The sequence below is a fragment of the Mobula hypostoma genome, chromosome 15 (genome assembly GCF_963921235.1).
Source record: "Mobula hypostoma chromosome 15, sMobHyp1.1, whole genome shotgun sequence".
Classification (NCBI taxonomy): Eukaryota; Metazoa; Chordata; class Chondrichthyes; order Myliobatiformes; family Myliobatidae; genus Mobula; species Mobula hypostoma.
Genome location: NC_086111.1, coordinates 76,865,591 through 76,995,691, shown reverse-complemented (window position 1 = coordinate 76,995,691; position 130,101 = coordinate 76,865,591). Strand labels below are relative to the sequence as shown.

General features: G+C 45.8%; 3 protein-coding genes across 5 annotated transcripts in view; 2 read left to right on the top strand and 1 right to left on the bottom strand.

Annotated features, from left to right (window-relative positions):
• The first annotated feature begins 42,525 nt into the window (after positions 1 to 42,525).
• On the top strand, positions 42,526 to 61,331 carry LOC134357014 (zinc finger protein 229-like). 2 transcript variants are annotated; one of them, XM_063068324.1, is made up of 4 exons: positions 42,526 to 42,559; positions 54,036 to 55,420; positions 57,359 to 57,456; positions 60,715 to 61,331. In XM_063068324.1, the coding sequence occupies exons 2-3, from the start codon at positions 54,192 to 54,194 to the stop codon at positions 57,438 to 57,440; spliced, it is 1,311 nt and encodes a 436-aa protein (XP_062924394.1). In that variant the 5' UTR covers positions 42,526 to 42,559; positions 54,036 to 54,191; the 3' UTR covers positions 57,441 to 57,456; positions 60,715 to 61,331. The 2 variants fall into 2 exon arrangements, with proteins under 2 accessions (XP_062924394.1, XP_062924393.1); XM_063068323.1 differs by having other exon boundaries at positions 57,359 to 61,331.
• On the bottom strand, positions 55,430 to 96,459 carry LOC134357016 (zinc finger protein 229-like). 2 transcript variants are annotated; one of them, XM_063068325.1, is made up of 3 exons: positions 96,316 to 96,459; positions 61,355 to 70,586; positions 55,430 to 57,572 (listed from the first exon to the last, which is right to left on the bottom strand). In XM_063068325.1, the coding sequence occupies exon 2, from the start codon at positions 70,179 to 70,181 to the stop codon at positions 68,892 to 68,894; it is 1,290 nt and encodes a 429-aa protein (XP_062924395.1). In that variant the 5' UTR covers positions 70,182 to 70,586; positions 96,316 to 96,459; the 3' UTR covers positions 55,430 to 57,572; positions 61,355 to 68,891. The 2 variants fall into 2 exon arrangements, with proteins under 2 accessions (XP_062924395.1, XP_062924396.1); XM_063068326.1 differs by lacking the exon at positions 96,316 to 96,459 and adding an exon at positions 71,387 to 71,953.
• A 33,118-nt stretch (positions 96,460 to 129,577) lies between these two features.
• The window catches only part of LOC134357010 (zinc finger protein 229-like), a 6,867-nt gene continuing 6,343 nt past the window's right edge, over positions 129,578 to 130,101 (top strand). The window contains exon 1 of the mRNA XM_063068314.1: positions 129,578 to 129,670. The gene's annotated coding sequence lies outside the window, so the exon portion shown is untranslated. The remainder of the gene's footprint in view (positions 129,671 to 130,101) is intronic.

Genomic DNA, 130,101 nt, shown 5'->3' with positions numbered 1-130,101 from the left:
TCCTAAAAGGCTTCCCCTTTATCCTCAAACTGTGACCCCTCGTTCTGGACTTCCCCAACATCGGGAACAATCTTCCTGCATCTAGCCTGTCCAATCCATAGAAACCGTAGAAACTACAGCACAGAAACAGGCCTTTTGGCCCTTCTTGGCTGTGCTGAACCATTTTCTGCCTAGTCCCCTGACCTGCACACGGACCATATCCCTCCATACACCTCCCATCCATGTATCTGTCCAATTTATTCTTAAATGTTAAAAAAGAACCCACATTTACCACCTCGTCTGGCAGCTCATTCCATACTCCCACCACTCTCTGTGTGAAGAAGCCCCCCCTAATGTACCCTTTAAACTTTTCCCCCCTCACCCTAAACCCATGTCCTCTGTTTTTTTTCTCCCCTTGCCTCAGTGGAAAAAGCCTGATTGCATTCACTCTATCTATACCCATCATAATTTTATATACCTCTATCAAATCTCCCCTCATTCTTCTACGCTCAGGGAATAAAGTCCCAACCTATTCAACCTTTCTCTGTAACTGAGTTTCTCAAGTCCCGGCAACATCCTTGTAAACCTTCTCTGCACTCTTTCAACCTTATTTATATCCTTCCTGTAATTTGGTGACCAAAACTGAACACAATACTCCAGATTCGGCCTCACCAATGCCTTATACAACCTCATCATAACATTCCAGCTCTTATACTCAATACTTTGATTAATAAAGGCCAATGTACCAAAAGCTCTCTTTACCACTCTATCTACCTGTGACGCCACTTTTAGGGAATTTTGTATCTTTATTCCCAGATCCCTCTGTTCCATTGCACTCCTCAGTGCCTTACCATTAACCCTGTATGTTCTACGTTGGTTTGTCCTTCCAACGTGCAATACCTCACACTTGTCAGTATTAAACTCCATCTGCCATTTTTTAGCCCATTTTTCCAGCTGGTCCAAGTCCCACTGCAGGCTCTGAAAACCTTCCTCACTGTCTACTACACCTCCAATCTTTGTATCATCAGCAAACTTGCTGATCCAATTTACCGCATTATCATCCAGATCATTGATATAGATGACAAATAACAATGGACCCAGCACTGATCCCTGTGGCACACCACTAGTCACAGGCCTCCACTCAGAGAAGCAATTCTCTACCACCACTCTCTGGCTTCTTCCATCGAGCCAATGTCTAATCCAATTTACCACCTCTCCATGTATACCTAGCGACTGAATTTTCCTAACTAACCTCCCATGCGGGACCTTGTCAAAGGCCTTACTGAAGTCCATGTAGACAATATCCACTGCCTTCCCTTCATCCACTTTCCTGGTAACCTCCTCAAAAAACTCCAATAGATTGGTCAAACACGACCTACCATGCACAAAGCCATGTTGACTCTCCCTAATAAGTCCCTGTCTATCCAAATGCTTGTAGATTCTGTCACTTAGTACTCCCTCCAATAACTTACCTACTACCGACGTTAACCTTACTGGCCTATAAATTCCCGGATTACTTTTCGAACCTTTTTTAAACAACGGAACAACATGAACCACTCTCCAATCCTCCGGCACCTCACCTGTAGACAGCGACATTTTAAATATTTCTGCCAGGGCCCCTGCAATTTCAACACTAGTCTCCTTCAAGATCCGAGGGAACACCCTGTCAGGTCCCAGGGATTTATCCACTTTAATTTTCCTCAAGGCAGCAAGGACCTCCTCCTTTTCAATCTGTACAGTTTCCATGATCTCACTACTTGTTTCCCTTAATTCCATAGACTTCATGCCAGTTTCCTTAGTAAACACAGACGCAAAAAACCTATTTAAGATCTCCCCCATTTCCTTTGGTTCCGCACATAGCCGACCACTCTGATCTTCAAGAGGACCAATTTTATCCCTTACAATCCTTTTGCTCTTAATATACCTGTAAAAGCCTTTGGATTATCCTTCACTTTGACTGCCAAGGCAACCTCATGTCTTCTTTTAGCCCTCCTGATTTCTTTCTTAAGTATTTTCTTGCACTTCTTATACTCCTCAAGCACCTTATTTACTTCCTGCTTCCTATATACGTCATACAACTCCCTCTTCTTCTTTATCAGAGTTGCAATATCCCTTGAGAACCAAGGTTCCTTATTCCTATTCACCTTGCCTTTAATCCTGACAGGAACATACAAATTCTGCACTCTCAAAATTTCTCCATTGAAGGCTTCCCACCTACCGATCACATCCATGCCAGAGAACAACCTGTCCCAATCCACGCTTTTTAGATCCTTTCTCATTTCTTCAAATTGGGCCTTCTTCCAGTTAAGAACCTCAACCCTAGGACCAGATCTATCCTTGTCCATGATCAAGTTGAAACTAATGGTGTTATGATCACTGGAACCAAAGTGCTGCCCTACACAGACTTCTGTCACTTGTCCTAACTCGTTTCCTAACAGGAGATCCAATATTGCATCCCCTCTAGTTGGTCCCTCTATATGTTGAGTTAGAAAACTTTCCTGAACACATTTTACAAACTCTAAACCATCTAGACCCCTAACAGTATGGGAGACCCAATCAATATATGGAAAATTAAAATCCCCTACCACCACAACTTTATGTTTCCTGCAGTTGCCTGCTATCTCTCTGCAGATTTTCTCTTCCAATTCTCGTTGACTATTGGGTGGTCTGTAATACAATCCCACTAATGTGACCATACTTTTCCTGTTTCTCAGCTCCACCCACAAGGACTCAGTAGACAAGCCCTCTAATCTGTCCTGCCTGAGCACTGCTGTAATATTTTCCCTAACAAGCAATGCTACTCCCCCACCTTTTATTCCTCTGCCTCAATCACATCTGAAACATTGGAACCCTGGAATATTAAGCTACCAGTCCTGCCCCTCCTGTAGCCAAGTTTCACTAATTGCTACAACGTCATAATTCCACGTGTCAATCCACGCCCTCAACTCATCCGCCTTCCCCACAATACTCCTAGCATTGAAATATATACACCTCAGAAGATTTTTACCACCACTCACAACCTTTCTATTAGTGGATTTGCTTGAACTTTTAACATCATTTATTTTCACCCCAGCCACACTGTCAGCTCTGGTACTGTGGTTCCCATCCCCCTTCAAATCTAGTTTAAAGCCCCCCCAATAGCATTAACAAACCTCCCTGAAAGGATATTGGTCCCCCTGTAGTTCAAGTGTAACCCGTCTCTCTTGTACCGGTCCCACCTGCCCCAGAAGAGGTCCCAATTATCCCTTTAGGATTTTATACATTTCAATCAGATCCCCCCTCAATCTTCTAAATTCCAATGAGTATAAGCCTAGTTCATCCAGTCTTTCATCATATGAAAGTCCTGCCATCCCAGGAATCAATCTGGTGAACCTTCTAACCTTCTTTGTACTCCCTCTATGGCAAGGATATCTTTCCTCAGATTAGGGGACCAAAATTGCACACAATACTCCAGGTGTGGTCTCACCAAGGCCTTGTACAACTGCAGTAGTACCTCCCTGCTCCTGTACTCAAATCCTCTTGCTATGAATGCCAGCATACCATTCGCCTTTTTCACCACCTGCTGTACCTGCATGCCCACTTTCAATGACTGGTGTATAATGACACCCAGGTCTCATTGCACCTCCCCATTTCCTAATCGGCCACCGTTCAAATAATAATCTGTTTTCTTGTTTTTGCCACCAAAGTGTATGACCTCACATTTATCCACATTAAATTGCATCTGCCATGAATTTGCCCACTCACCTAACCTATCCAAGTCACCCTGCATCCTCTTAGTATCCTCCTCACAGCTAACACTGCCGCCCAGCTTCGTGTCATCCGAAACTTGGAGATGCTGCATTTAATTCCCTCATCTAAGTCATTAATATATATTGTAAACAACTGGGGTCCCAGCACTGAGTCTTGTGGTACCCCACTAGTCACTGCCTGCCATTCTGAGAAGGTCCTGTTTATTTCCACTCTTTGCTTCCTGTCTGCCAACCAATTCTCTATCCACATCAATACCATACCCCCAATACCGTGTGCTTTAAGTTTGCACACTAGTCTCCTGTGTGGGACCTTGTCAAAAGCCTTTTGAAAATCCAAATATACTGCATCCACTGGTTCTCCCCTATCCACTCTACTAGTTACATCCTCAAAAAATTCTATGAGATTCGTCAGACATGATTTTCCGTTCACAAATCCATGCGGACTTTCTCCGATGATTTCACCGCTTTCCAAATGTGCTGTTATCACATCTTTGATAACTGACTCTAGCATTTTCCCCACCACCGATGTTAGGCTAACCGGTCTATGATTCCCCGGTTTCTCTCTCCCTCCTGTTTTAAAAAGTGGGGTTACACTCGCCACCCTCCAATCCTCAGGAACTAGTCCAGAATCTAAAGAGCTTTGAAAAATTATCACTAATGCATCCGCTATTTCTTGGGCTACTTCCTTAAGCACTCTGGGATGCAGACCATCTGGCCCTGGGGATTTATCTGCCTTTAATCCCTTCAATTTACCTAACACTACTTCCCAACTAACATGTATTTCCCTCAGTTCCTCCATCTCACTGGACCCTCTGTCCCCTACTATTTCTGGAGGATTATTTATGTCCTCCTTAGTGAAGACAGAACCAAAGTAGTTATTCAATTGGTCTGCCATGTCCTTGCTCCCCATAATCAATTCACCTGTTTCTGTCTGTAGGGAATCTACATTTGTCTTAACCAATCTTTTTCTTTTCACATATCTATAAAAGCTTTAACTGTCAGTTTTTATGTTCCCTGCCAGTTTTCTCTCATAATCTTTTTTCCCTTTCCTAACTAAGCCCTTTGTCCTCCTCTGCTGGACTCTGAATTTCTCCCAGTCCTCAGGTGAGCCACTTTTTCTAGCTAATTTGTATGCTTCTTCTTTGGAATTGATACTATCCCTAATTTCCCTTGTCAGCCACGGGTGCACTACCTTCCCTGATTTATTCTTTTTCCAAACTGGGATGAACAATTGTTGTAGTTCATCCATGCAATCCTTAAATGCTTGCCATTGCATATCCACCATCAACCCTTTAAGTGTCATTTGCCAGTCTATCTTAGCTAATTCACATCTCATACCTTCAAAGTTAGCCTTCTTTAAGTTCGGAACCTTTGTTTCTGAATTAACTATGTCACTCTCCATCTTAATGAAGAATTCCACCATATTATGGTCACTTTTACCCAAGGGGCCTCTCACGACAAGATTGCTAATTAACCCTTCCTCATTGCTCAATACCCAGTCTAGAATAGCCTGCTCTCTAGTTGGTTCCTCGACACGTTGGTTCCAAAAACCATCCCGCATACATTTCCAAGAAATCCTCTTCCTCAGCACCTTTACCAATTTGGTTCACCCAATCTATATGTAGATTGAAGTCACCCATTATAACTGCTGTTCCTTTATTGCACGCATTTCTAATTTCCTGTTTAATACCATCCCCAACCTCACTACTACTGTTAGGTCGCCTGTGCATAACTCCCACCAGCGTTTTCTGCCCCTTAGTGTTATGCAGCTCTACCCATTTCGATTCCACATCCTTCCGGCTAATGTCCTTTCTTTCTCTCCTCTCTAACCAGCAACGCCACCCCACCTCCTTTTCTTTCATGTCTAACCCTCCTGAATATTGAATATCCCTGAAATTTGAGCTCCCATCCTTGGTCACCCTGGAGCCATGTCTCTGTGATCCCAACTATATCATATTCATTAATAACAATCTGCACTTTTAATTCATCCACCTTGTTACGAATGCCCCTTACATTGACACACAAAGCCTTCAGGCTCGCTTTTACAACACTCTTAGCCCTTATACAATTATGTTGAAAAGTGGCCCTTTTTGATTTTTGCCCTGGATTTGCCGGCCTGCCACTTTTACTTTTCACCTTACTACTTTTTGCTTCTACCCTCATTTTACACCCCTCTGTCTCTCTGCACTTGTTCCCATCCACCTGCTGAGAACTAACCTCCTCTCTCCTAGTCTCTTTAATTTGATTCCCACCCCCTAACCATTCTAGTTTAAAGTCACCTCAGTTGCCCTCGCAAATCTCCCCAGGATATTGGTCCCCCTAGGATTCAAGTGTATCCCGTCCTTTTGTACAGGTCACACCTGCGCCAAAAGAGGTCCCAATGATCCAAAAACTTGAATCCCTGCCCCCTGCTCCAATCCCTCAGCCACGCATTTATCCTCCACCTCATTGCATTCCTACTCTCACTGTCACGTGGCACAGGCAGTAATCCCGAGATTACTACCTTTTGCAGTCCTTTTTCTCAACTCCCTTCCTAACTCCCTATATTCTCCTTTCAGGACCTCATCCCTTTTCCTACCTATGTCATTGGTACCTATATGTACCACGACCTCTGGCTCCTCACTCTCCCACTTCAGGATATCTTGGACTCGATCAGAAATATCCCAGACTCTGGCACCAGGGAGGCAAACTACCATCCGGGTCTCTGAACTGTGTCCACAGAATCACCTATCTGACCCCCTTACTATCGAGTCCCCTATTACAACTGCCCTTCTCTTCCTTTCCCTACCCTTCTGAGCTACAGGGCCAGACTCTGTGCCGGAGGCACGGCCACTGTCGCTTCCCCCGGGTAAGCTGTCCCCCCCAACAGTACTCAAACAGGAGTACCTATTGTCAAGAGGCACAGCCACGGGGGTAATCTCTATTACCTGACTCTTCCCCTTCCCCCTCCTAACCGTGACCCACTTGTCTGCCTCCCGTGGCCCCGGTGTGACCACCTGCCTGTAACTCCTCTCTATCACCTCCTCACTCTCCCTGACCAGACGAAGGTCATCGAGCTGCAGCTCCAGTTCCATAACGCGGTCCCTTAGGAGCTGCATCTCGATGCACTTGGCGCAGATGTCCGGGAGGCTTGGAGACTCCGGGGTCTCCCACATCCGGCACTGAGAACAACAAGCTGCCCTCACACTCATACTGCCCCTCTCCTCAAATAACAACAAAAATTGAAAACCAAACCTACTTTGCCTCACCCGTTGCCGCCTAAGCCAGTTGAGCCGAAGTTCTTAAGCCTTCACTCTGCTGCCAGCTCACTCCACTGCCCGCAAACTACGCTGCCCGCTGTATGAGGCTGTGTTCCTTTTAAATATTCCGCGCTTCACTGCCCGATGTCACACGCCTGCGCAGTCCTGCCTCTCTGAACGCGAATGGAAAAAAAACCAAAAAATTCAAAAATGGCTTCCTCCGCACTCCCGCTCCGACTCTCAGACTTCCTTCTCCGAAACAACATCCACTGCCTCTGCCTTATCTATTTTCTCTGTTATTTCCACAAAGTATTCCAAGTGATTTGTCAGATACAATTTCCTCCAAAGGAATCCTGCTAACTTTGGCCTACTTCATCAATTACAGTACCCAAAAAACTCACCCTTAATACACTCTAACCTCTCCCAGGCCACTGAGGTCAGACTAACTGTCCAATAATTTCCTTTCTTCTGCCTCCCTCTCTTCTGAAAGAATGGAGTGACACTTGCAACTTTCTAGTCCGCCAGAACCGTTCCATATTTTAGTGATTTGTGATAGATCATTACTCATTACTTTAAGGGAAAACTAAGGGGAACCTCTTCATTCAGAGGCGGGGAGAGTGTGCAACGAGCTGCCAGAGCCAGTGGCAGGGATGATTTCAACCTTTAAGAGAAGTTTACTTAGGTCCATGGATGAGAAGGATATGGAGGGCTATGGTCCATCGGAGTTCAGAGAGGTGGGACTGCGCAGGCATGTGACGTCGGGCAGTGAAGCACGGAAGATTTAAGCGGAACACAGCCTTATACAGTGGGCAGCGTAGTTTGTGGGCAGTGGAGTGAGCCAGGAGCAGAGTGAAGGCTTAAGGGCTTTGGCTCAATGGGCTTAGGCGTAAATGGGCGAGGCAAAGTAGGTTTGGTTTTCAATTTTTCCTGTTATATTGAGGAAAGAGGGAAGTATGAGTGTGAGGGCAACTTGTTGTTCTCGGTGTCGGATGTGGGAGGTCTTGGAGTATCCTAGCCTCTCGGACGTCCCATCTGTGCCAGGTGCGCCGAGCTGCAGCTCCTAAGGGACAGTGTTAGGGAAATGGAGCTGCAGCTCGATGACCTTCGTCTGGTCATGGAGAGTGATGAGATGATAGAGAGGAGTTACAGGCAGGTGGTCACACCGGGGCCACGGGAGGCAGGCAAGTGGGTCACGGTTAGGAGGGGGAAGGGGAAGAGTCAGGTACTACAGAGTACCCCAGTGGCTTTACCCCTTGACAGTAAGTACTCCTGTTCGATTACTGTTGTGGGGGACAGCCTACCTTGGGGAAGCAACAGTGGCCGTGCCTCTGGCACAGAGTCTGGCCCTGTGGCTCCGAAGGGTAGGGAAAAGAAGAGAAGGGCAGTAGTAATAGGACACTCAATAGTTCGGGGGTCAGATAGGTGATTTGGTGGACACAGTCAGGATGGTAGTTTGCCTCCCTGGTGCCAGGGTCCGGGATGTTTCTGATCGCGTCTAAGATATCCTGAAGTGGGAGGGTGCGGAGCCGGAGGTCATGGTACATAAAGGTACCAATGACATAGGTAGGAAAAGGGGAGAGGTCCTGAAAGGAGAATATAGGGAATTAGGAAGGGAGTTGAGAAAAAGAACTGCAAAGGTAGTAATTTTAGGATTAGTGCCTGTGCCACGTGACAGTGAGAGTAGGAATGGAATGAGGCGGAGGATAAATGCGTAGCTGAGGGATTGCAGCAGGAGGCAGGGATTCAAGTTTCTGGATCATGGGGACCTCTTTTGGAGCAGGTGTGACCTGTACAAAAAGGACAGGTTGCACTTGAATCCTAGGGGGACCAATATCCTGGCGGGGAGTTTTGCGAAGGCTACTGGGGAGACTTTAAACTAGAATGGTTGGGAGGTGGGAATCAAATTGGAGACTAGGATAGAGGAGGTTAGTTCACAAATAGAGAAAGCTAGTAGACAGTGTGTGAGGGAGGATAGGCAAATGACAGAGAAGGGGAGCGCTCAGACCGAAGATGTAGGGGAGAAGGAAGAAAAAGATAATAAAGTTGTTTGCACCATTAGGGATAAACAGAGAGTAAGAGGTGGAGAGTTTCTTAAATGGATCTGTTTTAATACGAGGAGCATTATACGAAAGGTGGATGAGCTTAGAGCATGGATTGACATCTGAAAATATGATGTTGTAGCTATTAATGAAACATGGTTGTGGGAGGGGTGTAATTGGCAACTAAATATTCCTGGATTTCGTAGCTTCAGGTGTGATAGATTCGGAGGGGCAAGAGGGGGAGATGTTGCATTGCTTGTCAGAGAAAAGATTACAGCGGTGCTTTGGCAGGATAGATTAGAGAGCTCGTCCAGGGAGGCTATTTGCGTGGAATTGAGGAATGAGAAAGGTGTAGTATCGCTTATAGGGGTGTATTATAGACCACCTAATGGGGAGCAAGAATTGGAGGAGCAAATTTGTAAGGAGATAGCAGATATTTGCAGTAAGCACAAGGTTGTGATTGTGGGAGATTTTAATTTTCCACACATAGACAGGGAAGTCCATTCTGTAAAAAGGCTGGATGGTTTGGAGTTTGTAAAATGTGTGCAAGATAGTTTTTTGCAGCAATACATAGAGGTACCAACTAGAGAAGGGGCAGTGTTGGATCTCCTGTTAGGGAATGAGATAGGGCAGGTGACGGAGGTATGTGTTGGGGAGCACTTCTGGTCCAATGATCACAAAGCCATTAGTTTCAATATAATTATGGAGAAGGATAGGACTGAACCCAGGGTTGAGATTTTTAATTGGAGAAAGACTAACTTTAAGGAGATGTGAAAGGATTTAGAAGGAGTGGATTGGCACAATTTGTTTTATGGGAAGAATGTAATAGAGAAATGGAGGTCATTTAAAGGTGAAATTTTGAGGGTACAGAATCTTTATGTTCCTGTTAGGTTGAAAGGAAAGGTTAAAAGTTTGAGAGAGCCATGGTTTTCAAGGGATATTGGAAAATTGGTTCGGAAAAAGAGTGAGATCTGCAATACATAATAGGCAGCTTGGAGTAAATGAGGTGCTCGAGGAATATAAAGAATGTAAAAAGAATCTTAAGAAAGAAATTAGAAAAGCTAAAAAAAAATATGAGGCTGCTTTGGCAAGTAAGGTGAAAATAAATCCAAAGGGTTTCTACAGTTACATTAATAGCAAAAGGATAGTGAGGGGTAAAATTGGTCCCTTAGAGAATCAGAGTGGACAGCTATGTGCGGAGCCAAAAGAGATGGGGGAGATTTTGAACAATTTCTTTTCTTCAGTATTCACTAAGGAGAGGGATATTGAATTGTGTAAGGTAAGGGAAACAAGTAGGGTAGTTATGGAAACTATGATGATTAAAGAAGAGGAAGTACTGGCGCTTTTAAGGAATATAAAAGTGGGTAAGTCTCCGGGTCCTGACAGGATATTCATTAGGACCTTGAGGGAAGTTAGTGTAGAAATAGCAGGGGCTCTGACAGAAATATTTCAAATGTCACTAGAAACCAGGATGGTGCCGGAGGATTGGCATATTGTGTCTCCATTGTTTAAAAAGGGGTCTAAGAGTAAACCTAGCAATTATCGGTCTGTAGGTTTGAGTCAGTGGTGGGTAAATTGATGGAAAGTATTCTTAGAGATGGTATATATAATTATCTGGCTAGGCAGGCTCTAATTAGGAACAGCTAACATGGATTTGTGCGCGGAAGGTCATGTTTGACAAATCTTATTGAATTTTTTGAAGAGGTAACTGGGAAAATTGACAAGGGTAAAGCAGTGGATGTTGTCCATATGGACTTCGGTAATGCCTTTGACAAGGTTCCACATGGAAGGTTAGTTAGGAAGGTTCAATCATTAGGTATTAATACTGAGGTGGTAAAATGGATTCAACAGTGGCTGGATGGCAGATGCCAGAGAGTAGTGGTGGATTACTGTTTTTCAGGTTGGGTGCGGGTGACTAGTGGTGTGCCTCAGGGATCTATACTGGGTCTAATGTTGTTTGTTATATACATTAATGATCTGGATGATGGGGTGGTAAATTGGATGAGTAAGTGTGTAGATGATACTAGATAGGTGGCATTGTGGATGATGAAGTAGGTAGGTTTTCAAAGCTTGCAGAGAGAGTTAGGCCAGTTTGAAGAGTGGGCTGAAAGATGGCAGATGGAGTTTAATGCTGATAGGTGTGAGGTGCTACATTTTGGTAGGACTAATCAAAATAGGACATACATGGTAAATGGTAGGGCATTGAGAAATGCAGTAGAACAGAGGGATCTAGGAATAATGGTGCATTGTTCCCTGAAGGTGGAATCTCATGTGGATAGGGTGGTGAAGAAAGCTTTTGGTATGCTGGCCTTTATAAATCAGAGAATTGAGTATAGGAGTTGGGATGTAACGTTAAAATTGTACAAGGCATTGGTGAGGCCAAATTTGGAGTATTGTGTACGGTTCTGGTCAGCAAATTATAGGAAAGATGTCAACAAAGTAGTGAGAGTACAGAGGAGATTTACTAGAATGTTGCCTGGGTTTCAGCACCTAAGTTACAGAGAAAGGTTGAACAAGTTAATTCTTTATTCTTTGGAACGTCAAAGGTTGAGAGGGGACTTGATAGAGGTATTTAAAATTATGAGGGGAATAGATAGAGTTGACGTGGATAAGCTTTTTCCATTGAGAGTGGGGGAGATTCAAACAGGAGGACATGAGTTGAGAGTTCAGGGGCAAAAGTTTTGGGGTAACACGAGGGGGAACTTCTTTACTCAGAGAGTGGTAGCTATGTGGAACAAGTTTCCAGCAGAAGTGGTTGAGGCAGGTTCAATTTTGTTATTTAAAAAAAAATTGGTTAGGTATATGGACAGGAAAGGAATGGAGAGTTATGGGCTGAGTGCAGGTAGATGGGACTAGGTGAGAGTAAGCGTTCGGCATGGAGTAGAAGTTCTGAGATGGCCTGTTTCTGTGCTGTAATTGTTAAATGTTATATGGTTATATATAAGCAAGGAGATAATGCTGGTACTTTATAAGACACTAATTAGGCCGCACTTAGAGTATTTAGGACCCATATCTCAGAAAAGGTGTGTTATCATTGGAGAGAGTCCAGAGGATGTTCAAGAAGATGATTCTGGGAATGAGGAGGTTAAGATATGAGGAGCGTTTTGAGCCTTGGGCCTGTACTCCTGCACTGATCTATGTTTAATAAATGTGGGTGGTGGCGTGTTCAATCTCACTGAAACCCACCAAATATGGAAGGGTCTAGATGGGGTCAAGGAGGAGTGTCATGGTCTGGTCCGTGAAATCCGCCTTCTAGTTCATGGTCCAGTCCATGTTCCCTATTCTAGGTTTTCCGGTTTTCCCCAGTTTCTGTTCAGGCAGCTGTTTCTCGTTTGGACTGGCTTCATAAATAGCTTCAGGAGTCAGCCTCTGGCTGCTGGATTGTACCTGTCCATACCCGCTGTCTGAATCCCTTCTGTTCCCCTTCCTTCTGTTGATTCGCCTGAAGCCTAGCCTTGTCTGAAGCCTTGCCTTGCCTTGCCTCACCTTGTCTTGCCTTGCCTCGTCTGAAGCCTTGCCTCACGTCGCCTCGTCTGAAGCCTTCCCTTGCGTCACCTCGTCTGAGGCCTTGCCTCACCTCACCTCGTCTGAAGCCCTGCCTCGCCTGCAACCTTCATCTTCACCGCTGTCATGTTCAACCGCCAGAGCAAGATAAGGAACTGTCTATTGTTGTTTTGAAGTGTCTCTGTGTCCACACCTTCGCTAGGTAGGTCCGGCCATATGCCGCTACCTAGTGTTCGAAACTGTCTTATCAGCATTCTGTGTATGAGTCCTGGCCCTATGTCCTGTACCGAAGGAGGGGGCTCCCGGCTCTGTGTTTTGTGTATGAGTCCTGGCCCTAAGTCCTGTACCCAAGGAGGGGTCATGGCTCTGTGTTCTGTGTTCCTATCTCTCCTTTGACCAAAGCTCTGCGTTCCTGTCTCTCCCTCGACCAAGTCAAGGCTTCGGTGTCTCGTCCAGTCCTAGCCACAATCCAAGAACCTTGTCCTGTCCAAGCCATGGCTTTGTGTTCTCGTCTTGTCCATGTGTCTTACCCAGCCCAGGAGTACCTTACCCAGCCCAGTGCTGGGGTTCCCTCGTCCTGTGTTGGGGTCCCCTTGTCCTGTCCAGGAGTCTCACATCCAGTCCTGTTGCCTCTCCTCGTTCTGTAGCCACGTCTTGTCCTCACCTAGTTCTGGAGTCAAAGCCGGAGTCAAGTCCCAGGTTCTGGGTCCTTGCCCAGTCTCTGGCTCAGAGTCCATACCCTAGCCTCGAAGTGCCCTAGCCTTGAAGAACCCAAGCCTCGTCATGTCTCACCTAGTTCTGGAGTCCGAGCCCAAGTCAAAACCCAAGTTCTGTGTCCTTGTCCAGTCTCTGGCTCGGAGTCCAAGCCCAGGCTCCTAGTTCCAAGTTCCATGTCCTGGTTCCACTATTCTAGTCAAGTCCTAGCCCAGGCTCTGCATTCTTGTCTCATCCAGGGCCTGTGGCATGTCCAGTGTCCTTTATTCCCCACTTCCCTTGCTTTCTTGACTAACCTCGTCCTGTTCCTTGTACTTCAGTGTCTGTGTCTTGCATTTTGGTCCACTCCCAGCGCCCCCACACTATGACAAGGAGAGGACTTTTCATATGGTGTGGGTATCCATAACAGAGGGCACAGCCTCAAAACTGAGGGGCGACCTTTTGGAGTAGTTAAGGAGGATTTTATTTAGTTAGAGAGCAGTGAATATGTGGAATTCTCTGACACAGACGGCGGTGGGGACCAAGTCCATGGGTACATTTAAGGCAGAAGCTAATAGTTTGCTGATCAGTCAGGGCATTAGAGGATATGCCGAGGAGGCAGGTGCATAGGGTTGAGTGAGAACTGGGATCATACATGATAGAACGGGGGAGCAGACTTGATGGGGCTGAATGGCCTAATTCTGCTCCTATGTCTTATGGCCTTATACTGATAGTGTCTAACACAGTGAAGATTGACACAAAATACTTATTACATTCCACCGCTATTTCTTTGCTCTATTACTAACTTGCCTAACTTGTGAGCATCATCTTCCAGTGGTACAATATCAACTCTTGCCTCTCTTTTACTCTTTATATATCTGAAAAACTTTTGATATTTGATAATCTTACCTTAATTTTTCACCTTGTCTCTCCTGTGTGTGTTTTTTAGTTGTGTCCTTGTGGTTATGTAAAAGCTTTCCAATCCTCAAACTTCCCACTGTTTTCTTGCTATATTATATGACCCCACTTTTGCTTTTATCAAAAACAGGAGAAAACCTGTGGACGCTGGAAATCCAAGCAATGCATACACAAAATGCTGGAGGAACCTAGGAGGCCAGGCAGCATATATGGGAAACAGTAAACAGTCGACGTTTTGGTCCAAGACCCTTCATCAGGACTGGGGAAAAACAGGTGAGATGTCAGAAGAAGAAGTGTGGTGGTGAGAGGGGTGGAAGAAGTGGTAGTTGATAGGTGAAACTGGGAGAGGGGGAGGAGTGAAGGAAAGATCTTCTTAGGATATAATTTCCTTAATAATTCGCGAAAGGCCATTGCTAAGATCTCCATATCTCTTCAGCCACCTCTTTCAGATCTCTGGGGTATACACCATCTGGTCCAGGTGATCTATTTACGTTCAGATCATCTCTGTTTACCAAGAAACATCTCCCGAGTAACATAACTTTACACATTCTGACCACTGACATCTGGGACGTCCATATTCCCGCCAGTGTCTTTGACAGATAAGAGTGATGTACAATACTTATTCAGTTCATCTGCCATCACCTTGCACCCCCACCCCATTACCACCTCTCCAGCACCATTTTTCAGTGGTTTTATATCCACTTCCGCCTCTCTTTTACACTATATGTACCTGAAGAAAAATTTGGTATCCTCTTTAATATTACTGGCTAGCTCACCTATGTATTCCATCTTTTCCTTCTTAATTATTTTAGTTGCATTCTGTTGGTTTTTAAAAGCTTCCCAATCCTCTAACTTGCTAGTAATTTTTGCTCTATGCCCTCTCTTTGGTTTTTATGTTGTCTTTGATTTCTCTTATCAGCCACGGTTTTGTCACTTTACCTTTAGAATACTACTCCCTCTTTGTGAGGTGTATATCCTGTGCCTTCCGAATTGCTTCCAGAAATTCCAGTCATTGCTACTCTGTTTTCATCCCTGCCCATGTTCTTTTCAAATCAATTTTGACCAATTTTTCTCTCATGCCTCTCTAATTCTCTTTATTCCACATCTGACTTTAGCTTCTCCTTCTCTATTGTCAGGGTGAATTTGATCAGATTAAGATCACTTGCCCCGAAGGGTTCTTTAAACTTAAGTGACCGAATTAATTCTGGTTCATTACAACACCCAATCCAGAATAGCTGATCCCCAAGTGGGCTCAACCACGAGCTGCTCTAAAAAAACATCTTGCAGGCATTCTAGGAATTCCTCCTCTTGACACCAACCCCATCCTAATTTTCCTAATCACCTGCATGACAATCCCCCATGACTACTGTGACATTGCCCTTTTGGCACGCATTTTCTATCTCCCATTGTAATTTGTGGACCACATATTTGGAGGTCTCTATACATTTCCCATCATGTTTTTTTTTAAACATTTGCCATTCCTTAATTCTACCCACAGATTCTACACCTTCCAACCCTATGCCACCTGTTTCTAATGATTTTATTTAATATTTTACCAACAGAGCCACACAAAACAACTACCAACTTGTTCTTGGCTTGTTTGTTCAAGAAACATAAGTATCTGGGAAACAAGAGGACCAGCAGATGCCAGAAATCTAGCGAACTACACACAAAGTGCTGGAGGAGCTCAGCATGTCAGGCAGCATCTATGGATGGGAATCAACATTTTGGTCTAAGACCCTTCATTGGGACTCTTGACACCCACATATCTGGAAAATCAACAAGCAAAGGGAATAGAAAGTAGTGCAAAATAGGGAAAACCTTTGACAAAATTTAGTTCAAGGCTCAAAAAACTCTGTCAAACAGAGCTCAACAGCAAACAAATACAAAAAAGACAATAAACACTTTCATCAATACCGACATTGACTTTTTTAATATAAAAAAATCTTGGTCCCATTTGAATCAGTAAAGTTTACAAAGATAAATAAGAAATTTAGAAAACTTTAGAAAAGACTATTTACACTCAAACCCACTTAGATTAACATTATCTTGGACAGAAACAGGAAGAGAAATAACACACATGAAAAAAAATCACACAACAGTCAGATAAAACTTCTAAGTATATACTTTCAGCAAAAGTGAACACGATTCAGCACTCTATGTGTGTATATGCAATCGTGATAAGAAATACAGACCAGAAATCTTAAATGAGAGGCCAACTCATAAAAATTAATCATCACTATGGAAGAAAACATTAACCAGTGGAATGAGTATGACCCTCCATGGGAGACATCCCAATGATCTGAGCAGACGAGATGGCGACAAGGAAACATCGAGCACCTGACTGAGAGTTGGAGACCTCTTCCCAGAAACAGAGGGGTTCCTTGCAGAAATACAGGACAAGGTGGTTAACAAAAAGAAAACAAAATCGAAAATACATGAAATACAGAGAAACAAGGCAGTAGATGCAGAAAATGCCAAGAGAAACCAGACACATTCCAATATATTCCAGGATCCTGCAGCAGTTTAACTCAATCTGATCACTTACACAGGTACAATCAAGTGGCAAATATCATTCACCAAAATCTTGCTTTAAAACACAAACTCATGAATACCCTCCATCACTTCATAAAGGCACCATAAATTCACGCCTGATCCAGTTTTAGAATCAAAATCTTACAAATTATATGATAATCAATACATTAAAGACCCGTCACACCCTCTCCATGAACTGTTTGTTCTTCTGCCATCAGGCAAACGTTACAGGAGCATCAAAACTAAAACCACAAGGCTACAAAACGGCTTCCTCCCACAGGCAGTCAGACTGCTAAATAGCTGCTCTACCTGACTCTGCTTTAGACACTTTTAACTTGCACTGGACACTTATAACTGATTTTAACTGATATGTGGCTGTTGTGTTTTACTATTTATTGTTATGTTTATTATTTATTATTCTGCCCTGCAGAGCTGATGTATGGTTAGAATGACAATAAAGTTTTTTTTCTGAATCTTTGAATGTTTTGAATTATTTCAAGTAGGACAATCCATAATAACCATCTGGATATAATATTACTGGATAAACAACAGAAACAACTCCCTGAATTGATAAAATGATTCCCAACATACAAACATTCCTTGACCAGTGGAGCACCTCACCACAGGTATTGTGCCATCAGTCAGACAACAGAAAGATTTTCTCTGTCAATCAGCTTCCAAATGTTACTACTCTGTCATTCGTTGCCATGCCCCACTGCTGATTCCCTTCTCCTCATCATACGTTCTTACCCCAACCATCATCCAGAGCCCCAAACTCTGCCCTGTGCAGACCCACCTCTGGTTTCTGACCCTGCTCTGTTGAACATCCAACTAATGGTTTCCCATTCTGCTTTCAGTCTTTAGAGGACAGTTGTGTTTTCTATCAACCCTTTAGAAGCAGGGAGGAAAAAACATAATGTGGAAATGAGTCGTGATTAAGGGGGTTAACTACCTATGTCATTCTTCCTCAGCCCAGAGAATTGAGGGACGAAGAGCATCAAGACAGAACTGCAGTCAGCTCAACTTCTTCAGTCTGCAGAAAAATCAAGGGAAACCTCTTCACCCACACTATTTGGAACCCATCACCACAGGGAGAGCGAGAGAGGAACAACAGGCGAGGATTTAAAAGGACTGTCGTGGAACTGAATCACTGGCAGGGTCCAGCTGGCCTGAGTTGACTTTCTACTGTGCACTAGGTGTGTTATAAATTCACTAAGTACCGGAGACAGAGTTTAAAATAAACTGATTTGTTTGTCTCAGATCCAGAATATTAAACACCAGTCTCATTAAAGGTGAAGGTGCAGCAGAAGAAACTCCTCCCATGCCCAGTGACCAGGGTGCAGAACTGGGTGTGGTGAGCAGCAGCAATAATTGCAGAGTTCAGCACTGACAGTCACTCTCAAAATTGCATTCAGCAACGGTGATGGACAAATACTGTATACAGCATGGTTTCACTTATCGAAACTTCCTCCCCAGTGTGAACCCGGTAGTGTGTCACAAGTGTAACAGGCTGTAAGGTTTCACTGCTAATGTAATGGCCTCTCTGCAATGTTTCACTGCCAAGGTAATGGTTTCTCTGTAACAGCAATGTTTAGGTTACGACTAGAGATAACAGGGTTTTGGAGTGCGTGGCTATCCAATGACAGAAATGTTCTTTCTTGTGAGTCTGGAAGAGAGATTTTCATGGTCTTTTGCTGGGGAGAGATGAGAAGACACGAATGGAGAGAGTGGGCCATTTTTCTTTCTTTTTTTGAGTACTTCACTAACCCTATGGTCAAAGTAACAATTATAAAGCTCAATCGTTTAATCACATACTGTGTACTGTTTGTTATTTCAGGTTACTGATTTGTAACGGGACACTGCACAGCATCCACCCAAACGAGATTTCTTAAGTTTGCAAACATGAGAAAATCTGCAGATGCAGGAAGTTCAAGCAACACACACAAAATGCTGGTGGAATGTATCAGGCCAGGCAGCATCGATAGGAACAATTACAGTCGACGTTTTGGGGCGAGACCCTTCGCCAAGACAGTCCTGACGAAGAGTCTGGACCCGAAAAGTCAACTGTAATTCTTCCTATCGATGCTGCCTGGCCTGCTGCATTCCACTAGCATTTTGTGTGTGTTTCTTAAGTTTGGCCGGGCTGGGGGGCTATCATCCTCTATATTAAGCTGCTAGCCAAAGCCAGAGTTACATGAGGTTAGATGACTGAGTGAATCGCTTCCCACATTCAGAGCTGGTGAAAAGCTTCTCCCCAGTGTGAATGTGGTAGTGTGACATAAGGATAGATAACTGAATGAATCCTTTACGACATTCACAGCAGGTGAATGGCCTCTCCCTAGTGTGAACTTAATGATGCATATTTGGTTGATTTGGCTGAGAGAATCTCTTCCCAAAGTCTGAGCAGATGATAGGCCTCTCCGCTGTGTGAACTCGTTGATGTACCTTAAGTTGAGATGACGAAGTAAATCCTTTCCCACAGACTGAGCAGGTGAATGGCCTCTCCCCAGTATGAACTGACCAGTGTACTTGTGAGATGACTGAGTGAATCCCATCCCACAGTCTGAGCAGGTGAAAGGCCTCTCTCCAGTGTGAACTCGCTGATGTACCTTAAATTGAGATAACGACGTGAATCCTTTCCCACAGTTTGAGCAGATGAATGGCCTCTCCCCAGTGTGAACTGACTGGTGTGCTTGCAGGTGGGATGACTGAGTGAATCCCTTCCCACACACTGAACAGGTGAACGGCTGCTCTCCAGTGTGAACTCGCTGATGTACCTTCAGTTTCGATGACCGAGTGAATCCCTTCCCACACTCTGAGCAGGTGAATGGCCTCTCCCCAGTGTGAACTCGCTGGTGAGCCATTAGGTCAGATGACCGAGTGAATCCTTCCCCACAAGTTCAGCAGATGACCAGCCTTTGCCCAGTGTGAACTGACTGGTGTGTCTGCAGCTGGGAAGACCAACAGAATCCCTTGTCACACACAGAACAGGTGAATGGCCTTGACCCAGTGTGAACTTGCTGATGTACCTTCGTGAGATGATCTTGAATCCCCACGGTCCGAAAAGGTGAACAGCCTCTCCCCTGTGTAATCAGATAGGCATGCCAGTCGGTCAGATGATCGAGTGAATCCCTCCCCACAGTCTGAGTAGGAAGGATGGTCGAGTGAATCCCTTGCTTCACTTCTTAAATACGTGGACAGAGACAGCAAAACTGGCGTGTTCTGTTCGAGATTCATGTAGATAAATTCCTTGTTGTTTTTAACCTGAAAAAAGATTTACAAAATTCATCAATGAGTGAAGGACAACATTTCAAATGAGATCACTTGAGTTGCCAAGATGTGATCTGGCATCACACTGTTACAGTGAAGTTCAACCTGCTGGATAGATTATCTTCTAACTGGGAACAGAGCTGGTATCTAGAATGATCATCCAACTCTCTGATGCTCTTCTTGTCTCTACAAGAATGGGGCATTACTTCCGTCACCAATTTGTGACTTGGCTCAGTTTGACTCTCTCCATTGGTGTTAGTCCCTGTTCCCACTGAGCTGCATAGGTTCCTGGCCCCACAGGAACTGAAACACTTTCACACAAATAGCCTTTGTTGACGTGCAGCTGGGATTTTCTTTTATCTACTGTCAATTTAAAGTGCCAGTTTTAAAGCCATGTAAACATTTCCTACCCAGATGAATGGTTGCTCCGCACAGCTGTTAAAAGGAAGAAAATGAATATTAATATTATTTCATGTTATTGTCACAGAGTCATGGAAAAGTACAATACAGAAACAGGCCCATTGGCCCATCTAGTTTGTGTTGAGCTATTTAAACTTTCTACCCCCGTACCCCGACCATCCAGGTACCTATACAAACCCCTTAAATGTTGAAATTGAACTCGCATGCACCAGTTGGACTGTCTGCTCATTCCACACCTGGATGACCATCTGTGTGAAGAAGTTTCCCCTCATGTTCCCTTTAATGTTTCGCCTTTCACCCTTAATCCATGGCCTCTGGTTGTAGCCCCACCCAATCTCAGTGGAAAAAGCCAGCTTGCATTTACCCCATCTATAACCCTCATAATTTTGGTACACCTCTATCAAATCTCCCCTCAATCTTCTACATTCCAAGGAATAAAGCCCAGACCTGTTCAATCTTTCCTTATAACCCAAGTCCTCCAGACCTGGCAACATCCTTGCGAATTTTCTCCGAACTCTTTCAACCTCTTTTACATCTTCCTGTAGGTTGGTGACCAAAACTGCACACAATACTCCATATTAAGCCTCACCAATATCTTGTACAAAATCAACATAACATCCATCTCCTGTACTCAATAGACCTGTATTCTGAAATCCCTTTCTTCTACAACACTTCTCAGTGCTCTACCAGTCACTGTGTAAGTCCTACACTGGTAGGTCCCACCAAAGTGCAACACCTCGCACTTGTCTGATCAAATTCCATTTTCCATTTCTCAACCTATTTTTCTAGTGGGTCCTGATCGCACTGCAAGCCATGATAATCTTCCTTGCTGTCCACTGCACCACCAATCTTGGTGTCATCCACAAATTTGCTGATCCAGTTAACCACACCATCATCCAGATTACTGATATAGATGACAAACAACATCAGATCCAGCACTGATCCCTATGGCACACCACTAGTCACAGGCCTCCGGTCAGAGAGGCAACCATCTGCTACCACACTCTGACTTCTCCCAAAGACAGTGTCTCATCCAATTGACTATCTCATCTTGAATGCTGAGTGACTGATCCTTCTTGACCAACCTCCCATATGAGAATTTGTCAAGTGCTTTGATAAAGTCCATGTAGACAACATCCACTGCCTTGCCTTCATCCACTTTCCTGATAACTTCATAGAGAGACTCTATAAGATTGGTTAGTTATGACCTACCATGCCTATCCTTAATCAGTTCACATCTATCCAAATACTTATATACAGTATCCAGTTCCTGCACATACGTTCCAATAACTTTCCCACTACTAATGTCAAGCTCACCAACGTACAATTTCTTAGTTTATTTTAAGAGCCTTTCTTGAACAGCGAAACAACATTGGCTGTCCTCCAATCCTCCAGTACCTCTCCTGTCACTAATGATGATTTAAATATCAGTGTTGTCCAAGGGAAGGGCAAGGGCCGATACAGCTTGGCAGCCGTGTCGTTGCAGAGCAATCTGTGATTCTCCTTCACCTTGTCTGCTGGGGCAACCTCATGCCTTCTTTTATTTCTTTCATAAGTGTTCACTTGAATTTCCTGTACTTCATAAGTACCCCATTTGTTCCTATTTGCCTGTACCTGGTATGTACCTCCTTTTTATTGATCTGGGAGATGGAAGCCAAAGGGGTGATGGAGCTGCATGGTGGGAGGTGAGGTTAGGTGGAGATTAAACTAAAGTTGCAGGGGGAATGGGAGCCTGATTAACAGAACAGATAGTGGAGGGGTTGTGGAGACAGATGTTGTTCAGCATTCAGACAAAGTCTGAATGAAAACTTTGAGCATAGTGCAGTGAATATGCTGAGCCCGGTATATTTCAATACAAGGAGCAGCGTAGGAAAGGCGGATGTGTTCAGGGCATGGATCAACACCTGGAATTATGACATTAGGATCTGGCAACTGTGGACCGGGACAGGCTGCTTTATGGCAAAAGTGTGCTTGGTAAATGGGAGGCCTTCAAGGTGAAATTTTGAAAGTAAAATGCAGGTATGTGCTTGTCAGAATAAAAGGTAAAGATAGAAACTGTAGGGAACCTTGGTTTTCAAGAGATATTGAGATCCTGGTGAAGCACAAAACGGAGTTGCATAACAGGGATAGGCAGGCAGGTTCTCATGGAGTATAAGAAATGCAAGAGAACAAATAAGAAATAAATCAGTTTGGCTGATTGCCCTCGCAGAAAAGATGAAGGATAATCCTAAGGGATTCCAGAGATAGATTAAGAGCAAAAGGAGAGATAGATTAAGAGCAAAAGGACTGCAAGGCACAAAGTTGGTCCTCCAGAAGACCGGAATGGCAATCCACGTGTGGAACCAAAACAGATGGGGGAGATGTTAAATTTTTTTTTTCATCTCTGTTTACTCAGGAGATGAACACAGGGTCTACGGGAGTATGGAAAAGCGGCATTAAAATTGTGGACCCTGTACAGATTAAAGAAGAGGAGATGTTTGCTATCCTGAGGCAGATTAGGGTGGATAAATCTCAGGGCATGACAAGGTGCTCCCTCGGACCCTATGGGAGGCAAGTGCAGAAATAGTTGGGGCCCTAGCAGAAATAATTCAATCATTCAGAAGATTGAGGGGGGATCTGATTGAAACGTATAAGATCCTAAAGGGATTGGACAGGCTAGATGCAGGAAGATTGTTCCCGATGTTGGGGAAGTCCAGAACGAGGGGTCACAGTTTGAGGATAGAGGGGAAGCCTTTTAGGACCGAGATTAAGAAAAACTTCTTCACACAGAGAGTGGTGAATCTGTGGAATTCTCTGCCACAGCAAACTGTTAAGGCCAGTTCATTGGCTATGTTTAAGAGGGAGTTAGATATGGCCCTTGTGGCTACAGGGGTCAGGGGGTATGGAGGGAAGGCTGGGGTGGGGTTCTGAGTTGGATGATCAGCCATGATCATAATAAATGGCGGTGCAGGCTCGAAGGGCCGAATGGCCTACTCCTGCACCTATTTTCTATTCTTAGTGACGGGGGAGTTATCAGAGGATTGTAGGACAGCATAGGACAGATGTCATGGTGCACCTCGGTACCAATGACATAGCAAGGAAGAGTGAGGAGGTCCTGGAGAGTGAGTATAGAGAGCTTGGTAGGAAGTTGAAAAGCAGGACCTCGAGGGTGGTAATCTCAGGATTGCTACCTGTGCTAGGTGCCAGTGAGGGTAGGAATAGGATGCTCTGGAGGAGGAACAAGTGGCTGAGGAACTGGTGTAGGGGGCAGGGTTTCAGATTTCAGGACCATTGGGACCTCTTCTGGGGCAGGTGGGACCTGTACAAGAGAGACGGGTTATACTTGAACTACAGGGGGACCAATATCCTTTCAGGGAAGTTCGTTAGTGCTATTGGGGAGGCTTTAAACTAGATCTGCAGGAGGATGGGAACCAGAGTGCCAGAGTTGACAGTGTGGCTGGGGTGAAAATAAATAATGTTAAAAGTTCAAGCAAATCCGCTAATAGAAAGGTTGTGAGTGGTGGTAAAAATCTTCTGAGGTGTATATATTTCAATGCTAGAAGTATTGTGGGGAAGGCGGATGAGTTGAGGACGTGGATTGACACGTGGAATTATGATGTTATAGCAATTAGACCATAAGACCATAAGACAAAGGAGCAGAAGTAGGCCATTCGGCCCATCGAGTCTGCTCCGCCATTTTATCATGAGCTGATCTATTTTCTCCTATTTAATCCCACTCCCCTGCCTTCTCACCATAACCTTTGATGCCCTGGCTACTCAGATACCTATCAATCTCTGCCTTAAATACACCCAATGACTTGGCCTCCACTGCTGTCCGTGGCAACAAATTCCATAGATTCACCACCCTCTGACTAAAAAATTTCTTTGCATTTCTGTTCTGAAAGGGCGCCCTTCAATCCTTAAGTCATGCCCTCTCGTACTAGACTCCCCCATCATGGGAAACAACTTTGCCACATCCACTCTGTCCATGCCTTTTAACATTCGAAATGTTTCTATGAGGTCTCCCCTCATTCGTCTAAACTCCAAGGAATACAGTCCAAGAGCGGACAAACGTTCCTCATATGTTAACCCTCTCATTCCCGGAATCATTCTAGTGAATCTTCTCTGTACCCTCTCCAATGTCAGCACATCCTTTCTTAAATAAGGAGACCAAAACTGCCCACAGTACTCCAAGTGAGTTTTCACCAGCGCCTTATAGAGCCTCAACATCACATCCCTGCTCCTATACTCTATTCCTCTAGAAATGAATGCCAACATTGCATTCGCCTTCTTCACTACTGACTCAACCTGGAGGTTAACTTTAAGGGTATCCTGTACGAGGATTTCCAAGTCCCGTTGCATCTCAGAACTTTGAATTCTTTCCCCATTTAAATAATAGTCTGCCCGTTTATTTTTTCTGCCAAAGTGCATAACCATACATTTTCCAACATTGTACTTCATTTGCCACTTCTCTGCCCATTCTTCCAATCTATCCAAGTCTCTCTGCAGACTCTCCATTTCCTCAGCACTACCGGCCCCTCCAGCTATCTTTGTATCGTCAGCAAACTTAGCCACAAAGCCATCTATTCCATAATCTAAATCGTTGATGTACAATGTAAAAAGAAGCGGCCCCAACACTGATCCCTGCGGAACACCACTGGTAACCGGCAGCCAGCCAGAATAGGATCCTTTTATTCCCACTCTCTGTTTCCTGCCAATCAGCCAACGCTCTATCCATGTATGTAACTTTCCCATAATTCCATGGGCTCTGATCTTGTTAAGCAGCCTCATGTGTGGCAGCTAGTCAAAGGCCTTCTGAAAATCCAAATATACAACATCCACTGCATCTCCCTTGTTCAGCCTACTGGTAATTTCCTCAAAAAATTGTAATAGGTCTGTCAGGCAGGATTTTCCTTTAAGGAATCCATGCTGAGTTCTGCCTATCTTGTCATATGCCTCCAGGTACTCTGTAACCTCATCCTTGACAATCGACTCCAACAACTTCCCAACCACCGACGTCAAGCTAACAGGTCTATAATTTCCTTTTTGCTTCCTTGTCCCCTTCTTAAATAGCGGAGTGACATTTGCAATCTTCCAGTCCTCCGGAACCATGCCAGAATCTATCGACTTTTGAAAGATCATCGCTAATGCCTCCGCAATCTCCACAGCTACTTCCTTCAGAACACGAGGGTGCATTCCATCTGGTCCAGGAGATTTATCTACCTTTAGCCTATTCAGCTTCCTGAGTACTTTCTCTGTTGTAATTGTGACTGTGCACGCTTCTCTTCCCTGCCACCCTTGAGTGTCCGATATACTGCTGTCTTGCTTAGTGAAGACTGATGCAAAATACTTGTTCAGTTCCTCTGCCATCTCCTCATCTCCCATTACAATTTCTCCAGCATCATTTTCTATCGGTCCTATATCTACTCTCACCTGTCTTTTACTCTTTATATACTTGAAAAAGCTTTTGGTATCCTCTTCTATATTATTTGCTAGCTTCCTTTCATAGTTAATCTTTTCTCTCTTAGTGACCTTCTTGGTTTCCTTTTGTAAGGTTTTAAAAACTTCCCAATCCTCTCTCTTCCCACTAATTTTTGCTTCCTTGTATGCCCTCTCTTTTGCCTTAACTTTGGCTTTGACTTCTCTTGTCAATCACGATTGCATCCTTTTTCCACTCAAAAATTTCTTCTTTTTTGGAATATACCTGTCTTGCACATTCCTCATTTCTCGCATAAACTCCAGCCACTGCTGCTCTGCTGTCTTTCCCGCCAGTGTCTCTTTCCAGTCAACTTTGGCCAGTTCCTCTCTCATGCCACTGTAATTTCCTTTATTCCACTAAAATACCAACACATCAGATTTCGGCTTCTCTTTTTCTAATTTCACAGTGAACTCAATCATGTTATGATCACTGCTTCCTAAGGGTTCCTTCACCTCAATCTCTCCAATCACCTCCAGTTCATTACACAATACCCAATCCAGTACAGCCGATCCCCTAGTAGGCTCAACAACAAGCTGTTCTAAAAAGCCATCTCGCAGACATTCTACAAATTCTCTCTCTTGAGATCCAGTGCTGACCTGATTTTCCCAATCTACTTGCATGTTAAAATCCCCCACAATTATCATGACACTGCCCTTCTGACAAGCCTTTTCTATTTCCAGTTGTAATTTGTAGTCCACATCCCTGCAGCTGTTTGGAGGCCTATAAATAACTGCCATCAGGGTCCTTTTACCCCTGCTATTTCTTAGCTCAACCCATAAAGATTCTGCACCTTCCGATCCTATATCACCTCTTTCTAATGATTTAATATCATTTCTTACCAATAAAGCCACACCTCCCCCTCTGCCTACCTTCCTATCCTTCCGATACACCGTGTATCCTTGGACGTTCAGCTCCCAGAGACATGCATCCTTTAGCCAGGTCTCAGTGATGGCCACAATATCATACCTGCCAATCTGTAGCTGTACAACAAGATCATCCACCTTATTCCTTATGCTGCGTGCATTTAAGTACAACACCTTAAGACCAATATTTAGATACTTTTTGCTTTGATTTCACTGCAACTTTATTGCACTGCAACTCATCCCAATGGCTACAAATTTGCCCTATCACCTGCCTGTCTTTCCTGACATCTTTACTACTCACTATCTTAGATTTATTTCTGTTTTCCCCTTCCTCCGCTCTATCATTCCAGTTCCCATCCTCCTGCCAAATTAGTTTAAACCCTCCCTAACAGCTCTGTTAAACTTTCCTGCCATGATATTGGTCCCCTTCGGGGTTCAGGTGTAATCTGTCCTTTTTGAACAGGTCATACTTCCCCCAGAAGAGATCCCAATTATCCAAGAATCTGAAGCCCTGTCCCCTGCACCAGTCTCTCAGCCACGCATTCATCTGCCTGATCCGACTACTCTTGCCTTCGCTAGCACGTGGCACAGGTAGCAATCCCGAGATTACTACCCTGGAGGTCCTGCTTCTCAGCTTCCTTCCTAACTCCTAACTCCTAATTAGTGAAACTTGGCTACAGGAGGGGCAGGACTGGCAGCTTAATATTCCAGGGTTCCAATGTTTCAGATGTGATCGAGGCAGAGGAATGAAAGGTGGGGGAGAAGCATTGCTTGTTAGGGAAAATATTACACCAGTGCTCAGGCAGGACAGATTAGAGGGCTTGTCTACTGAGTCCTTATGGGTGGAGCTGAGAAACAGGAAAGGTATGGCCATATTAGTGGGATTGTAATACAGACGACCCAATAGTCAACGAGAATTGGAAGAGAAAATCTGCAGAGAGGTAGCAGGCAACTGCAGGAAACATAAAGTTGTGGTGGTAGGGAATTTTAATTTTCCATATATTGATTGGGACTCCCATACTGTTAGGGGTCTAGATGGTTTAGAGTTTGTAAAATGTGTTCAGGAAAGTTTTCTAAATCAATATATAGAGGGACTAACTAGAGGGGATGGAATATTGGATCTCCTGTTAGGAAACGAGTTAGGACAAGTGACGGAAGTCTGTGTAGGGGAGCACTTTGGTTCCAGTGATCATAACACAATTAGTTTCAACTTGATCATGGACAAGGATAGATCTGGTCCTAGGGTTGAGGTTCTTAACTGGAAGAAGGCCCAATTTGAAGAAATGAGAAAGGATCTAAAAAGCGTGGATTGGGACAGGTTGTTCTCTGGCAAGGATGTGATCGGTAGGTGGGAAGCCTTCAAAGGAGAAATTTTGAGAGTGCAGAGTTTGTATGTTCCTGTCAGGATTAAAGGCAAAGTGAATAGGAATAAGGAACCTTGGTTCTCAAGGGATATTGCAACTCTGATAAAGAAGAAGAGGGAGTTGTATGACATGTATAGGAAACAGGGAATAAATAAGGTGCTTGAGGAGTATAAGAAGTGCAAGAAAATACTTAAGAAAGAAATCAGGAGGGCTAAAAGAAGATATGAGGTTGCCTTGGCAGTCAAGGTGAAGGATAATCCAAAGAGCTTTTACAGGTATATTAAGAGCAAAAGGATTGTAAGGGATAAAATTGGTCCTCTTGAAGATCAGAGTGGTCGGCTATGTGCGGAACCAAAGGAAATGGGGGAGATCTTAAATAGGTTTTTTGTGTCTGTATTTACTAAGGAAACTGGCATGAAGTCTATGGAATTAAGGGAAACAAGTAGTGAGATCATGGAAACTGTACAGATCGAAAAGGAGGAGGTCCTTGCTGTCTTGAGGAAAATTAAAGTGGATAAATCCCCGGGACCTGACAGGGTGTTCCCTCGGATCTTGAAGGAGACTAGTGTTGAAATTGCAGGGGCCCTGGCAGAAATATTTAAAATGTCGCTGTCTACAGGTGAGGTGCCGGAGGATTGGAGAGTGGCTCATGTTGTTCCATTGTTTAAAAAAGGATCAAAAAGTAATCCGGGAAATTATAGGCCGGTAAGTTTAACGTCAGTAGTAGGTAAGTTATTGGAGGGAGTACTAAGAGACAGAATCTACAAGCATTTGGATAGACAGGGACTTATTAGGGAGAGTCAACATGGCTTTGTGCGTGGTAGGTCATGTTTGACCAATCTATTGGAGTTTTTCGAGGAGGTTACCAGGAAAGTGGATGAAGGGAAGGCAGTGGATATTGTCTACATGGACTTCAGTAAGGCCTTTGACAAGGTCCCGCATGGGAGGTTAGTTAGGAAAATTCAGTCGCTAGGTATACTTGGAGAGGTGGTAAATTGGATTAGACATTGGCTCAATGGAAGAAGCTAAAGAGTGGTAGTAGGGAATTGCTTCTCTGAGTGGAGGCCTGTGACTAGTGGTGTGCCACAGGGATCAGTGCTGGGACCATTGTTATTTGTCATCTATATCAATGATCTGGATGATAATGTGGTAAATTGGATCAGCAAATTTGCTGATGATACAAAGATTGGAGGTGTAGTAGACAGTGAGGAAGGTTTTCAGAGCCTGCAGAGGGACTTGGACCAGCTGGAAAAATGGGCTGAAAAATGGCATATGGAGTTTAATACAGACAAGTGTGAGGTATTGCACATTGGAAGGACAAACCAAGGTAGAACATACAGAGTTAATGGTACGGCACTGAGGAGTGCAGTAGAACAGAGGGATCTGGGAATACAGATACAAAATTCCCTAAAAGTAGTGTCACAGGTAGATAGGGTTGTAAAGAGAGCTTTTGGTACATTGGCCTTTATTAATCAAAGTATTGAGTATAAGAGCTGAAATGTTATGATGAGGTTGTATAAGGCATTGGTGAGGCCGAATCTGGAGTATTGTGTTCAGTTTTGGTCACCAAGTTACAGGAAGGATATAAATAAGATTGAAAGAGTGCAGAGAAGGTTTACAAGGATGTTGCCGGGACTTGAGAAACTCAGTTACAGAGAAAGGTTGAATAGGTTAGGACTTTATTCCCTGGAGCGTAGAAGAATGAGGGGAGAATTGATAGAGGTATATAAAATTATGATGGGTATAGATAGAGTGAATGCAAGCAGGCTTTTTCCACTGAGGCAAGGGGAGAAAAAAACCAGAGGACATGGGTTAAGGGTGAGGGGGGAAAAGTTTAAAGGGAACATTGGGGGGGGGGGCTTCTTCACACAGAGAGTGGTGGGAGTATGGAATGAGCTGCCAGACGAGTTGGTAAATGCGGGTGCTTTTCTAACATTTAAGAATAAATTGGACAGATACATGGATGGGAGGTGTATGGAGGGATATGGTCCATGTGCAGGTCAGTGGGACTAGGCAGAAAATGGTTCGGCACAGCCAAGAAGGGCCAAAAGGCCTGTTTCTGAGCTGTAGTTTCTATGGTTTCTATGGTTTCTAAGTTATTTCACTGTTTAACATAGAACATAGAGCATAGAAATCTACAACATATTACACACCCTTCAGGCCACGAAGTTGTGCCGACCATGTAGCCTACTCTAGAAACTGCCTAGAATTTCCCGAACCCATAGCCCTCTATTTTTCTAAGCTCCATGTACCTATCTAAGAGTCTCTTAAAAGACCCAATTGTATCCGGCTTTACCACCACTGCTGGCAGTGCATTCCACACACCCACCACTCTCTGTGTGAAAAACTTACCCCTGACATCCCCTCGGTATCTATTTCTAAGTATCTTATAACTATGCCCCCTCGTGTTATCCATTTCAGCCCTGCGAGAAAACCTCTGGGTAGCCACACGATCATTGCCCCTCATCATCTTACACACCTGAAAATGGCAGGAAACATAAACAAGGAAATTATACATTCCTTTGAGGATTTGTTAGAAGTATACAAAATTATGAGGGTATCGATAGGGTAAATGCAAGCAGCTTTTTCCACTGAGGTTGGGTGGGATGACAACCAGAGGTCATGGGTAAGTGGGGAAGGTGAAAATTTAATGGAAACATGTGGAAAAGCTCTTTACTGAAATGGTCGTGAGAGTGTGAAATGAGACGTCAGCATAAGCGGTGAACATGAGCTCGATTTCACCATTAAGTGAAGTTTGATAGGTACCTGGATGGTAGGGGTATGGAGGGCGATGGTCCTGGTGCAGGTAGTTGCATTACAGCACTCCTCATTGCCCTACCAGTCACTGTGTAAGACCTCGGTCCTACCAAAATGCAACACCTCACACTTGTCTCCATTAAATTCCATTTTCCATTTCTCAACCCATTTTTCCATCTGGTCCAGATCACACTGCAAGCCATGATAGTCTTCCTTGCTGTCCACTACACCACCAATCTTGGTGACGTCCACAAATTTGCTGATTCAGCTAACCATGTTATCATCAGATCACTGATATAGATAACAAACAACAACAGATCTAGCACCGATCCCTGCGGCACACCAGGTCTCCAGTCAGAGAGGCAATCATCGGCTTCTCCCAAAACCAGTGTCTCATCCAATTTACTATCTCATCTTGAATGCTGAGTGACTGAACCTTCTTGACCAACCTCCCAGGTGAGACTTTGTCAAGCACCTTGCTGAGGTCCATGTAGACAACATCCACTGCCTTGCCTTCATCCACTTTCCTGATAACTTCCTCGAGAAATTCTATAAGAATGGTTAGACATAACCTACCATGCACAAAGCCATGCTGCCTATCCTTAATCAGTCCACATCAATCCAAATACTTATATATCCGGTTCCTGCACATACATTCCAATACCTTTCCCCCTACTGATGTCAAGCTCACCAACGTACAATTTCCTAGTTTATTCTTACAGCCTTTCTTGAACAGCGGAACAACATTGTCTAGCCTCCAATCCTCCAGTACCTCGCCTGGCACTGAGGATGATTTAAGTATCTGTGCTTGGGCCTCGACAATTTCTGCAGTTGTCTTCCGCAGGGTCCTAGGGAACAACTTGTCAGGCCCTGGGGATTTATCCATGGTAATTTGCCTTAAGAAAGAAAACACCTCCACCTCTGTAATCTGTACAGGGTCCACGAAGTTGATGCTGCCTTGCCTCACTTCTATAGATTCTGTGACCATGTCCTGTGTAAATACAGATGCAAAAAAATCAAAATCTCCCCCATCTATTTTGTCTCCCCATGTGGATTACTATTCTGATTTTCCAGAGGACTAATTCTTTCCCTTGCAATCTTTTCGCTCTTAACATATCTGCAGAATCCCTAAGGAATCTCCTTCAACTTGTCTGCTGGGCAACCTCATGCTTTATTTTTATTTCTTTCAGAAGTGTTCACTTGAATTTCCTGTATTTCATAACTACCCCATTTGTTCCTATCTGCCTGTACCTGGTATGCACCTCCTTGTTTGTAAAAAGGGTTGTAAATTTAGTCAGCTCCATCTTGGGCACTAGCCTACAGGGTATCCAGGACACCTTTAGGGAACGGTGTCTCAGAAAGGCAGTGTCCATTATTAAGGATCTCCAGCACCCCAGGCATGCCATTTTCTCACTGTTACCATCAGCCTGAAGGCACACACTCAGTGATTCAGGAACAGCTTCTTCCCCTCTGCCATCCGATTCCTAAATGGACACTGAACCCCTGGGCACTATCTCACTTTTTTTAATATATATTGTTCCTGTTTGTTGCAAGACTTCTAATCTATTCAATATCTGTATACTGTATAAAGAATAATGAATAAGATTTACTTATTTATTTAATTATTACTATTATTATTTTTCTCTATATTTCTTGAGATTCAAAGCAAGAAGGCTGTGAATAGAACGGCCAAGGATTTTTTGAAGCGAAGGCATTTTACTACTCGTGGTAAAGAGAGGCAGGCGTGTGACGTCAGCCAGTGGAGCAGAAAAAGTTTAAAGCGAAGACCGCCATATCCAGCCGACAGTGTTTGGAGCGTGTAGCGGAGTGAGAGGGTAGCAGAGTGGGTTTGGCTGAAACGGGCTTAGGTGGTAACGGGATGAGGCGAGGTAGGTTTATCTGTGTTAATTGCAGAAAGGAAAGGAAAAACGTGTGTGAGGCTGGTGTTCTGTGCTCAGTGTCAGATGTGTGAGGTCCTGGAGTCTCCCAGCCTTCTGGACGGCCATATCTACATCTGGTGGGTTGAGCTGAAACTCCTAAGGAACCGAGTTAGGGAACTGGAGATGCAGCTCGATGACCTTCGTCTGGTCAGGGAGAGCGAGGAGGTGATAGAAAGAAGTTATAGGCAGGTGGTCACACCAGGGCCACGGGAGACAGACAAGTGGGTCACAGTCAGGAGAGGGAAGGGGAAGATTCAGGTACTAGAGAGTACCCCTGTGGCTGTACCCCTTGACAATAAGTACTCCTGTTTGAGTACTGATGGGGGGGACAGCCTACGTGGAGGAAGCATCAGTGGCCATGCCTCTGGCACAGAGTCCAGCCCTGTAGCTCAGAAGGGTAGGGAAAGGAAGAGAATGGTAGCAGTAATAGGGGACTCTATAGTTAGGAGGTCAGATAGGCAATTCTGTGGACGCAGGGAAGAAACTCAGATGGCAGTCTGTCTCCCAGGTGCCAGGGGCCAGGATGTTTTAGATCGTGTCCAAGATATCCTGCAGCGGGAGGGAGAACAGCGAGAGGTTGTGGTACATCTTGGTACCAATTACCTGGATGAGGACGTGGAGGGATGGGTTCTTAAGTTTGCTGATGACACAAAGGTTGGGGGTGTTGTGGATAGTGTGGAGGGCTGTCAGAGGTTACAGCAGGACATTGACAGGATGCAAATCTGGGCTGAGAAGTGGCAGGTGGAGTTCAACCCAGATAAGTGTGAAGTGGTTCCTTTTGGTAGGTCAAATATGATGGCAGAATATAGTATTAGTGGTAAGACTGTTGGCAGTGTGGAGGATCAGAGGGATCTTGGGGTCCGAGTCCATAGGACGTTTAAAGCAGCTACGCAGGTTGATGCAACACACACAGAATGTTGGTGGAAAGCAGCGTCTATAGGAAGAAGTACAGTCGATGTTTTGAGCCGAGACCCTTCGTCAGGACTAACGGGAAAAAAAAGCAGTAAGAGATTTGAAAGTGGGCGGGGGAGGGGGAGATCCAAAATGATAGGAGAAGACAGGAGTGGGGAAGGATGGAGCCAAGAGCTGGACAGGTGATTGGCAAAAGGGATACAAGGCTGGAGAAGGAGGAGTATCATAGGACAAGAAGCCTGAGAAGAAAGAAAGGGGGAGGAGAGCACCAGAAGAAGATGGAGAATAGACAAGGAGTTATTGTGAGAGGGAAAGAGAGAGACAGAGTGAGAGAAAAAAATAATTTTAGAGTTGGGGTAAGAAGGGGAGAAGGGGCATTAGCGGAAGTTAGAGAAGTCAATATTCATGCCATCAGGTTGGAGGCCACCCAGACGGAATATCAGGTGTTGTTCCTCCAACCTGAGTGTGGCTTTATCTCAACAGTAGAGGAGACCATGTATTGACATATCGGAATGGGAATGGAATGTGGAATTAAAATGTGTGGCCACTGGGAGATTGTGCTTTCTCTGGCGGACAGAGCGTAGGTTTTCAGCAAAACAATCTTCCAGTCTGCGTCGGGTCTCGCCAATATATAGAAGGCCACATCGGGAGCACCGGATGCAGTGTTTAAAAGGAAGTTAGATATGGCCCTTGTGGCTACAGGGGTCAGGGGGTATGGAGGGAAGGCTGGGTTCTGAGTTGGATGATCAGCCATGATCATAATAAATGGCGGTGCAGGCTCGAAGGGCCGAATGGCCTACTCCTGCACCTATTTTCTATGTTTCTATGTTTCTATATCACCCCAGCCGACTCACAGGTGAAGTGTCGCCTCACCTGGAAGGACTGTCTGGGTCCCTGAATGGTGGTAAGGCAGGAAGTGTAAGGGCATGTGTAGCACTTGTTCCGCTTACAAGGATAAGTGCCGGGAGGGAGATCGGTTGGAAGGGATGGGAGGGGGGGACCAATGGACAAGGAAGTTGCGTAGGGAGCGATCCCTGAGGAAAGCAGAAAGTGAGGGGAGGGAAAGATGTGCTTGGTGGTGGGATCCTGTTGGAGGTGGCGGAAGTTACGGAGAATTATATGTTGGACCTGGAGGCTGGTGGGATGGTAGGTGAGGACAAGAGGAAGCCTATCCCTAGTGGGGTGGCGGGAGGATGGAGTGAGAGCAGAAAGTTTCCCATCCGGACACTTCACGCCATTGCACGGTAGCTACTCTGACCGTGACTGTGAGGAACTGCAGAGACCTTTGGATACAGATCAGCACATCACAGAAACCATTCTCTCTTCTAGACTTCCCAGTCCCATGGTAAAGCAGGCAGCAAAATCATCGGTGGTGCGCAAGTGGAACAGGTCAAAAGTTTTAAGTTCCTCGGGGTCAATATCACAAATGATCTGACTTGGTCCAACCAAGCAGAGTTCACTGCCAAGAAGGCCCACCAGCGCCTTTACTTCCTGAGAAAACTAAAGAAATTTGGCCTGTCCCCTAAAACCCTCACTAATTTTTATAGATGCACCGTAGAAAGCATTCTTCTAGGGTGCATCACAACCTGGTATGGAAGTCCTGTCCAAGACCGAAACAAGCTGCAGAAGATCATGAACACGGCGCAGCACATCACACAAACCAATCTTCCGTCCGTGGACTCACTTTACACCGCACGCTGTCGGAGCAGTGCTGCCAGGATAATCAAGGACACGACCCACCCAGCCAACACACTTTTCGTCCCTCTTCCCTCCAGGAGAAGGCACAGGAGCTTGAAGACTCATACTACTAGATTTGGGAACAGCTTCTTTCCAAATGTGATAAGACTGCTGAACGGATCCTGACCCGGATCTGGGCCGTATCCTCCAAATATCCGGACCTGCTTCTCAGTTTTTTTGCACTACCTTACTTTCCATTTTTCTATTTTCTATTTATGATTTATAATTTAAAATTTTAATATTTACTAATTTTTACCATTTTTAATATTTTTAATATTTAATATTTGTACGTTCTAGTATCAATTGTTTGGTGACAATAAAGAATAAAGTAAAGTAAATCAAAGGTCCCCACAACCTGCGATGTTCTCCTTTCTCTCCCTCCCCAATCGGGGAGAAGACACAACAGCTATAAAGCTCAAGGAGAAATGCGGGGAGCTTCAGGAAGCGAGGCGAGTTGGGGAGGTTAACGGGACTCAGTGGCCAACATCAGATTTCCCAACAAAACATGGAAGAAGCATCTCGACCCATCCAGGGCATATGAGCACACATGATGTGATCTTGCGTCACAAAGCAGAGGGCGGGGCAGATCTGTGGTAAACAGACTCACGTGACCATTTCAATTCTGCGGAAACAGACAGCCTGGGCTCCTAGTTCGGATCGTTCAATCCAGATTAAGTGAAGTCTACACATATTTGATGAGCCTGGATAACTCGTTACTAAATGAGTAATTGGCCCTCAGTTCAGGGCTCACGGCCAATATCAGATCACCCCGCTTGGGATCGGTCTCAATAATCACCGATGGGAAAGTGATATCTTCGGCCCACAGATAGTGAACCCGTCCCAGGAGACGAGGATCCTTTTCCAATTCTGCAGTCGATGAGTGGAAAGGAAAACACTGTGAGTAACCAACAGTGAGCATGCGCGAAGTGATTGTTGTGTCATCTGGAGGGCGGGGCCTTGGAGACAGACGCACAGATGCTGCCCATCGGCGGTTAAATGGGAGGGGTGAACGGGATCACGTGACCGGTTGGGTCTCCCACCCCAGGCAGAGCTTCCAGCTACCCACCACTCTGTGGAAAGAAATAAACAGACGGAACTTTGGAATGTCAGGGGGAAACTTAACTGAACTATTGTCATTTTTGAGGAAAGCAAATAAATACAAAAGGCTTCAATCTCACATTATGATCTGCCGTAACTGGGATCAGATGATCAGTGGTGGGTCTCCCATACCAATATCAGAATCAGGTTTGATAGCACCGGCATATCTCGTGAAATTCGTTGTCTCCGTGGCAGCAGTAGAACTTAATTCATAACAATAGATTTTAACAACTGTGAATTACAAAAATATACATATTAAATAGTTAAATTACATGAGTAGTGCAAAAATAAAAATAAAAAAATGTAATAAACTCTTTCAATTGTGTGGAAATTCTAAAGCAAAGCTTAACTAAACTGTACACATTTATGAGAAGCTCAGAAAAATAGAAAAGGCTAAATTCTCATATGAATGGGTCATACACCCAGAGATATTGGCTGCACTTACACAGGTCAAAACAGTGGAATAGACCAAAAGACCATAAAATATTGGAGCAGAAGTAGGCCATTTGGCCCATTGATTCTGCTCCGCCATTCAATCATGGGCTGATCCAATTCTTCCAGTCATCCCCACTCCCATGCCTTCACCCCATACCCTTTGATGCGCTGGCTAATCAAGAACCTTTCTATCTCTGCCTTAAATGTACTCAATGACTTGGCCTTCACAGCTGCTCATGGCAACAAATTCCACAGATTTACCACCCTCTGACTAAAGTAATTTCATTGCATCTCTGTTCTAAATGGACGTCCTTCAATTCTTTGCCATATCTAATCTATTAAAGCCTTTTAACATTCAAAACTTTCTATGAGATCCCCCCAACACACACTATTCTCCTGAACTCCAGGGAATACAGCACAAGAGCTGCCAGACGTTCCTCATATGGTAAACCTTTCATCCCTGGAATTATTCTCGTGAATCTTCTCTGAACCCTCTCCAATATCAGTATATCATTTCTAAATAAGGATCCCAAAACTGCACACAATAGTGTGTGTGATCTCTCGAGTGCCTTATAGAGCCTCACCATTGCATTCTGCTCTTATATTCTATTCCCCTAAAAATGAATGCCAACATTGCACTTGTCTTCTTCACCACCAATTCAACCTGGAGGTTAACCTTTAGAGTATCCTGCACAAGGACTCCCAAGTCCATTTGCATTTCTGCATTTTGAATTCTCTCCCCATCTAAATAATAGTCTGCCCATTTATTTCTTGCACCAAAGTGCATGACCATACACTTTCCAACTTTGTATTGCATTTGCCACTTCTTTGCTCATTCCTCTGAACTATTAAGTCTCTCTGACAGCTCTCTGTTTCCTCAACACTATCCACTCCTCCGCCTATCTTTGTATCATTGGAATTTTAGCCACAAATCCATTAATACCGTAGTACAAATCATTGACATACATCATACATACATGTCAAATCATTGACATACATCGTAAAAAGCAGCGGTCCCAACACCGACCCCTGTGGAACTCCACTGGTAACCGGCAGCCAGTCAGAATAGGATCCCTTTATTCCCAATCTCAGTTTTCTGCTGACTGGCAATGCTCCACCCACGCTAGTATCTTCCCTGTAATTCCATGGCCTCTTATCCTGCTAAGCAGCCTTATGTGTGGCACCCAGTCAAAGGATTTCTGAAAATCCAAGTACACTATAGCTACTGCATCTCCTTTGTCTACCCGGCTTGTAATTCCCTCAAAAAATTGCAGTAAGTTTCTCAGGCAGGATTTTCCTTTCAGGAATCCATGCTGGCTTTGACATATCTTGTCATGTGTCTCAGGTACTCCATAATCCCATCCCTTACAATCGATTCCAACAACTTCCCAGCCACTGATGCCAGGCTAACAGGACTATAGCTTTTTTTCTTCTGCCTCCCACCCCTTCCTAAATTGTGGATAATATTTGCATTTTAACAGTCATCCGGTACAATGCCAGAATCTGTTGATTCTTGAAAGATTATCATTAGTGCCTCCGCAACCTCTCCAGTTACTTCCTTCAGAACCCGAGGGTGCATTCCATCAGGTCCAGGAGATTTATCTACACTCAGACCATTAAGCTTCCTGAGCACCTTCTTAGCCGTAATTTTCACTACACAAACTTCACTTCCCTGACACTTTTGAATGTCTGATATACTGTAGACGTCTTCCACTGTGAAGACTGATGCAAAATACTCATTCAGTTTCACTGCCATCTCTGCATCTCTCATTACAATATCTCCAGTGTCATTTTGTATTGGTCCTATATGGATCCTTGACTCCCTTTTACCCTTTATATACTTAAAAATGCTTTTAGTATCTTCTTTGATATTCGTCACCTGCTTCCTTTCATAATTCATCTTTTCCTTCCGAATGACCTTCCTAGATTTCTTCTGCAACTTTTTAAAAGTTCTCCAATCCTTTATCTTCCCTTTAGCTCTGGCTTCCTTGTACGCCCTCTCTTTTGCTTTTACTTTGGCTCTGACTTCACTTGTCAGCCATAGTAGTGTCCTTCTTCCCTTTGAAAATTTCTTCTTATTTGGAAAAAAAATCTGTCCTGTGCTTCCCTCATTTTTTGCAGAAACTTCAGTCATTGCTGCACTGTTGCTCTTCCTGCAAATGTCACTTTCCAGTCAACTTCGGCCAGTTCCCCTCTCATGTCATTGTAATTTCCTTTATTCCACTGAAATACCGACACACTGGATTTCATTTTTCCCTCTCAAATTTCAATGTGAACTTGATCATATTGTGATCACTGTTCCCTACAAGTTCCTCGACCTTAAGCTCCCTTATCACCACCGGATCATTGCACAACACCCAAATCAGCACAGCCGATCTCCAAGTGGGCACAACAATGAGCTGTTCTAAAAATCCATCCTTCAGACAAATTCTCTCTCTTGACGTCCAGTACTGACATGGTTTTTCCAATCCACTTTCCTGTTAAAATCCCCAACGATTATCATGACATTGCCTTTCTGAGACGCCTTTTCTATCTCTTGCTAAATTTGCAATCCACATCCCGGCTGCTGTTTGTAGGCCTGTATACAACTGTCATTAGTGTCCTTTTATCGTTGCCATCTTGTCATTCCTTAATTCAACCCGTAGAGACTCTACACCTTCCAGTCCTATGTCACCTCTTTCCAATGATTTAGTATTATTTCTTGTACACAGGGCCACACCACTTCCTTTACCTACTAATCTATCTTTCTGATACACCTTATATCCTTGGACGTTGAGCTCCCAATGGCAGCCATTGTTTAGCCAAGTTTCAGAGATGGCCACAACTCATATTTGCCAATCTGTAGCTGAATTTCAAGATCGTCCATTTTATTCCTTATGCTGCGTGCATTCAAATACGACAGTCTCAGTATGTATTTGTTGCTTTCTGTTTTAATTGCACCACGCCTCCATTGCCCTGTAACTCATGCCACTGGTTTTGATTAAGCTTTATCTCCTGTCTGTTCTTTCTATAATCTCTGTTGCACGCTACCTTTGATTTATTTCTGTTTTCCCCTTCCTCAGCTCAATCACTCCGGTTCCCATCCCCCTGCCAAATTAGTTTAAACCCTCACTAACAGCTCGATTAAATGTACCCGCTAGGATATTGGACCCCTTTGGGTTCAGGTGTAACCTGTCCTTTTTGTACCGGTCGTACCTCCCCCGGAAGAGGCCCCAGTGATCCAGAAATCTGAAGTCCTGCCCGCTACACAAGTCTCTCAGCCACACATTAATACGTCTGATCATGCTATTCTTTCATCGCTAGCAGGTGGCGCAGGCAGCAATCCTGAGATTACTACCCCAGAGGTCCACAGGGGTCTGTGTTGGCAACGTTTATGTTTACGTTCCATGTCAATGCATCGGATGACAGTATTGATGGCCCTGTGGCCAAATTTACGAATGAAGTCGAATATTGAAAGGACTGGATAGAGAGATCGTGGAGGGTTATAGTTTCTGGTTATCACAATGCCGATAAATACAAATTAAATATACAAACGATAGGTTTGCTCCCTGGCTTGAGATTCTAAATTGGAGATTGGCGCTTTATTCACAAAAACTTCATAGCCCACAGTGACTGTACACTGATCCCAGCAATGGAACCCGCCACTGCAGCCCCACAGTGCACTATGTACTGATTGAAAAGCTACGAAATTGCATGTGAATTGCCTCTCCTCCCCGAACTCCACTCTCTCTGCGTCAACAGCAGACTGGGACATCTCACATCTCGCTGCCTCCGACAGGCCATTAAACTGAAGTACTGTGCTCGGGGACTGATCTCTGGGGAAATCCAAACGCTGCCTCCTTCCAGTCTGAAAACGACCCACTCATCCAGCCACACACTACCGGCAGTTTATCAATCTCCAACGAAAAAGCCTAATCACCTACTCCTGAGGTTCAATACCATTGCTGACACTGAGTTTACAACCGTCAAATGCATAATAAATGCAAAAACTCTCCAGTCGCAGCCGTGTAAATAAAATGTGATCTTAGCTGGTGTGTGGCGCATGCTCAGAATGCGAAGGAGACGGACAAATTGAGCCAAGTCACAGACTGATGAAGGGTAGGAATGATTCATTCTGATACAGAGAGGGAAGCAGAGAGTTTGATATTGTGTCTGATGCCTGAACTGTGGCTAGTTAGAAGATGAAGTCTTGTTCCTCCAAATTGTTTTGAGCAGTGACAGTGTTTTTTTCAGGAGGCACCATGGAGACTAAAATTAGCTAAGTTGAAATGCTGTCCATCAACCACTGACGTGTTTTGTAAACTTTTAACAGTGTCGGAAAGTCAAAGGATTTGTGTATGGGAATCACAAACACAACAGTACGTTAGTTCCGCTGTATCTCTCAGTTCATCAGCGCTTGAATGCCGCCGATCCTTGAATGTGGAGGTGAAGATGCTGGAGAAGACAGCGCCCCGCTCGCTACAAGAAGAGCCCGAACACGTGTCCATGTCCGTAATCTGATTGGATACATTGCCATGACGTTATTAGCAGTGAGATGTCATTCATTGGCTCTCATTTTGGAAGGGATCCATTTGGCCATTGCAGATACACCAACAGCTTCTCACTGGGAAGCGGCCTTTCGCCTGCTTCATGTGTGCCAAGAGACTCATTCAGTTAACCCAACTTGTGATGCTGCAGTGAGTTCACAATGAATAGAAGCCACATTTCTGTCAAGAGTGAGCAAAGAGTTTTACTCAATCATCCCAGCTGCTGCAACACCAGCAACTTCACATCAGGGAGGAAGTTCAAATCAGCTCTGTGATAAATATTTAACCATCACGGTGACTGAAGGCAGCTGCAGGTTCATGAGGGACTGTTACTGTCAGAATCTGCAGTTCTTGCGGCTGCTCATCACACCCAGAACTGAACCCTGGTCGTTTTGGGTCATTTCCACTCACTTCAAAGGACTGTGCCTCAGACGGCTGGGTTGTTGCAGTGCACCTCTAAAGTCTCCATAGGGCTCCATAAAGAGATTGGGCCTAGAGTTTACGAGATGGAGGAGAAGGAAGAGGAATCAGACCAGCAGGATGTGGCTACAAAAGAAAGATCAGAAACTTTTGGAAACTTGTTGATCGAAAAAAAAAGGTGGTTGATTTCTGCAAAATACTGGTGGAAATCAACAGATCAGGCAGCAAATGTGGAGAGGAATAAATAGACAATATTTAGGCCGAGCCCCTTTGGCATGCCTAGACTGTGTACTCCTCTGTTCAGTTGTTGCCTGAACTGCAGAGTTCCTCCAGCATTTTGTGTGTATGTGTCCACATTTCCAGAAACAGCAGAATCTCTTGTGTTTTGTATCTGCATTTTTAAGAAGGTTCTACTTTGACATTAGACACGCGGAAAGTTTGCTGATATTAAGTGTATTGTTTATGGGAGCTGCTTCCTGCATTAAAAGAGCTGCTGAGTTTTCTACACAAAAAAACTGAGGTATGGACATGGAGCCGGTGCTTGCAGAAACTTTTAATGGCTCCGTGATTACCCAGAAAGCTCTGCGCCAAAATTTTCGCCTCCGCCGAAGCACTGATCGAATGCGCAGGCGTCAGGGCTGCGATGTTGCCGAATACTGCGCATGTGCACAGTACTCAAAAGGCCTCGAAAAATCGCCTCCAGGTAAGACAAGGTTTGTGGGCGAGTATTTTTTCAACACTGACTGCGGGATAATTGTTGTGAGTTCCGTTCGCCGTGACCCGCAATCCCGGGGCAGTCCGACTCTCGTCCCTCTCTCTCTCAGCCCCACGATCCGTACACGGGCCCCGGGGAGCATCCGGCTGACGAGGGAATGGGAACCGATGGATCTCAGACAGAGCTGAGCTCCAGCTGTCTAAATGCAAGGATTGGGAACTCGGAGAAAGGGAACAAAATCTTTTACATCAGCTGTAGAGAAAATCACCTTTGTTCAATCTCCAATCACAAACGAGAAAATCTGCAGATGCTGGAAATCCAAGCAACATACACAAATTGCTGGAGGAACTCAGCATTAGTACTCTTTAACATAGATGCTGCCTGGCCTGCATTTATATGTGTTTTGTGCGTGCATTTTGTGTGTGTTGCTTGTTCTGGACTTTTCTACCCATGAGAGCATGTTGTGACCCATTGTCTCTGGGTATACAAGTAGTTTTCACATCACAAATGTGCCAGACTCCAATGAGACAGATTACTGCCCTTCCCTTCATATTCATTGGCATTGCCATCAATGAGTTCACCACCGTCAGTCACCTGGGAGAGGGTTCAGGAAAAATGTTTCTGTACAATACAGAAACTGGTGTTACCTGTGTGTATTGTGGCAATGCAAAAGTTGCTGGAGAATTTGCAAGTGGGAGGAAGTAGAGTGATATTTGGAAATCTGACTTTTTAAAGCGTTGTTTAGCAAGCAAATGAGATATGGACAGTGTGCAAAAGCGGGAGTGAGAAAATCCTTCACAACCCTCTACAGGCCTGCTATATAGGTTGTGTGAGAGTGCAGATGAACTTGATCAAACCCAGAGGATATCAAAGTTCTTATTAACAGTGATTTGCTAGCTGTTAAAATAAATACCTCTATTTAAAATTCAGTGTGCACATGTTGTTGTCACTGGGTAAAAATTGCACACCACAAGATATTTTGGCAGACATTACAAATTAGACGGGACATTGGTGGGAAGGTGGGGGGACCTCCAGTGTCCTTGATGCCCTCACCTACAAGATGTGCATCCAGCTGCAGCTTGTAACCCTGCACATTAGGGAGTTGGAGCTGGAAATGAATGAATTCCAGATCATCTAGGAGTCGAAGGGAGTGATAGAAATGACATGAAGAGAGGTGAGTTGCACCCAAGGTGCAGGAAACTGGGTGAGAGTCAGGAAGGGGAATGAGGTTAAATAGCCATCGCAGAGTACTCTTGTGGCTATCCCTCACAACAGCAGGTGGATCACTTTAAATACTGTTAGGGGGGATTTCCTAGCAGAGGAATGTCAAAGGGCTGGTAGGGGATTTGTTAGTTAGGGAATCAAAACTAGCAGAGAGCAAATATCCAAGTGGTAAGGCTTGCTAGTGCTAGTGTGTGGTGGGGGTGGGGGGGTGGTTAAACTACAGTTGCAGAGGGGATTGGAGCCAGAATGCCAGAACAGATAGTGGAGAGGGTGAATTGAAATGACTTGTATCCTTAATATACATGAGGAGTAGAAATCTTTTCCATCCAAATGTGTAATGTGTAATTTCTAGTAATTTACAATAAATAGTTAGTACATAGGACAGGCATTAAAACAGAGAAATACAATTGCATCAGTATGAATTAATCAGTCTGATGGCCTGGTGGAAGGAGCTGTCCAGGAGCCTGTTGGTCCTGGCTTTTATGCTGTGGTACCGTTCCCCGGATGGTAGCAGCTGGAACAGTTTGTGGTTGGGGTGACTGAGCTCCCCAATGATCCTTAAGGCCTTTTTACACACCTTTATAAATGTCCTGAATAGTGGAAAGTTCACATCTACAGATGCACTGTGCTGTCCACACCACTCTCTGTAGAGTCCTGCGATTAAGGGAAGTACAGTTTCCATACCAGGCAGTGATGCAGCCAGTCAGGATGCTCTCAATTGTGTCCCTGCAGAAGGATCTTAGGATTTGGGACCGATACCAAACTTCCTCAAGCATCTGAGGTGAAAGAGGCACAAAGCCACGTACCACACAGCCAGTATGTACGGACCACATGAGATCCTCGGTGATGTTTATGCCGAGGAACTTAAAGCTGTTCACTCTCTCAACCCCAGGTGCATTGATGTCAATAGGGGTCAGCCTGTTTCCATTCCTCCTGTAATCAAAAACCAGTTCCCTTGTTTTTGTGACATTGAGGAAGAGGTTGCTTTCTTGACACCCAGACAGATGTTGTTCAGACAAAGTCAGCAATCACAGGGTTGAGCATGGTATGATGAATGTGCTGAGCTGTGTATATGACAATGCAGGAAACATCACAGGAAAGCCAGATGAGCTCAGGGCATGAAATCATGATAGTGTAGCCATTACTGGGACTTGCTTGCACCCAACAGTCTAAGGGATTTAGAGGAACAAATTTGTAGCGAGATCGCAGACCATGCCAAGAAACAAAGGTTGATTCAGTAAGTGATTATAACTTTCCATATATTGACTGGGGCTCCCATACTTAAAAGGACTAGATACGGTAGAGTTTGTCAAATATGCCCTTAATCAGTACATAGAACTCCTGATGTAGAAGTGTGCAATAGCTGTTACGGAATGATCCAGGGCTGGTGACAGAAATTAGTGATCATTGTTACGTACCCCGTAACTGGGTTGCCAAACCAGCAGAAATGGACCACTTAGTTGGAGTCTGGATTACTGGAACTAAGAAAGTTTTATTAAAGAAATAAGTAACACAGTACTCTAATCGTAAGGATATAAATGCAACGGGTTAGCAATGATAAAACACACATGTACACAGAACTAGGATAATAGGATCAATCAAGCTCTATCACAGTCTAGGGGTAAAATGATCAGTCTCAAGTGACGCAGAGTTCAGTTCAGCTCAGTACAGTTCGCAGCAATCGCTGTTGTGCCGTTGGAGAGAGAGAGCGAATGATGATATTCAAATTAGATTCAAACAGACCTTTGATATTCCTCGCAGTTAGCTTTCGGGCGAGTCCTTTTTAATGTATTCTGAGGTCACCGACTGTGACCCCTCCGTTCCAGATACGATCGTTCTTCCGCGGTGAACCCGGCACCCAGGCAAGGGCGGACACACACACCAGGTTCCCGCCGATCGTACCTTTTCACCCTGTGCGTCTATGGTCGGTCCTGCGACCAGACCAACAAACTTCCACCAACTTGTGGGGGCACACCGCACTTCCAGGGTCTCATTATCTCGTGATCTCGTGGTCTCTTGCCTTAGCGAACCTGTTCCTTTTATCCCCCTGCTGGGGTATCGCCTGTCCATCAAACTTCAAAAAGTTCAGGTTCAAAGCAACCGGTCTGTCAATACTCGGAACTGTGTCTCTTTTCGTTAATCTCTCTCGTCTCTCATTAACATTTTGAACGCTTCTCCCTTTGTCTCTCTTATCTCTCTCATCAGTATCAATCTTCTGATAACTTGGTTTTTCGTCACACCCCTACCCTTCAAAGGATTTTTACCGGGGTAAAAATTATAGGCATGAATACATTATTAGATACACACTAATATACAGGGTCATCAGCTATTCGGCTAATACAGAGAACTTTAAGTTGTCAACACCTTGACAGACAGTCAGCAATCACCTTTCCGTTCCTTTTATATGTGTTATTTTGATATCCTCTAAGACCAGGCTCCAACTTAGCAAACCTCATAGTGGCCAAAAACACTAATGAGTTGTGATCAGTGTAACTTCTCAGTGGTTTTCGTCCCGGACAAAGATAACAAGGTTCGTCCCACACCAACTTAGCATTCTTTGGCAAGAGCTTAGTAAGAGGGAGGGTAATATCCACAAAGTTTTTGCAAAACTTCCGATAGTACCCCACCATCCCCAAGAACCTTCTCAGGGCTCCCTTGTCTGTCGGGGTGGGGACTTCAGAGATAGCCCGCACCTTAGCCTGCATCGGTGCCAGCTGCCCCTGTCTTACCACAAATCCCAGATAAGTGATCTTTCCGTGGCTGAATTCACTTTTTGCGAGGTTCACTGTCAGGCTGGCTTCAAACAGCTTTTTAAACAGCTCCTCCCACGTGTCACTCCAGACCACTAAATCACCAATATACGCTTCTGCGCTCTTTAGCCCTTTTGTCACTGAATTAATCATCCTATAGGGGTGTTGCTCACTAGGCTGACCTGATGTGACGACAACACCATGTCCCGGCTCTTTGCATCGCCTCGGGACATCCGGACATACGTGTGCATGCCGTTTAATTAGCTTTATTGGCGGCAGCTCGCTTTGTTCGGGGGTTAAGTGAGAGAACTCATCAGCAAAGCTGGCCAAAACAATAGAGTTCTCCCGTCTGGCCGGCACCACACTTATCTTTTCAAAATGGGTCTTCCCCTTATCAGGTGGCACCCTAGCCTCATTAATTTTCGTGATAACACCTACTAGGTTTGTTCGCCTATCGTGACAAGCTGTTAGCATATCAATAGCCTGTAATTGTGTTAGCTCACGTGTACAATAGTCAAATCTGCGGGCACGGTACGTGGTCTCCATTTCCTCATTAGTACTCCCTCCTTCACGTAATAGCCCACTGGCTCCCTTTTTAATTCTGCTTCAGAGAGAGTTGTCTCCGCCAAAACCATCAGCTCCTCGTCTGGCTCCTGTGCCTGTACAAACTCCTTCCTTGCTAATGATAAGTCTACCTTAACTTCCGTTTCACTACGCAAACAACAGGAATTCTGCAGATGCTGGAAATTCAAGCAACACATATCAAAGTTGCTGGTGAACGCAGCAGGCCAGGCAACATCTCTAGAAAAACGCAAACAACAGGAATTCTGCAGATGCTGGAAAAAACGTAAACAACGTCCTGACGGAGGGTCTCGGCCTGAAACGTCGACCGTACCTCTCCCTAGAGATGCTGCCTGGCCTGCTGCGTTCACCAGCAACTTTGATGTGTGTTCCGTTTCACTACGCTGCTTCTTTTCACTTTCTAACCCCTTCTGACAAAAGGCTGGTAAAAACGTCTCAGCCAAAGCTATATTAGCTTCGGCAGCCTTTCTGGACATGCGCCGAATCACTGCGCAAACGGGATAAACCTGTGAGTCCATGGGCGGGGCCTCAATGCTGGCAGGCTGACTTGTCAATCTTTCTGCTGGGTACACCTCTCCGCCGGCGAGGTCATTACCGAGTAAGACCTCCACGTCTTCCATCGGTAGTTCGGGCCTCACCCCGATCGTGACCGGTCCAGAGACCAAGTCGCTTTTTAGGTGTATCTGGTGCAAAGGTACTGCTTCAGTCCCTTTCCCAATGCCTTTTATCACCCTGACCTCCCCAGTCTGGGTCTCTGAACTAAAGTCTAACACATTCTTTAATATCAATGACTGACAAGCTCCAGTGTCTCTCCAGATCCGCACTGGAACTGGGTTTAACCCCTCCCTCACCGACACCAATCCGGCCGAGATAAACCTCTCGCGCCCTTCCTGAACTTTATCAGACCTCTTCTCCCCTAGCGGTTTGTTAACTAGCTCAATACAGCTAGTCGGAACCGCCGTTTTTCCTTTCCCCGTCTCCTTCTTTGGGGCAAAGCACCTGGACGCAAAGTGTCTGACTTTCCCACAATTATAACATACGACCCCAAGAGACTTCCTACCAAACTGCTCCCGGTCCACCTTATCCTTCTCTCTGGTCCCCGGCTTACTTTCTGACTTTTCTGGTGGACTCTCCCCGCTGTCCTGACTACTCTTCTGGTAGCCTTTACTCGGGGCAAACTTCGTTTTATGTGTCAACGCGTACTCATCCGCTAACTTAGCAGTTGCGGCTAAAGTGTCTGCCTCTTTCTCATCTAGGTAGGGTCTCATACCTTCAGGGACACAACCTTTAAACTGCTCAATTAGGATCAGCTGTAGCAGTCTGTCATAATCCCCATTGACCCCTTTTGAGGCGAACCAACGCTCACAATACACCTGCATCTCACGGGCAAACTCTAAATACATGTGGCCCCACTGCTTCATCGCATTCCGGAACCTCTGCCGGTATGCCTCCGGGAACAACTCATAAATCCTGAGTATGGCCTCTTTCACCACCTCATACCTCTGGGCATCTTCTGCGGACGAAGCCGAGTAAGCTTGTTGGGCTTTTCCTTTAAGTACACTCTGAAGCAAAACAGCCCACTTATCCCTCAGCCAGTCCTGACTTGCAGCAACTTTTTCAAAATGGAGCAAGTACCGATCAACATCGGTCTCCTCAAATGGGGGAACCAGCCTAACCTCTTGGGTCGCCCTGAACCCTCCACCTTGGTTCGGCATGGGCCCCTGTGCTATCATCATCTTTGACTTCTCCAGCTCAAATTCTCTTTCCCTCTGTTTCTCTCTCGCTTCTCGTTCTAACTGCCTGTCCCTCGCTTCTCGCTCCAACTGCCTGTCCCTCTCTTCTCGCTCCAGCTGCTTTACCTGGAACTCATGCTTGAGTCTCAATTTTTCAATCTGCAGCTGTACTGCTTCTCCTTCAGGTTTGCTCATAGATACCACCCCCTGCTCCCCTTGGGGAAACACACCTTTAGATACATAATGCTCTATGATAGCTCTGTGCATCTCCGCTCTCCTCATTGTCAACTTCCCCTTAAAAAGATTCAACCGTTTGGCCACAGCTGCCAATTCTGATTTCCTGGCATCCTCGAATGCCTCCAAGGTCGGCGCCTTTAGAAATTCCTCAATCTCCATTTCTACTGTTTGCCCTTTCTTTCTTTCGGGAATTTTAACCCAATCAATTTACCCCGTCCCAAATTTAGCGTTCAAAATCGCGGACGAGAACCCCACTTATGTTACATACCCCGTAACTGGGTTGCCAAACCAGCAGAAATGGACCACTTAGTTGGAGTCTGGATTACTGGAAATAAGAAAGTTTTATTAAAGAAATAAGTAACACAGTACTCTAATCGTAAGGATATAAATGCAACGGGTTAGCAATGATAAAACACACATGTACACAGAACTAGGATAATAAGAATCAATCAAGCTCTATCGCAGTCTAGGGGTAAAATGATCAGTCTCAAGTGACGCAGAGTTCAGTTCAGCTCAGTACAGTTCGCAGCAATCGCTGTTGTGCCGTTGGAGAGAGAGAGCGAATGATGATATTCAAATCAGATTCAAACAGACCTTTGATGTTCCTTGCAGTTAGCTTTCGGGCGAGTCCTTTTTAATGTCTTCTGAGATCACCGACTGTGACCCCTCCGTTCCAGATACGATCGTTCTTCCGCGGTGAACCCGGCACCCAGGCAAGGGCGGACACACACACCAGGTTCCCGCCGATCGTACCTTTTCACCCTGTGCGTCTATGGTCGGTCCCGCAACCAGACCTTCAAAACTTCCACCAACTTGTGGGGGGACACCGCACTTCCAGGGTCTCGTTATCTCGTGGTCTCTTGCCTTAGCGAACCTGTTCCTTTTATCCCCCTGCTGGGGTATCGCCTGTCCATCAAACTTCAAACAGTTCAGGTTCAAAGCAACCGGTCTGACAATACTCGGAACTGTGTCTCTTTTCGTTAATCTCTCTCGTCTCTCATTAACATTTTGAACGCTTCTCCCTTTTGTCTCTCTTATCTCTCTCAACAGCATCAATCTTCTGATAACTTGGTTTTTCGTCACATCATAATGCCATGAGATTCAAAGTAAATATGGAAAAAGAGAGGTCTGGACCATGGGTTGAGATTCTAAGTTGGAGAAAGGTTAATTTTGATGGTATCAGAAAGGATCTAGAGGAACAAATTTGTAGACAGATTGCAGACTGTGCCAAGAAACAAATGTTGATATAGTAAGTGATTTTAACTTTCCAAGTATTGACTGGGTCTCCCATACTGTAAAAGGTCTAGCTGGGGTAGAGTTTGTCAAATGTGCCCTTAATCAGCACATAGAATTCCCAACGTACAAGTGTGCAATAAGCTATAAGGAAATGATCCAGGGCTGGTGACAGAAATTAGTGTCTGGGAACACTCTGTATCTAGTGATCATAATGCCATGAGATTTTAAGTAAATATGGAAAAGAAGGAGCATTTTAGGTGCTTGAAAGTGTGTACCGAGGGGATGTCAGGGGTGAGTTTTTCCACACACAGAGTGGTGAGTGAGTGGAATGTGCTGCCAGCAGCGGTGGTCGAGGCGGATACAAGAGGGTCTTTTAACAGCCTCTTAGATAGGTACATGGAGCTCAGAAAAATAGACGACTATGTGTTAGGGAAATTCTAGGCAGTTTCTAGAGTAGGTTACATGGTCGGCACAACTTTGTGGCCTGAAGGGTGTGTAATATGTTGTAGATTTCTATGTTCTATGTTAAACAGCGAAACAACATTGGCTGTTCTCCAATCCTCTGGTACCTCCCACATCACCAAGGATGATTCAATTATCTCTGCTAGGGGCCCTGACAACTTCTGCAATTACCTCCCGTAGGGTCCGAGGGAGCACCTTGTCGTGCCCTGGAGATTTATCCACCCTAATCTGCCTCAGAATAGCAAACACCTCCTCTTCTTTAATCTGTACGGGGTCCACGATTTTAATGCTGCTTTTCCACACTCCCATAGACCCATCACCTGAGTAAATAGAGATGAAAAAAATAGCTAAGATCTCCCCCATCTGCTTTGGTTCTACACATGGATTGCCGTTCCGGTCTTCCAGAGGACCAACTTTGTGCCTTGTAATCCTTTTGCTCTTAATCTATCTCTCCTTTTGCTATTAATCTATCTCTAGAATCCCTGAGAATTATCCTTGGTCTTTTCTGTGAGGATAATCTCATGCCTTCTTTTAGCCATCCTGATTTATTCCTTATTTGTTCTCTTGCATTTCTTATACTCCATAAGAACCTACCTGCCTATCCCTGTTGGGCAACTCCGTTTTGTGCTTCACCAGGATCTCAATATCTCTTGAAAACCAAGGTTCCCTACAGTTTCTATCTTTACCTTTTATTCTGACAAGCACATACCTGCATTTTACTTTCAAAATTTCACCTTGAAGGCCTCCCACTTACCAAGCACACTTTTGCCATAAAGCAGCCTGTCCCAATCCACAGTTGCCAGATCCTAGTGTCATAATTCCAGGTGTTGATCCATGCCCTGAACACATCTGCCTTTCCTATACTGCTCCTTGTATTGAAATATACCGGGCTCAGTGTATTCACTGCACCATGCTCAACTTTTTCATTCCTGACTTTGTCGGAGGTCTGAACAACATCTGTCTCCACAACCCCTCCACTATCTGTTCTGTTATTCAGGCTCCCATTCCCCCTGCAACTTTAGTTTAACCCCCCCCCCTTCCCCACCTCCCACCATGCAGCTCCATCACCCCTTTGGCTTTTCATCTCCCAGATCAATAAAAAGGAGGTGCATCCCAGGTACAGGCAAATGGGAACAAATGGGGTACTTATGAAATACAGGAAATTCAAGTGAACACTTATGAAAGAAATAAAAGAAGGCATGAGGTTGCCCCAGCAGACAAGTTGAAGGAGAATCACAGATTGCTCTGCAACGACACCGCTGCCAAGCTGTATCGGCCCTTGCCCTTCCCTTGGACAACACTGATATTTAAATCATCATTAGTGACAGGAGAGGTACTGGAGGATTGGAGGACAGCCAATGTTGCTCCGCTGTTCAAGAAGGGCTCTAAAATAAACTAGGAAATTATACATTGGTGAGTCTGACATCAGTAGTGGGAAAGTTATTGCAATGTGTGTGCAGGAACCGGATATATAAGTATTTGGATCGATGTGGACTGATTAAGGATAGGCAGCATGGCTTTGTGCATGGTAGGTTATGTCTGTCCCATCTTTTAGAGTTTCTCGAGGAAGTTATCAGGAAAGTGGATGAAGGCAAGGCAGTGGATGTTGTCTGCATGGACTTTAGCAGGGCACTTGACAAAGTCTCATATAGGAGGTTGGTCAAGAAGGTTCAGTCACTCAGCATTCAAGATGAGATAGTCAATTGGATGAGACACTGTCTTTGGGAGAAGTCAGAGTGTGGTAGCAGATGGTTGTCTCTCTGACCGGAGGCCTGTGACTAGTGGTGTGCCATAGGGATCAGTGCTGGATCTGTTGTTGTTTGTCATCTATATCAGCAATCTGGATCTTAACATGGTTAGCTGGTTCAGCAAATTTGTGGATGACACCAAGACTGGGGGTGTAGTGGACAGCGAGGAAGACTATCATGGCTTGCAGTGTGATCTGAATTGGCTGGAAAAATGGGTTGAGAAATGGAAAATGGAATTTAATGAAGACAAGTGCGAGGTGTTGCACTTTGGTAGGACCTAGGTCTTGCACAGTGACTGGTAGGGCACTGAGGAGTGTTGTTGAAGTATGGGATCTGGGAAAACAGGTCCATAATTCACTGAAAGTGGTGTCACAGTTCGATAGGGACGGAAAGAAAGATTTTAGCACATTGGCCTTCATAAACCAAAGTACTCAGTACAGGATGTTATGTTGACGTTGTACAAGACGTTGGTGAGGCCTAATTTGGAGTATTGTGTGCAGTTTTGGTCACCAACCTACAGGAAAGATGTAAAAGAGGCTGAAAGAGTTCAGAGAAAATTCGCAAGGATGTTGCCACATCTGGAGGACTTGGGTTATAAGGAAAGATTGAACAGGTCAGGATTTTATTCCTTGGAACATAAAAGATTAGGGGGAGATTTGATGGAGGTATACCACTATTATGAGGGGTATAGGTAGGGTAAATGCAAGCTGGCTTTCACCACTGAGATTGAGTGGGACTACAACCAGAGGCCATGGGTTAAGGGTGAAAGGTGAGATGTTAAGGGGAACATGAGGGGAAACTTCTTCACACAGATGGTCATCCGGATGTGGAATGAGCAGCCAGCACAAGTGGTGCATGCGAGCTCAATTTCAACATTTAAGAGCTTTGTACAGGTACCTGGATGGTAGGGGTATGGGAGTAGAAAGTTTAAATAGTTCAGCACAAACTAGATGGGCCAAAAGGCCTGTGTCTGTGTTGTACTTTTCCATGACAGTGACAAGAACCTTAAATAATACTAACATTCACTCGAATTCCTCTTAACAGCTGTGCGCACCAACCATTCATCTCAGCAGGAATTTTCTACATGGCGTTAAAACTGTGGCACTTTAAGTAATAATATATAAAAGAAAATCCCAGCTGCACGTCAAGAAAGACTATTTGTGTGAAAGTGTTTCAGTTCCTGTGGGGCCAAACACCCATGCTGCTCAACAGGAACAGGGAATAACACCAATGGAGAGAGTCAAACTGAGCCAGGTCACAGATTGGAGATGGCAGAAATGCCCCATTCTTATAGAGACAGGAAGAGCATCAGAGAATTTGATGGTCATTCCAGATACCAGCATTGTGTCCAGTTAGAAGATGATTTCTCTCTCCAACTTGGGTTGAAACTCACTGTAACAGTGTGATGCCAGATCAGACCGTGGCAAATCAAGTGATCTCATCTGAAATGTTGTCCTACATCCATTAATGGATTTTTAAAATCCTTTTACAGGTTAAAGAGGAGAAGGAATTTGTCTCCAGGAAACTCCAATACGGAATCTCCAACACGGCACATCATTTTTGCTGTCTCTTTGTGGATATTCACACCGGGCAGAGGCTGGCTATCTACTGAACTTCTGGGAAAGGATTCACTTGGTCATCTGAAGAAATGGCTCACCTGCAAGTTCACACCGGGGAGCTGCTGTTCACCTGCTCAGACTGTGGGAAGAGATTCACTCGGTCATCCAACCTACAGAGTCACCAGCGAGTTCACACTGGGGAGAGGCCGGTCACCTGCTCAGACTGTGGGAAGGGATTCACTTGCTCATCTAAACTGAAGGTACATCAGCGAGTTCACACTGGAGAGAGGCCGTTCACCTGCTCAGACTGTGGGAAGGGTTTCACTTGCTTATCCCAACTGAATGTACACCAGCGAGTTCACACCGGGGAGAGGCCGTTCACCTGCTCAGAGTGTGGGAAGGGATTCATTCGGTCATCTGACCTGATGGCTCACCAGCGAGTTCATACCGGGGAGCGGCCATTCGCCTGCTCAGTCTGTGGGAAGGGATTCACTTGTTCATCTAAACTGAAGGTACATCAGCGAGTTCACACTGGAGAGAGGCCGTTCACCTGCTTAGACTGTGGGAAGAGATTCACTCAGTCATCCGACCTACAGAGTCACCAGCGAGTTCACACTGGGGAGAGGCCGTTCACCTGCTCAGACTGTGGGAAAGGATTCACTTTGTCATCTCACCTACTGACACACCAGCGAGTTCACTCTGGGGAGTTCACCTGCTCTGAATGTGGGAAGGGATTCACTCAGTCATCCCACCTACAGAGACACCAGTCAGTTCACACTGGGGAGAGGCCATTCACCTGCTCAGACTGTGGGAAAGGATTCACTCAGTCATCCGACCTACAGAATCACCAGCGAGTTCACACTGGGGAGAGGCCGTTCACCTGCTCAGACTGTGGAAAAGGATTCACTCAGTCATCCACCCTACGGAGTCACCAGCGAGTTCACACTGGGGAGAAGCCATTCACCTGTTCAGAATGTGGGAAGGGATTCACTTACTCATCTAAACTGAAGGTACATCAGCGATTTCACACTGGAGAGAGGCCATTCACCTGCTCAGACTGTGGGAAGGGATTCACTCAGTCATCCGACCTACAGAGTCACCAGCGAGTTCACACTGGGGAGAAGCCATTCACTTGCTCCGTCTGTGGGAAGAGATTCACTCATTCATCCAACCTGCAGAGACACCAGCGAGTTCACACTGGGGAGAAGCCGTTCATTTGCTCAGACTGTGGGAAGGGATTCACTCAGTCATCCCACCTACAGAAACACCAGTCAGTTCACACTGAGGAGAGGCCGTTCACCTGCTGTGGATTCAATCGGTAATCTAACCTTGTGACATGCTACTGGGTTCACACTGGGGAGGAATTTTCAATAAGCTGCATGCTGATATTTGTCCATCACCGTTGCTGAATGCAATTTTGAGAGTGACTGTCGGTGCTGAACTCCACAATTATTGCTGCTGCTCACCACACCCAGTTCTGCACCCTGGTCACTGGGCATGGGAGGAGTTTTTTCTGCTGCATATTCACCTTTAATGGGACTGGAGTTTAATATTCTGGATCTGAGACAAATAAATCAGTTCTATTTTAAACTCTGCCTCTGATACTTAGTGAATTTATAACACAACTAGTGTACAGTAGAGAGTCATCTCCGGCCGGCTGGACCTGGCCAGTGATTCTGTTCCACGACAGTCCTGTTAAATCCTCCCCTGTTGTTCACCTCTTGCTTTCCCTGTGGTGATGGGTTCCAAACAGTCACCACTCTGTGGGTGAAGAGGTTTCCCTTGAATTATCTGCAGACTGAAGAAGTGGAGCTGACTGCAGTTCTGTCTGAGATGTTCATCACCCCTGAAATCTCTGGGCTGAGGAAGAATGACATTGGTAGTTAACCTCTTTATTCAGGGCTCATTTCCACATTATGGGTCATTTCTCTGCTTTTAAAGGGTTGTTAGAAAACACCACTGCTCTCTAAAGACTGAAAGCAGAATGGGAAAGCATTGGTTGGATGTTCAATGGAGCAGGGTCAGAAACCAGAGGCGGGTCTGCACAAGGCAGACTTTGGGGCTGAGGACGATGGTCGGAGTAAGAACGTATGATGAGGAGAAGGGAATCAGCAGCGGGGCATGGCAACAAATGACAGAGTAGCAACATTTGGAAGCTGATTGACAGAGAAAATCTTTCGGTTGTCTGACTGATGACACAAACAATACCTGTAGTGAGGTGCTCCACTGGTCGAGGAACGTGTGTGTTGGGAATGGTTTATCTATTGAGGGGGTTGTTCCTGTTGTTTATCCTGTAATATTATATCTGGATGGTTATTATGGATTGTCCTATCTGAAATAATGTATTATAATATAATTTTTAAGATTTTGACTCTAAAACTGGATCAGGCTTGAATTTATGGTGCCTTTATGAAGTGATGGAGGTCATTCATGAGTTTGTAATTTAAACCAAGATTTCGGTGAATGATATTTGCCACTTGATTGTACCTGTGTAAGTGATCAGATTGAGTTAAACTGCTGCAGGATCCTGGAATGTGTTGGATTGTGTCTGGTTTCTCTTGGCATTTTCTGCATTTATTGCCCTGTTTGTTTGTACTGTGTATATTTTTGATTTTTTTCTTCCTTTTTGTTAACCACTTTGTCCTGTATTTCTGGGAAGAGGTCTCCAACTCTCAGTCAGGTGCTCGATGCTTCCTTGTCACCATCTCGTCTGCTCAGATCATTGGGATGTCTCCCATGGAGGGTCATACTCATTCCACTGGTTAATGTTTTCTTCCATGGTGATGATTCATTTTTCTGAGTTAGCCTCTCATTTAAGTTTTCTGGTCTGTATTTTTTATCACAATTGCATATACACACATGGAGTGTTGAATCCTGTTCAGTTTTGATGAAAATATATACTTAGAAGTTTTATCTGACTGTTGTGTGATTTTTTTTTTCATGTGTGTTATTTCTCTTCCTCCTTCTGTCCAAGGTGGTGTTAATCTAAGTGGGTCTCAGTGTAAATAGTTTTTTTCTAAAGTTGTCGTTTCGGTTCTTATTTATCTTTGTAAATTTTACTGATTGAAATGGGACCAAGATACTTCCATAAAAAAAAAGTTAATGCCGGTTTTGATGAAAGTGTTTATTACCCTTGTTGTATTTGTTAACTATTGAGCTCTGTTTGGCAGGTCTTTTTAAGCCTTGAACTAAATTTTTTCAAATGTTTTCCCTATTTTGCACTACTTTCTATTTTCTTTGCTTGTTGATATTCCAGATACGTGGGTATCCAGAGTCCCGACGAAGGGTCTTGGCCTGAAATGTTGATTCCCATCCATAGATGCTGCCTGACATGCTGAGCTGCTCCAGCACTTTGTGTGTAGTTCTCTAGATTTCTAGCATCTGCAGGTCCTCTTGTTTCCCAGATACTTACTCTATATGTTTCTTGAGAGAACAAGCCAAGAACAAGCTGGTGGTGGGGTTGTGTGGCTCTGTTGGTAAAATATTAAATAAAATCATTAGAAAGAGGTGGCATAGGGTTGGAAGGTGTAGAATCTGTGGGTAGGATTAAGGAACAGCAAATTTAAAATAAAAATCCCTGATGGGAATTGTATAGAGACCACCAAACAGTAGTAAGTATGTGGTCCACAAATTACAATGGGAGATACAAAATGCCTGCCAAAAGGGCAGTAGTCATGGGGGATTGTCATGCAGGTGATTGGGAAAATTAGGATGGTGTTGGTCTCAAAAGGAGGAATTCCAAGAATGCCTGCAAAATGCTTTTTTAGAGCAGCTCGTGGTTGAGCCCACTTGGGGATCAGCTATTCTGGATTGGGTGTTGTAATGAACCAGAATTAATTCGGTCACTTAAGTTTAAAGAACCCTTCGGGACAAGTGATCTTAATCTGATCAAATTCACCCTGACAATAGAGAAGGAGAAGCTAAAGTCAGATGTGGAATAAAGAGAATTAGAGAGGCATGAGAGTAGAATTAGTCAAAATTGATTTGAAAGGAACACGGGCAGGGATGAAAACAGAGTAGCAATGGCTGGAATTTCTGGAAGCAATTCAGAAGGCACAGGATATACACATCACAAAGAGGAAGTAGTATTCTGAAGGTAAGGTCACAAAACCGTGTCTGATAAGAGAAACTAAAGACAACATAAAAACCAAAGAGAGGGCATATTGCAAAAATTACCAGCAAGTTAGAGGATTGGGAAGCTTTTAAAAACCAACAGAATGCAACTAAAATAATTAAGAAGGAAAGGATGGAATACATAGGTGAGCTAGCCAGTAATATTAAAGAGGATACAAAATTTTTCTTCAGGTACGTATAGTAAAAGAGAGGCGGAAGTGGATATCAAACCACTGAAAAATGGTGCTGGAGAGGTAGTAATGGGGTGGGGGTGCAAGTTGATGGCAGATGAACAGAATAAGTATTGTACATCACTCTTATCTGTCGAAGACACTGGCAGGAATATGGAATTCCCAGATGTCAGTGGTCAGAATGTGTAAAGTTACATTATTCGGGAGAAGGTTCTTGGGAAACAAAGATGGTCTGAAGGTAAGCAGGTCACCTGGACCAGATGGTGTACACCCCAGAGATCTGAAAGTGGTGGCTGAAGAAATGTGGAGGCATTAGCAATACTCTTTTGAGAATCGTTAAGGAAATTATATCCTAAGAAGTTTTTTCCTTCACTACTCCCTCTCTCTCAGTTTCACCTATCACCTACAACTTCTTCCACCCCTTTCACCCCCACACTTCTTGCTCTGATGTCTCATCTTTTTTTTCCCAGTCCTGATGAAGGGTCTCGGCCTGAAACATCGACTGTTTACTATTTCCCATGTAAGTAGCAGTATAAGACCATAAGACATAGGAGTAGAATTAGGCCATTCAGCCCATCGAGTCTGCTCCGCTGTTCTATCATGTCTGATCCCGGTTCTCACTCAACCCCATGCACCTGCCTCCTTGGCATATCCTGTAATGCCCTGACTGATCAGCAAACGATTAGCTTCTGCCTTAAATGTACCCACAGACTTGGCCTCCATCGCCGTCTGTGTCAGAGAATTCCACAGATTCACTGCTCTCTGACTAAATAAAATCCTCCTTAACTACTCTAAAATGTTGCTCCTCAGTGTTGAGGCTGTGCCTCCTGTTATGGCTACCCCCACCATACGAAAAGTCCTCTCCTCATCCATACTATCTAGACCTTTCCACCTTCGGTGGGTTTCAGTGAGATTTACCCCCCCCCCCACCACCCACATTTATTAAACATAGGTCAGTGCAGGAGTACAGACCCAAGGCTGGCAAACACTCCTCATATCTTAACCCCTTCATTCCCGGATCATCTTCTTGAACATCCTCTGAACTCTCTCCAATGACAACACACATTTTCTAGGGTAAGGACATGTTCAGCACAGCTTTGTGGGCTGAAGGGCCTGTATTGTGTTGCAGGTTTTCCATGTTTCTAAGGTGCTGCACGTGAAGCTGCTTAACAAGGTCACAGGAAAGATACTAGTATGGATAGAAGATTGGCTGACTGACAAGGGAGAAAGAGTCAGAATAATGTGGAGAATTCTGTTTTGCTGTCGGTACTAATGGTGCTCCATAGGGGTCAGTATTGAGACAGCATCTTTTCATGTTAAATCTGAATGATATGGATGATGGAATTGATACCTTGGTGATGAACTTTGCAGTTGATACAATGATAAGTACGGTACAGGTAGTTCAGAGCAAAGCGGCAGTCTGCAGGACTTCGATAGGTTTGGAGAACAGGCAACGAAGTAGCATATGAAATGCAGTGTATGTAAGTATACACTGGTAGAAGGAATAAGGGCGTAGAAAAAAAAAGTAAATGAGAGAAAATTAAAAAATAAGAGGTGCATAGGTACTTGTGAGTCCTTGAGCAGGAGACCCTAAAGGTTTGCTTGCAGATTGAGTTGATTAAGGATGACAACTGTAATGTTAGCATATAAGAGCAAGGATGTGACACTGTAGCTTTATAACGCATTGGTCAGATCACTCTTGGTGTATTGTGAGCAGTTTCCGACCTCCAATCTGAGAAGAAGATGTGCTCGTATTGGAGCAGGTCCGGAGAAGGTGCACAAGAATGATTCCAGGAATGAAAGGGTTAACATATGAGGAGCATTAGATGGCTTTTACCCTGTACTCGCTGGTCTAGAAGAAAGAGAGGGGATCTCATTGAAACCTATTAAATATTGAAGGGCCTCGAGAGAGTGGTTATGAAGACGATGCACCCTATACTGTGAGTCTGGGACCAGAAGCCACGGCCTCAATATATAGGGCATCCACTGAGAGCAGAGATAAGGAAGAATTTCTTTAGTCAGGGAGTGATATACCTTTGGAATTCATTGCCACGGACGGAGTAGAGGCCAAGTCATTGAGTGTATTTTAAATGGATGTCCAAAGATCATGGGAGGAAAGCAGGAGAGTGGAGAGAGATAACCAATTGGACATGAAGGAATGACGGAGCAGGAGCAGATTCGATTGGCTGAGTGGCCTCTGTCTCATATCTCATGGCTCATGGCCTGAAGAAGAGGCCAGTGAGGTTGCATTAGAGTTAGGGTATCCACACCTGGATTATTGTATTCAATTTTGTTCATTTTGCTACAGGAGAGAGGACGTCAAACTGGAATGAGTGCAGGGGAGATTTACGAGAATGGTGCCGGTACTCGAGGAACTGAGTTCTGGAGAGAGGTTGGGCAGGTTGGGACTTCACACCTTGAAGTGCAGGAGATTGAGGCTGACCTTATGCAGGTGTTCCAAACCATGAGTGTACAGAAATATGGAATGTGTGCAGTCCTTTTCCCCACTTTTGTGGAATCAACAAACAGAGGGCACCGGTTTAAGGTGAGAGAGGATTGATTTAATAGGGATCCCAGGGGAAAATTATTAATCTACTCTCCCTTCCGGCTCATTGTTTAACTAACTCGATGAGTGCACTCTCAGGTTGGAGGAGCAACACCTCATATTACATCCGGGTAGTTTACAACCCGAAGGCATGAACATCGAGATCTTTAACTTCTACCTCCACCTCTTCTTTTCATCAACCCACACACCCGTCTCCTCCATTCTGTCTCCCCACTTCTCTCTTCTCCACTGCGGATCGTCTCCCTCTGGTTCCTCTTTTACCTCCTTTTTTCCCGTTGTCCACTCCCCTATCCTATCAGATTCCTTCTTTTCAGCCCTTTGCATTTTCCACCTACCACCTCGCAGTGTCTCACTTCATCTCCCACCTCCCCCATCCACTCACCTTCACTCTTATCTGGCTTCACCGATCATCTACCAGCTTGGACTCTTTCCACTCCCCGCACCATCTTCTTCCTGCTTCTCTCCACTTCCAGTCCTGATGAAGGGTCTCGGCAGGAAATCTCTGTTTTCCTTTATACACCTCTATCGAAGCTACCTGACCTCCTGACTTCCTCCAACATTTTGTGTATGTTTCTCTGCATCTCCAACATCTGCAGAATCTCATCGGGACAGAGTGCAGAATGCAGAGACGACATCGGGTTTCACTAATGTCGAGGAGGCCACACCTGGAAAACTGGAAACAGTAGATGAGCCCAACAGTCACGATGTTGAAAAGTTGCCTCATATGGAAGGACAATTTGGGACCCTGACTAGTGGTGAGGAGAGTGGTTTGGGGCAGAGTTGGCTTCCAACCCCCTACACCCCTCCTTATCGCTGTAAACCTCTTCCTTTTGTGGACAACACTTCCACTTGGTGGTGATTTGCCTCAATAACAGGACCCCCCGATCTGTGGACTCCATTGTCACTAAGTGCCGCTCTGCCGCAATAACGCTGAGAGACAGAAATGTGACGCTGCTGCCTGCTGAAATGTTTATTCAAGATTCAGGGTTGTTTAATTCCATTTCCAGCAGATAAGTGTAAATGAGATCGAAATAATTATTACTCCGGCTCCAATGCAGCACAAAAACACAATAGTTAAAACAGATATCCACAGCTTATATACTGTGAACAGTTTGATTGTCTGTCCATAAAGCGACGCTCAGCATAGATTGTCTGCACATAAGATGACAGACAGGAAATGATAAAGTGGAGGTGTTTGGTGGTGTGGAAGGGTGGGTTAGTGGGTGGAGATATTTATCAGCCTTTCTGCTTGGGTAAAATAGCTGTCCTAGAGGCTGGTAGTCGTGGTGAGGATGCTGCGTAGTCTACCCCCTGATGGGAGTGGGACAAACAGTCCATGAGCGGGATGGGTGGAGGTAGATTATGAAAATCAGGTTGGTGCTTGATCTCAAGAGAGGGAATTCGGAAAATACCAATGAGATGCCTTTTAGAACAGCTTGTAATTGTGCCCACTAGAGAAAAGCTAAGTCTGGATTGGGTGTTGTTTACTGAACCAAATTTGATCAGAGAGCTTATGGTAAAGGACACATGGACGCAGTGATGATAACATGTTACAATTCACCCTGCACTTTGAGAGGGAAAAGGTACAAGATGCATCATTATTAGTGGAGTGTGGGGAACTACGGAGGCACGGGAGAAGAGCTCACCAAAGTTGACTGGAAGGGGACACGAACAAGGATAACGGCAGAATAGCAATGGCTGGAGTTGCTCAACTTGACAGCCTCAGGGTTGAAGAGAAACACAGCATATTCCACCTGCGTAGCTCCAACTTGAAGGCATGAATATCGATTTCTCCTTCCAGTACAAACAAATTACTGCCCATCGCCTTTCCTTCTACTCTCCACTCTGGGTATTCACCTGAAAAGTTATCTAAATATGATGTTACCATTGTATTCATTGATGTTATATTGTATTCATAAGGATACAATGTTGAGACGTTCTAAGGCATTGGTTAAACCACGCGAACTACCATGAGCAGTGTAGGGACTTATCTCAGGAAAAATGTGCTGGAATTGGACAGAGTCCAGAGGAGGTTCATAAAAATGATTCCGAGGCTGACAGGGTTAACGCGTGAGGAGCATTTGATGTCTCTGGGCCTGTATCCAATAGAGTTTAGAAAAAAAAATGAGGGAGGCTCTCGAATACCGAAAAACTGAGAAAGAGTTTATGTGGATAGGATTTTTCCTGTAGTGGGGGACCAGGGGAACCCGCCCACAGAATAGCGGGACCTCCGTTTAGAATAGAGATGGAGAAAAATTCTCCTGCTGTGTCTTATGATCTGATGATTATTCAATACGACCGTGTATGATCTAAGATCCCGTGTTCATTCCCCTCGCTCCTCTTAATTAATTATCTATCTCCACCCCAAAAATACCCAGCCAACCGGCCTTCACACCCTCCGGGCAGTGAATCTCAAAGATTGTACGCTCTGATAGATACCTCATTGAACACAAAGCGAAATTAAATAGAAGATATAAAATTCCAGGAATTTTCACACATTTCCATTTGACGTGAGCATCCATCGTCGACCCTCTCTGTGGCACTAGAACTTACAAGGAGAGATACTCTATCAGGATGCTCCACAAATACCCTATCGTTTGTGAATATGTTCTAAATTCAGGGCCAAATCATCTCACCTCTGCTAGTAAATCATCCCATGTATTACACTGGTAAAACTGCTCTGGCTGGCTCCATAGCTACTCTTAAGATTTCTTTCTGCTTGGGCATTGAAACCCTGCATAGGATTCCAGGTGTGGCCTCACTAACACCCTGTACAATGGTAGCTGCACCGGCCCAGGACATAATCTCTCCTCCAGGGGTCGGCAACCTTTTTGCCTCTGTGGGCCGGATCGCGTATTAATGAGCCGATGGTGGGCCAGTTAAATACCATTAACAACCTGAAATATGGGAATTATCCATTTAAACACATCTAGTTAAGTTTTGCCTCAAATTAATGAATAACCCATGCTAGAAAATCATTTGTGCTTAACCAAGGATGCCAATCGGTAAACAAAAACTCAGTTTAGTTTTCTGTCCCACCATTGCTGGTGCCCCGTCAGTTGTGATGCCAATTAACTTCGACACATTAAGTTTCATTTCTGACGTCATTTTCAGCAAAGCTTCAAAAATATATGCTCCAGTAACCGTGCCCTTTACAAGAGTTAATTGAATAATCTCTTCAAAAATTTGAAAAATTGAGCTCACTCCTCGCAAAAACAGTGCAAGTTGAGCAGTGTCTCTCAAGTCTTCACTCTCATCAGGCGCAATTGAAAAAGAATGCAATTCGTTGCAGGCATCCCTTACAACTTTTAACATCTGCTGACGTTTCCTCAACTCGCCTTGTGATCGTTCTTGCTGACAGGTTGATAGATGCAAGTAAAGATTTCTTTTCAGGACAAACAATATCCACCACTGCCAGTAAACGTTCTTTGACAAACTCTCCATTTGTAAAAGGCTTCATCTTTTCTGCAATACGTTTTGAGACTTTCGTAGCTGGCACAGGTATTTCCTTCATTTTCACTGCTTTTTCGGCACTTAGCGTCTACCTTCCTGCGTTTTGCATTCATTGTCATTGGAATTTTTTAATTTGACTTTATTTCGAAACGCGAGTTATTCAACAAGTATTGTAGCACATGTAAATATTTGGATATTTAGCGTGGATTTCTTGTTTAAGACACAATGACGCTGTTTCTGTTTACAAATTTGAACGATCCATCTGAAAACCTGCGTGTGCACGGAGAGTATCTAATATATAGTAATAAGGTAGTCCGCCTTCCCGTCATTGGTATATACCAGTGTGGTTTGGAACAAAACGGAACCTGGGGCCGGTGTAACTAGACACCATGCATGTCCATCAGTGTGGCCGCGTGTAACGAAGCAAAAATCGCTCGTGGGCCGGATAAGCATAGTATCTCATTATTTGCTCGCGGGCAGGTCAAAATACCTTCGCGGGCCGTAGGATGCCTACCGCTGCTCTACTCCCTGAGCGGTGATAGCCAAAATACAATCTGCCTTTTGAACTACCTGATGCAGAATCACAACGTCGTCATTAGATTTCTTTCCTCTGTTTCTGTGTTGTCAGCAGATTTGGACATCTCTCATCTCGTTCCCTCCTCCAGGCGGTTAAGCAGTGAACATGTCTATTGAGCATACGAACATGTACCAGAGCATGTCTGTAGGGTTAGTACTTTGCTCTGGGTGTAAGATGTGGGAATCCCGGGGATCGTCCAGTCTCCCAGATGGCCAGATCTGCGCCAGATGCACCGAGGTACAGCTTCTGAGAGACCGTGTCAGGGATCTGGAGCTGCGGCTTGATGATCGATAGCCTATGTAACGCTCAGGTCTGTCGGCTCGTGTTTATCTCGGGGAAACCCCGTCCGCCCGTCCAACCGTGTCTCATGGTTTGCGTATTTGCTGTGTAATGCCACCTGGTACAAACTCACACATCAAATATCGGACAGCACACAATGTACGATTTACAGATTGCACTTTATAAATCGCACTGGAACTATGTAATTAATAGAGATACAATATTAAAAGGGAAAGTAAAAGGCACCAGACTTATCAGAGTTCAACCACTTCGTGCACAACCGTTGGAGCTCAGTTAACGGGGTCCTCTTTCCACCATGAGATCCCCTCTGACCCCCTTGACTCGCCGCTCGGGACCAACCACGGTGGTCGACCAGAGCGCTGCCACCACATCCTTCCTGTTCGGGTCTCCTCACGAAACACCTGCCAAACCACCCGGTTCCCAGCCATATGAGACAGAATATCACCCACAAAAAAAATCACATGGTTACTCATTGGTTCGTTCACTCTCTTATCAATGAGGGAGAGGGAGAACTCCTTACATCGCAGTTATTATTACAGAAAAGCCACTTTTATTATAACATAACAAAGAAGCCATTTTAGGAGCCTTTGTAGTAACATAAAAGAAGAAACCCCTTAGGTAGAAAAGACTATTTACACTGAGACCCACTTAGATTAACACTACCTTGGACAGAAGGAGGAAGAGGAATAACACACATGAAAAAAATCACACAACAGTCAGATAAAACTTCTAAGTATATATTTGGATCAAAAATGAACAGGATTCAGCACTCCGTATATGTATATGCAATCATGATAAGAAATACCGACCAGAAAACTTAAATGAGAAGCTAACTCAGAAAAATAAATCATCAATATGGAAGAAAATGTTAACCAGTGGAATGAGTATGACCCTCCATGGGAGACATCCCAATAATGTGAGCAGACTAGATGTTGCAAAGGAAGCATTGAGCACCTGACTGAGAGTTGGAGACCTCTTCCCAGAAACAGAGGGGTTCCTCGCAGAAATACAGGACAAGGTGGTTAACAAAAAGAAAATAAAAATCAAACATACAATACAAACAAGGCAATAAATGCAGAAAATGCCAAGAGAAACCAGACACAATCCAATACATTCCAGGATCCTGCAGCAGTTTAACTCAATCTGATTACTTACAAAGGTACAATCAAGTGGCAAATATCATTCACCAAAATCTTGCTTTAAAATACGAACTCATGAATGACCACGATAACTTCATCAAGGCACCATAAATTGAAGCCTGATCCATTTAAGGACAGGAACTCACAATTTATATGATTCAGTACATTATTACAGATAGGATAAACTAAAATAACCATCCAGATATAATATTACTGGATAAACAAGTAGGAACAACTCCCTCAATAGGTATAACCATTCCCAACACACACGTTCCTCAACCAGCGGAGCACCTCACTACAGGTATTGTTTGTGTCATCATTCAGACAACCAAATTATTTTCCCCGTCAATCAGCTTTCAAATGTTGCTACTCTGTCATTCATTGCCACGCCCCACTGCTGATTCCCTTCTCCTCATCATACGTTCTTACTCCGACCATCGTCCAGAGCCCCAAACTCTGCCCTGTGCAGACCCGCCTCTGGTTTCTGACCCTGCCCTGTTGAACATCCAACTAATGGTTTCCCATTCTGCTTTCAGTCTTTAGAGAGCAGTGGTGTTTTCTAACAACCCTTTAGAAGCAGGGAAAATGACCCATAATGTGGAAATGAGCCCTGAATAAGGAGGTTAACTACCAATGTCACTCTTCCTCAGCCCAGAGATTTCAGGGGCGAAGAACATCTCAGACAGAACTGCAGTCAGCTCAACTTCTTCCGCCTGCAGAGAATTCAAGGGAAACCTCTTCATCCACAGAGTGGTGACTATTTGGAACCCATCACCACAGGGAGAGCAAGAGGTGAACAACAGGGGAGGATTTAAAAGGACTGTCATGGAATAGAATCACTGGCAGGGTCCAGCCGGCCTGAGTTGACTCTTTACTGTACACTAGATGTGTTATAAATTCACTAAGTACCAGAGACAGAGTGTAAAATAGAACTGATTTATTTGTCTCAGATTCAGAATATTAAACTCCAGTCCCATTAAAGGTGAATGTGCAGCAGGAGAAACTCCTCCCATGCCCAGTGACCAGGGTGCAGAACTGGGTGTGGTGAGCAGCAGCAATAATAGCAGAGTTCAGCACCGGCAGTCACTCTCAAATTTGCATTCAGCAACGGTGATGGACAAATATCCAGCATGCAGCTTATTGAAACTTTCTCCCCAGTGTGAACCTGGTAGTGTGTCACAAGTGTAAATGCTGTGAGGTTTCACTGTTAATGTAATGGCCTCTCTGTATTGTTTCACTGCTGAGCTAATGGTTTCTCTGTAGCAGCAATGTTTAGGTTACAACTAGAGACAACAGGGTTTTGGGATGCGGGGCTATCTAATGAGAGAAATGTTTTTCTTTCTTGTGAGTCTGGAAGAGAGAATTTCGTGGTCCTTTGCTGGGGAGAGATAGATAGATAGATAGATATACTTTATTGATCCCGAGGGAAATTGGGTTTCGTTACAGCCGCACCAACCAAGAATAAAGCATAAATATAGCAATACAAAAACCACAAACAATCAAACAACAAAATGCAAACTATGCCAGATGGAAAAAAGTCCAGGACCAGTCTATTTGCTCAGCTGGTCCCTGGAATGAACAATGCGACCACGCTTCTGTCCCGCGTGTCGGGATGTAACTATTTCCAACGCTAAAAACCCAAATAAAACTCTCTCTACCAGCATGTTGGAGAGAATGCAGCTTCGACGTGTTACCGTGAAAAAAAAACAAAAAATAACGTAAGTTAAAAGTAAGAAGAAAAATGTAAGAATCCCATCGGAACGGCTGTAACAGGCTGCACGCACAACCGGCGCATGCGCACTTATTAACAAGAGGACAAGACACGAATGGAGAGAGTGGGCCCTTTTTCTTTTTTTTTTCTTTACTAACCCTATAGTCAAAGTAAGAACTATAAAGCTCAAACGTTTAATCACATATTGTGTACCGTTTGTTATTTTGGAGTACTGATTTGTAACAGGGGATACATCATGCAGCATCCACCCAAACAAAATTTCTTAAGTTTGGCCAAGCTGGGGGGCTATCACCACCAATATTAAGCTGCTACCCAAAGCCACAGTTACATAAGGTTAGATGACTGAGTGAATCGCTTCCCACATTCACAGCAGGTGAGCGGCCTCTCCCCAGTGTGAACTCAATGATGCACATTTGGTTGATTTGGCTGAGAGGATCTCTTCCCAAAGTCTGAGGAGGTGATCGGCCTCTACCCAGTGTGAACTCGCTGGTGTCTCTGTAGTTGAGATGACTGAATGAATCCCATTCCACACACTGAGCAGGTGAACAGCCTCCCTAGTGTGAAATGACCGGTGTGTCAGTAGGTGAGATTACAACGTGAATCCCTTCTCACAGTCTAAGCAGGTGAGTGGCCTCTCTCCAGTGTGAACTCACTGATGTACTTTCAGTTGGGATGAGCAAATGAATCCCTTCCCACAGTCTGAGGGGGTGATTGGCCTCTACCTGATGTGAACTCGCTGGTGTCTCTGTAGATGAGATGAGCAAGTGAATCCCTTCCCACAGAGTGAGCAGATGAATGGCCTCTCCCCAGTGTGAACTGACTGGTGTCTCTGCAGGTGAGATGACAAGGTGAATCCCTTCCCACAGTCTGAGCAGGTGAATGGCCTCTCCCCAGTGTGAACTCGCTGATGTAGCTTCATTTGGGATGAGGAAGTGAATCCCTTCCCACAGTCTAAGCAGGTGAATGGCCTCTCTCCAGTGTGAACTCGCTGATGTACCTTCAGTTTAGATGAGCAAGTGAATCCCTTCCCACAGACTGAGCAGGAGAATGGCCTCTCCCCAGTGTGAACTGAGTGGTGTCTCAGTAGGTGAGATGACACAGTGAATCCCATCCCACAGTCTGAGCAGGTGAATGGCCTCTCCCCAGTGTGAACTCGCTGATGTACCTTCAGTTGGGATGAGGAAGTGAATCCCTTCCCACAGTCTGAGCAGGTGAATGGCCTCTCTCCAGTGTGAACTCGTTGATGTACCTTCAGTTGGGATGCGGAAGTGAATCGCTTCCCACAGTCCGAGCAGGTGGATGGTTTCTCCCCAGTGTGAACTCGCTGGTGTATCTGTAGATCAGATGATCGAGTGAATCCCTTCCCACACACTGAGCAGGTGAACGGCCGCTCCCCAGTGTGAACTGACCGGTGTACTTGTAGGTTAGCTAACTGTGTGAATCCCTTCCCGCAGTCTGAGCAGATGAATGGCTTCTCCCCAGTGTGAACTCGCTGATGTACCTTCAGTTGGGATGAGTGAGTGAATCGCTTTCCGCAATCTGAGCAGGTGAATGGCCTCTCCCCTGTGTGAATTCGCTGGTGTACCAGTAGATCGTATAACCGAGTGAATTCCTTCCTGCAGTTTGAGCAGGTGAATGGCTTCTCCCCAGTGTGAACTCGCTGATGTACCTTCAGTTGGGATGAGCAAGTGAATCCCTTCCCACAGACTGAGCAGGTGAACGGCCTCTCTCCAGAGTGAACTCGCTGATGTACCTTCAGTTGGGATGACTGAGTGAATCCCTTCCCGCAGTCTGAGCAGGTGAATGGCCTCTCCCCGCTGAGATCTCGCTGGTGTCTCTGTAGGTCGTATGACCGAGTGAATCCCTTCCCACAGCCTGAGCAGGTGAACGGCCTCTCTCCAGTGTGAACTCGCTGATGTTCCTTCAGTTTATATGAGCAAGTGAATCCCTTCCCACAGTCTGAGCAGGTGAACGACCGCTCCCCAGTGTGAACTCGCTGGTGAGCCATTAGGTCAGATGACCGAGTGAATCCTTCTGCACAAATTCAGCAGATGACCAGCCTCTGCCCAGTGTGACCTGACTGATGTGTCCACAGGTGGGAAGACAGACTGAATCCCTTCTCACACACAGAACAAGTGAATGACCTTGCCCAGTGTGAACTTGTTGAGGTACCTTCAGTTGAAATGACTGACTGAATCCATTCCCACTGTCTGAGCAGATGAATGGGTTCCCCCCGTGTAAAATGACGGGCGTGCCAGTCGGTCAGATGATCGAGTGAATTCCTCCCGACTGTCTGAGCAGGAAGGGTGATTGAGTGAATCCCTTGCTCCACTTCTTAAATATCTGGACAGATTCAGCAAAACTGGTGTGTTCTGTTCGAGATTCCCGTAGACAATTCCTTGTCATTTTTAACCTGTAAAAAGATTTACAAAATCCATCAATGGGTGTAGGGCAACATTTTAGATGAGATTACTTGATTTGTCAAGGTGTGATCTAGCATCACACTGTTGCAGTGAAGTTCAGCCCAAGTTGGAGAGAGAAATTATCTTGTAACTGGGCACAGTGCTGGTATCTGGAATGACCATCAAATTCTCTGATGCTTTTTCTGTTTCTATAAGAATGGGGCATTTCTGCCATCTCCAATCTGTGACCTGGCTCAGTTTGACTCTCTCCATTGGTATTATTCCCTGTTCCCACTGAGCTGCATGGGTTCCTGGCTCCACAGTAAATGAAACACTCTCACACAAATAGCCGGCAGTGCATTCCACGCACCCACCACTCTCTGTGTAAAAAACTTACCCCTGACATCCCCTCGGTATCTATTTCCAAGCACCTTAAAACTATGGCCCCTAGTATTAGCCATTTCAGCCCAGGGGAAAAACCTCTGGCTATCCACACGATCAATGCCCCTCATCATCTTATAAACCTAAAAAAGGCTCTAAACATAAACAAGGAAATTATACATTGTGGATTTGTTGGGTACAAAATTATGAGGGTATAGATCAGGTAAACGCAGGCAGCATTTTCCACTGAGGTTGGGTGGGATGAAAACCAGATGTCATGGGTAAGTGGCTTCCCCATTTAACAAAAATTTAACGGGAACATGTGGAAAACCTCTTCACTGAATTGACTGTGAGAGTGTGGAATGAGATGCCAGCACAAGTGGTGCATGTGAGCTCAATTTCACCATTTAAGAGAAGTTTGGATAGGTACCTGGATGGTAGGAGTATGGAGGGCTATGGTCCCGGTGCAGGTCATTTCATTAGACAGCATCAAAGTTTTCAGCATTGTCTAGATGGGACAAATGGCCTTTTTCTGCACTGAACTTCTCCATGCTTCTTTGACAGAGAAGCTAGCCAAACTTGATTGGAAGGGAAAGCTGGTAGGAATCATGATGGAGCAGCAATGGCTGGAGTTTCTGGGAGCAATTCAGGAGGAGCGTGGTAGATACATCCCAATGAAGCACTCTAAAGGACACAATCATGGGTGAAATGAGAAGCCAAAGCCAACATAAAAGCCAAAGAGAGGGCAAATAATAGAGCAATAAATATTGGGAAGCTTTTAAAAACCAACAGAAAACAACAAAAAAAGTCAGATGAGGTGAGGACATGGAATCATGATATTGTAGTCATTAATGAGTCTTGGTTCCACCCAACAGCCTAAGGAGTGTAGAAGAACAACACATGCAGGGCCTCAATATCTCTGGAAAACCAATGTTCCCTGCATCAGTTATATATCGACCTTTATTTTCGCAGCAACATACAAACTCTACACACTCAAAATTTCACTTCTGAAGGCCTCCAACTTACCAAGTACTCCTTTGCCAGAAAATAGCCTGTCCCAATCCACACGTGTCAGATCCTTTCTGATACCATCAAACTTGACCTTTCTCCAATTTAGAATCTCAAATCATGGTCCAGACTCCACTTTTTCTATATTTACTTGGAACCTCATGGCATTATGATCACTAGATACAAAGTGTTCCCATACACTAATTTCTTTCACTAGCCCTGGATCATTTCCTTATAGCTTATTGCACACTTCTACATTGGAAATTCTACATGCTGATTAAGGGCACATTCGACAAACTCGACCCCATCTAGTCCTTTTACAGTATGGGTGTCCCAGTCAATATATGGAAATTAAAAATCGCTTACAATCTCAACCTTTGTTTCTTGGCATAGTCTGCGATCTCTCCACAAATTTGTTCCTCTAAATCCCTCAGGTGCAACTAACTCACAGTAAAAAACATAGAAAATAGGTGCAGGAGTAGGCCATTTAGCCCTTCGAGCCTGCACCGCCATTCAGTATGATCATGGCTGATCATCCAACTCAGAACCCTGTACCTGCCTTCTCACCATACACCCTGATCCCTTTAGCCACAAGGGCCATATCTAACTCCCTCTTAAATATAGCCAGTGAACTGGCCTCAATTGTTTCCTGTGGCAGAGAATTCCACAGATTCACCACTCTGTGTGAAGAAGTTTTTCCTCATCTCGGTCCTAAACGGCTTCCCCTTTATCCTTAAAATGTGACCCCTTGTTCTGGACTTCCCCAACATCGGGAATAATCTTCCTGCATCTAGCCTGTCCAATCCCTTTAGAATTTTATACGTTTCAATAAGATCCCTCCTCACTCTTCTAAATTCCAGCCAATATAAGCCCAGTCGATCCAGTCTTTCTTCATATGAAAGTCCTGCCACCCCAGGAATCAATCTGGTGAACCTTCTTTGTACTCCCTCTATGGCAAGAATGTCTTTCCTCAGATTAGGGGACCAAAACTGCACACAATACTCCAGGTGTGGTCTCACCAAGGCCTTGTACAACTGCAGCAGTACCTCTCTGCTCCTGTACTCGAATCCTTTTGCTATGAATGCCAGCATACCATTCGCCTTTTTCACTGCCTGCTGTACCTGCATGCCCACTTTCAATGACTGGTGTACAATAACACCCAGGTCTCATTGCACCTCCCCTTTTCCTAATCGGCCACCATTCAGATAATAATCTGTTTTCCTGTTTTTGCCACCAAAGTGGATAACCTCACATTTATCCACATTAAATTGTATCTGCCATGAATTTGCCCACTCACCTAACCTATCCAAGTCACCCTGCATCCTCTTAGCATCCTCTTCACAGCTAACACTGCCACCCAGCTTCATGTCATCCACAAACTTGGAGATGCTGCATTTAATTCCCTCATCTAAGTCATTAATATATATTGTAAACAACTAGGGTCCCAGCACTGAGCCCTGCGGTACCCCACTAGTCACTGCCTGCCATTCCGAAAAGGTCCCGTTTATTCCCACTCTTTGCTTCCTGTCTGCCAACCAATTCTCTATCCATATCAATACCATACCCCCAATACCGTGTGCTTTAAGTTTGCACACTAATCTCCTGTGTGAGACCTTGTCAAAAGCCTTTTGAAAATCCAAATATGCCATATCCACTGGTTCTCCCCTATCCACTCTACTAGTTACATCCTCAAAAAATTCTATAAGATTCGTCAGACATGATTTCCATTTCACAAATCTATGCTGACTTTGTCCGATGATTTCACTGCTTTCCAAATGTGCTGTTATCACATCTTTGATAACTGACTTTAGCATTTTCCCCACTACCGATGTCAGGCTAACCGGTCTATAATTCTCCGGTTTCTCTCTCACTCCTTTTTTAAAAAGCGGGGTTACATTAGTCATCCTCCAATCCTCAGGAATTAATCCAGAATCTAACAATGGCATGTGGCAAAGGAAATGTCGCAGTATTTATGGGGGATTTCAACATGCAGGTGAACTGGGAAAATCAGGTTGGTACTGGACCCCAGGATAGGGAGTTTGTAGAGCGCCTACGAGATGCATTTTTGGAGCAGCTTGTACGAGAGCCGACCAGGGATAAGGCTATTCTGGATTTAGTGTTGTGCAATGAACAGGATTTGATAAGTGATCTTGAAGTAAAGGAGCCATTAGGAGGTAGTGACCATAATATGATGTTTTTTATCTGCATGTTGAGAGGGATAAGGGCAGATCAGAAGTGTCAGTATTGCAGTTGAACAAAGGAGACTATGGAGCCATAAGGGAGGAGCTGGCCAAAGTTGACTGGTTGGATATCCTAGCAGAAAAGACAGTGGAACAGCAATGGCAGGTATTCTTGGGAATAATGCACAAGGTGCAAAATCAGTTCATCCCCCGGAGAAGGAAGGATTCAAAGGGGGGAAAGTGGCCACAGTGGTTTGCAAAGGAAGTCAGAGATAGCATAGCATTAAAAAAGTATAACAGAGCTAAGGTGAGTGGGAAGACGGATGATTGGGAAATTTTTAAGGAGCAACAGAACTTAACTAAAAAGGCAATACGGGGAGAAAAAATAAGATATGAACGCAAGCTAGCTAGGAATATAAAGGAGGATAGCAAAAGTTTTTTTTAGGTATGTGAAGAGAAGGAAGATAGTTAAGAACAATGTTGGGCCCTTGAAGAATGAATTGGGAGAAATTGTTATGGGAAACAGAGAAATGGCAGACAAATTTAATAAGTACTTTGGATCTGTCTTCACTAGGGAAGACATAAGCAATCTCCCAGATGTATGGATGGGCCAAGGATATAGGGTAACAGAGGAACTGAAACAGATTGACATTAGGAAGGAAACGGTGATGAGTAGACTGAGGGGACTGAAGGCTAACAAATCCCCAGGTCCAGATGGTCTGCATCCTAGGGTACTAAAGGAGGTGGCTCTGGAAATTGTGGATGCATTGGTGATCATTTTCCAATGTTCCTTAGATTCAGGATCAGTTCCTGAGGATTGGTGAATGGCTAATGTTATCGCACTTTTTAAGAAAGGAGGGAGGGAGAAAACAGAACTATTGCCCTGTTAGCCTAACATCAGTAGTGGGGAAGATGCTAGAGTCCATTATTAAAGATGAAATAGCGGCATATCTTGATAGCAGTGATAGGATTGGGCCGAGCCAGCATGGATTTACCAAGGGCAAATCACGCTTGACTAATCTATTGGAATTTTTCGAGGATGTAACCAGGAAGATAGACACGGGAGATCCAGTGGACGTGGTGTACCTTGACTTTCAGAAGGCATTCGATAAGGTACCACATAGGAGATTGGTGGGTAAAATCAGAGCTCATGGCATTGGGGGGAGGATATTGACATGGATAGAAAACTGGTTGGCAGATAGAAAGCAAAGGGTAGCAGTGAATGGCTGTTTCTCGGAATGGCAGGTGGTGACTAGTGGGGTGCCACAGGGCTCGGTATTGGGACCACAGCTGTTTACGATTTACGTCAATGATTTAGAGGAAGGCATTGTGAATAACATCAGCAAGTTTGCTGATGATACTAAGCTGGGTAGCAGTGTGACATGTGATGAGGGTGTTAGGAGAATTCAAGGTGAATTGGATAGGCTGGGTGAGTGGGCAGAAACTTGGCAGATGGCGTTTAATGTGAATAAGTATGCGGTTATTCACTTTGGGAGCAAGAACAGGAAGGCAGATTATTATCTGAACAGTGTGGAGTTAGGTAAGGGAGAAATACAAAGAGATCTAGGAGTACTTGTTCATCAGTCTCTGAAGGTGAATGAGCAAGTGCAGCAGGCAGTGAAGAAGGCTAATGGAATGTTGGCCTTTATTACAAAGGGAATGGAGTACAAGAGCAGGGAAATCCTTTTGCATTTGTACAGGGCCCTGGTGAGACCACACCTGGAGTATTGTGTGCAGTTTTGGTCTCCAGGGTTAAGGAAGGACATCCTGGCTGTGGAGGAGGTGCAGCATAGGTTCACTAGGTTAATTCCTGGGATGTCCAGACTGTCTTACACAGAGAGGTTAGAGAGACTGGGCTTGTACACGCTGGAATTAAGGAGATTGAGGGGGGATCTGATTGAGACATATAAGATTATTAAGGCATTGGACAAGATAGAGGCAGGAAATATGTTCCAGATGCTGGGAGAGTCCAGTACCAGAGGGCATGGTTTAAGAATAAGGGGTAGGTCATTTAGGACAGAGTTGAGGAGGAACTTCTTCTCCCAGAGAGTTGTGGAGGTGTGGAACGCGCTGCCTCAGAAGGCAGTGGAGGCCAATTCTCTGGATGCTTTCAAGGAAGAGCTAGATAGGTATCTTATGGATAGGGGAATCAAGGGTTATGGGGACAAGGCAGGAACCGGGTATTGATAGTAGATGATCAGCCATGATCTCAGAATGGCGGTGCAGGCTCGAAGGGCCGAATGGTCTACTTCTGCACCTGTTGTCTATTGTCTAAAGAGTTTTGAAAAATTATCACTAATGCATCCACTATTTCTTGGGCTACTTCCTTAAGCACTCTGGGATGCAGACCATGTGGCCCTGGGGATTTATCTGCCTTTAATCCCTTCAATTTACCTAACACCACTTCCCTACTAACATGTATTTCCCTCAGTTCCTCCATCTCACTAGACCCTCGGTCCCCTACTATTTCTGAAAGATTATTTATGTCCTCCTTAGTGAAGACAGAACCAATGTAGTTATTCAATTGGTCCTTGTTCCCCATGATCAATTCACCTGTTTCTGACTGTAAGGGACCTACATTTGTCTTAACCAATCTTCTTCTTTTCACATATCTATAAAAGCTTTTACAGTCAGTTTTTATGTTCCCTGCCAACTTTCTTTCATAATCTTTTTTCCCTTTCCTAATTAAGCCCTTTGTCCTCCTCTGCTGGACTCTGAATTTCTCCCAGTCCTCAGGTGAGCCACTTTTTCTAGCTAATTTGTATGTTTCTTCTTTGGAATTGATACTATCCCTAATTTCCCTTGTCAGCCACGGGTGCACTACCTTGCCTGGTTTATTCTTTAGCCAAACTGGGAAAACAATTGTTGTAGTTCATCCATGCGATCTTTAAATGCTTGCCATTGCATATCCACTGTCAATCCTTTAAGTATCATTTGCCAGTCTATCTTAGCTAATTCACGTCTCATACCTTCAAAGTTACCCTTCTTTAAGTTCAGAACCTTTGTTTCTGAATTAACTATGTCACTCTCTAACTTAATGAAGAATTCCACCATATTATGGTCACTCTTACCAAAGGGGCCTCGCACAACAAGATTGCTAACTAACCCTTCCTCATTGCTCAATACCCAGTCTGGAATGGCCTCCTCTCTAGTTGGTTCCTCAACATGTTGGTTCAGAAAACCATCCCGCATACATTCCAAGAAATCCTCTTCCTCAGCACCCTTACCAATTTGGTCCACTCAATCTATATGTAGATTGAAGTCACCCATTATAACTACTGTTCCTTTATTGCACGCATTTCTAATTTCCTGTTTAATGCCATCCCCAACCTCACTACTACTGTTAGGTGGCCATTACTGTTAGTAATGGCTACAATATCATAATTCCATGTCCTTTTTTTTTACAAAATTCCTTTATTACAAATATCAGTGCTATACAATATATACAAAACAGTGACTAACACAATTACTTCACTACAAATAGACAATCCATGTCCTGGGCTCATCTGGCTTTCCTACTATGCTTCTTGGATTGTGATATACACAGCTTAGGACAGTCATTGCACCATGCTCAAACTTTTGATTGCTGACTTTGTCTGAGGTCTGAACAACATCTGTCTGGTGTCAAGAAAACAACCTCTCCCTCAATGTCATAAAAACAAAGGAGCTGGTTGTGGACTACAGAAGAAATGGAGACAGAGTAAACCCTTTTGACATCAATGGATCTGCAGTTGAGAGGGTGAACAGCTTTAAGTTCCTTGGCATACACATCACCAAGGATCTCACCTGGTCTGTACATACTGGCTGTGTGGTGAAAAAGGCACAACAGTGCCTCTTTCACCTCAGACTGTTGAAGATGTTTGATATGGTTCCCCAAATCTCAAGCACTTTCTACAGAGGTATACTTGAGAGCATCCTGAGAGGCTGCATCACTGCCTGGTATGGGAACTATACTTCCCTCAGTCGCAGGACTCTGCAGAGAGTGGTGCGGACAGCCCAGCGCATCTGTAGATGTGAACTTCTTACCATCCAGGATATTAACACTATTGTGTAAAAAAGACCAGTAGGATCATTGGGGAGCTCAGTCACCCCAACCACAGACTGTTGCAGCTGCTATTATCCAGGAAACGGTCCTGCAGCATAAAAGCCAGGATGAGCAGGCTCTGGCACAGCTTCTTTCACCAAGGCCATCAGACTGATTCATTCATGTTGATCCAATTGTATTTCTATGTTATATTGAATGTCCTATGTACATATTAATTACTATAAATTGCACATTTAGACAGAGATTTCTCCTCCTCGTGTATATGAAGTATATAAGTAATAAAGTCAATTCAATTCAACCTCTCCACTATCTGCTCTGTCACTCTGGCTCCAATCCTCCCTGCAACTTTAGTTTAACCACCCACCCCACAGGGAAGCACTAGCAAGCCTTACCACTGGGGTATTAGTACCCTTCAGGTTTTGTTCCCCTAACTAATGGATCCCCTATCAGCCCTTTGACTTTCCTGTGCCAGGTAATTCCCCCCAACACCTGTTGTTGTGTGGGATCTCCTCTGGATTTGATCGAGTTCATCCGCACTCTCACACAATTTCAGTCGCAAACCTGTAGTGGGTAATGAAGGATTTCCTCACCAGAGCATTTGCTCACCGTCCATACATAATTTGCTTTCTGAATGATGCTTTAAAAAGTCAGATTTCCAAATATCTCTCCATTTGTTCCCACTTGCAAATTCTCCAGCAAATTTTGCATCACAATACACACAGGTAACACCAGTTTCTGTATTGTACCTACGGTAAATATTTCCACTGAACCACCCCCCCCCCCCCCAGGTGACTGACGGCGGTGAACTCATTGATGACAATGCCAATGAATATGAAGGGAAGAGCAGTAGTCTGTCTCTTGGAGTCTGGCACATTTGTGATGTGAAAGCTACTTGTTGCCAAGGACAAAGGTGGTTGATATCATTACGTACCCAGAGAGAATGGGTCAGAACATGTTCTCACCGGTAGAAAAGCCCCAAACTCAGCAGGCCCGGCAGTATCTATGGAAAAGAGTACTAAGGCTGAGTTACTCCAGCAATTTGTGTGTGTTGCTTGGATTTCCAGCATCTGCAGATTTTCTCTAGTTTGTGAATGTTTCAGGGGAGGACTTTCCAGACTGATCTGGTTTGGGATGGCTTAGTGAGTGCAGTATCTCATTGTTTAGCATTTTCATAAACAACGGTTTTTATTTTATTAATGCAAACCAGAATTGCCAATGGGGTGGACACACAGTGTATCAGTCAACAGAAGACCTCTAGTCCCAGCAGTCTGATAAACTCAACACCCTGACAATGTGGACCATAGATACCCCTTCCTCTAAAACTCAGGAATCATTCACACAGCTGATCGCTGAGAGGAGTTACGTTTCTTGGTCATAAAAGTTCACCCAGAGTCGGCTGTATGGAGTTGATGTGGAGTTAGGGGTGTCCCAGTGAAAGATGCGGACGGCCGAGCTCTCTGCGCTGTCCCTCTGGCCTCCAGCCAGTGCCGGCGCCGCTGGACTGTCAGAGACGTGCATGCGCGCTGTTGACATTGAGTGTTGCCAGCTTCAGGACTGTACGGGCGGCGGTGAGGAAGGGGCTGATCTCAGGTTTCGGGAAATCGGAGGTCAGTTGCAGTGGAAAACGGCCAGGATCGAGCTCTGTTGGATGGCTGGAGGCTCCGGGCTCTCCAGTCCCGCAGCCCCGGTTTTAGCTCTGCGCCCGAACCCGGGGTGTGGGATCAGTTAGTTGTGGTTCCCAAGCTGGGAGGGCACAATGGGTTTGGGGTGAAGGTGATCTGTTTGTGTGGGTTGAGCTTATGGGTGGATTTGTGGGTGTGGGGTGAGTGGTGAGTGGTGAGTGATAGGAAATTGGGAGAATTTGAGATGTTTGAACGCTCCATGACCCGGGAGGACAGGTCCCGGGACAAATTAGGTTGTGAACAAGAGAGGCAATGGATCAGAAAGCGCTGATCACGTGTCCTTTCAGGAAGCATCTCTTCAGATTAATTACAATCTAATCTTGCTGTTAACATTGTCTTTGCCTGTACAAAACTTCCACGGCCCATAGGCGCGACTCGAGTAGCAGCAGTACCGTCAATGGATACGATAAATATTCCCATTTCAGCCTACTACAACTAAAAAACACAACTGCTTCCAAGGTCAGCACAGTCAACAAAGATGTCTTAATGCATTTAAATGAACTATCGCCGGTTAAAACTGATGGAAACAACACAGTCTGTGCTCAGAAGCGTCGAGGACGCCTCGAGGAAGCATGGGTGCAGAGTGGGGTTACAAGTGCGTTTAAGAAACGGGGTTTTAAACTCCCTATACTGTATCAACTACCTTGCTGGCGAACGTGCAGTCTCTGGTGAGTAAAATCGATGATCTCAGAGCCAGGGTGCGGAGTCAGAGGGACATTAGGACCACGTGTGTCCTTTGTTTCATGGAATCCTGGTTAACCCCTTCCGTACCGGATGCAGCGATTCAGATCGACGGGTTTACTATACATCATCAGAGTAGATCTACAGAGTCTCTCAAGAGCACGGGTGGAGGAGTATGCCTCGTGATCAACTCTTCTTGGTTCACAAGTATATCAGTGCTGTCCAAATTCTGCTCACCAGACCTGGACTATCTAGCAGTTAAATGTCGTCCTTTTTATTTACCACGGGAATTCTCTGGGGTCACTCTGGTAGCAGTTTACATTCCACCTCAGGCCAATGTCAAGCAGGCTTTAGATGATCTGATCAATGGGATCAACATGCACGAAACAGTGCACCCTAACACCTTCACCATCGTTTTGGGAGATTTAAACAAAGCAAGTCTGAAAAAAATCCTAAGCAACTACCATCAACAGATCACTTGCAATACCAGAGGAAACACCACTGGACCATTGCTACACCACCATCAAGAACGCCTACCGTGCTATTCCACATCCTCACTTCGAGAAGTCTGATCAACTGGCTGTACTCCTTCTCCCTTGAGTATAGGCAGAGACTGAAGATTGCAGCATCAACAGTGACGACCAAGAAGGTATGGACCTTAAGGACTGCTTTGAATTGGTGGACTGGACTTTATTCAGCGATTCATCTTCAAACCTGGATGAGTATGCTGCAGTTGTTACCGACTTCATTAAAACCTGTGTGGGTAAATGTGTGTACACAAATACTGTACATTTCCAAACCAAAAGCCGTGGATAAAGAAGACTGCTGAAGACTAGATCTGTGGCATTCAAATCTGGCGACCCAGGCCTGTATCAGAAAAGCAGGTATGATTTGCGAAGAGTTATTTCAAGGGCGAAGAGACAATTTCGAATGAGGTTGGAGGCAACATCGGATGCACGGCAACTCTGGCAGGGTCTGCAAGACATTACTTCATACAAAGTGAAATGCAGTAGCATGAATGGCAGCGATGCTTCACTACCAGGTGAACTCAACGCCTTCTATGCACAATTTGAAAGGGAGAATATAATATGTGAAGATCCCTGCTGCACCTGATGACCCTGTGATCTCCGTCTCAGAGGCTGATGTTAGACTGTCTTTAAAGAGGGTGAACCTCGCAAGGCAGAAGATCCTGATGGAGAACCTGGTAAAGCTCTGTAAACCTGTGCCAACCAACTAGCGGAAGTATTCAAGGACATTTTCAACCTCTCACTGCTATGGGCAGAAATTCCCACTGGCTTCAAAAAGGCAACAATTATACCAGTGCCTAAGAATAATGTGGGCTGCCTTAATGACTATCACCTGGTAGTCCTCACATCAACAGTGATGAAATGCTTTGAGAGGTTCGTCATGACTAGACTGAACTCCTGCCTCAGCAAGGACCTGGACCCATTGCAATTTGCCTATCGTCACAACAGATCAACAGCAGATGCAATCTCAATGGCTCTCCACACAGCTTTAGACCACCAGGACAACTCAAACACCTATGTCAGGATGCTGTTCATTGAGTATAGCAGCATTTAATACCATCATTCCCACAATCCTGATTAAGAATTTGCAGAACCTGGGCTTCTGTAACTCCCTTTGCAATTGGATCCTCGACTTCCTAAGCGGAAGACCACAATCTGTGCGGATTGGTGATAACATCTCCTCTTCACTGACCATCAACACTGGCGCAATTCAAGGGTGTGTGCTTAGCCCACTGCTCTACTCTCTGTATGCACATGACTGTGTGCCTAGGCATAGCTCAATTACCACCTACAAATTTGCTGATGATACAGCCATTGCTGGTAGAATCTCAGGTGGTGATGAGAGGTGTACAGGAGTGAGATATGCCAACTAGTGGAGTGGTGCCACAGCAACAACCTGGCACTCAACGTCAGTAAGACGAAAGAGCTGACTGTAGACTTCAGGAAGGGTAAGACGAAGAAACACATACCAATCCTCATAGAGGGATCAGAAGTGGGGAGAGTGAGCAGTTTCAAGTTCCTGGGTGTCAAGATCTCTGAGGATCTAACCTGGTCCCAACATATCAACGTAGCTATAAAGAAGGTCAGACAACAGCTATACTTTATTAAGCATTTGAAGAGATTTGGTATGTCAGCAAATACACTCAAAAACTTTTACAGTTGTACCTTGGAGAGCATTCTGACAGGCTGCATCACTGTCTGCTATGGAGGGGCTACTGCACAGGACCAAAAGAAGGTTGTAAATCTAGTCAGATCCATCTTGGGTACTAGCTTACAAAGTACCCAGGACATCTTCAGGAAGTGGTGTCTCAGAAAGGCAGCATCCATTATTAAAGACCTCCAGCACCCAGGTCATGCCCTTTTCTCACTGTTACCATCAGGTAGGAGATACAGAAGCCTGAAGGCACACACTCAGTGATTCAGGAACAGCTTCTTCCCCTCTGCCATCCGATTCCTAAATGGACATTGAATCTTTGGACACTACCTCACTTTTTACAGTATTTCTGTTTTTGCACTTTAAAAAAAATCTATTCAATATATGTATGCTGTAATTGTAATGTTTATTTATTATTATTTTATTTATTATTTCCCCCCTGCTGGATTATGTATCGTATTGAACTGCTGCTGCAAAGTTCACATCACATGTAGGTGATAATAAACCTGATTCTGACTCTGATCTATTCCATTATCTCAATCATTTATATGCAGCATAAATGGAAGTGGTCCTAACACTGACCCCTGCAGAACACCATTAGTCACTGGTAGCCAACAAGAAAATGATCCTTCTATTCTCATTCGGCTGCCTCCTACCAATCAGCTAATGTTCTAACCATGTTAGTAACATTCTTGTAATACCACGGGCTCCAAACTTGGTAAGCAGGTTCATGTGTGGCACCTTGTCAAAGGCCTTCTGAAAGTCCAAATATACAACAAACACTACATTGTGGCGACCCAGTTTCTGGCACCCACGAACCGGCTCACGAAACAGCGCGCGCAGGCAGAGGGCCGGCAGCAAAAAGGGCGCCAGGCCATCTTCACCAGCAGGGGGAAAATCCCGCGCGCAGAAAGGGTCTGGGAATATACATTCCCCACAGTAGTCCTGCCCAGGGAGGGCGGGAACGGGAAGGATTTAAAGCGGGCCGCGAAGTTTGAATAAATCTCTTTCATCGCAACTCTAACTCACCGACTCCGTGTGGTTATTCTAGCGCTGTGTGTAGCACATCGCTACAATTGGTGACCCCGACGGCCCAAACGATATTTGGACCAGAGATGACCGACGCTGCATCTGTTCACGCAGAAATAGTGGAAGACCCAGTTACACGATTGGACTGTCCAAGGTGCTGCGATCGGCTGAATATTATTGTGTAAATGCCACCCCATTCCACCAGTTTGTTAGTTCTGAGTTCATTCTGACCCTGGTGTAAAACAGTCCATACAGTCAATGCTGACAGCATCCTTTCCTCCCACTAGCATTCTGTAGCCTTTACTCCTGACGCCACTGTCTCTACGCTGACAAGCGGTGACCACAGAGCGATGAAAAAAAAATGCAACACTTCTTGCAGCTCTGACGGGCTGTTACCCTGGAAACGGAGGAAGTGGCTCACTAAAAATAACTGAAAAGGGAAACAAACTCAACATTGTATGCTGTGAGTTCATTATGACAAAGGTTAACAATGCAGCCATTTTGTAACGGTGAAACTAAAATTGTAAAGGTTGTTTTTAACCATGCCTCGTGCTGTATTCAATTAATTCTCTAGTAGTTCTGGCCAACAAAAAATGATTCCTGCTTAGCAATTAATAATATATTAATAATATATTAACCTCTGCCATAAATATTCCCAATGACAGCCTCAACCACCATCTGTTGCAACAAACTCTACACATTGACCACTCTTTGGCTGAAGAAGTTTCTCTCATATCAGATTTAAAGGGAAACTTCTTTATTCTGAGGCTATTCTCTCAGACACCAGACTCTCCATCTGATGGAAACAACCTCTCCATGTCCACTGTATCCAGGCTGTTCAGAATTCTGTGGGTTTAAATAAGATCCCGTTCACCTCTATACTTCTGAACTCCATAGAGTACAGGCCCAGAGTCATCAAATGGATGTCATACATAAACCCTCACATTCCTGAGATTACTCTTGTGAACCATGTAAGCAACAGTTGAACTGAACACGTTTCCAGGAATAACAGGGAAAGTGGTACCAGGATAATTCACAGGGAAAAGTTGTGGTTTCTTTACTGTTCCACTAAGCATCACAAAACAAGTGCCTGAGCACTGGCACATTTCCAAAGGAACAAAGTTAGCGATTTGGTTCACAACTGTTCGTCAGAAGGGCTTTAACCATATCCTGTTGTTAGTGCAGATTTCCAGCATCTTGAGTTTCTGTCTGATTTCCACCGACTGACTGACAGGTCCAAACACAGTTGTTTGTTTCTATTGTTACAAACACAGAACAGCCTCCCCCTGTGAGGGATGGAATGATAACTCAACCTCTCCTCAGTATAGCAGTCATTGCTTCCAAAGGAACTCCAGAACCAAACAACTGAGCCCAGAAAATAAATACTCACTCAACACCTCATAAACCTGAGCAGCTTGAACCCTGGGTCCATTGAACTTGGATCCCAGGACCATTGTACAATACTTGGATCCCAGGACCAACCACACAGATTCACACAGCTGAATCTGTCACTCACCAACCCCTGAATCCCCAAATATCGTCCCCACATCTCACAGTGAGTGGTGTAATCAGAAATCCCCCCACAACCAATGCCTAGCACCCCAAGACTTCTGATTCATTGTGGAAGGAGGAACATCCAGCCCCATCTGTTGAAGTAGTGACCTGGGCCAAATCACAAATACTGACAGTTCTATATGCTTGGAGTCTACATCCCAGAATAGTAGCTCAAGCACAGATTTTCCCAGGACTCCTTGTTGCAGTAATATGCCACAGTGTTTCAGCCATTAAGTGTTCAAAAGCTAACACACCTACATGAACCTGTGTCAGAATGGGAACCTGATGATCCTCTGACTGGGCCGGAGATCCGGCTGGAAACCCTGGGTGTGTATCACTAGATAGCAGGGATACGTTTCACATTGTCTCCAGCAGCTAAACTGAACACATTGTATCATTATCTTATTGTTAAATGACATCTTGCCCAGTACAATTGGCCGTCACATTTTCTGTAGGCTAACAGGAATAAAAGACGTTTACTATAAAATTGACATTAAAGTGCTGGAAACTCAGCACATAAGATTGAATGTGTGTAAAGAGAAACTGTTGGAAGACCCAGAATCAGAACTGGGACTGTCCAAGATGCTGCCCGATCTGCTCAACGTTTCCAGCATTTTCTCTTTTTACTTCAAATGATGCACAACTAGTGACTGGTTACGAGATGTTTCTGACGGCCTGAACAAAGTTGCACAAATGTAATTCCTACATTCATTAGTTTTCTTTTCATTCTAACACAGAGGTTATACAGTCAATACAGTGAATGGTCACAACATCCTCCCCACCCCACTATCAATCTGTTCCATCTGCTCCTGAGGCCACTAACTCTTAATGAGGGGAAGTGACCAGAGAGCAATAAAAATGTGCACCACCCCCTGCAAGTCAGGTGGAGTGTTACCCTGGCAACGTAGAATGTGATTCTCCAAAAATGACTGAGAAAGAAAATAACAGTCTCTACTTTAAATGCAGCAAATTTCCTCATGACAAAGATGAATATAGCGGCCATTTTACAACATTTAAACTAAAATCGTAATGGCTGTCTTTACCCTACCTCATGCTGCATTCAGTAAATCCTCCAGTAGTTTCAGGTAATAAACACCAATTTCAGAAATAATTCAGTGAGGCAAAATACTTCACAATGAAGACAACGTAGAAGAAAGATGGTTGATATATAATCATTGGTGGGAAACAGACTGGACAGAGTTTGAACAAGATGGTTGATATATATCATTGAGGTGGTGGGATACAGGCTGGACAGAGGTTGAACAAGATGGTTGATATATATCATTGAGGTGGTGGGATACAGGCTGGACAGAGGTTGAACAAGATGGTTGATATATATCATTGAGGTGGTGGGATACAGGCTGGACAGAGGTTGAACAAGATGGTTGATATATATCATTGAGGTGGTGGGATACAGGCTGGACAGAGGTTGAACAAGATGGTTGATATATATCATTGAGGTGGTGGGATACAGGCTGGACAGAGGTTGAGGACGCTGCTGAGGACTCGTTGACTCTGCCTTCACAGCAGGCGACATGCGGCGCATGTGGAAGGGCATTCAGGAAAAATCACCAACTACAGGACAACATCACCTGACTGTGCGGGCGATGCCTCCCTCCCAGATGCACTGAACAACTTCTACGCTCATTTTGAGGCAGAAAATGACTTGGCGGCAAGGAAGACCAACCCTCCCCCAAATGACCAGGTGCTGTGTCTTACCGTGGCCAATGTGAGGAGAACCCTGTGCAGGGTCAACCCACGGAAGGCTGCTGGACCAGATAATATTCCTGGCAGAGTGCTGAGAGGATGTGCCGACCAGCTAGCAGATATCCTCACTGACATCTTCAACATCTCCCTGAGCAGCGCCATCGCTCCTACGTGCTTCAAGGCCGCCACCATCGTCCCCTTGCTGAAGAAGTCTTCAGTGTCCTGACTCAATGATTACCATCCTATTGCACTCACATCCATCATCGTGAAGTGTTTCGAGAGGCTCGTCATGAGGCACATCAAGACCCTGCTGCCCCCTCACTGGACCCCCTGTAGTTCGCGTACCATCCCAATCATTCAACAAATGACGCCATTGCCATCACCCTCCACCTGGACAAAAAAGACACGTACGTTCGAATGCTGTTCATAGACTTCAGTTCAGCATTCAACACAATCATTCCTCAGAAACTGATTGGAAAGCTGAGCCTACTGGGCCTGAACACCTCCCTCTGCAACTAGATCCTAGACTTCCTGACTGGGAGACCTCAGTCAGTCCAGATCAGAAGCAGCATCTCCAACACCATCACACTGAGCATGGGGGCCCCCCAGGGCTGTGTGCTCAGGCCACTGCTGTTCACTCTGCTGACCCACGGCTGTGCTGCAACACACAGCTCAAACCACATCATCAAGTTCGCCGATGACACAACCGTGGTGGGTCTCATCAGCAAGAATGATGAGTCAGCATACAGAGAGGAGCTGCAGTGGCTAACGGACTGGTGCAGAGCCAACAACCTATCTCTGAATGTGAACAAAACAAAAGAGATGGTTGTTGATGTCAGGAGGACACGGAGCGACCACTCTCCGGTGAACATTGACGACTCCTCCATAGGGATCGTTAAGAGCACCAAATTTCTTGGTGTTCTCCTGGCAGAGAATTTCACCTAGTCCCTCAACACCAGCTCCATAGCAAAGAAAGCCCAGCAGCGTCTCTACTTTCTGCGAAGGCTGAGAAAAGTCCATCTCCCACCCCCCATCCACACCACATTCTACAGAGGTTGTATTGAGAGCATCCTGATCAGCTTCATCACTGCCTGGTTCAGAAATTGCACCATCTCGGATCGCAAGACCTGCAGCAGATAGTGAGGTCAGTTGCGAAGACCATCGGGGTCTCTCTTCCCACCATTACAGACATTTACACCACACGCTGCATCTGCAAAGCGAACAGCATTATGAAGGACCCCACGCACCCCTCATATAAACTCTTCTCCCTCCTGCCATCTGGCAAAAGGCACCAAAGTATTCAGGCTCTCACGACCAGACTATGTAACAGTTTCTTCCCCCAGGCCATCAGACTCCTCAATACCCAGGGACTGGACTGACACCAACCTACTGCCCTCTACTGTGCCTATTGTCTTGTTTATTATTTATTGTAATGCCTGCACTGTTTTGTGCACTTTATGTAGTCCTGGGTAGGTCTGTAGTCTAGTGTAGTTTCTGTGTTGTTTTACGTAGTTCAGTGTAGTTTTTGTACTGTTTCATGTAGCACCATGGTCTTGAAAAACATTGTCTTATTTTTACTGTGTACTGTACCAGCAGTCATGGTCGAAATGACAATAAAAAGTGACTTGACTTGACTTGAACAAGATGGTTGATATATATCATTGAGGTGGTGGGATACAGGCTGGACAGAGATTGAACAAGATGGATGATATATATCATTGAGGTGGTGGGATACAGGCTGGACAGAGTTTGAACAAGATGGTTGATATATATGCAAGCAACACACATCAAAGTTGCTGGTGAACGCAGCAGGCCAGGCAGCCTGGCCTGCTGCGTTCACCAGCAACTTTGATGTGTGTTGCTTGAATTTCCAGCATCTGCAGAATTCCTGTTGTTTGCGTGGTTGATATATATCATTGAGGTGGTGGGATAAATGCTGGACAGAGATTGAACAACATGGTTGATATGTATCATTGAGGTGGGATAGAGTCTGTACAGAGGTTGAACAAGATAGTTGATATATATGACACCGAAGACAAGATTTACACAACAACATACATCAAAGTTGCTGGTGAACGCAGCAGGCCAAGCAGCATCTATAGGAAGAGGTGCAGTCGACGTTTCAGGCCGAGACCCTTCGCCAGGACTAACTGAAGGAAGAGTGAGTAAGGGATTTGAAAGCTGGAGGGGGAGGGGGAGATGCAAAATGATAGGAGAAGACAGGAGGGGGAGGGATAGAGCCGAGAGCTGGACAGGTGATAGGCAAAAGGGGATACGAGAGGATCATGGGACAGGAGGTCCGGGAAGAAAGACAAGGGGGGGGGTGACCCAGAGGATGGGCAAGAGGTATATTCAGAGGGACAGAGGGAGAAAAAGGAGAGTGAGAGAAAGAATGTGTGCATAAAAATGAGTAACAGATGGGGTACGAGGGGGAGGTGGGGCCTTAGCGGAAGTTAGAGAAGTCAATGTTCATGCCATCAGGTTGGAGGCTACCCAGACGGAATATAAGGTGTTGTTCCTCCAACCTGAGTGTGGCTTCATCTTTATAGTAGAGGAGGCCGTGGATAGACATGTCAGAATGGGAATGGGATGTGGAATTAAAATGTGTGGCCACTGGGAGATCCTGCTTTCTCTGGTGGACAGAGCGTAGATGTTCAGCAAAGCGGTCTCCCAGTCTGTGTCGGGTCTCACCAATATATAAAAGGCCACATCGGGAGCACCGAACACAGTATATCACCCCAGTCGACTCACAGGTGAAGTGATGCCTCACCTGGAAGGACTGTTTGGGGCCCTCAATGGTGGTAAGGGAGGAAGTGTAAGGGCATGTGTAGCACTTGTTCCGCTTACATGGATAAGTGCCAGGAGGGAGATCAGTGGGGAGGGATGGGGGGGACGAATGGACAAGGGAGTTCTGTAGGGAGCGATCCCTGCGGAATGCAGAGGGGGGGGGGAGGGAAAGATGTGCTTAGTGGTGGGATCCCGTTGTAGGTGGCGGAAGTTACGGAGAATAATATGTTGGACCCGGAGGCTGGTAGGGTGGTAGGTGAGGACCAGGGGAACCCTATTCCTAGTGGGGTGGTGGGAGGATGGAGTGAGAGCAGATGTACGTGAAATGGGGGAGATGCATTTAAGAGCAGAGTTGATAGTGGAGGAAGGGAAGCCCCTTTCTTTAAAAAATGAAGACATCTCCCTCGTCCTAGAATGAAAAGCCTCATCCTGAGAGCAGATGCGGCGGAGATGGAGGAATTGCGAGAAGGGGATGGCGTTTTTGCAAGAGACAGGGTGAGAAGAGGAATAGTCCAGATAGCTGTGAGAGTCAGTAGGCTTATAGTAGACATCAGTGGATAAGCTGTCTCCAAAGACAGAGACAGAAAGATCTAGAAAGGGGAGGGAGGTGTCGGAAATGGACCAGGTAAACTTGAGGGCAGGGTGAAAGTTGGAGGCAAAGTTAATAAAGTCAACGAGTTCTGCATGCGTGCAGGAAGCAGCGCCAATGCAGTCGTCGATGTAGCGAAGGAAAAGTGGGGGACAGATACCAGAATAGGCACGGAACATAGATTGTTCCACAAACCCAACAAAAAGGCAGGCATAGCTAGGACCCATATGGGTGCCCATAGCTACACCTTTAGTTTGGAGGAAATGGGAGGAGCCAAAGGAGAAATTATTAAGAGTAAGGACTAATTCCGCTAGACGGAGCAGAGTGGTGGTAGAGGGGAACTGATTAGGTCTGGAATCCAAAAAGAAGCGTAGAGCTTTGAGACCTTCCTGATGGGGGATGGAAGTATATAGGGACTGGACATCCATGGTGAAAATAAAGCGGTGGGGGCCAGGGAACTTAAAATCATCGAAAAGTTTAAGAGCGTGAGAAGTGTCATGAACATAGGTCGGAAGGGATTGAACAAGGGGTGATAAACCAGTGTCGAGGTATGCAGAAATGAGTTCGGTGGGGCAGGAGCAAGCTGAGACAATAGGTCGGCCAGGACAGGCAGGTTTGTGGATCTTGGGTAGGAGGTAGAAACGGGAAGTGCGGGGTGTGGGAACTATAAGGTTGGTAGCAGTGGATGGGAGATCCCCTGAGCGGATAAAGTCGGTGACAAGATTTACACTGTACCTATGTACATGTAAAAAAACTGATTCCCCATTTTAACCGTGTGAGAATATTCCACAGCCTGGGGTGCTCCTTTGGAAATTCTGGAGGGAGTGTACACATTTCCGAGAAACCCAGATAAATGAAAAACACAGTTTGAACACCAAACTCATGGGTCTATTTCTACTGTTGCAAACACGGAACCGCCCATTTATTCAAGGCCTATCACTGTGAGGGATGGGATATTAACTCATCCTCTCCTCAATATAGCAGTCATTACTTCCAAAGGAACTCCAGAAATAAACACCTGCGCCCAGAACAGAAATACTGGCTCAACACCTCATAAACCTGGGCAGCTTGATCCCTGGGTCCATTGTACTTGGATCTAAAACTGTGATATCCCAGGACCCAACCTCACAGGGTTACACTGCTGAATCTGCCACTCACCGACCCTCAAATCCTCCCACATCGTCTTCACATCTCACAGCGAGTGGTGTAATCAGAAATTTCCCCACAACCAATGCCCAATGCCCCAAGCCTTTTGATTCATCGTGGAAGGAGGAACATCCAGCCCCCACTTGTGGAAGTACTGACCTGGGCCAAATCCCAGATACTGATAGGTCCATATGCCCAGTGTTTCCCAGGATTACAGCTCAAGCAGCAACTCGCCCAGGACTCCTTGGTGCCAGTAATATGCTGCAGTGTCTCGGCCATTCAGAGTTCAAAAACTAACACTCCGACATCAACCTGTGGCAGAACGGGAAACTGATGATCTTCTGACTGAGCCAGAGATCGGGCTGGAAAACCTGTGCGCAGGGCACCAGCAGGCAGGTATACACTTCACATTGTCTCCACCAGCTAAACTCTACACATTTTATCATTATCGTATTGTTAAATGAGATCTTGCCCAGCACAATTGGCCATCACATTTCCTGTAGGCTAACAGGAATAAAACACGTTTAATATAAAATGAAAGTAAAGTGCTGGAAACTCGGTACATCAGATTGGATGTGTGTAAAGTGAAACTGTGGAAGACCCAGTATCAGAACTGGGGTTGTCCAAGATGCTGCCCGATCTGCTCAACGTTTCCAGTATTTTCTCTTTTTACTTTAAATGATGCACAACCATTAACTGATTACAAGATATTTGTGACAGCCTGAACAAAGTTGCACAAATGTAATGCCAATATCCATTAGTTTTCTCTTCAATCCAATACAGGGATAATACAGTCAATGCACACAACATCCTCCCTACCCCACTGTCAATCAGTGATTTCTGCTTCCAAGCCTCCTTCCAACAAAGGTTAACACAGCGGACATTTGGTAACTTTGAAGCTAAAATCTTAATGGCTGTCTTTACCCTACTATGTGCTGTATTTAATAAATCCTCTGGTAGTTCCAGGTAACAAACACCGATTTCAGAAATAACTCAGTGAGGCAAAATACATCACAATGAAGACAACGGTAGAAGAGATATTGTTGATATATAACCATTGATGGGATACAGGCTAGACAGAGGTTGTACAAGATGGTTGATGTATATCATTGAGGTGGTGGGATACAGACTGGACAGAGATTGAACAAGATGGTTGATATATATCATTGAGGTGGTGGGATACAGACTGGACAGAGATTGAACAAGATGGTTGATATATATCATTGAGGTAATGGGATACAGATTGGATAGATGTTGACCAAGATGGTTGATATATATCATTGAGCTGGTGGGATACAGACTGGACAGAGATTGAACAAGATGGCTGATATATCTGATTCAAGTGTTGGGATACAGGTTAGCCAGAGATGATCCCAGATGGGCAGGGAATTGAGTTGGCTTTATTACTTATGTCTTTCATATACATGAGGAGTAAAAATCTTTACTTTTCGTTTCCATCTAAATATGCAATGTGCAAATTATAGTAGTTTATAATTAATAGTATGTACAACAATATAACATAAAAATATAACTATTTTGTCAGCATGAATTAATCAGACTGATGGCCTGCTGGAAGAAGCTGTCCCGGAGCCTGTTGGTCCTGGCTTTTATGCTGCGGTACCATTTCCCAGATGGTAGCAGCTGGAACAGTTTGTGGTTGGGGTGACTCGAGTCCCCAATGGTCTGAGGTGAAAGAAGCTCTGTTGTGCCTTTTTCACCACACAGCTGGTATGTACAGACCATGTGAGATACTCAGTGATGTGTATGCTGAGGAACTTAAAGCTTTACATCCTCTCAACCCCAGATCCATTGATATCAATAGGGGCTACCCTGTCTCCATTCCTCCTTTAGTCCACAATCAGCTCCTTTGTTTTTGCGACATTGAGGGAGAGATTGTTTTCTTGACACCACTGTGTCAGGGTGATGACTTCTTTTCTGTAGGTTGCCTTTTTGTTAATTGAGATTAGGCCAATCAGTGTACAATCGTCAGCAAATTTTATTCGTTGTTTGGAGCTGTGGGGGGCAACACAGTCATGGGTGTACAGAGAGTAAAGGAGGGGGCCAAGGAGACAACCCTGTGGGGTATGTGTGATGAGGGTCAGAGAGACAGAGGTGAGGGAGCCCACTCTTACCACCTGCCGGTGATCTGACAGGCAGTCCAGGATCCAGTACAGAAGGCAGGGTGAAGGCCGAGGTCTTTGAGCTTCTTGTCGATACCTTCGTATGGCTACTGCTCTGCCCATGACTGCATGGAACTGCAGAGAACTTTGGAGAGTAGAGAACATCAGAGAAAAAAGCCTCCCCTCCATGGACTGTTCCTACAGTTCCCCTGCCTCAGAAAAGCAGGCCATGTACTCAAACATCCTCACACCGGGACGTTCTTGCTTTCCAACCCGCTCCCCCATCGGGGAAGAGATACAAAGGCCTTAAAGCGCGTGCCACCGGGCTCAAGGACGGCTACCTGTCTGCAGTTATAAGCCAAATCAATAAAATATATTCGACCTCACAATGTAACTCGACGTGACCCTGCAAATATGTCTATCCGCACTGCACTTCCTCTGCAGCCATAATGCTCTGTTACAGTTATTGCTTTGTCGTATATCAGCTCAATGTACTGTCGTAAAGTATCGATCTCTGTGGATGGTAGGTCAGGCAAGATTTTCACTGTAGCTCAGTACGTGATGATAATAAACAAATTCCCCATTTTAATTGTGTGGAAATATTAGACAGACTGAGCTTCTGCTCTGGAACCACAGAAGGAAACTTAACTGTTGTCATTTCTGAGGAATGCAAATAAATGGAAAAGGCTTCATCTCACATTACGATCTGCGGTAACTAGGATCAGGTGACCGGTGGCGGGTATCCTTACCAATTATCAGAATCAGGGTTAACAGCACCGGCATATGTCATGAAATTCGTTGTCTCTGCGGCAGCAGTAGAACCCAATTCATAACAATAGATTTTAACAATTGTGATTTAAAATAGGAATATACATATTAAATAGTCACATTACATAAGTAGTACAAAATAAAAAAATAAGAAATGTAATAAACTATTTTAATTGTGTGGAACTACTTGACTGACTGGGTTGTTGCTTTGGAAATTCTGGAGTGAAGCTTACCTAAACTGCACATATTTATGAGAAGCTCAGATAAATAGAAAAGGCTAAATTCTCACATAAATGGGTCATACACCCAGAAACATCGGCTGCACTTCAGCAGGTAAAAACAGTGGAATGAAACATGCTGAAAATATTGCAGAAAAATCATATTGTCCACCCACAAGGAGAGGATGTGACAGATCCGGAAAGGATGTGACTGCCTTGTCTGGACGGGCGGAAGATTAAGCTACACGTACATGTAGAGCAGTGACCCACAGATGCTGCAGATCTGCGGGAAAACGTGAACAGGAAACGGGATCAGGTGACGGGTGGAGGGTGAACAGGTGGCTCTGCTCCTCGCCCCTCACACGCTGCCCGACCTGTCCACTGCATTTCCCACATTATTACATATTTACACCAGATACGTATTTACTTTTTCCCTCTATATCTTCCCTGTCCCTTTCGCTGCACCTCCAGGTCACAGAGTCACCAGTTCGATTCCCATCCCAATCCAATACACAATTCAGACCCAAACAGGAAATGTGCAGGTTTCATTTAAATCAGTCTATGTTTATAAACACTAATTTCTATTCACATTCCTCTGGCCTGACAGGACAGCAACACTGAAACATCAAGTGAGAAAGAGAAGGAGGTGGCCATTCAGCCCCTCTAACCATCAACAAGATGGCGGCTGCTCTCCCATCTCAGCCACATGTTTCTGCCAGATCCTTATTCCCTCAATCCCTCCTGTCTCCACACATCTGTCGGCCTCTGTTTTATGTGAGGATGATCACTGAGTCTTCACCGCCCTCTGTGGTAGGGATTTACAAACATTCACCACCCTTGGAGTGGAGACATTTCCCCTCATCTCAGTCCCGGACAGTCCACCCCCTTTTTCAGAGACTGGGATCCCTGGTTCAACCGGTAATGATGTTGCGCATTTCAATGTGTTCACCTCTCAGTCCTCGATTCTCTAAATGAAAGGGTTATCACATTTGATCTTTCTTCACGATGACCCCACCACTCCAGGGATCAGTCTGGTGAATCTTCATTGCACTCTCTGGAACAAATACTCTCTAACCTCTTTGTTAATCCTCCATGGCATTAATTTCCATCTTCTGCGGTCCCGTGTTGCCCCAACAACTCACCTCCCACCCCCGTCACTATTTCCACCTTCTCACCTCCCCCCTCACCTGGATCCACCTCTCACTCCCCAGCTCTTGCCCCATCCCCACCCCTCACTCCTTTTCTCTATTTCCCGTCCACTCTCAGTCCAGAGGGAGGGTCTCGGCCGATGCCGCCCGACCCACTGAGTTCCTCCGGCAGTTTGTTCTTTGGTCTACATAACCCCTGTTAGTACGGGGAGCGGGATTTTACACCATATTCCAGGTACAATCTCAACAAAACCCTAATAATTGTCACTTTGTCCGGACCATTGGCTCCGCTTGCAGGGCAACAGTCTGCCGGTGTTTGCCGCCCAATGTGGTGAATCCCTCTGCTCGCCACCTCCGTGGGCTCAGACATTTCCACAGATGAGCCCCTCCTGTCCCCACCGGGACAAACATCCTGTCCGCCCCCTCTCTCACCATCTTCATCCTTTCAATAAAATATCACTCCTCCCACCCCGGGGAACCGGCATCAAACCGACTGGCCGAGCGGTCTCCTCCTACCTCTCAGCGATACATCAGACTCCGGTCGCAGGAGACGTTTCACAAACACCCCCAACTTCCCTCGGAGGGAAATGGAAATAAATCAAAATGCGGGACATTTACTTTGGGATTTGTCCCGCTTTGACGGAGAGATCGCAGCGGAGGCCGAAGTCAGCGGGGGTAACACCTTCTCGGCTTGTCAGCCTCCGCTATTGGGTGTAACAAGTGATTGACATCGTCTCGCACCAATTGAAATTGCGCAGCGCGTGAATCGCGGCGGGGAAAGGGAATGGTCACGTGATTAGTAGCCCAGCCGTTAAAAACGACCAAGCTCGCGCTCTCCAGCGCGTGGGTGACGTAAGACACCGCGCACGTGAGGGCAGATCCCGGTGTGGGGAGCCCATGTGTGACGTCAGGCGCGTGGGTGTGCTTGTGTGACGTCACCTGTGTGGGCGCGCTTGTATTTAAAACCACCTAAATGGACGTTTCTTATAATTTCAGTGGGACAACAACATTAATAAAAATTGCTGGTGAACGCAGCAGGCCAGGCAGCATCAATAGGAAGAGGTACAGTCGACGTTTCGGGCCGAGACCCTTCGTCAGGATCGTACCTCTTCCTAGAGATGCTGCCTGGCCTGCTGAGTTCGCCAGCAACTTTTACGTGGGTTGCTTGAAATTCCAGCATCTCCAGATTTCCTCGTGTTTGCAACAACATTAATCACGGGTTTCATCACTGAATCCAGTGTTGTGAGATGTAAAGTCCCCTGTTATGTGTCCGGCTGTGCCGTGTTGTTGGTGGAGTGGGCAGCGTGGTGTTTGTCTCGATTCTGGTCACAACAGGAGAATTGCCAGCGGGGTCCACACACAGTGTATTAGTCAACAGAAAACCTCTCGTCCCTGCAGACTGTCTCCTGGTAAACTCAACACCCTGACAATGTAGATCATGGATACCCCGGCCTCTCAAAGTCAGGGAATCATTCTGACAGCTGATTGCTGAGAGGAATTATGTTTATTGGTCATTAAAGTTCGCCCAGATTCGTTTAGACGGATTTGATGTGGAGTCGGGGGTGTCACAGTGAAAGGGCTGGACGGCCAAACTCTCTCCGTTGTCCAAACATCCTTCCAGGTGAGGCGACACTTCACCTGTGAATCTTCCGGGATCGCCCGCTGTGTCCGCTGCTCCCGATGCGGCCGCCTCTACACTGGTCATACCAGCTCCTCCGCAGTTGGGCGGGGGAGGGTTGTTTTTGGGAGGGGGTCGATGTTATTGTTCCCTTTTGTGTAGGAGGGGTGGGTTTGGGGGTTGATGATCGGGATGCCATTCTTTTTTATGCGGGGGGGTGGGAGTTTGATGTTTCTCTCTGAACGGCTTTCATGTTCTTTCAACCAACACACATCAAAGTTGCTGGTGAACGCAGCAGGCCAGGCAGCATCTCTAGGAAGAGGTACAGTCGACGTTTCGGGCCGAGACCCTTCGTCAGGACTAACTGAAAGAAGAGCTAGTAAGAGATTTGAAAGTGGGAGGGGGAGGGGGAGATCCAAAATGATAGGAGAAGACAGGAGGGGGAGGGATGGAGCCAAGAGCTGGACAGGTGATTGGCAAAAGGGATATGAGAAGATCATGGGACAGGAGGCCGAGGGAGAGAGAAAAGGAGGAGGGGAGTAAACCCAGAGGATGGGCAAGGGGTGCAGTGAGAGGGACAGAGGGAAAAAAAGGAGAGAGAGAAAAAGAATGTGTGTGAATAAATAACGGATGGGGTACGAGGGGGAGGTGGGGTATTAGCGGAAGTTAGAGAAGTCAATGTTCATGCCATCAGGTTGGAGGCTACCCAGACGGAATATAAGGTGTTGTTCCTCCAACCTGAGTGTGGCTTCATCTTTACAGTAGAGGAGGCCGTCGATAGACATATCAGAATGGGAATGAGACGTGGAATTAAAATGCGTGTTCTTTCTTTGTTTCATGGCTCTATACTACTCCCGTCGACTCAGGCCTAGGGGGCCGCGTCGGGCACAATGACGGACTCTCCACTTCTCCCTCTCCCTCATCAGTGTGTTAAGTTCACCTACATTAGCCGCGCCACTGACTTCTAGGAGCGTGTTGACCATAGTCTCTGGAAAAGAAGAAAAAATCAGAGTTGTATGTGGATAAATGCGTTGATAATAAATTAACCTTTGAACTATCCGCTCCGAGCGGGACTTCCCGGTGTCCAAACATTTTCATTCCCATTCCAGTTCTGACGTGTCAGCTCATCGCCTCCTCTTATGCCAAGATGAGGCCACCCTCGGGTTCCAGGATCACAACCTTATATTCCGCCTGGGTACCTCCAACCTGATGGCATGAATATCGATTTCTCCTTCTGGCGAACAAATCTCCCCCTCATCCCTCCCTCCCAATCCCTCTCTGCCTCTCTGACTTTACACGTTCTCTCACCTGCTTATCACTTCTCTCTGGGTCCACTGCTCCATCCTTTTCTCCTATTCTCCACTCTTCTCTCCTATTAGATTCTATTTTCTTCTGCTCTTGAGCTTTACCGCCTACCTGACTTCACCTATCACCTTCCAGCTAGACATTTCCTCGCCCGCCCCGATTTTATTCAGATATTTCCCCCATTCCATCTTAGTCCTCAAGGAGGGTTCAACTGGAAACGTCGACTGATGACTCTTTTCGATAGATGCTGCCCCGCCTGCTGAGTTCCGCCAGCATTTTGTTTGTGTTGCTTTGGATTTCCAGTATCTGCTGACTTTGTCTTGTTCGTGATTTACCTCTCCGTTGTTCCGCACGCTTCCGGCCACTGGTGGCGCTGCACGGACCTCCGGCCACTGGTGGCGCTGCACGGACCTCCGGCCACTGGTGGCGCTGCACGGACCTCCGGCCACCGGCGGCGATGCACGGACCTCCGGCTACTGGTGGCGCTGCACGGACCTCCGGCCACCGGCGGCGATGTGCAGACCTCCGGTCACGGGCAAACACAAAATACTCTGCAGATGCTAGGGTCAAAGCAACACTCACAACACGCTGGAGGAACTCAGCAGGTCGGGCAGCATCCGTGGAAACAATCAGTCAACGTTTCGGGCCAGAACCCTTCGTCAGGACTGAAGAGGGAAGGGGCAGAGGCCCTATAAAGAAGGTGGGGGGAGGGTGGGAAGGAGAAGGCTGGTAGGTTCCAGGTGAAAAACCAGTAAGGGGAAAGATAAAGGGGTGGGGGAGGGGAAGCAGGGTGGTGATAGGCAGGAAAGGTGAAGAAGGAATAGGGGAAAACACAATGGGTAGTAGAAAGAGGCGGGACCATGAGGGAGGTGATAGGCAGCTGGGGGAGGGGGCAGAGTGAAATAGGGATAGAGGAAGGGAGGGGGAGGGAATCACCAGAAGTTGGAGAATTCTATGTTCGTACCAAGGGGCTGGAGACTACCTAGACGGTATATGAGGTGTTGCTCCTCCAACCTGAGTTTAGCCTCATCATGGCTGTAGAGGAGGCCATGTATGGACATATGTGAATGGGAGTGGGAAGCAGAGTTGAAATGGGTGGCTACTGGGAGATCCTGTCTGTTGTGGCGGACGGAGCGGAGGTGCTCGACAAAGCGGTCCCCCAATCTGCGTCAGGTCTCACCGATGTAGAGGAGGCACCGGGAGCACTGGATGCAATAGATGACCCCAACAGACTCACAAGTGAAGTGTTGCCTCACCTGGAAGGACTGTTTGGGGCCCTGAACGGTGGCAAGAGAGGAGGTGTAGGGACAGGTGTAGCACTTGCGCTTACAAGGATAAGTGCCGGTTGGGAGAACCGTAGGGAGGGATGTATGGATCAGGGAGTCGCGGAGGGACCGATCCCTGCGGAAAGTGGAGAGGGGTGGAGAGGGAAAGATGTGCTTCGTGGTGGGGTCCTGTTGAAGGTGGCAGAAGTTGCGGAGGATAATGTGCTGGATCTGGAGGCTGGTGGGGTGGTAGGTGAGGGCAAGGGGAACTCTGTCCCTGTTGTGGGAGGATGGGGTGAGGGCCAAAGTGCGGGAATAGAGGAGATGCGGGTGAGGGCATCATTGATGATGGCAGAAGGGAAATCACGATCCTTAAAGAAAGAGGACATTTGAGATGTCCTGGAACAGAAGACCTCATCCTCAGATCAGATGTGGAGGAGACGGAGGAACCGGGAATGCATTTTTGCATGTGGCGGGGTGGGAAGAGGTATAGTCGAGGTAGTTATGAGAGTCAGTGGGCTTGCAGAAGATGTCAGTGGACAGTCTGTCTCCAGAGATGGAGGTCGAGAGATCGAGAAAGGGGAGAGAGTGTCCGAGATAGACCAAGTGAATTTGAGGGCTAGATGGTAGTTTGAAGTAAAGTTGATGAAATTGACGAGCTCAGCATGGGTGCAGGAAGCAGCAACAATGTAGTTGTCAATGTGGCGAAAGAAAAGTTGGGGAGCAGTACTAGAATAGGTTTGGACTGTTCCACATAACCAACGAAGAGGCAGGCATAGCTGGGGCCCATGCGAGTGCCCATAGCTACACCCTTGGTCTGAAGAAAGTGGGAAGAGCGAAAAGAGAAGTTATTAAGTGTGAGTACCAGTTCTGCCAACCGGAGGAGGGTAGTGGTGGTTGGGAACTGGTGAGGTCTATTGTCCAGAAAGTAGCAGAGGGCTTTGAAGTCTTCTTGATGGGGAATGGAGGTGTATAAGGATTGGACATCCATAGTGAAAATGAAGTGATCGGGACCGGGGAACTGGAAGTTATTGAAGATGTGGAGGGTATGGGATGTATCCCAGATGTAGGTGGGGAGGGACTGAACTGTGGGTGACAAAATGGAGTCCAGGTAGGCAGATACAAGTTCGGTGGGACAGGAGCAGGCAGAAACTATGGGTCTACCGGGACAGTCAGGCTTGTGTATCTTGGAAAGGAGGTAAAACCGAGCGGTACGGGGTGTGGGAATTATGAGTTTAGTGGCTGAGGATGGAAGATCTATGAAGTTGATAAGGGCGGTGATGGTACAGGAGACAATGGTTTGATGTTTTCTGGTGGGGTCCTGTTCCAGGGGTAAGGGGTAAGTAAGAGGAGGTGTCAGAGAGCTGCTGTTTGGCCTCAGTGAGGTAGAGGTCTGTCCGCCAGACTACTACAGCACCACCTTTGTCTGCGGGTTTGATGGTGACATTGGGATTAGTGCAGAGAGAGTGGAGGGCAGTGCGTTCAGAGGGAGTGAGGTTGGAACAGGAGAGAGGAGTGGTGAAGTTGAGACGGTTGATCTCTCGGCAACAGTTGGAGATGAAAAGATCAACTGCAGGTAGAAGGCCCAGGTGGGGTGTCCAGGAGGAGGAGGGGGGTTGAAGACAGGAGAAGGGGTCATCAGTAGGGGGAGGGGAATCCTTGCCAAAGAAGTAGGCTCGGAGACGTAGGCGACGGAAGAAGAATTCAGTGTCATGGCGGGCACGGAACTCACTGAGGTGTGGACAGAAGGAGACAAAAGTGAGGCCCTTGCTAAGGACAGAACGTTTTGCCTCAGAGAGGGGAAGGTCAGAGGGGATGGTGAAGACACGGCAAGGGTTGGGGCTGGGTTCGGAGGAGGGTGAACAGTGGGAGGTCTCAGGAGGGAGAGGGGGTTGCGATATTCAGGGAGAGTGGGGTTAGGGGTGGATGAGGGAACAGAGGAATGGAGGGGCAATGAAGGATAGAGGGTAGTGGGGGAATCAGACGGGCGGTAGGACCCAGCGGCAGTAAGAGCGGTCCTGGTCTGGACAGGGTCGGGACCTCGGTGGCGGAACCTGTAGCCTGCAGGGCCCCAGAGCTGAGGTCGGAGTTGGAGACAAGTGAGTCCATGGCCTGCCGGGGGGTCTGGTGCCCATGTCCAGGAGGCCATGGTTCCAGTCAGGGTCAGAGTCGGAGGTGGATGGGTCTTCGGCCTGAGAAGTCGAGGTCTGAGGGGTCGGGGTCCAGGCTGGAGCCGGTCGTCGTCGTGGGCTCCAGGCGGGCGAGCTTGCGGTCCTTCTTGGACGCGAGGAAGGAGAAAAAACGGCGGTTGGAGGCGTGAATCCGGCGGAGAGTGTAGGAGAGATCCATGGCAGACGGTGGAGAGCGAGTCCCGGAATGGTGGCAGAGAGAGGGACAGGGCCCGTAAGCCATAGGTGGTGCTGCGGAGAGGCTCCTGCTAAACGCACGTGTGGTGCCGACCGCAGCTGTTGCCGGTGTATCTCCCATTCGGCCGGCAGTGAGTCGGGACTGACCCCGGGGTTGTGTAAATCGGGGGCCGGGCCGGAGCTCTGCCGGACGACTGGAGCAGGGGTGCTAGGTGCCAGAGCTGTTCGAGGGGTGATTGATAAGTTCGTGGCCTAAGGTAGAAGGCCTAAAGTTAACCAGCTCTCGTAACAAGCACGTACAGTTCAGCTGTTTGAGTGATAATGCAGAAAGTTTGAAGTTAATAACTTTTGTGGTATTTCTGTTTCAGATAATTGAAAATTGCCTGGTTTTCTAAAATTGACTGCTTCCACCTTAGGCCACGAACCTATCAATCACCCCTCGTATGCCACACCCAATTTGTATACCTGCTCATTTCATGTTCTGGGCAACTTCCTTGCCCCATTCATGTGTGTATGTGTATATATGTATATATACACCTATATAATGTATTTGTGTGTATACTGTTACGAGAATACACATAAAATTAAGATGTTTGCTGGCCTGGGCTAGCATCAGTGGCATCAGCAGTTGGTCTGCCACCTGCCCTCAGGGGAAGGAGAGATAAGGAACAATGGAGCAGCGTCTGGAGATGTGTAATGAAGGGATGTGGGAGGAAGAGCTGTCTGGAGCGGCTCCCCCCTTTGAACCCTGAACTGTTTGAAGTGATGGACAGGCGATACCCCAGCAGGGGGATAAAAAGGGACAGGTTCGCTAAGACAGACACACGCCACCAAAGGTAACGAGACCTTGGAAGCGGTACGCTTCTCACGAGTGGGTGAGAAGTACCAGACAACGACCAGGGTGGAAAGGTACGATCAGCGGGAACCCGGTGTGTGTCCGCCCTTGCCTGGGTGCCGGGTTCACTGCAGAGGATCGACCGCATCTGGAGGAGGGGTCACAGTCGGTGACATCACCAAGGACCCGCCCAAATGCTGTTTGTGAGCCATCCCGCTGGTCTGTGAGTGAAGCCGTTCTGAATGATCAGTTGTTCCTGTTCTCTCTGTCTCTCTTCCCCCACCTTGTCCATCGCCATGGCAACGATTACTGCGAACTGAACTACAAACTGGACTGAACTTTGAGTCATTTTGAAATTGGTCATTTACCCCTAGACAACGATAGAGCTTGATTGATGCTGTTATCTTAATGCTGTGCCCATGTGTGTTTATCATCACTGAACTGTTGCATTTATTATCCTTTCGATTACTGTGTTGCTTGTTTCTTTAATAAAACTTTCTTAGTTCTAGTAATCCAGACTCCAACTGAGTGATCCATTTCTGCTGGTTTGGCAACCCAGTTACGGGGTACGTAACATAAGTGGGGTTCTCGTCCGCGATTTTGAACGCTAAATTTGGGACGGAGTAAATTGATTGGGTTAAAATTCCCGAAAGAAAGAAAAGACAAACAGCAGAAATGGAGGTTGAGGAATTTATAAAGGCGCCGACCTTGGAGGCATTAGAGGATGCCAGGAAATCGGAATTGATAGCTGTGGCAAAACGGGTGAATCTTGCTAAGGTGAAGTCGACAATGAGGAGAGAGGAGATACACAGAGCTATTGTAGAGCACTATGTATCTAAAGGTGTGTTTCCCCAAGGTGAGCTGGGGGAGGTGTCTATTGAAAAACCTGCTGGAGACGCGGTACAGGTACAGCTTGAAAAACTGAGACTCGAGCACGAGTTCCGGGTACGGCAGTTAGAACACGAAGAGAAGCAGTTAGAAAGGCAGGAGAGAGGGGTAGAAAGGCAAGAGAGAGAGAGGGACAGACAGTTGGAGAGAGAGGAGAAACAGAGGGAAAGGGAATTTGAGCTGGAGAAGTTAAAGATAAGGGCCGAGCAGGGGCTCGTGCCGAACCAAGGTGGAGGGTTCCGGGCGACCCAGGAGGTTAGGCTGGTTCCCCCATTTGACGATACCGATGTGGATCGGTACTTTCTCCACTTCGAAAAAGTAGCTATAAGTCAGGACTGGCCGAGGGATAAGTGGGTTGTTTTACTTCAGAGTGTACTGAAAGGGAAAGCCCAACAAGCTTACTCCGCTTTATCCGCGGAAGATGCCCAGAAGTATGAGGTGGTGAAGGAGGCCATCCTCAGGATTTATGAGTTGGTCCCGGAGGCATACCGGCAGAGGTTCCGGAATGCGAGGAAGCGGTGGGACCGCACGTATTTGGAGTTTGCTCGCGAGATGCAAACATATTGTGAGCGTTGGTGCGCCTCGAAAGGGGTAGAGGGGGATTATGACAGACTGCTGCAGCTGATTCTGATTGAGCAGTTTAAAGGTTGTGTCCCTGAGGGTATGAGACCCTACCTCGATGAGAAAGAGGCAGCCACGTTAGCCGCAACTGCTAAGTTAGCGGATGAGTATGCGTTGACGCATAAAATGAAAGTTGCCCCGAGTAAAGGCTACCAGAAGGGTAGTCAGGACGGCGGGGAGAGTCCGCCGGAAAAGTCAGAAAGTAAGCCGGGGACTAGTGAAAAGGATAAGGTAGACCGGGAGCAGTCTGGTAGGAAGTCTCCTGGGGTCGTCTGTTATAATTGTGGGAAAGTCGGACACTTTGCGTCCAGGTGCTTTGCCCCAAGGAAGGAGACGGGGAAAGGAAAAGCGGAAATTTTGAATGGCTGTATTGAGCTGTTAAGCGAACCGCTAGGGAAGGACAGGTCTGAAAAAGTCCAGGAAGGGCGCGAGAGGTTTATCTCGGCCGGATTGGTGTCAGTGAAAAAGAGGTTAAAACCAGTTCCAGTGCGGATCTGGAGAGACACGGGAGCGTGTCAGTCACTAATACTGAAGAGTGTATTAGAGTTTAGCTCAGAGACCCAGACTGGGGAGGTAGAGGTCAAAGGTGTTGGGGAAGGGACAGAGTCAGTCCCTTTGCACCAGATACATTTACAGAGCAACCTGGTCTCTGGACTAGTCACGATCGGGGTGAGGTCCGAATTACCGATGAAAGACGTGGAAGTCTTGCTCGGTAATGACATCGCCGGAGGAATCGTGTTCCCAGTCGTGAGATTGACGGGTCAGCCTGCCAGCATGGAGGCCCCGCCCGCGATGGTGAATTTGGCTGAAACATTTCTGCCAACCTTGTATGAGACAGGGTGTAGTGAGATAAGAGGTAGTGAGGGAGCTGGGACGGACGTAGCAGTAGCCAGGAAAGAATTTGTGCAGACGCAGGAGCGAGGCGAGGGGCTGATGGGTTTTGCAGAGACAGCTCTCTCTGACACAGCCTTGACAAGGGAACTAGTAGGCTATTGTGCGGATGAGGAAGTGCTCAGGAAGAAAGGGAAATCAAGGACAGTATCCGCAGATGAGGAGTGGGGGGTGGTGCAAAAGAGTTATGGGGATGAGGTTTTTAACATGGCCCACGAGGTACCCCCCGGTGGACATTTTGCGGTGCTGGAGGAAACAGTTGGTGGAATCATGAAAGAGATTTACCGGCTGCCCAGGGGGAAGAATGTTATTGATCATGACCGACGCGAACTGAGACGGTCACTGGCTTTTGATATGCTAACAAACCTAGTCGGTGGTAGCGTGGAAATCAATGAAGCTAGGGGCCCCCTGCTAAGAGGAAAAAACCATTTTGAAAGGATAAGGATGGGATCGGTCAGATGGGAGAAGGCTATTGTTTTGGCCAGGTCTACTGATAAGGTCTCTCCCTTAATCCCCGAAGGAGTAATTAAACGACTCGCACCCATGTGTTTGATTGTCCCGAGGAAATGCAAAGAACTGGGACGTTGGGCGATTGTGGTTACAATAGGGTAGCCAAGTAAACAACACCCATATTTTTTGAGTAATTCAGTGACTAAAGGGCTGATGAACACAGAGGTGTGTATTGGCAATTTAACACGGCTGTCTGAAGCCAGCTTGATAGTGAACCTTGAAAAAAATGAATTCGGCCACGCGAAGGTCACTTACCTGGGAATTGTGGTGACACAGGGGCAGCTGGCAGTGATGCAAGCTACAGTGCAGGCTATCGCTGACCTCCCAACCCCGACAGACAAGAGGGCCCTCAGAAGGCTTTTGGAGATGGTGGGGTACTGTAGGAAGTTTTGCAATAACTCTGCGGTCAATACCCGTCCCCCTCCTACTAAGCCCTTGCGAGAGAAAATTGAGTCGGAATGGGACGACCCTTGTTATTGTGGTCCGGGACAAAACCAAATGAGAGGTTACATTGGTCGCAAATTCATCAGTGTTTTTGGCCACTATGAAGTTTGCTGAGTTGGAGCCTGGTCTAAGGGATTATTAATAACACATGTAAAAGGAACAGAAAATGTGATGACTGTCTGTCAAGGTGTTGACAGCTTCAAATTCTCTGTATTAGCTAAATAACTGTTAAAGATGTATATTGTGTATGTATCAGATAATGTAGTCATGTTTGTAATTTTTACCTCCCGGTAAAAATCCTTAAAGGGGGGAAGTGTTACGAGAATACACATAAAATTAAGATGTTTGCTGGCCTGGGCTAGCATCAGTGGCATCAGCAGTTGGTCTGCCACCTGCCCTCAGGGGAAGGAAAGATAAGGAACAATGGAGCAGCGTCTGGAGATGTGTAATGAAGGGATGTGGGAGGAAGAGCTGTCTGGAGCGGCTCCCCCCTTTGAACCCTGAACTGTTTGAAGTGATGGACAGGCGATACCCCAGCAGGGGGATAAAAAGGGACAGGTTCGCTAAGACAGACACACGCCACCCGAGGTAACGAGACCCTGGAAGCGGTACGCTTCTCACGAGTGGGTGAGAAGTACCAGACAACGACCAGGGTGGAAAGGTACGATCAGCGGGAACCCGGTGTGTGTCCGCCCTTGCCTGGGTGCCGGGTTCACTGCAGAGGATCGACCGCATCTGGAGGAGGGGTCACAGTCGGTGACATCACCAAGGACCCGCCCAAATGCTGTTTGTGAGCCATCCCGCTGGTCTGTGAGTGAAGCCGTTCTGAATGATCAGTTGTTCCTGTTCTCTCTGTCTCTCTTCCCCCACCTTGTCCATCGCCATGGCAACGATTACTGCGAACTGAACTACAAACTGGACTGAACTTTGAGTCATTTTGAAATTGGTCATTTACCCCTAGACAACGATAGAGCTTGATTGATGCTGTTATCTTAATGCTGTGCCCATGTGTGTTTATCATCACTGAACTGTTGCATTTATTATCCTTTCGATTACTGTGTTGCTTGTTTCTTTAATAAAACTTTCTTAGTTCTAGTAATCCAGACTCCAACTGAGTGATCCATTTCTGCTGGTTTGGCAACCCAGTTACGGGGTACGTAACAATACATATTATTTATATATATGAATAGGGCTTTTTATAATGCAAGCACTAAACCAAGATGAAAGGAATATATGAATTCCAGAGGTCCACAGAAATATAGTGATAGTTAAGACATTAACAAGATTAGAGCCTATCACTGCATATCAGTGTATAGCTGGTACAATAAAACATATAATACTTAACTTAATAATATGACAAAGTATTGCACGTTTGCACTCACTAATTATCATAAAATATAATTAGCAAGTAAAGTAACGTTGCTTGCTTAGAAGCCATAGGGTTATTAGTGAGAAAATTTTACTTTTGTATTAGCGAGTTCGATGTCAATGCATCGGATGACAATATTGATGACCCACTGGCCAAATTTACGAATGAAGTCTAATATTGAAACGACTGGATAGAGAGGTCGTGGAGGGCTATAGTATCTGGTTATCACAATGCCATAAATACAACTTAAATATACAAACGATAGGCTTGCTCCCCGGCTTGAGATTCTAAATTGGAGAATGGCACATTATTCACATAATCCTCATAGCCCATAGTGACTGCAGACTGATCTCAGCAATGGATCCCGCCACTGCAGCCCCACAGTGCACTATGTACTGATTGCAAAGCTACGAAATTGCATGTGAATTGCCTCCCCTCCCCCAACTCCACTCTCTCTGCGTCATCAGCAGACTGGGACATCTCACATCTCGCTGCCTCCGCCAGGCCATTAAACTGTGAACAACTGTGGTCAGGGACTGATCTCTGGGGTACTCCAAACGCTGCCTCCTTCCAGTCTGAAATCGACCCACACATCCAGCCACACACCACCGGCAGTTTATCAGTCTCCAACGAAAAAGCCTAATCACCTACTCCTGAGGTTCAATACCCATTGGCTCGTATATGTCCAGGGGAAATCCCACCCAGCACCTGCCTCAGTGCTTCCCTCGCAGTCGGTTGCCGCCCAAATCAATCCCAAACATCAATCATCAGCCAGCACACCCAGTACGTTTTACCAAGTACACTTCATAGATATTACTAAGTCTATGACATTAATATAAATTCGATACAGAAAAGGAAGTAATGAAAAAAAGGCGCCAGACTTATCAAAGTCCAAGTTCTTTGTGCGCAGCCGTTGGAGCTCAAATCAATTCCTGACGACCACCCGGATCCTGTCGACTCACGGCTCGGGACCACCCAGAGTGATCGACTGGAGCCTTTCCGCACATCCGCTGTCCTCCCCGTCTCTCCTCCGACTCCCCGTCTCCCCTCTGGCTCCCCGTCAAAAACCCCTGCACGTCCCCCGCCCTCCCCGTCTCTCCTCCAACTCCCCCCCAAAAACACCGTCCACTGTCCTCCCCGTCTCTCCTCCGACTCCCCGTCTCTCCTCCGACCCCCCGTCTCTCCTCCGACTCCCCGTCTCTCCTCCAAACCCCCCGTCTCTCCTCCGACTCCCCGCCAAAAACACCGTCCACCGTCCTCTCCGTCTCTCCTCCGACTCCCCGTCTCTCCACCATTCTCCTTGTCTCTCCTCCGTCCTCCTCGTCTCTCCTCCGACTCCACGTCTCTCCACCGACTCCCCGTCTCTCCTCCGACTCCCCATCTCTCCTCCAACTCCCCGTCCACCGTCCTCCCCGTCTCTCCACCGTCCTCCCTGCCAAAAACCTCGTCCACCGTCTCTCCTCCGACTCCCCGTCAAAAACCACGTCCACCGTCTCTCCTCCGACTCCCCATCAAAAACCCCGTCCACCCTCCTCCCCGTCTCTCCTCCAACTCCCCGCCAAAAACCCCGTCCACCGTCTCTTCTCCGACTCCCAGCCAAAACCCCGTCTCTCCTCTGACTCCCCCCAAAAACCCCGTCCCCAGTCATATGAGACAGCATTGTATCCGGAAACAAAACGATGCATGACCACCCATTGGCTAATAGCACCCTGCTGTCTGTACTAACCCAAGCAAATGTCTAGCTGGAGACTTTCTCAGCATTTAACATAACAAGGAAGCATTCCCCAGTACAACATAACAAAGAAACCATTTTAAATTTAACATACAAGAAAGAAAGACACCGTACACGAAAAAAGGTGGTTAATTTCTGCAAATTACTGGAGGAAATCAACAGATCAGGCAGCGAATGTGGAGAGGAATAAATAGACAACGTTTAGGCCGAGCCCCTTTGGCATGCCTAGACTGTGTACTCCTCTGCTTAGTTGCGGCCTGAACTGCGGAGTTCCTCCAGCATTTTGCGTGTGTGCGTCTCTGTATTTCCAGCAACTGCAGAATCTCTTGTGTTTTATATCTGCATTTGTAAGAGGGTTGTAATTTGGCAGTAGATACACGGAATGCCTGTTGATATTGTGTATATTGTTTATGGGAGCCACTTTCTACGTTAAAACAGCTGCTGAGTTTTCTATACACACAAACAGAACTGGGGTATGAACATGGAACAGGCTGGCAGAAACCTTTAATGGCACCGTGATTACCGAGAAAGCGCTGCATTAAAAATTTCGTCGCTAAAGCACCAATCAAATGCGCAGGCATCAGGGTTGCTGATGCTCCCGAATATCACGCATGCGTGCATGATCGAGAGGATCAGCTGCAGGTAAGAATGAATCTCCAAGTGGGGGTTTTCTACACTGACTTCGAGACAATTGCTGTGAACTCCAGACACCGTGGCCCGCAATCCCGGGACAGTCATCCCTCTCATCCCTCTCTCTCAGCCGCACGATCCGTACACGGGCCCCGGGGAGCTTCCGGCTGATGGATCTCTCAGATAGAACTGAACTCCAGCTATCTAAATGCAAGGATTCAGAACTCAGATAAGGGGAACAAAATCTTTTACATCACCAGTTGAGAAAATCACCTTTGTTCTACCTCCAATCACAAACAAGAGAAACTTTGCAGATGTTGGAAATCCAAGCAACAGACACACACACAAAATGCTGGAGGAACTCAGCATTAGTACTCTTTTCCTTAGATGCTACCTGGCCTGCTGAGTTCCTCCAGCATTTTGTGTGTGTTGTTCTACCTCCTCTTGTTCTGGACTTTTCTACCCATGAGAACATGTTTTGACTCATTCTCTCTGGGTACATAATGATATCAAACAGCTTTGCCCTGGGCAACGAGTAGCTTTCACATCACAAATGTGCCAGGCTCCAATGAGACAGACTACTTCCCTTCCCTTTATATTCATTGGCATTGCCGTCAATGAGTTCACCACCATCAGTCACCTGGGGGAGGGTTCAAGGGAAATATTTATGTACAATACTGTCACAATGGCGGGGGTGTAGGGAGCAAGGGTGGACCCAAATGCAAGACACATCTTGTGGGGTTACTTATGTTTAGTTTATTGTTCAATACCATGAGAGCTAGGCAGGAGCAGGAGTAGCGAACTGGACAAGGACTGAGGACTATGACCAGGCTGGGACCAAGGGTCTGGGCTAGGACTCAGAATTGGCTCCCAGAACTAGAGGAGACATGAAGAGGCTAGGGTATGGACTCCAAGCCCAGGACTGGGCAAGGAACCTGTACCTGGGTCTTGCCTCGGGCTCGGACCCCAGAACCATGCATGGACATGACATGGGCTAGGGAGAGGAGGAACATGGAAAACAGAGCCTCGGTCTCGGGAGAGCAGGTACATGGAACCATGGACACATACACAGAACACAGAGTCAGGACCCCTCCTTGGAAACAGGACATAGGACCGGGACTCACACACAGAACAGAGAGCCGCGACCCCTCCTTGGGTACAGTACATAGGGCCGGGACTCATGACCCTCCGTGGGGCAACGGCAAGACGGCCTGACCTACCCCACAGAGGCGAGGACAAGACAAGACAAGACGACCCCCCGCGGGTCAACGGCAAGATGGCCAGACTTACCCCACGGAGGCGAGGACAAGACAAGACATGACTCCCCGTGGGGCAATGGCAAGATGGCCAAACTTACCCCACAGAGGCGAAGACAAGACAAGACGACCCCCCGCGGGGCAACGGCAAGACGGCCTGACTTACCCCACGGAGGCAAGGACAAGACAAGACCAACACGAACGAACACCAGACAGTATCTATCTAGCTCCGTTGATGGAACTAGACCGAAGTGCAGGCAGAGACTGCAGATGACGGCTAGAGGCAAGAGGGGCAGAGAAGGGATTCAGACAAGGGGGTAGGACAGGAATCACAGACCACCAGGGCGGGACTTGACTCAGAACTGGGAAGCCGCCAGTGCCAGGACTTGGACGTGGAGCTTGAATGCCGCCAGGGCCAGCACTTGGACATGGAGCTTGAATGCCGCCAGGGCCAGGACTTGGACGTGGAGCTTGAATGCCGCCTGGGCCAGGACTTGGATGTGGAGCTTGAATGCCGCCAGGGCTAGGACTTGGACGTGGAGCTTGAATGCCGCCAGGGCCAGGACTTGGACGTGGAGCTTGAATGCCGCCAGGGCCAGGACTTGGACGTGGAGCTTGAATGCCGCCAGGGCCAGGACTTGGACGTGGAGCTTGAATGCCGCCAGGGCCAGGACTTGGACATGGAGCTTGAATGCCGCCAGGGCCAGGACTTGGACTTGGAGCTTGAATGCCACCAGGGCCAGGACTTGGACTTGGAGTTTGAATGCCGCCAGGGCCAGGACTTGGACATGGAGCTTGAATGCTGCCAGGGCCAGGACTTGGACTTGGAGCTTGAATGCCACCAGGGCCAGGACTTGGACTTGGAGTTTGAATGCCGCCAGGGCCAGGACTTGACTTGGAGCCTCCGGGTAGTGGCGAGCTCTCGGCCCGGGAACAGTAGACCGCGGTTCTTGATTCCCTCCGGCGGGTTAACTGACGGACCCACCTCGGTGAGGAAACTTTGCAGGCTCGCTTTGGCGAGGTAAATGGACAAGGTTGCTCCGGTGAGGAGTGGCAAATTACCGGCACTCGGTTCGGCAGAAACTAGGCTTGCTCCGGCCAGATCACATCAGCATACCGTACCTTGGATGACTTTGCAGACGCTCCCGTGCCAAATGGCTGAAAGCCGGAAACTGTAAACTACTGGTTCAGCCGAGCATTAATTGCCTCTAATCACCAAAGTCGAGGGACACGGGAAAACAGGGAATCAACAGTCCGGATCGTAACATAAACAAGGTAAATTTAAAGGGACCCCGATCCGGACCATGACAAATACAGAAACTGGTGTTACCTGTGTGTATTATAAAATAGAACATAGAATAGTACAGCGCAGTACAGGCCCTTCGGCCCACATGATTGTGCCGGCCCTCAAACCCTGCCTCTCATATAACCCCCCACCTTAAATTCCTCCATATTACTGTCTAGTAGTCTCTTAAATTTCACTAGTGTATCTGCCTCCACCACTGACTCAGGCAGTGAATTCCACACACCAACCACTCTGAGTAAAAAACCTTCCTCTAATATTCCACTTGAACTTCCCCCCCCCGCTTACCTTAAAGCCATGTCCCCTTGTATTGAGCAGTGGTGCCCTGGGGAAGAGGCGCTGGCTATCCACTCTATTTATTCCTCTTATTATCTTGTACACCTCTGTCATGTCTCCTGTCATCCTCCTTCTCTCCAAAGACTAAAGCCCTAGCTCCCTTAATCTCTAATCATAATGCATACTCTCTAAACCAGGCAGCATCCTGGTAAATCTCCTCTGTACCCTTTCCAATGCTTCCACATCCTTCCTATAGTGAGGCGACCAGAACTGGACACAGTACTCCCAAGTGTGGTCTAACCAGAATTTTATAGAGCTGCATTATTACCTCGCAACACTTAAACTCTATCCCTCGACTTATGAAAGCTAACAGTCCACAAGCTTTCTTAACTACCCTATCTACCTGTCAGGCAACTTTCAGGGATCTGTGGACATGTACTCCCAGATCCCTCTGCTCCTCCAAACTACCAAGTATCCTGCCATTTACCTTGTACTCTGCCTTGGAGTTTGTCCTTCCAAAGTGTACCACCTCACACTTCTCCGGGTTGAACTCCATCTGCCACTTCTCAGCCCACTTCTGCAACCTATCGATGTCCCTCTGCAATCTTCAACAATCCTCTGCACCATCTAGAACACCACCAACCTTTGTGTCATCTGCAAACTTGCCAACCCACCCTTCTACCCCAACATCCAGGTTGATAATAAAAATCACGAAAAGTAGAGGTCCCAAAACTGATCCTTGTGGGACACCACTAGTGACATTCCTCCAGTCTGAATGTACTCCCTCCACCACGACCCTCTGCCTTCTGCAGGCAAGCCAATTCTGAATCCACCTGGCCAAACTTCCCTGGATCCCATGCCTTCTGACCTTCTTAATAATCCTATCGTGTGGAACCTTGTCAAATGCCTTACTAAAATCTATATAGATCACATCCACTGCACTACCCTCATCTATATGCCTGGTTACCTCTTCAAAGAACTCTGTCAGGCTAATTGGACATGATTTGCCCTTCACAAAGCCATGCTGACTGTCCCTGATCAGACCATGATTCTCTAAATGCCCATAGATCCTATTTCTAAGAATCTTTTCCAACAGCTTTCGCACCACAGACGTAAGAATCACTGATCTATAATTGCACGGACTATCCCTACTACATTTTTGAACAAGGGGACAACATTCGCCTCCCTCCAATCCTCCAGTACCATTCCCGTAGACAACGAGGACATGAAGATCCTAGCCAGAGGCTCAGCAATCTCTTCCCTCACCTCGTGGAGCAGCCTGGGGAATATTCCATCAGGCCCCGGGGACTTATCCATCCTAATGTATTTTAACAACTCCAACACCTCCTCTCCCCTAATATCAACATGCTCCAGAACATCAACCTCACTCATACTGTCCTCACCGTCATCAAGTTCCCTCTCATTGGTGAATACGGAAGAGAAGTATTCATTGAGGATCTCGCTCACTTCCACAGCCTCCAGGCACATCTTCCCACCTTTATCTCTAATCGGTCCTACCTTCACTCTTGTCATCCTTTTGGTCTTCACATAATTGAAGAATGCCATGTGGTTTTCTTTTACCCTACTTGCCAAGGCCTGCTCATGCCCCCTTCTTGCTCTTCTCAGCCCCTTCTTAAGCTCCTTTCTTGCTACCCTATATTCCTCAATAGACCCATCTGATCCTTGCTTCCTAAACCTCATGTATGCTGCCTTCTTCCACCTGACTAGATTTTCCACCTCACTTGTCACCCATGGTTCCTTCACCCTACTATTCTTTATCTTCCTCACTGGGACAAATTTATCCCTAACATCCTGCAAGAGATCTCTAAACATCGACACATGTCCATAGTACATTTCCCTGCAAAAACATCATCCCAATTCACACCCTCAAGTTCTAGCCTTATAGCCTCATATTTTGCCCTGCCCCAATAAAAATTTGCCTGTCCTCTCTGATTCTATCCTTTTCCACGTTAATGCTGAAGGCCAGGGAGCGGTGGGCACTGTCCCCCAGATGCTTACCCACTGAGAGTGCCATAGTCCAGTCCGTGAAGTCCGTGTTCTGGTTCACAGTCTGGTCCATGGTTCCTTGTTCCGGGATTTCTGGTTTTCCCCAGTTTCTGTTGTGGGCACATGTTTCTCGTTTTGGGGCTGAGACATAAATACCTCTGCAAACCAGAGATTCCCTGCTGGACTGTCCTGTTTCCCTCCTTGTCTTTTCCCCCCTCGCCTGACTTTCTGTCTGGATACCTCGCCTGACTCTCTGCCTGCTCACGTAGCCTGGATACCCCGCCCGTATCGCTGAAGTATTACTGCCGGAGCAAGACTGGAGGCTTGTTAGGTCAAGATAAGGAACTGCCTTTCGTTATGTGGAATTGTCTCTCTGTGTCCACGCCTTCTCTAGGTGGGTCTGGCTGTTTGCCGCCACCTTGTGTTGGGATCCATCTCTTCATGTTCAGCATTCTGTGTATGAGTCCCGGCCCTTCGTCCTGCTCCCAAGGAGGGGTCCTGGCTCTGTGTTCCATTCTCTCACCTCTCCTAGTCCAAGGTTCCATGCTCCTGAAGGCTCTCGTCCAGTCCGTGCCTAGTCCAGTCCTATCGGAGTCCTGTCCATGTGCATTTACCTGTCCTTGTGTCTCGCCCTACCCAGGAGTTCCACACCCAGCCATGTCCAGTCCTGTAGCCTCGTCTTGTCCTCCCCTGGTTCTGGAGTCCAAGCCCGAGTCAAGTCCTAGGTTCTGGGTCCTTGCCCAGTCTCTGGCTCGGAGTTCATACCCAAGCCTCGAAGTACCCTAGACCCAAGACCCCAGCCTGCAGGCCTCAAGACCAAGACCCCAGCCTGTCTCCAAGCTCAAGCCTCAAGACCAAGACCCCAGCTTGTCTCCAAGCTCAAGCCTCATGACCAAGACCCCAGCCTCAAGCCTCAAGACCCCAAGCCTGTCTCCAAGCTTCTAGATTCAAGATCCCAGCCTCCAGTCCTGCAGTCATGTCATGTCTATGCCTGGTTCTGGGGCCCGAGCCTGAGGCAAGAACCAGGTTTTGGGTCCTTGTCCAGTCTCTGATTCGGGGTCCAAGCCCTAGTCTACGTTCTTGTCCCTATTCCTTGTCTGTATCCTGTCATTGTCCTACTCTAGTCAAGTCCTGTTCCTTCTACTTCAGTGTCTGTGTCTTGCATTTGGGTCCGTTCCCAACGCCCCCATTATGACAGAGAGATCTGTGACCTGACCCGGTTCGTTACCTAATACTAGATCTAGTATGGCATTCCCCCTCGTCGGCTTGTCAACATACAGTGACAGGAATCCATCCTGGACACACTTAACAAACTCTGCCCCGTCCAAACCCTTGGAACTAATCAGGTGCCAATTAATATTAGGGAAGTTAAAGTCAATCATGATAACAACCCTGTTATTTTTGCACCCTTCCAAAATCTGCCTCCCAATCTGCTCCTCAGTATCTCTGCTGCTGCCAGGGGACCTATAGACTACTCCCAATAGAGTAACTGCTTTCTTCCTGTTCCTGACTTCCACCCATACTGACTCAAAAGAGGATCCTGCTACATAACCCCACCTCTTTCTGCAGCTGTAATAGTATCCTTGACCAGTAATGCCACCCCTCCTCCCCTTTCCCCCTTCTCTATCCCTTTTAAAGCACTGAAATCCAGGAATATTGAGAATCCATTCCTGCCCTGGTGCCAGCCAAGTCTCTGTAATGACCACTACATCATAATTCCATGTATGTATCCAAGCTCTCAGTTCATCACCTTTGTTCCTGATGCTTCTTGCATTGAGGTACACACATTTCAGCCCTTCAACCTTACTGTCTTTACACCGTTTATTCTGCTTCTCTTTCCTCAAAGCCTCTCTGTATGTTAGATCTGGCTTTACTCCATGCACTTCTTTCACTGCTCTATCGCTCTGGGTCCCATCCCCCTTGCAAATTAGTTTAAACCCTCCCGAACCATGCCAGCAAACCTACCTGCAAGGATTTTGCTCCCCCTCGAGTTCAGGTGCAACCCATACAATCTGTACAGTCCCACCTTCCCCAGAAGAGATACCAGTGATCCAAAAATCTAAAACCCTGGCCCCTGCACCAACTCCTCAGCCACACATTCAACTGCCATCTCCTCCAATTCTTACTATCACTGTCACGTAGCACTGGCAGCAATCCTGAGAATGCCACCCTTGAGGTCCTGTTCTTCAGCCTTCTGCCCAGTTCCCGAAACTCACACTTCAGGACCTCATCCCTCTTCCTGCCTAAGTCGTTGGTCCCAACATGTATCACGACTTCTGGTTGTTTCCCCTCTCGTACCAGGATGTCGTGCACCCGGTCAGAGACATCCCGGCCCCTGGCATCCGGGAGGCAACAAACCATGCGGGTGTCCTTCTCACGTCCACAAAATCTCCTGTCTGCTCCCCTGACTACAGAGACTCCAATGACGACAGCTCTCCTCTTCTCTGAACCACCCATCTGCACCACAGGGTCAGATTCAGTGCCAGAGGCCCTGCCACCGTGGCTCACACCTGGCCAGTTGTCCCCGCCAACCGTATCCAGGACAGTAAACTTATTCAGGGGAATGGCTGCAGGGGTGCTCTGCACTACCTGTCTGCTCGCCTTCGCTTTCCCCCCTTTGACAGTCACCCAACGACTCGCTTCTGGCAGCCTAGGTGTGACTACCTCCCTGTAGCTCTCATCTATGACTGCCTCATTCTCTCTTATGAGTCAAAGGTCATCCAGCTGCTGCTCCAGATTCCTTACACGGTCTTCCAGATCGCCCAGCCGTATGCACTTCTGGCAGATGTGACTCTGCGGGAGAGGGGAGTTCCCCCAAGACTGCCACATCTCACATGAGAGGCACATCACCGTCTCAGGATGCATTGTAAAGACGAACTGGGAACAAGCTCATTGTGCTGATGCAAAAGTTGCTGGAGAATTTGCAACTGGGAAGAAGTGGAGTGATATTTGGAAATCTGTCTATTTAAAGTGTCAATTAGCAAGCAAATCAGATATGGACAGTGTGCAAAAGCTCTGGCGAGAAAATCCTTCAAATCCCACTACAGGCCTGCTACATAGGGTGTGTGAGAGTGCAGATGAACTCGATCAAACCCAGAGGAGATCAAAGTTCTTATTAACAGTGATTTGCTCGCTGTTGAAATGAATACCTCACTATATAAAATTCACTGTGCACATGTTGTTGTCACCATGCAAAAAAAAATGCACAGGACAAGATTTTTGTGCCTACTGGTCATTATAAATTACAGGGGAGATGGGGAGAACTCTAGTGTCCCTGACCTACAAGATGTGCATCCAGCTGCAGCTTGTAACCCTTCACTTTAAGGAGTTGGAGCTGAAAATGGATGAATTTCCGATCACGAGGAATTCTGCAGATGCTGGAAATTTAAGCAACACACATCAAAGTTGCTGGTGAACACAGCAGGCTAGGCAGCATCTCTAGGAAGAGGTACAGTCAACGTTTCAGGCCAAGACCCTTCGTCAAGACTAACTAAAGGAAGAGCTAGTAAGAGATTTGAAAGTGGGAGGGGTACAGGGAGATCCAAAATGATAGGAGAAGACAGGAGGGGGAGGGATGGAGCCAAGAGCTGGACAGGTGATTGCAAAAGGGATATGAGAGGATCAGGGGACAGGAGGCCTAGGAAAAAAGAAAAGTGGGGGAGGAAACCCAGAGGATGGGCAAGGGGTATAGTGAGAGGGACAGAGGGAGAAAAAGGAGAGAGAGAAAAAGAATGTGTGTATATTGTAATGTAAACAGCAACAATGAATATCAATCGAGACAGGTTATATAAAAATAACCAAACATTTATTAAACACCGATAAACGATAAGGGAAAAAAAACAAACGAAAACTTTAACCGGAAGTTAACAGATATGCAGCCGTTCACCAACTCACCACTCGGCTCTGGTTCTTAAAGCGTTAAATGCGAAAACAGTTCTTAAAGCGATACAGTCAGATATGGTTCTTAAATTGTGTGCAGTTTTGGTCCCCTAATCTGAGGAAATACATCTTTGCCATAGAGGGAGTACAAAGAAGGTTCACCAGATTGATTCCTGGGATGGCAGGACTTTCATATGAGGAAAGACTGGATGAATTGGGCTTGTACTCGTTGGAATTTAGAAGATTGAGGAGGGATCTGATTGAAACGTATAAGATCCTAAAGGGATTGGACAGGCTAGATGCAGGAAGATTGTTCCCGATGTTGGGGAAGTCCAGAACGAGGGGTCACAGTTTGAGGATAAAGGGGAAGCCTTTTAGGACAGAGATGAGGAAAAACTTCTTCACACAGTGTGGTGAATCTGTGGAATTCTCTGCCACAGGAAACAGTTGAGGCCAGTTCATTGGTTAAAGCGATAACTTCAAAAGTCCAACAGATTTACACATTCAATTGGGAGAGACTTCTCTGGAGAAGGATTTCTTCACAGACACAACTCTACTGCTGGTTCTGTCCACAGGATTCATGATGCCGAAAATAAACAGTTTAAATCGACTGACCTTAAATTCCTTTAGAGAGAGAGAGCACACCTTTGCATGAACTCCTTGCTCTTTTGGCAAGAGTTATCTCGATGCAGGTTGCTACTCCAACGAAGACTCAATAAGGTCGATCCTTTATTAAACTGCCAAATGATGCTGACTTCTCTCGATCCTTGGATGAATTCTTCACTCTCCCTTCGAAAGTTGGAATTGAGTAAATCAACACATCTAGCAAAAATTTCCAGTCCAAATAATATGGTATTTTGCAACAGAACGCACAACCATTTTAAAAATGAAATTGCATCACCAAAAACAAACACGCAACAGAAACAGAGATACAGCATGTTCTACCTGGATATCTACAAACTCAAAAACCAACTGCGTCACCTGGGTCAACCCGTATATAGTCACAGGGTCACATGTCATCATGTGACCTCACATCGGCAGGAAAAGCACATCAGGTGACCTCCAAAAGACCATTGCATATTTCTCACAAAAAACGGATCTCCTTGAGCATGTAACACCTCCCTCCAAAAAAAAAATTTTGGTCTCGTGAAGACCAAAATTTTAACAATTTATACAAAAAAAATACAAAGGTATAAGATTTACAAAATACACAATACAGACAATCTTATCTTTCAGCCCTTTACAAACTAATGTACAGTAGGAGTGTTACAAATGTTAAAATATCACTCCAAAAAAACAAATTTTCATTGTACGTTTAACATTTAGACAAACAATCAGCAATCACATTATCTTTATCCTTAATATGAGTGATCAAAATATTGTACTCCTGTAACATTAAACTCCAATTTAATAATCTTCTATTTTTGTTTTTCATCTTACTCAAAAAGACTAATGGATTGTGATTGGTATAAACGGTGAGTGGTTTATGCGTAGAACCAACATACACTTCAAAATGTTGCAAAGCTAAAACAAGAGATAACAATCCTTTTTCTATTGTTGAATAATTTCTTTGATGGGCATTAAATTTCTTAGAAAAATAAGCTACCAGACGATCAACTTCATCATCATCTTTTTGAAGCAACACTGCTCCTGCAGCTTCATCACTAGCATCTACAGCTAACAAAAATGGTTTTTCAAGGTCAGGAGATTTAAGTACAGGTTGACTACATATTATAGCTTTCAATTTATCAAATGCCTCCTGACAAGACTCTGTCCAAACAAACTTCTCATTTTTCTTCAAGAGATTAGTTAATGGAAGAGCAATGTTTGCAACATCCTTACAAAATTTTCTGTAATACCCTACCATACCCAAGAATCTTCTGAGAGTTTTTCTACCAGTTGGAGTGGGTACTTCTAAAATTGCCTGAACTTTTGCTTGAACAGGTGCTAAATTTCCCAGACCCACAACATAACCAAGGTAAGTCACTGTGGAATGACCAAATTCACTTTTAGCTAAGTTAATAGTTAAGTTAGCTTTTGAAAGTCTCTCAAATAATTTCTCCACCGCCGTAACATGTGCTTTCCACGTACTATTCCCTGTAACCAAATCATCAATATAGGCATCTGTATCTTTTAATCCCTGAATCACGCCATTAATCATCCTCTGAAAAGTACTTGGTGCATTCTTCATCCCAAATGGAAGAACATTATATTCATATAACCCAGATGGGGTTACAACTGCTGAAATCTCTCTACCTCTAGCCGTCAATGGAACACACCAATAACCTTTTAACAAATCAATTTTTGTAAGGAATTTGGCCTGTCCAACTTTATCCACACAATCATCTACCATAGGGATTGGGTATGCATCAGTCTTTGTCACAGCATTTACCTTTCTGTAATCCGTACAAAACCTAATACTATTGTCTGGCTTAGGCACCATAACACACAGTGAACTCCAATTTGAATTAGAATGTCTAGTAATATTATTCTCTAACATATACTTAATTTCTTGTTCAGAAAGTTCACATTTTTCCCTGTTGATTCGATATGGATGTTGTTTTATGGGTTTTGCATCTCCAACATCTACATCATGTGTAGCTACGGTGGTTCTTCTAGGGACATCTGGAAATAAATCTCTATATCTAAAAATTAACTGTTTCATCTGCTCTCTCTGCTCTGGCTGTAAATGAGCTAATTTTTCATCAATATTTTCCAGAATTTTCGAATTTGGTAACCTGGCTGAAATAATGTCGGGTTTAAAATGAGTTTTCTCTTGTCCCCTACCATGGGAAATTAACTTTGCCATATCTAATCTGTTCAGGCCTTTAACATTCAAAGTGTTTCTATAAAATTCCCCTCATTCTCCTGAACACCAGAGAATACAACCTTTCATTCCTGGAATCATTCTCGTGAATCTTCTCTGAACCCTCTCCAAATTCAACATTTCATTTCTAAAATAAGGATCCCAAAACTGCACACAATAGTCCGTGTGATCACACGAGTGTCTGAAAGAGCCACACTGTCGTATCCCTGCTCTTATTTTCTATAACTCTAGAAATGAATGCCAACATTGCATTCGCCTTCCTCACCACTGACTCAACCTGGAAGTTGACCTTTAGGGTATCCTGCACAAGGATTCCCAAGTCCATTTGCATCTTTAGATTCTGGATTAGTTCCTGACGATTGGAGGGTGGCTAATGTAACCCCGCTTTTTAATAAAGGAGGGAGAGAGAAACCAGGGAATTATAGACCGGTAAGCCTGACATTGGTGGTGGGGAAAGTGCTAGAATCAGTTATCAAAGATGTGATAACAGCACATTTGGAAAGCGGTGAAATCATCGGACAAAGTCAGCATGGATTTGTGAAAGGGAAATAATGCCTGATGAATCTCATAGAATTTTTTGAGGATGTAACTATCAGAGTGGATAGGGGAGAACCAGTGGATGTGGTATATTTGGATTTTCAAAAGGCTTTTGACAAGATCCCACCCAGGAGATTAGTGTGCAAACTTAAAGCACACGGTATTGGGGGTATGGTATTGATGTGGATAGAGAATTGGTTGGCAGACAGGAAGCAAAGAGTGGGAATAAACGGGACCTTTACAGAATGGCAGGCAATGACTAGTGGGGTACCGCAAGGCTCCGTGCTGGGACCCCAGTTGTTTACAATATATATTAATGACTTAGATGAGGGAATTAAATGCAGCATCTCTAAGTTTGCGGATGACACGAAGCTGGGCGGCAGTGTTAGCTGTGAGGAGGATGCTAAGAGGATGCAGGGTGACTTGGATAAGTTAGGTGAGTGGGCAAATTTATGGCAGATGCAATTTAATATGGATAAATGTGAGGTTATCCACTTTGGTGGCAAAAACAGGAAAACAGATTATTATCTGAATGGTGGCCGATTAGGAAAAGGGGAGGTGCAACGAGACCTGGGTGTCATTGTACGCCAGTCATTGAAAGTCGGCATGCAGGTACAGCAGGCGGTGAAAAAGGTGAATGGTATGCTGGCATTTATAGCAAGAGGTTCAAATACAGGAGCAGGGAGGTACTACTGCAGTTGTACAAAGCCTTGGTGAGACCACACCTGGAGAATTGTGTGCAGTTTTGGTCCCCTAATATGAGGAAAGACATTCTTGCCATAGAGGGAGTACAAAGAAGGTTCACCAGATTGATTCCTGGGATGGCAGGACTTTCATATGATGAAAGACTGGATCCACTTGGCTTGTACTCTCTGGAATTTAGAAGATTGAGGGGGGGATCTGAATGAAACGTATAAAATTCTAAAGGGATTGAACAGGCTAGATGCAGGAAGATTGTTCTCGATGTTGGGGAAGTCCAGAACGAGGGGTCACAGTTTGAGGATAAAGGGGAAGCCTTTTAGGACAGAGATGAGGAAAAACTTCTTCACACAGTGTGGTGAATCTGTGGAATTCTCTGCCACAGGAAACAGTTGAGGCCAGTTCATTGGCTATATTTAAGAGGGAGTTAGATATGGCCCTTGTGGCTAAAGGGATCAGGGGGTATGGAGAGAAGGCAGGTACAGGGTTCTGAGTTGGATGATCAGCCATGATCATACTGAATGGTGGTGCAGGTTCAAAGGGCCGAATGGCCTACTCCTGCACCTATTTTCTACATTTATAAGTTTCTATCTCTCTATCTCTGCATTTTGAATTCTCTCCCAATATAAATAACAGCCTGCCCCTTTATTTCTTCCACCAAAGTGCATGACCATACACTTTACAACATTGTATTTCATTTGCCACTTCTTTGCCCATTCCCCTAAACTATCTAAGTCTCTCTGCAGGCTCTCTGTTTCCTCAACACCACCTGCTCCTCCACCTATCTTTGCATCATCGGCAAATTTGGCCTCAAATCCATTAAAACCGTAGTCCAAATCATTGACATACATCGTAAAAAGCAGCCATCCCAACAATGACCCTGTGGAACTCCACTGTTAACCAGCAGTCAGTCAGAATAAAAAGTTAAAGTCTGTCCCGAGCCTTGTGTCCCATCAGGCCGGTGCTTATGCCAGTTTCTGTGGCGTGAAGCGACTGAGAGTACGAGACTCCCCCACCAACCCTGAATAGGACGCCAGTCTATTGCGAGGTTAATCCCCAGCATTTGCCGGTACCCATTTTAAGCTGGGCGGACTGGAGGAGTGTGTGGTTAAGTGCCTTGCTCAAAGACACAACACGCTGCCTTGGCCGAGACTTGAACCCACGACCTTCAGATCGTGAGCCCAACGCCCTAACCACTTGGTCGCGTGCCACACCCTTTATTCCCACTCTCTGTTTTCTGCGGACTAGCAATGCTCCACCCACGCTAGTGTCTTCCCTGTAATTCCATGGCCTCTTATCCTGCTAAGCAGCCTCACGTGCAGCACCTTGTCAAAGGATTTCTGAAAATCCAAGTACACTATACTTGCTGCATCTCCTTTGTCTGCCCGGCTTGTAAATTTCCTTGACAAATTGCAGTAGGTTTCTCAGGCAGGATTTTCCTTTCAGGAATTTTGCTGGCTTTGCCATATCTTGTCATGTGTCTCAGATACTCCGTAATCTCATCCCTAACAATCAACTCCAACAACTTGCCAATCACTGATGCCAGGCTAACAGGACTATAGCTTCCTTTCTTCTGCCTCCCACCCTTCTTAAATTGCGAATAACATTTGCAATTTAACAGTCATCCGGTACAATGCCAGAATCTGGCGATTCTTGAAAGGTCATCATTAAGGCCTCCGCAAACTCTTCATTTAGTTCCTTCAGAACCCGTGGGTGCATTCCATCAGGTCCAGAAGATTTATCCACACTCAGACCATTAAGCTTCCTGAGCAATATCATTTAGTCATAATTTTCACCACACAAACTTCACTCCCCTGACACTCTTGAATGTCCTATATACTGCAGACATTTTCCACTGTGAAGACTGATGCAAACTACTCATTCAATTCCACTGCCATCGCTGCATCTCTCATTACAATATCTCCAGCATCATTTTGTATTGCTTCTGTATCTTCACTTGACTCTCTTTTACCCTTTATATACTTAAAAAAGCTTTTAGTATCTTCTTTGATATTAGTCACCTACTTCCTGTCATAATTCATCTTTTCCTTCTTAATAACCTTCTTAATTTTCTTCTGCAAGTTCTTAAAAGTTTCCCAATCGTCTATCTTTCACTAGATTTGGCTTCCTTGTATGCCCTCTCTCTTGCTTTTGTTTTATCTCTGAATTTACTTGTCAGCCATGGTAGTGTCCTTCTTCCGTTTGAAAATTTCTTCTTATTTGGAAAAAAAATCTGTCCTGCTCTTCCCTCATTTTTCACAGAAACTCCAGCCATTGCTGCACTGTTGTCCTTCCTGCAAATGTCCCTTTCCAGTCAACTTCTGCCAGTTCCCTGCTCATGCCGTTGAAATTTCCTTAATTTCACTGAAATACAGACACATTGGATTTTATTTTTCCCTCTCTCAGATTTCAATGTGAACTTGATCACTGTTCCCTACAGGTTCCTTAACCTTAAGCTCCCTGATTATCTCTGGATCATTGCGCAACATCCAAATCAGCACAGCCGATCTCCTAGTGGGCGCAACAGCGAGCTGTTCTAAAACCCATCCTTTAGACATTTTACAAATTCTCTGTCTTGAGGTCCAGTACTGACATGGTTTTTCCAATCCACTTTTTTGTTAAAATCTCCAACGATTATCATGACATTGCCTTTCTGAGACACCTTTTCTATCTCTTGCTAAATTTGTAATCCACATCCCGGCTGCTGTTTGTAGGCCTGTATACAACTGTCATTAGTGTCCTTTTACCCTTGCCATCTTGTCATTCCTTAATTCAACCCATAGAGACTCTACACCTTCCAATCCCATGTCATCTCTTTCCAATGATTTAGTATTATTTCTTGTACACAGGGCCACACCACTTCCTTTACCTACTAACCTATCTTTCTGATACACCTTATGTCCTTGGACATTGAGCTCCCAATGGTAGCCATTCTTTAGCCAAATTTCACAGATTTGCCAATCTGTAGCTGAATTTCAAGATCGTCCATTTTATTCCTTATGCTGCGTGCATTCAAATACAACACTCTCAGTCTGTATTTGTTGCTTTCTGTTTTAATTGCACCACGCCTCCATTGCCCTGTAACTCATGCCACTGGCTTTGATTAAGCTTTTATCTCCTGTCTGTTCTTTCTATAATCTCTGTTGCACGCTATCATTGATTTATTACTGTTTTCCCCTTCCGCAGCCCAATCACTCCTGTTCTCATCCCCCTGCTAAATTCGTTTAAACCCTCACTAACAGCTCTATTAAATGTACCCGCTAGGATATTGGACCCCTTTGGGTTCAGGTGTAACCCGTCCTTTTTGTACCAGTCGTACCTCCCTCGGAAGAGGCCCCAGTGATCCAGGAATCTGAAGTCCTGCCCCCTACACAAGTCTCTCAGCCACACAGTAATACGTCTGATCATGCTATTCTTTCATCGCTAGCACGTGGCGCAGGCAGCAATCCTGAGATTACTACCCCAGAGGTCCACAGGGGTCTGTGTTGGCAACTTTTCTGTTTACGTTCCATGTCAATGCATCGGATGACAGTATTGATGGCCCTGTGGCCAAATTTACGAATGAAATCAAATATAAAAAGGACTGGATAGAGAGGTCGTGGATAGCTATAGTGTCTGTTTATCACAATGCCATAAATACAACTTAAATATACAAACGATAGGCTTGCTCCGCGGCTTGAGATTCTAAATTGGAGAATGGCGCTTTACTCACAAAATCCTCATAGCCCACAGTGACTGCAGACTGATCCCAGCAATGGAACCCGCCACTGCAGCCCCACAGTGCACTATGTACTGATTGCAAAGCTACGAAATTGCATGTGAATTGCCTCCCCTCCCCCGAACTCCACTCTCTCTGCGTCAACAGCAGACTGGGACATCTCACATCTCGCTGCCTCCGACAGGCCATTAAACTGTGAACAACTGTGGTCAGGGACTGATCTCTGGGGTACTCCAAACGCTGCCTCCTTCCAGTCTGAAAACGACCCACACATCCAGCCACACACTACCGGCAGTTTATCAATCTCCAACAAAAACGCCTAATCACCTACTCCTGAGGTTCAATACCATTGCTGACTCTGAGTTTACCACCGTCAAATGCCAGAAGGGACATAATAATCAGAAAGTCTGTCGTCGCAGCCGTGTAAATAAAATGTGATCTTAGTAGGTGTGTGGCACATGTTCAGAATGCGAAGGAGACGGACAAACTGAGCCAAGTCACAGACTGATGAAGGGTAGGAATGATTCATTCTGATACAGAGAGGGAAGCAGAGAGTTTGATATTGTGCCTCATGCCGGAACTGTAGCCAGTTAGAAGATGAAGTCTTGTTCCTCCGAATTGTTTTAGGTTGTTATCGGAAGGCACCATGGAGACTAAAATTCTCTGAGTTGAATCATCACCCACTGATGAGCTTTGTAAACTTTTAACAGCGTAGAAAAGGCAAAGGATTTGTGTATGGGAATCTGAAACATAAGAGCATGTTAGCTCGGCTGTATCTCTCAGTTCACCAGCGCTTGAATGCCACCGATCCTTAAATGTGGAGGCAGAGATGCTGGGGAAGACAGCGCCTCACTCGCTACAAGGAAAGACCAAACACGTGTCCATGTCCGGGATCTGATTGGATACATTGCCAGGGCGTTGATGGTAGTGAGATGTCATTCACCGTCTCTCATTTTGGAGGGGATTCAGTCGGCCATCACAGATACACCAACAGCTTCGCTCTGGGAAGCGGCCGTTCACCTGCTCCGTGTGCGCGAAGAGACTCATTCAGTTAACCCACCTTGTGATGCCCGGTGAGTTCACAATAAATAGAGGCTACATTTCTGTCCGGAGTGAGCAAACAGATTTACTCAATCATCCCAGCTGCTGCAAAACCAGCGACTTTCACATCAGGGAGGAAGTTCAAATCAGCTCTGTGTCAAATGTTTAACCATCACGGTGACTGAAGGCAGCTGCAGGTTCATGAGGGACCGTTACTGTCAAAATCTGCAGTTCTTGCGGCTGCTCATCCCACCCAGGACTGAACCCTGGTCACTGAGCATCGGAGGAGGCTGCTCTGCTGATGCTAGCCTTAAACTAGACCGGTGATTAACATCGTGGATCTGTGAAAGATAAATCAGTTCTGTATCAAACCTCGTGTCGCAGGTACTTACTGTCTCTACCAAACTCACGGTGTACTCTAGAGAGCCCACTCAGTCCATCTGGTCCCTGCCCATGTTTCTGTTCCATATCAGTATTTTAAAATCCATCTCTGCCATTCCTCTCTCACCCTCCCTGTGATGACAGGTTGCAACTAGTCACCACTCCATGGGAGAAGAGATTTCCCTTGAATTTCATAGAATCATAGATATCTGCAGCACATTACAGGCTGTTCGGCCCACAATGTTGTGCCAACCACATAACCTATTCTGGAAACTGCCTAGAATTACCCTCACAGATAGCCCTCTATTTTTCTAAGCCCCAAGTAGCTATCTAAGCTCTTAAAAGACTTTCTTGCATCCTCCTCCACCACCATCACTGGCATTGCATTCCATGCACTCACTGCTCTTGATGGAAAATCATTACCTCTGACATCTCTCTTGCAACTACTTACAAACACCCTAACACTATGCCCCCTAGTGTTAGCCATTTCAGCCCTGGGGAAAAAGCCTCTGGCTATTCCACAACCAATGCCTCTCATCATCCTATACACCTGCATGAATTCCCTGCATGGTTTTCTCCAGGCTGAATAAGACAATGAGCTCACTGTGGTTTTGACGTTCTTCAGGGCTCTGGACTATGGTGGTTAAACTCCTTCTTCTCTGCTCTTTTCAACGTTTTGGATCATTTTCACTCATTTCAAAAGACTGTGCCTCAGACAGCTGGGTTGCTGCAATGCGCCTCCAAGATCTGACAGCAGACTAGAGAGTGAATCTTCGATGGAGCAGAGTCAGAAACCAAAGAGTTGGCAGCCTGAGTCAGGGCTTTGGGGCTCCAGAAAGAGATGGGGTCTAGAGTTTACGAGGAGGAGGGGGAATCAGAGCAGGATGATGTGGCTACAAATGAAAAGTCAGAAACATTTGGGGACTGGTTGATTGAAAAAAAAATGTAGTTAATTTCTGCAAAATACTGGAGGAAATCAGCAGGTCGGGCAGCCAATGTGGAGAGGAATAAATAGACAACGTTCAGACCGAGCTCCTTCAGAAGGTTTAGACTGTGTACTCCTCTGCTTAGTTGCTGCCGACACTTCAGAGTTAGTCCAGCATTTTGCGTGTGTGCTTCTCTGTGTTTCCTGCAACTGCAGAATCTCTTGTGTTTTATATCTGCATTTGTAAGGGGATTGTACTTTGGCATTAGATACACGGAATCCCTGTTGATATTGAGTATATTGTTTATGGGAGCCGCTTTCTGCATTAAAAGAGCTGCTGAGTTTCCTATACAAAAAAACTGATGTATGGACATGGAACCGGGGCTGGCAGAAGCCTTTAATGGCACCGTGATTACCCATAAAGCGCTGCGTTACAAATTTCGCCGTCACCGAAGCACCGATCAAATGCGCAGGCGTCAGGGTTGTTGACGTTCCCGAGAATCGCGCATGCGCGCAGTACATAAAAGGCCTGGACAGGATCATTGCAGGTAGGAGAAGGTGTCTGGGTGGATGTTTTCAACACCGACTGAGGGACAATTTCTGTGGCTGCAGAATCCGTGGCCCTCAATCCCGGGACTGTCCTGCTCTCTTCCCTCTCTCTCAGCCCCACGTTCCGTACACGGGCCCCGGGGAGCTTCCGGCTGACGAGGGAATGGGAACCGATGGATCTGTCAGACAGAGCTGAGCTCCAGCTGTCTAAATGCAAGGATTAGGAACTCGGAACAGGACAGCAAAATCTTTCAATCAGCGGTTGAGAAAATCACCTTTGTTCTTCCTCCCATCGCATCTGCAGATGTTGAAAATCCAGCAATTTGTGTGTGTTGCTTGTTCTACCTCCTCTTGTTCTGGATTTTTCTACCCGTGAGGACATGTTTTGACTCATTCTCTCTGGGAGGAAAACGATATCAAACACCTTTGC

Excerpts from the sequence above, each read along its gene's own strand:
- LOC134357014 (XM_063068324.1), top strand. The coding sequence starts at position 54,192 with ATGGCTCACCTGCAAGTTCACACCGGGGAGCTGCTGTTCACCTGCTCA. Across the intron at positions 55,421-57,358 it reads ACCTGCTGTGGATTCAATCG|ATACGTGGGTATCCAGAGTC; the intron begins GTAATCTAACCT and ends TTGATATTCCAG.
- LOC134357016 (XM_063068325.1), bottom strand. The coding sequence starts at position 70,181 with ATGGCTCACCAGCGAGTTCACACTGGGGAGCGGTCGTTCACCTGCTCA.